The sequence below is a fragment of the Sceloporus occidentalis genome, unplaced genomic scaffold (genome assembly GCF_023333645.1).
Source record: "Sceloporus occidentalis isolate IW3139 unplaced genomic scaffold, rSceOcc1.0.p SCAF_2, whole genome shotgun sequence".
Lineage (NCBI taxonomy): Eukaryota > Metazoa > Chordata > Lepidosauria > Squamata > Phrynosomatidae > Sceloporus > Sceloporus occidentalis.
In genome coordinates this window covers 273169455-273290708 of record NW_028316982.1, presented here as the reverse complement: position 1 = coordinate 273290708, position 121254 = coordinate 273169455, and the positions used below count along the sequence as shown (strand labels likewise).

Below are 121254 nucleotides of genomic sequence, written 5' to 3'. Positions count from 1 at the left end.
CATTTCACTTTAGCAGCAATTCGGTGTGATAAACTTCCCAAATTTGCAGGTTTGGTTTAAATTCTAATTTAATTTAACTCTCGTTTAACTCCCGTTTCCTTGCGGGATCTCGGCTAGTGTGATAAAGCTCATGGTGCCATTATTCCACTTGTAACTGCTCTGTTTGCCTCCTGGGATTTGCAGTTTAGGGAAGGCATTTAGATTCGTCAGCCAGAAAGCAATTAGGCCTACGAACTACAAATTTCCAGAATTCCCATGAAAGCCGACAGAGCAGATGTTAAATTTGGAAGGGACCGCAAGGAATATGCACCTAAAGCACTCCTGAAAATTAACCTCTGTTTAAATACCTCCAAATAAAGAGACTCCATCATTCTCCAAAGCAGTCCATATTCCACTTTCGGACAGCTCTTACAGTTAAGAAGTTCTTCCTAATGTTTTGGGGAAATCACTTTTCTTGTCATTTGAATCCATGGGTTCGTGTCCTAGACTGTCTTCCTAAAAGCCACATGTTAGTATACAGATAGAAATGCTTAGACGAAACAGGCCAAATCTTGGTTTTCGCTTCACACGGTCCTTTTCCATTAGCAACACTTTGCCTTGGATGCAGAAGCATTTAAATATTTACAGATCCTTCAATGGATGGAGAGGCAGTGTTGTTACTTCACAAGGAAAAAGTTTGCAAGGTCACAGTTCTGGCAAAGCCTCCTTGAGTTGAATTCCCCTCCAAGCTTTCCTCAAACACGTTTTCTGATGTAGTTGAAGGTAATAACAGTGTCTGGTTGATCCAAGCTGCCAGTTAGATAGAACATTTACAGTCCAATCATTACTGTTTGTTGTAGGATAAACACGCTTGAGCCCAACCCTTCAAAATGCCTGACTTGTAAATTTGTGGAAATGCTATGAATGAAGTCTCTTCTTGGAGAAGTATACAATTAATGCAGGAAGATTTTTGAGAAGGCAAAGAGGATGGAGAGACGTTGCTGGTGTTGAACCTCTCCAGGAGAAGGCTTTATGTTTCCCTCTTTCTATGGTCTTCTCCTGAAAATCAACCTCTGTTAAAAACTACCAAAAATGAGACTCCATTATTCTCCGGAGCAGTCTATATTCCACTTTGCATTGCATTTGCCATTACAAACAGACATCTTATGCCACAAGAGGGAGCACCTTTCCTAAACATGTGCTAAATGTAGCCTTTGCTTCTTGGCTGGCAAGGAACTGTGGCCTCATTCCCACTTACATTTAAGCCAGTTTGCAATTCGTCTTCGCTGCATGTTGGTAAATCGATTCTAAAAGGTACGTCGTTCCCACTATGAAAGCAGATATTTTCATCATCCCCTTGTAATTGCTTCTTTTTTGGCACGATTGTCATCCCCGCTAGTTTGCGTTGCTTGAAAAAGCATATCAATCATCTGCGCATCATCAGTGACATACGCGGCAGCACAGGCAGCCTGGCTTGGGCACTATATATATATATATATATATATATATATATATATATATATAATGAATTGATAGAATATTTGATTCATTGGTTCATTGTGGGGGATGGGGGATCTACCCAAAACTGAAGAAGGACGGTAAACACCCCTCTGCCATTAGTGGCTCCCCCCCAAAATGATGCAATTCAGATCTGTCCTTCCCACTTGTTGAACACGTTTCCGAATCAATTCTTTTCAAAAAAACTGCTAGAAAACTATTGCCTGGTTTTTTTTCCAGTTTTGGGGTTGTTGGTTTTTTTTGCATTTGCCTCACTTTATCATGATTGAAACCGATCACAGCAGGATCAGAACCGGTTTCAAATGGGAACGACAGCCATATAACCCGATCAGCCATTTGCTTTAAATCCTATTGGGAACTGTGTGATGCAGTGGAGTTCCTGGTCTTCTTTCTCTTTGGCTCTTTCTCTGTTGTTGCCTGCCTTTAAGTCATTTCTGGCCCTAGGCAACCTAGGCTTTACTTGGCAAGATTCCTACACAGGAGAAGGAAAACCATTGTCTTCCACTGAGGTTAAGGGAGTGACGTGCCCAAACTGGGTTTCTATGGCCGAGCAGAGATCCGAACCCTGCTCTCTGAGAGTCCTATTCCAACGCTCAGGTGACTACACTATGCTGGCTCTCTGGACTTGCTGAAAAGACAAAGTCCTGGTTTTTTTGACTGAAAACTCTACTCTGTTATTCTTGCCTCCCTACCGTACCCTTTGCCACTGTCCCAAATTCTTTTCCATCTCAGCTGTGTTGGCCACTTATTATTATTATTATTATTACATTTTATTTATAAAGTGCTGTAAATTTGCAAGCCTAGCCGCTGTGAGTGGAGCTACAAACCCCTCCGTCCGATTTTCCTGCCAATGGATTATCCACAAAGGGACCAGGACCAGACAGGAGCGATGCCCTTGGGCAGGCATCTGACTAGCATCTATAATAATAATAATAATAATAATAATAATAATAATAATAATAATAATTTATATACTGCCCTGTGGCAAAACAATCCGGGCGGTTTACAAGATTAAAATAACATACAGCATAAAAACAATATATTTCCCTCCCTCCTTAAAAAGTTATTAAACTGCATATCTAAATTAAAACCACAATAACTAGTTAGAAGAACAATAAATTAAACAAAATAATACCAACCGATAAACCATCTCCAATTGTTATTTCCCCCTTCTCTTGTTTGGTTTGTAACATCTTGCCTGATGATGAAGAAGCCCATTATATGTACCCAAGTCCTTTCCAGGCAGGCATTCTCTGAAGATGCCACAGATGCTGCTGGCAAAATGTCAGGAAGAAACTCTTCTAGATCATGGCATTCACAAAGCCCCCCGAAAAACCCACAAAAAACTATGGATGCCGGCCATGAAAGCCTTCGACTTTACAAGCCCATGGAGCTTTGAAAGCTTGCCACAGGTATACTGTACATCTCAGTTGGCCAATAAAAGGTATCACTGATGGATCTTTGTTTGCATTTGTTAAATGGCCAATACAGCTAGCCCTGAATGTTTTCTGTATTGTGAGATACCGCATTGGAGCTGCAACAGGGGAACCATAAAGAGTAGCCTGTGGACTGGGACCTCCAACCAAGGTGAAACATTTTCTTCTTCTTAAATTTAGACTGAATTTGCATGTTTCACCTTTACACCACCAAAATGTTCCTGATGCAAAAACATGGAGACTTCTTGAGGAATCCCTTGTCCTCTGCCTACAAAGAGGCCTGTGAACTCACTGGAATGGAGACTTATTGGATTGCAAAAGAAGGGTCCCTGTAGAGATGCAAATGGACTTTAAACTACCAGGACTTTGAAAATCTCCCTATTGCCAGCCTGCAAAAGATATCCTCCCTGTAGCCAAGGGTCCGTAGGGGAATTTTATTTATGATGTTATTAGTCCAAATATTGCAAGAGGGGCTGGCTACAAGAGCCCACTGAGATCGCCCTCCCGATATGTATACGGAGTAGACCAGGGTATCCCAATATATGGAGCTGAGACAGACTTCTAGAATTAATAACCAATTTATTTATAAGGGGAAAGACACATACGATTCACTAGCATACACACACATATACAAGGCTCAGGAAAAGCATAGGTTAGCATGGAATAGGATTTTAGGCATCACTGGGGTGATACGTACCAGAATGTAGACTCCCTCCAGGAATCCAAATGGAATATGATGAGGATGGCATGAGGCTCAGCCATGGAATGACTGGCCAGGAGTCAGGAGTCAGGAGCCAGGTCAGGGTTCAAGGGGACAGAGCTTCCCCCTGAAATCCAGACTGGCCCAGTGAACAGGCAAATCTGATGATATTTATAGGCAAAATCTTGCCTCTGGCAAAGGTGCTTGATGGTGAGAACAAAGGTGTTTAATTACTTGCTTTTCACCTGGATGTCCCTGTCTGATTGTCTTAGTGGTCTTAAGCTGCTCGGACAACAGACCCTGGGGAGGCAAGAGCCTCAGGCAAGGCAAATATTTGCTCTTCCTGGTCCTATGATAATCCTCTTATGCGACTCTCTAGATATGATGATGTGGGTACCCCTCAGGGGTGTGGTACATGTCCTTGTGCCTTGCTGGCAATGGTGGACAGAGTTCATCTAGGGGTCATTAAGGGTTATCATTTATACCAAAATTTATATGAAGCAGCATGGGTAACACTCCCCATCCTAACATCTTCACTAAGGACTGACTAACATCTCCAATTGTTTTTCCTTCTTCTTCTCCTGTTTGGTTTGTAACATCTTGCCTGATGATGAAGAAGCCGATGGAGCTTTGAAAGCATGCAACAAGTATTTTTTGAAGGATTTTTGTTAGCCCTTGGGGAAGGCGCAAGGTCCCACCGACCAGACCATCTCACCCTGGCCAAGAAGAAGAAGAAGCAGGCATTCTCCATCAGGCTGTATCTTCCTGCATGGCAGAATGGGGTTGGACTGCATGGCCTTTGGAGGCCTCTTCCAACTGTATGATTCCATGAAAGCAACCGGCCGGAGAATGCCCTCAAGGCTTTGGACTGGGACCTGCGATCTTCAACTGAAACACAGAATCCTAGAGTTGGAAGAGACCCCCAAGCACCATCCAATCCCTTCTGCCATGCAGGAATACACAATCCAAGCACTCCTTGTGACAGATGGCCATCCAGCTCCTGTTTGAAAACCTCCAAAGAGGAAACCCCACCACTCTCCAAGGGAGCATATTCATTACGGAGTTTATCACACGCAGGAGATCGGGAGTTTATCCTGTGGATATCCCAGAAAAATTGTGTGATTATAAGAAACACAACGTCACACAAAACCTGCCATTAAAGTAGTCACAAAGAAGCATTAACGCGCATCTTTTTACTTTTGGGATTTCAGCGACAATGCATCTCCGATATCACTTTATTCATGCAATTGCGTATGATAATCATTTGCGCAATTACTCGCTATTTCTGCTTCATTTGTGGGATGCTTCAATGCAATGCAATCTCTCTTTAATGCTGAAATCAGCCCCAGTGTGATCAACTCCAATGGAAACAATATGCAGAAGAACAATACAAAAGAGATGAAAGGATCACAGAATCATCCAAGTAAGAACCACCTGAAAATGGACCGTTTTAGAAAGTGAAGGGGAAGCTGTACTTGGAGCAGTTGGGAGAAATAAACTACCAAGCCAGAGCTAGCGGCAGGAGCCACCGGGTTTATCCAGACTGATCTAAATACATGCATACCTCCAACATTTCACAAATGGGAACTGGGACACGTAGTGGTCAAGCAACATCAGAATATGGCCAAACTGGCAAAAATTATTAACTTCATGCAGGCGTCAAAGCTTGGCCTTTCTTGAGTCCTTGCATGGGGAATTCACCTCTGGACAAAGAACTGCCATAGATTCCTAGAGCTGGAAAAGACCCCAGGGGCAATGAAATCCAACCCTAGTTTGCTGTGCAGGAAGATCCAGCCAAAGCACCCTCAGCAGCACCTCCTGTCATGTGGAGAGTGCTCAGAAAAGTTACTTTTTTGAACTGCAACTCCCAGAGCCACTTGCCCCATTTGCATGGCCAAGGGCTGTAGCCCAGCGCTGGGGAACATGCAGCCTGTCGTGGCTAATCTATGGTCCCAATGCTCCTTGGCCATCTCCCAAGGGTGGCTTTGCTTTTCTGATTCCAGCCATAAAGCATTCCAAAATGAAGACTGGAGGTGATAAGACATCACTTCCATTGTGCCATAATGAACCAATGTGGCCCATGGGTGGGAGAGAACTGCGCCTGTACAGCTGCCCACCTTTGCTATTGTCCAAAAAAGCCATTTTATAGACCAAGAAGCAAGTGTTCTGAGCAATACATTGGGCGAATGCTGTTCTCCATCTTAATCTTTGGTCCGTGGTGCAATGTCCCTTGGATGCATCCCATCCCCATCTACTTACTGGCCTCCCATGAAAGCTGGACAAGAAAACTAGGGCTTTCCTCGCATTATGGATGGACGCGCGGTTGCTTCTGGAAGGACTGGTTTCCCAGGGATGGGAGATGGGGTTTTATATGGCTCCCAAGGCAAAGTGGCACCAGCTGGTTGTGCTCCGCCAATCCCATCCCCATTTCAGTGGAAAAGAACATCAGCCCAGAGAATGATCTGCAAAATACATGACCTCTTTTTTCTCTCTCACCCCCCTCTTCCTTTTTCCATTTATGAAGCTGTCTTCTCCTAGACCTCAGGGCTGTTCTTCCTCTCTTGCAAACTGTTTACCATCTCCTCTGATTTATGACTGGCTCAAGCATCTGGGCTCTGGAGCCCCATGCAAATAACTTTATTATTGTGAGAATGGGAACAAAAGACAAACAATACATGGGGAGGAAGGCACATCCCAATGTTTGCCAAGAGAACATCCAGGCAGGAAAGGGCTCTCAGGTCCACAAATGTCAGGCAGAGGCTGATGAAAAGCCACCCTTAAAAGACCATTAGGCTGAGATGCTCAATTGCAAGGAAAGCCAAACGCCTGAGTTGTTCATTACCGGACGGTTTTGCACCAGAAGCACCAAGACTCCACACGGCACATCCTTTGCCACCCTGAGAGATGCCCAACTTGGGTTGCCAGATCTCCAGGCCTAGCCTTGAGGCCTTAGACACTCTTCTCAAGCTCTCAGGGTGAAGGGAAGCATCTCAGGGTAAGAGCACTGCCTTCAAAACTGAGTTGATACAGCTTTTCCTCCTTACATATGCCATGTGCCCGGCATGCTCTTCAGTGCTTATGGTGGAAAGAGACCTTGTAGCATAGAATCATAGAATCAGAGTTGGAAGAGACCCCAAGGGCCATCCAGTCCAACCCCATTCTGCCATGCAGGAAATCTAAATCAAAGCATCCTCAACAGATGGTCATCTGGCCTCTATTTAAAGACCTCCATGGAAGGAGATGCTACCAAAATCTCCAAGGGAGTGTGTTCCACTGTCCAACAGCCCTGACTGTCAGGAAGTTCCTCCTAATCTTGAGGTGGAATCTCTTTTCCTGGAGCTTGCATCCATTGTTCCGGGTCCTGTTCTCTGTTTTGTTGACTTCAGCCTACTTCCTCAGTTGCATTTGGAGTGTTCATGATGTTATGCGCCAGATTTCTGATGTCATATATATTGGAATTCACTGGTACAATGACAGAGAGTGGTCACCAAAACCCACCTTAGAAGCCAGGCAGCCACACCATCATAGAGATTTCTGAAGCACTGAATCATAGGCCCTTATCAGATGAGTCTGGAACTGGGGGTCTTCAGCACTGGGCGGTTCGAATTCACGTTATTTCGCACAATACCATCATACCTTGGAGCCCCTCCGAATTGGCAGGATTCAAATTGGCCAATACGCATTTGCGCGAAGTGCGTTCAGTGCAGAATGTTTGGTCACACCGGTGCTCAACATGAGGATTGGCCGATTCGTATCGGCCCCCTCGCACATGCTCAGTGGTGCCCTGCATGGGTTGCGACCTTAAACGCTTCCGGGGTGAAAGGGGAGGTCACGTCATGACAGCCCGGTAAACAGCTGGAGAGCCAGCTCATGCACATTAACAATCGCGATACAACGTGCCCTCTCTACATTCCTCTCTGTTTCCTCTCTACATTCCTGCTTGGTTTTAACGTTACCATGACCTTCCCTTGCAACAAATTAGCAATGCCCGGTTGTACGTGTGTGTGTGTGAGTGTGTGAATATGTATTCTGGGGGGGGGGGGGGGGGAGGACCAGTTCCAGCGGCTGTCAAAGAGGCTGGATGGCCATCTAAGTAAATGGGGATGCTTTTTTCCTCCTCCTCCTCCCCGCTTGGGAGCCAGCATAAGCTGCATCCCAGCAGGGAAGAGGCGCGGGGCCGCTAGAATCGCGGCGATCGCCGCCGTTCCAGCGGCCCCCGCGCCTCTTCCCTGCTGGGATGCAGCCTATGCTGGCTCCCAAGCCGGGAGGAGGAGGAGGAGGCTGCCGGAACCACGATTCCAGCGGCCCCCGCGCCTCTTCCCTTCTTGGGATGCAGCTTATGCTGGCTCCCAAGCCGGGAGGAGGAAGAGGAGGCCGCTGGAACCCCCCCCCCCCCCCGCTTCCCTGGAACCGGCAAGAGGAAAGACCCACCGGAAGTTAAAATTGGAATCTGGGGGTCTTGCGATGGAATTCAGGATTGGGTAGTCACACCAGAGCCATTCGCACTGAGATCGAACAGAGCCCCAATCCAGGATATTGCCAATCCCCTTTTCAGCGCACTGGCCAACACGCTCCAAAAAGAGGAGCCAGTACGCATTCAGTTCGGCATCTCGCGCATTCACGTGAGTTCGGATTGGGCCATTCGAATGCTGGTATGATGGTATTGTGCGAAATAACGTGAATTCGAACCGCCCAGTGCTGAAGACCCCCAGTTCCAGACTCATCTGATAAGGGCCATAGAACCACAGAAGCTTAGAGCTTGAAGAGACCCCCAAGGGACCATCCGTTCCAATCCCTTCTGCTGGAAGACACCATCCAAGCCCTCCCTCCCCGGGACAGATAGCCATCCAGTCTCTGTTTAAAAACTGCCTCCAAAGAAGGAGACTCCCTCACACTCCAAGGCAGCAACTTATTCCACTGTCCAACCACTCTTACCATCAGGTAATGTTCAGGTGGAATCTCTTTTCCTGTAGCTTGAATCCATGGCTTCATGTCCTATTCTCTGGAGCAGCAGAAAACAAACTCACTCCATCCTCACTATGACATCCCTTCAAATATTTAAATAGGGCTATCATGTCCCCTCTTAACAACCTTCTCTTCTCCAGGCTAAACATCCCCAGCTCCATATGTCTCTCCTCATAGGGCTTCATGGTTTCCAGACCTTTGGTCACTCTCCCTGGACACACTCTTGAATTGTGGTGCCCAGAAGTGGACACGGTATTCCACGTGAGGTCTGAGTGGTGCTATTGCTTACCTCCATCTAGGCACTATACGATACTCCTGTTAATGCAGCTCAGGGTCATTGAAAGTGAATGGAGAAGCAATGGGGCCAACTGCCTAGAGAAGTGGTAGGGTCGCCTTCTCTGGACATTTTCCAGATGCCTTCTCTGGGGATGCTCTAACTCAAAATCCCGCACTGACCCAGAGAATCAAACCCTGTCGTAGTCCAACACACAAACCTCTACACCACACTGGCTCCCCTGACTTATGATGTCTTAAACACTGGGATTCACTGGCACCATTATTGAGAGTGGCCCCCAAAACCTTTATGTATATCATAGAATGAAATCATAGAATCATAGGACTTTATCACACGGGAGGCAAGCGCCTGCATCCTGTGAATAAATAGACATTAAATCTGTGAATATCCTGCATGAACGGGACTGTTTTCACACAATGTCACTATTATCCTGGCATCATCCCGTGAATAAAGTGGCAAAATTGCACTGGTTTTCATTCACTGGATTTTCCCGTGAATGAAAAGCAGCACGATTTTGCCGCTTTATTCACAGGATAATGCCATTGTCATTGTCATTGGCCAAGAAGCAAATGGTTGCAAAGCCCATCTGCCGCCCAGACGCTGGAGCACTGAGGCACTCAGTAAGAACAGAAAAAGGAAAAAGGAGAAATAATAGTTATAAGAATGGTGTGCAATGGGTCTCTTCATGGGGGGGGGGGGTTGGCAGGGGGGCGTCATGCGCTTTCTGCGTTTGGGGGGCAAGGGAGCAATTTGCAATGTTCAGACACCCGACAGAGCACCAAGGCAATCGAAAGCTTAATTTTTTAAAAAAGAAATAAACTGGGTTGCAGTTTGGGTACTCGGTCTCTAAAAGGTTCGCCATCACTGATCTAGACACTATACTTCTCTTGATGCATCCTAAAATTGCATTGGCCTTTTTAGCTGTTGCATCACACTGTTGACTCATGTTCAACTTGTGGTCTACTTGGACTCCTAGATCCCTTTCACATGAATAAGTCTCTTGTTCAGCCAGGTGTCCCCCATAATCCTATATCTGTGCATTTCGTTTTTCTGCCCTAAGTGCAGTGCCTTACATTTCTCTGAGTTGCATTTCATTTTCTTAGCTTTGGCCCAGCTTTCTAGTCTATTCAGATCATTTTGAATGTTGATCCTGTCCTCTGGAGTATCAGCTATTCCTCTTAATTTGGTGTCATTTGCAAATTTGATAAACATGTCCTCAATTCTTTCATCTCAGTTTCACCTTCCAATACTCCAGCTCCATTCCCCTGATCTGGCTGCCAATACAGACTTTGGGAACTGGCTACAGCTGTTCCTCCAGCGCTCAGAAAAGTTGCTGGCCTTGCAAATATAAAAATGAAGACAGACATAAAAATGAATCAGTACATAATAACATAAAATATTTGAGCAGACATATATAATAGTACAATTGTGCAATGAATTCCACTAAAAATCAAGTTTAAAACAAGTAGATAGAGATAGATAGATAGATAGATAGATAGATAGATAGATAGATAGATAGAGAGAGAGAGAGGCTTAATTGCAACAACAGAAAATCATATTGGTTTTGTCCAAATTATTTTACTTCACTTTTAATTTTTGTGACACATAACTTTCTGAGTCTTAATGCTTGTGCCGAATTGATGTATCCAAAAAGACACGAAAAAAATCAGCGCCAAAAAGACATGGGTTAAATGGGTCTAGCGCTTGGTCCCCTTCTAGCGATTCGGTTCAAGCACGAACTAGGATCATTTAAACCACTTCAAACCGGTTTAAAACGTAGTGGGAACGAGGCCTTTGGTGACTTTAATGCTTCTGGAGCATCCAGAGGGAGGCGCAAAGGGCAAAATCTGACCCATGACTCCCATAAGGTTGCCTATTCCCTCTCCCTGAACCAACATTTCTAACATCTAAATAGCTCTCCAAACAAACTGCTGGGGATTAACTGGCTGAGAACACGAGAAGAACTGGAATGTTTCTCAGCTTAAGGAAGCTTCTGGAGATGAGCGTCCGGGTATTTTTGGAGTGTTTGCAGGAAGCATCCTTATGCCGGGCCAAAGTGTGCGCATCTTTTGTTTCTCTCTGGGTCTCTCTCTGCAGTCATTTCCCTGGAAGGACCAGGAAGACTTTCACAGAACCTCCAGCCCCCGCCAAAAAAGATGGGCCTTTTTGTTTTTCTGGTTGGTGGGTGAGTTTTTGTTTTGTTGTGTTGTGGGTTTTTGTTTTTGTTTTGCAGCTGTATTTAAGCCCAAAACGGAGACCGGGAGGGACATAATATCCCTTCCAGTGCACTCAGTTGAATATGGCAGCAAAAACTGCCCCTCCAGACCCTCTCCCTGTTGACGCCTCCAGCCCCAAATCCACTTTTTAAAAATTGAATTGGTTATCTAAGCAAGTTTCAGGGAACTGAGTGGCTTCTTGGCTAGAAGAGCCCCCCCTTCCAACCTGAAGAAACTTTAGGATATGAGCATCACGCTTGCATAGGATCAGGAAGAGAACCGTAGGAGTTTATCACACTGCGGCTAATTTTGGCACGAAAGAGAGAGATTAAAGGGCATTTAAAGCATCCTGCAAACAAGGAGAACATAGCAAGTAATTGCACGAATGATTGTCACGCTCAATTGCACAAATGAAGTGATGCCGGAAATGCATTGTCGCTGAAATCCCGAAAGTAAAAAGAAGCGTGTGAATGCTTCTTTGTGACCACTTTAATGGCAGGTTTTGTATGACGTCGTGTGACATCGTTTTGTGTAATTATGTGCTTTCCCAGGAGATTCACAGAATAACTCCCATTCTCCTTCGTGTGATCAGCTCCACAGAGTTGGAAGGGACCACAAGGGCCACCCGGTCCAAGCCCATTCTGCCGCACAGGAACTGTCAATCAAAGCATCCTTTTTGAACTGTGGTGCCCAGAGCTGGAGACAGGATTATTCCAGGTCAGGCCTGACCAAAGCAGAATAGAGTGGCACTATTGCTTCCCTATAGAATCATAGGACCATAGAGTTAGAAGGGATCCCTAAGGGTCATCTAACCCAGTCCTCTCAACAATGTAGGAATGCACAGCAAAAGTGTCCCTGAGAGGCCGGCTGCTCACTCTCTGCATGATGACCTTCTTTCCTTCCAAATACTCCCGCCTTTCAATGGTTAACTGGGACCAGCATCTTACTGGATTTCAACATTCAAGACAAATTCCAAAATGTCCTCCATTTTGAGCATGACAAAGAAGCATGAATTGATATTTATATGAGTGTTTTCCGAGCTTTTCGGTTGGAATGCCCTCCATTTTTATTGAATGCACTGTGTTTTGTCATGCCTTGTCTGGGGTGACCAGATGTCATGCTTTTCCAGAAGCTGTCCTCCATTTCAACCTTTTGTCCATGAGGAATTCCAAAATGTCTTCTATTTTGAGCATGATGAAGAAGCATGAATTGACAATTCCATGAGTGTTTTTAGCTTTTAATTTTGGAATGCCCTCCATTCTTCTCGAATATCCTACATTTCGCAGTGCCTCGTCCTCCTTTGTGGTTAGGATGACATCTGGTGACCCTGATGATGAGGAGGGACCATCATCGCTTTGTCCTACCTTACCTGCCGCCCTGCGCACCATCACACATCACACATCCACACAGAGGGAGTTCGTGAACTCCGGCAGCGACTGGCCTCCATTGGTGTAAACAGACCACATCCTTTCCCTGAGACATTTCCTCTGGAGCAGGAGAAAAACAACAGCCAAGGGTTCAGGGAGGAAGGGAGCACTCAGAACCTTGGCTCTTGAATCTTATGGAATCATAGAAGTTGGAAGGGGTCCTAAGTGGCCATCCAGTCCAACCCCATTCTGCCAGTCTGGAAGACCCCAGGCCCTATTCTATTCTCTGGAGCAGCAGAAAACAAGCTTGCTCCCTCCTCAATATGACAACCCTTCAAATACTTATTAAACAGGGCTATAATGCCAGTTATAATTATAGAATCCTAAACTTGGAAGAGACCCCCAAAGGCCATCCAATCCCTTCTGCCATGCAGGAAGACACCATCCAAGCCCTCCCTGGGACAGATGGACATCCAGCCTATGCTTAAAAACCTCCAAAGGAGGAGACTCCACCGCACTCCAAGTGTGAACTGGTGCAAGTGTGAACTATCCCCTTTTAAACCGGTTTGCAAACCGGTTTATAATTTATTGTGAACATCCTCCAGGATGATGGGGAAACAGGGTGTCTGAGAATATGGAATCCTAGAATCATAGAGTTGGAAGAGACCACAAGAGCCATGCAGTCCAGCCCCCTTCTGCCATGCAGGAACTCTCAGTCAAAGCAGCCCTCTTCCAACTCTATAATTCTATGATTCTAAGTACAAAAAAAATAAGGGCTTCTCCAGAATACAAATCCCAGATTTCATGGGATGCTGCCGCAACCAACCGCTAAAGTGGCATCAAGTGGTTATAGCTGATATGCCCAAAAACTGACGCTTCCTCCCCAAGTCAAAACATAGCTTTCTTTTCTTTTTTTGCAAAATGCTTTGGGAGCCTGGACTAATTGATTTCATCCCAATCTGCGCACGCGTTGCTCTTTCAAATGGTCTAAAAGTGCTGGAAACTGGTTTTGATTTCACTTGACAGACAGTTTAATCGGCTTAATCTGCGGCTCGATCGTGCCGTTTAAACGATTTCTAACTCTTTCAATTGCATTTTCCTGTTCAAACTGATTTTATTTGTATTCTGCCCGGAGAGCTTTAGATATGGGGCGGGATAGGAAATGTCTTAATAGATTGATGAAGCGAAAAGTAATGAAATAACGGCTTTGCGCAGAGCCAGCCTTGCCACGATGCCTGCGTGCTAATTGGGTTTTTTAAAAATAGATGCTGAGCAGGCCGGCTGTAGCCAAAGCGATGGGCATCAACCGTGAAGCAGCATCAGCCCCCAGGTTGCCACCTCTTGCCAGTCTCTGGGGGGCCTCTTTCCAAGCGTGGCACAGCTCAGCCCTCCCAACCTCTCAGCAGACACCGGGCAACCGGTTGGCACCAGCAAAAAGCCCCGGAGAGGCTGGTTCCTCAACCAACACCTGTCCAGAAGCAGAGGAGCAACTGGTGGTGGCAACCAGAGGATAGGTCCCATTTTGTCCCTCCATCGACTGGCAGAAGGAGAAAGGAGACCTCCAGGCACCGGGGACCACAGGTTGGCATGTGAGTGCGAGAGGGAGAGCATTTAAGGGGTGTCACATTGAGGATGGAGCAAACTTGTTTTCTGTAGGCTTCAAGAAAAGAGATTCCAGCTGAACATTAGGAGGAACTTCCTGATGGTAAGAGCTATTTGACTGTGGAACACACTCCCTCAAGGGAGTGGAGTGGAGTCTCCCTCCTTGGAAGTCTTTAAGCAGAGGCTGGATGGCCATCTGTCAATGGGGATGTTTTGATGGAGAGTTCCTGCATGGCAGAAGAAGGGGGTTGGACTGGATCAGGGCCCTTCTTGGGGTCTCTTCCAGCTCTAGGATTCTATGATTCTATGATTTAGGGTTGGAAGAAGCTGGGTTGTTTGGTGGCAAAGAATGCAAACTGGGAGACTGGGTGTTCTGGGAAGTGTCACTCATGGTGATTTACTGCAGCCAGATGCAGATGGGAATGGTGAACTTTTTTCCTTCTGGGGCCAAAGCAGATGCCCAATGTCTGGACAATGGGTTTTGCACTCCAGGGGCTCGTTCCCACTATGATTTAAAGCGAATTGCTGATCAGGTTATATGACTGTCATTCCCATTTGAAACTGGTTCCAATCCTATTGTGATTGGTTTCAATCACAATGAAGTGAGGCAAACACAAAACTCCTGTTCTTTTCTGACACTAGTTCTTTGTCGGTTCTTTTGAAAAGAATCGATTTCAGAGCATGCTCAACAAGTGGGAATGACGGATCTGAATCGCATTGTTCTGGAGGAGAGGGACTGATGGCAGAGGGGTGTTTACTATCCTTCCTCAGCTTTTGGTAGATCCACCATTTTATACATCGAATCTTCTATCAATTTTATATATATATATATATATATATATATATATATATATATTTCCCAAGCCAGGTTGCCCAGGCTGCCACTTACGCCACTGATGACGCACAGATGATTGACATGTGTTTTGAAGTGGCGCAAACTAGTGGGGATGACAGTCATGCCAAAAAAGGAGTGATCACAAAGGGATAATGAAAAGATCTGCTTTCATAATGGGAACAACAGAACTTTTGGAAGTGATTTACCAATACAGAGTGAAGGCGAACCAGAAACTGGTTTAAATGTACATGGGAATGAGCCTCAGGATTTCCCTGGAAGGCAAAAGGGGAAGGAAGGAGGGCTGAGTACTCTGCCAGGTTGGTCCTGACTCATGCTGGGCTTTGTAGGGCATCCAACAGCATTCTAGTTGGGTATGGTAGCTCTTGCACCAAGGATGGGATGTGTGTCTGTGTTTGTCATAGATGCCCACTCCACAAAGGCTGGATCGGCTGGAGAGTTTTCCTCCAGTAAGACCTCATTCACACTCATGTCTTTGCGCTGAGTAGATCCAGGGAGATTTGATAATGCGATACTGAATTGAAGTTCCCGCTACGTTTACCCCGATCGACTCTCTCCGTGGCAATTTAACCAACTCTATGATTCTATGATAGGTTTGCTTTAGGGTCGCCATAAATCAGAAACGACTTGAAAGCACACAACAACAAAATGTATTTATGTGTATTCATGGGGTTAAAGTGAACATTTTTGCAAGTTGTGGTGTTTTTTGAAGAAAATTTTAAAAGAACTTTGAAAATGAAATTTTACATTGTAATTAAAAAGGAAAAAGGAAACCCTCGGGCTCCTTCTTTCTCCTCCCAGTTTGCCTGGACAACTCTTCTGCTGAGCGCCACCATTTTAAAGGGACATGGGTGGACCCCACCATCCCTTTTCTGATGTTTGGGAAGCACTGGTGTCATCCCTTTTGTGGTCTCACCTGATGTGGCCCACGCCCTCTGCACCCCCATAACGATGCCCTTGGCTTCAATGGGCCCAAGGCATACTACCTTTCTACCCCAGGTACCCTCTGGATCTTGCCTGGATGGCCAAAATGGCCCTGAAACAAAACACAACTGGAAGAGGACTCCCTTGGAAAAGTGCTAGTCCCTCTTTCATAAGGATGGGTTTGAAACAGGGCTTGGGATGGGCACCTCCTGGGATTGCTTTTGCGACAGAGACTCTGCATTGAATCAACAGGGTCTGGATTAAGGTGGCCTTGGATTAAGACCCTGCCAAATCTCTGAGCCTTTGATTCTGTGATAAGGAGCTGGAAGTCCATGATATGATTCTAAGGCTCCACTTGTGATTTTGCAACACTGAGTGGGGGTTCTTAAGAGTTAAACAGTGCAGACGGGGGGGGGGGGGAATGGGGGTTTGCAACCTATTTAAAAATGAATGCTTTAAAAAAGAGACTCTTCTTCCAGGAAAGGCAGTATTCATTTTTAGTGGGTTTTTCGGGCTCTGTGGCCATGTTCCAGCAAGGTTTCTTCCTGACGTTTCACCAGCATCTGTGGCTGGCATCTTCAGAGAAAGACAGTATTCTCCCACCTTCTCTGGGGGAGACGGAAAGACAGGGATGTGTGTGTGATGACACACCCAACTAAAGATGGTGGCAGATTTGGGTGTGCAACACCGGTACCCTGGTGAAATCAAACTCCTTTACCCAAAAAGGCTCTGATGCTGAATGTAAAGTTCAAAAGGGGGAAGTTTAATTTAAAGAACAAAAGTAAAGACTTTTCTCCTCCCCAGCTCTAGATAAAAGATACTTTACAGTTTGAGTTTCAGAAATCTTCAGGATGTCATCTCTCTGGGTTTGAGCTCCTCTCTCAATGGAGCTGGTGCAGGGTCTTTCAGCTCCTGAATGCTTTGACTTGATGTAGGTAACTAATTTGGCTAACTTGATCCTGGTAAGTAAATTGGCTAACGTGTAAGAAATGCCCTTTCCATCTGTCTGGGCCTGTTTGCCACCAAAAGGCAGCTCTCTGCAAGCTCAGCAAAGACTGCCTCAAACTAAAAGCCTCCAGCTGCAACGGAGCTTGCTGGGAAGGGGCAAACCAAAGCTGGGAAAATGCAGGGGATCCTACAGCTCTCCCACGACTAATACAGTGAACATTTCCGACACTAAAACATACTATGGCCTGATCTAATATGAAAGAAAATGCAGGGGGAGATTCAAACAGTCCTGGCTGGACATCACAGTGTGTGCCCATGCAAGGTCCCCGTATGGTCAAGGTGGCAAAAATGTACTGGTGAGGAAAACCTCACAGGTTAGGAAAAGCTGCGGCAGCTTGCTTTTGCCTGAATTTACAGGGAAGGACAAACTTTTGCCCCTTCCTTTTCTCTCCTCTCTGCTGAGTTAACAGCATACAAACTACTTTTGCGTTTTGAACTCAGTTTGCAGCAGTTCAAGTTCAAAGGGGGAAAGTGGGAGGAGGAGAGAGGAACCTTTGAAAAATCATAGGACCTTTGAAAAATCATAGAATCATAGAGTTGTAAGAGACCCCAAGAAGGGCCCTGATCCAGTCCAACCCCCTTCTTCTGCCATGCAGGAACTCTCAGTCAAAGCATCCCCATTGACAGATGGCCATCCAGCCTCTGCTTAAAGACCTCCAAGGAAGGAGACTCCACCACTTTCCAAGGCAGCAACATCTTCTACTATCAAACAGCTCTTACTGTCAGAAAGTTCCTCCTAATGTTAAGGTGGAACCTCTTTTCCTGGAGCTTGCATCCATTGTTCTAAGTCCAATTCTCTGGAGCAGCAGAAAACAAGTTTCCCCCCCTCAACGTGACACCCCTTCAAATACTGAAACGTGGCTATCATGTCCCCTCCTAAATATCTCTTCTCCAGCCTGAACATACCCAGCTCCCTAAGTCTTTCTTCATAGGACTTTATGGTTTCCATACCTAAAAGTTCTTCCTAACTTTTAAGTGGAATCTCTTTTCCTGTAGCTTGCATCCATTGTTCCATATTCTAGTGTCTGGAGCAGCAGAAAACAAGCTTGCTCCCTCCTCAATATGATACCCCTTCAAATACTTAAGTGTGGCTATCATGTCCCCTCTTAACCTTTTCTTCTGCAGGCTGAACATACCCAGCTCCCTAAGCCTATCCTCATAGGGCTTTATGGTTTGGGATGGCAGAGGATTAATGGGGACTGTCACTGCCAAATGGGGACAGTTGGAGGGTATGGTGCCATTATGGTATTGGAAGGTTCCTGCAGGAACAGGAAGTGAAGAAATCTTCATGTCTCCCATGTGGCTCAGAGGGTCTTAAGAAGTGTATTCCGCCAGTCTCAGTCATGACGGTCATCCCTAATTTGTGGATGAGTGGCTGGAGGGCCCCCCTGGTTTGCCCCTGTGAGAACAGGCTAAGCCCCCCGTGGGTCTGACCCAGCTTCTGGTCTCCTTCTGCCCTCCTCCTCCTCCTCCTCCTCCTCCAGCGTGAGAACCTCAGACTAATCTTGTTAAAACATGTGTGTGTGTGTGTGTGTGTGTTTTTAAGAGGACGAAGTCCATCTGCTATTTCACTTTATGTTGATTTTTCAGTCCTTTTCTCCCTCTTTTTTTTAAGGTTGCATTCCCTATTTTGGAAAGGAATTTTCCTCGGTGAGAGGTCTCTTTGGGGGTGGAGCTGGGCTGGGCCTTGGCTTGCTTTCCTCCTGGGTTTCCTCCCAGAGATAATGGAGGCTCAGGCCAGAGAGCGTGCCCTGGATGCCAAGGCTGCAGCCCTGCCTTGACCGCCAGCAAAGCCAGTCCCATTTTTGGACTCTGGAGGATCCAAGGAAATGTCCGGGAAGGGACACAAGGGTACAGTCTTATGCCTCCTCATTCATCCTTTTCTCACCTTCTCCATTAAGCCTGTGCATACCTTTTAACTTTTTGCTCATCTTGGGTACCAAGGTTAAGCTGCTAGAGCACCCTGGTTATATTTTCCAATGGTGGAGATGATGCGTCTTGAGTCCTAACAGATGCATTGAGAACAATGGGGAAATAACTGTTTTTTTCATCCATTTGTTCATCTTTGGTACCTAGCATTCTCATAGAATCATAGAGCCACATTCGGGTTGTATTTTCCCGTGATGGAGAGGAGGCACTTTTGAGTCCTAACAGATGCATTCAGAAAATGCCTACTTCTTGAGAGCTAATTCCAGCTGCAGTGGACCTACTGAATCCCTGGGAACTTAACATTAGGGCTGACTTCCCAGTTTCCCATGGATTGAATGGGTCTGCTCTAGTTCGGACTAACAGCTGGGTTTGCGCCTTGGACTGCAACTCCCAGAACTGAGTCCAGCTTGAAGACATGGGAACGGCGGTCCAAAAAGGTAAGTGTTTGCAAGGTCTGGCTTTGTGAGGGCAGCAGCCTTGGCTTGATGCTGATGAGACATTTAAAAAGGCATGCTGTAATAAAGATTTTAAGCTTCAACACTACCTTTAAACCAGATTGCAAATTGGTTTGAACCAGTTTAAATAACTCTGGTTTGCACTTGAACCGAATTGCTGAAGTGATCCTGAGAGGGGGCCATGCGCTAAACCCATTTAACCCACACCTTTTTGACGCTGATTTTTTTCAGCGTCTTTTCGGATAAATCGATTCCGCGCAAGTGTGAGCCAGATGCAGATCAGAATCGATTTAAACTTGCCCTTTGGCCGGTTGGAGCAGGTCCGTTTTGAATCGATTCATCTGTCAATGTGAACCACAAGTGTGTTATTTTATTTTATTTTGCAGCAAGAAAATGCGATCGGGGCAAATGTAGTGTGAATCACGCTCCACTGCCGAACCGATCCATCAATTCGGATCGCAAAGGGATTTATTTGTAAGTGGGAATGCGGCCATTATTCGTTATTGCAATTTTTATGGCATTTCACCTGTTGGGAATAGGTCTCACTGGACTCTTACAGGAAAGTTCACCATCTTAGGCGAACGGTAAGGTTGCAGAGTGAAACCCTGGAGAAAACTGTGTAGAAATGAGGATTTCACCAGATGTTGCTCATCCTGCAACCAGGTTGCAACCATCCCCTGTTCAAATCCCCTCTTTCACACAGCCACGAAAAGTGTGTTCCACCTGGCAACCCTAGTTATGAAACTGAAGGGTCCATTAAATGTATAAATCTACAGCACTATATAAATAATATTTTATTATTATTATTAACCTTTATTTATGAAGCGCTGTAAATTTACACATAATAATAATAATAATAATAATAATAATAATAATAATGAATTAAATGTGTGCTTATGAGAGCAAGCATGGTGTAATGCTTTGGGTGTTGTTCTACGACTCTGGAGACCAGGGTTCGAATCCAGGACACTGAGAGACCAGGATTTGAATCCTCACTTAGCCATAAAAGCCCACAGGGTAGCTTTGGGCAAATCACACCCTCTTGGCCTCAGAGGAAGGCAATGGCAAACCTCTTGGCCATCTCTTGGGGATGCTTTGATTGAGAGTTCCTGCATGGCAGAATGGGGTTGGACTGGATGGCCCTTCTTGGGGTCTCTTCTAATGCTAGGATTCTATGATTCTCTTCTGCCAAGAAAACCCCATGATAATTTCCCATTAGGGTTGCGATAAACCAGAATTGACACAAAGGCTTATTCAGCACAAAAATGGGTTCTTTCATATGCAGAAAACAGGGTTTTCTGTGCAATAAACCTTCCTTTGCCCAGAACAAAAGAGACTTTCTATGCTGGAAGCCAGCTTCCTGCACAGAAAACCCTGTTACTGTTTTTCAAACACACATACAAACAAAGTCTCACATGGTTGACCATAAGTGAATATTGCTCAGAAGAAGTGCAGGTGGTGAAGAACCTTGCCATGTCCAGATCATCTTCACAATAAACCCCTCCACCTCTTTTTAACGATTTGTATATTTACAAACTTTCTTTCTATAGTACTTTGCACCAATCCTTCAAAATTCATACCAAAATCCAGAGCGGATTCATTGCCCCATTGACTCTGGGAGATCTCACCCCATCCCACTGCTATTGATCATCCCTCCAACAACTCCAATATCGCTGCCAGTCTTACAGACACAATCAGGTTTTGCAGGACTACAAAATTCTGCACTGCAGAATTAATGCAATTTGATACCACTTTAACTGTCATGGCTCCATACTGTGCAATCCTGGGATTAGTAGTTTGTTGTGGCACCAGAGTTCTTTGACGGAGATGGCTTAACATCTCGCAAAACTGCAAATCCCAGAATTCCACAGCATTAAGCCGTGACTTTTGAAGTGGTGCCAAACTGGATTAATTCGGCAGGATAGATTCAGCCTGTGTATGAGAGCCACAGGGTGGGATAGTGAATCATAGAATCATAGAATCATAGAGTTGGAAGAGACCACAAGGGCCAGAAGAGACCACAAGTGGTTTGAATGTTGGACTGTGACTCTGGAGACCAGGATTCGAATCCCCGCTCAGCCATGGAAAACCACTGGGTGACCTTGGGCAAGTCATACTCTCTCAGGAGAAAGCAGTGGCAAGCCTCCTTTGAAAGAAACTTGTCAAGAAAACCCCATGATAGGTTTGCATTAGGGTCACCATAACTCAGAAATGGCTTGATGGCACACAAGGGCAACAGCAATGTACGTGTGTCATGCTTTCCTCTGTCATCTTAATCCTTCAAAATTTTTTCCTTCTTTCCTTTTCAGAAGCCAAGGTGCCAAAGGCCACTCCATGCTGCCCCTCAGGTCGGCCATGACGCTCACGAATGGGACCTGCGGCCTCCGACCCTCTTCGTTCACGCTGCAAGGCCTGCCCGGCTTGGAGGATGCCCATTTCTGGCTGGCGTTCCCCCTGTGCGCCATGTACTTGGTCGCCGTAGTGGGCAATGCCACCATCTTGTTGGTGGTGAAGACGGAGCCCACTCTCCACGCGCCCATGTACCTCTTCCTCTGCATGCTGGCCGCCGTGGACCTGGCGCTGGCCACTTGCACGATGCCCAAGATCCTCTCCCTCTTCTGGTCGGACGACCGGGAGATCGGCTACGAAGCCTGTCTCCTCCAGATGTTCTTCATCCACTCCCTGTCGGGCATCGAGTCCACCATCCTCCTGGCCATGGCCGTGGACCGCTACGTGGCCATCTGCCGCCCCCTCCAGTATTCGGCCACCCTCACCCGCTCAGTGACGGCCAAAGTGGGCTTGGTGGCCGTGGCAAGAGGGGTGGCCTTCTTCCTGCCCTTGCCCCTGCTGGTTGACCGCCTGCCCTTCTGCGGCCCCACCGTCCTCACCCACTCCTACTGTCTCCACCAGGATGTGATGAACCTGGCCTGTGAGGACACCATGCCCAACGTGGTCTATGGCCTGGTGGCCATCTTCCTGGTCATGGGCCTGGATTCCCTGCTCATCTTCCTCTCCTATGTGATGATCATCAAGGCCGTCCTGCGACTGAGGTCCCGGGAGGAGCGCTTCAGGGCCGCCGGGGCATGCGTGGCCCATGTCTGCATCGTCCTGGCCTTCTACGTGCCCCTCATTGGGCTCTCCGTGGTCCACCGGTTTGGGAGGGAGCTTCCTCCCATGGTGCAGATTACCATGAGCAACGTCTACCTCCTGTTGCCTCCTGTGCTCAACCCCATCATCTATGGGGCCCGGACGAAAGAAATACGGAGGCGAGCGCTGAAGATGGTGAGGGTGCGGCGGGACCCGGAGCCGCATTGACCCCTTGGGTGTGTGGAATGGATTATCGAGGAGCTATTCCATCATGGACAAACATGGCGTTGTGGTCTGAGTGCTGGACTAAGACTCATGGAGACTGGTTCCAATTCCCTGCTTGGAAACCCTTGGATGCCTTGGAGCATCTCACATTCATTTTCAGAGGAAGGTCATGGAGGCCAACCTTCTCTGGATAACTCTGGCCAAGAAAACCTTAGTCTAGCATTGCCATGCTCTTAGACTCAGCATGGTGCAATGGTTTCAATGATGGCCTAGGACTCTGGGAGAGCAAGGTTTGAATCCTTGCTTAGTCCTGGAAACGTCCTTGGGCAAGTCACACTCTCTCAGCCTCAGAGGAAGGCCATGATGGGCCAATCGTGTCTGAAGAAATCTGGCCCAAAAATCCCATGAGAAGGTTGCCTTAAGTTGACATGATGCCACATAACAACAAACAAGGAGTATAAGTAACACCAGAGCTGGGCAGATGTGTTCAGTCAGTTGTGTAAGTTCCACTGGGGGGAAATGGGAAAGTTTGGAAGAAAAGGATTGATATGTTGAGTTGTTTGTTCAAATGGTCAAAAATCTAATTCAGTTGCATTAATGTTGGAAGAGAAATGTTTTTGACAACTGCATTAATTTGAAATTGTTGTTTGTATTTATGCCACATTGCTTTATTAAAAGCCTTAGCAGAATTAAGGTTTTTATTTATTTAAAAATGCATGATTTTACTCCAGGGTGGCTTAAAAACAATAGGAAGATAGACCAAGAGAATCAGGATTCCATAAGATGGAGCCACAGCACTTAAGGTGGTGTCACACTGCATTATTTCTAGCGTGTGGACGCACCCCAAGACGTGCCACTAAGGAAGAAGTCAGGGCCATCCACAGCCTTGGCTGTTCCCCCCCCCCCCCCCCCCGATTATTACAGACCTTCCCAGCATCCCCAAAAGCAGGGCAACCGGCCACTTGGTCAGGCTGAGTTGTTGCTTTTAAAAAGAAAAGACCTGCGCCTTCCGATGTCGCACTCACTCACAGCAATAATAACAAGTCACGCTTGGTTGCTGGCTATATCCGATTTCTAATGTTTCCCACGGCTGGAAACATGCCACATCTTTTTTTGGAAGATGCAAAAATAAAAAATAAAAAAAGGATGGGAAGCAAAGTTTCTAAAAGCATAGTTTTTAGGGTTTTTTTTGGGCACTTGCCGTGATTTTAGAAGAACTGACCATTCCATTATAGGTAGTCTGAGGAAGCATCAAGAAGAGTTACACAAGGGTTAGGTTTCATGCAACCAGTGCTGTGTTCAGCAGGAATGAGCAAAGACCACATTTTACCAGAATGACAACGGCTGTGTGACTTTATGGGCTACAAATAGGCTTGGCCAGGGCTGTATCTGCTGGAGGGGTGGGGACAAAATGCAAGCGTTTCCCCCAAATAAGAATTCATTTTCCCCACTAATGAAATTTCCTTCAGTCCCCCAAATTCTGGCATTACAGAGAGCAAAACACTGGTAATCGTTCACTCTTTTAACACTTCCATTTGCTGCGTTTATAGTCACTTGGGATTTGGGAACTTTGCTTGCCCCTTCTCTTTGGACGGATCTTGCAGCAACTTTGAGACTAACTGAAAGAGAGAAGTTGGTAGCATGAGCTTTCATAGACCTGAGTCTCCTTCCTCAAATGCATGGAGAGAACCGTCCAGGGACAGACCTACTGTATATAAGTAGGCTCTGCATGTGAATAGCAATAGAAATGCAAAACATGGGCGGTATGAAGATGAGGTGACCAGTTTTAAAGATGTTGTCTTCCGCCTGACTTATCTCCACAACCACCTGTTTTGCATTTCTATTTCTATTGCTATTCTCACACACAGCCAGTGTCCAAATCCAAGCGTCAGTCAAGCTGCCTGATAGCCGATGTCAAACCATTCACTCAGGGCTCATTCCCAGTTACATTTAAACCGGTTTGCGATTTGCCTTCGCAGCTCCATGTTGGTGAATCGATTCCAAAAAGGTCTATTGTTCCCACTATGAAAGCAGATCTTTCATTATTCCTTTGTAATCACTTATTTTTGGCAGGACTGTTGTTCCCGCTAGTTTGCATCGCTTCAAAATGCATGTCAATCATTTGTGCATCGTCAGTGACACAAGCGGCAGAGCAGGTGGCCTGTCTTGGTTTTGCAACTACTTGCCTCACTATGAGCTGCCTTCAACTGATCGCCCAGGTAATTGCAGGTACATTCCTACCTCTGTTTTCGCAGGGGATCCGTTCCAGACACACAAACAGCCTCAAAAATGGAAAACCACATATATTCAAGCCCTACTGGCTTGAATGGAGGCACGCTCCCATGGGGGTGTGCAGGGGTGTGCTGCAGGGGTGCATCCCATTTTAACTCCATCCGTTTGCCCCGTGGATAATCAAGGGTGCAGATCCCAACTCTGCGAGAACGGAGGGAGGACTGTACAGTAGTTGCAAAATCAATCAATCAAATCTTCTATCAATTTTTTTCTCAAAAAAAGCATGCGCCCGAAGGTCACACCAGAAGCACAACGGCAGCGCTAAAAAACGGGGGGGGGGGGGGGGGGATGGTGGAAAACCCAAAACTGAGGAGGGATGGTAAACACCCCTCTGCCATCAGTCCCTCTCTTCCAGAACGATGCGATTCAGATCCGTCGTTCCCACTTGTTGAACGTGATCCTGAATCGATTCTTTTCAAAAGAACCGCCAAAGAACTAGTGTCAGGAAAGAGCAGGGTTCTTTTGTGTTTGCCTCGCTTCATTGTGATTAAAACAGTAGGAGTGGAACCAGTTTCAAATGGGAACGACGGTCACATAACCCGATCAGCTATTCACTTTAAATCATAGTGGGAAAGCGACCCTAATCTGCCTGCTGGGTACCTCTGGGATGGCATAGGTGGGCATTCACCTGGGCAGAAGCCTTTGTGCAGTTCCCCTCCAACTGAGAGGGAGGCAAAGCCAACTGTCCCCAAGCTAGGCATGCCCTGGCTGCCAACACTCCTAAGGTCCCTTGAGGGAAACCCAAAATTTCAGGTATGATGGATGCACAAGCCCTGTCTACCCACAAACTGGATCCAGACCCTTTCCAGACCCCTTTCCAAAGTTGTACAGAGCTGTGACAAGCAATGTTAGCAGGATTAGAGGAGGTGTGTCGTGATATTGTGTCCAGTTCTGGGCCCCACAATTCAAAAAGGACGTTGAGAAACTGGAGCCATGTGTCCAAAGGAGGACGACTAAAATGGTGAAGGGTCTGGAAACCATGAAGCCCTCTCAAAAGAGACTCAGGTTGCTGGGGATGTTAAGCCTGGAGAAGAGAAGGTTTGACTGTGAGTTCCTGCATGTCAGAATGGGGCTGGACTGGATGGCCCTTGAGGTCTCTTCCAACTCTTTGATTCTGTGGAGGAATATCAGCAATTTAATATATACAGATAGCAACATATTACTTCCAGAAAACAGCAAACATGTGGAATGACAATGGAAGAAAGTCAAGGAAGAAAGAGGAAAGAGGTAATTTACAGCTGAGTATAAGGGAACTGGAAAACAAGGACCACAGATGATTTACATAATTTTGGAATGGATAACAGAGACATTAATGTTTTCCTTTACCTGTTATTAATCAAAATGGAGACTGTGGCCAAGAAACCAGAAGAAGATTTCAGACTTGGAATGGCAGCGATGAAGGGACCTGATGAGATCCACAAATGTGAAGATATATCCTTAAACACCAACGTCAGACTCATCCAGTTCCAATTTCCATCTATGGATGTGAAAGCCGGATAGTAAAGTTGGCAGGAAAAGAATCCGGTCATTTGAAATGTGGTGCTGGAGGAGAGCTCTATGGAGACCGTGGACCTCTAAAAAGGCAAATGAATGGGTCCTGGACCCTCCCTGGAAACCCAGATGGGTAAACTGTATTTTGGACATATCATGACAAGAGGTGAGTCATAGAATCATAGAATCCTAGAGTTGGAAGAGATCCCAAGGGCCATCCAGTCCAACCCCATTCTGCCATGTACTCTCAATCAAAGCATCCTCAACAGATGACCATCCAGCCTCTGTTTAAAGACCTCCAAGCAAGGAGACTCCACCAAATCTCTGAGCAAGGAGTGTGTTTCACTGTGAAACAGCCCTTACTGCCATGAAGTTCCTCCTAATGATGAGGTGAAATGTCTTTTTTTGGAGCTGGCGTCCATTGTTCTGTGTTTTAGTCTCAGGAGCAGCAGAAAACAAGCTTGCTCCATCCTCATAGAATCATAGAGTTGGAAGAGACCACAAAGTCCATGCAGTCCAACCCCATTCTGCCATGCAGGAACTCTCCATCAAAGCATCCCCATTGACAGATGGTCATCTAGCCTCTGTTTAAAGACTTCTAAGGAAGGAGATTCCATTGCACTCGGAGGGAGTGTGTTCCACTGTCGAACAGCCCTGACTGTCAGGACATTCCCCCTCATGTTGAGGCGGAATCTCTTTTCCTGGAAGTTGCATCCATTGTTCTGGGTCCTGTTTTCTGGAGCATCAGAAAACAAACTTGCTCCATCTTCAATATGACTTCCTTTCAAATATTTAAACAGGGCTATCATATCACCTCTTAACCTTCTCTTCTCCAGGCAAAACATGCCCAGCTCCCTAAGTCCTTCCTCGTAGGGTTTCATGGTTTCCAGACCCTTCACCTTTTTAGTCGCCCTCCTTTGGACCCATGGCTCCAGTTTTTCAACATCCTTTTTAAATTGTGGTGCCCAGAACTGGACACAATATTCCAGGTGGTGTCTGACCAAAGCAGAATACAGTGGCACTATTACTTCTCTTGATCTAGACACTATACTTTTATTGATGCAGCCTAAAATTGCATTGGCCTTTTTAGCTGTTGCATCACACTGTTGACTCATGTTCAACTTGTGGTCTACTTGGACTCCTAGATCCCTTTCACATGTAGTTTCATTCAGCCAGGTGTCCCCCATAATCCTATATCTGTGCATTTCATTTTTCTGCCCTAAGTGCAGTATCTTACATTTCTCCGTGTTGAATTTCATTTTGTTAGCTTTGGCCCAGCTTTCAAGTCTATTCAGATCATTTTGAATGTTGATCCTGTCCTCTGGAGTATTAGCTATTCCTCCTAATTTGGTGTCATCTGCAAATTTGATGCGTATGCCCCAATTCTGTCCTCCAAGGCATTGATAAAGACGTTGAATAGCCCTGGGCCCAGGACAGAGCCCCACTGGACACCTCACTGGTCACTTCTCTCCAGGATGAAGAAGAGGAGCCACTGCTGACTCATTCGAAATAGTGAGAAGTCTTGGCAAGGTGTTGCGGAACAGAAGCAGATGGCATTAGAAGGGGATGGACTCACTCAAGGAAACTGTGGCTGATGTTGCCTTGCGTCTCCAAGCCTGGCGTCTGTCTGCTGGGAAAACCCCTGATCCTGGGTGATGTTCATTTGCATTTAGCTGGGTCTTGATTTTGGTGTTTTTCAGGACTGGGAGCCAAACTTTGTTTATTTTAATGGTTTCTCCTTTCCTGTTGAAGTTGTTTGTAGAATAAACTCTTCCAGAACGCAGCCACATAGCCCCCAAACCCCAGAAAAAACTATGGACGCCGGCCATGCAAGCCTTCGACTTCACACTCGCAATCATTGTTACATGCGCGGCTGTCAGGCATTTGGCTGATCTTTCCCTGCTAGGCAACTATCTTTTTATTCTTTCCCGTTGTATTTTTCACAGGGGCAAACTTGGGTTAATAATCAATTAAGAGAGGCACTAAACTTTGGCCTCCACTCCATCCTTTGACTTTGGATCCCAATTTATCATCTCAGTAACAAACTATAGAAGCTTGCGATTGGTATATTGTCTTTTTCCCACCAGTGTGATGATTTAACTTGGTGACTTGCAGCTTGGATGCTGAGTGCAGCTGTGGCATCCTCCGAAGCCCATCTCATCTTGGGATTATCTTTGCTTCTTGCACTTTTTCCTCCAGAAGATCATGCCTCTCAATCAGAAAGGATGAAACAATCACTTTAGCTTCAGCTCAGGGCTTGGAGTTACAGCCAAGGTGGAGGGAAACCTTTCAGACCATTAGCTATTGTTTGTTGCTGTTATCATTATTAAGTGCTCTTTGGTTGACCTCAACCCATGGCAACCCAGTGGAAGAGACATCTCCAAGACTCCCTACGCTCCACTGCTTAGTTCCTGCAAATTTATATCCTAGACCTCCTTAATAGAGTCCATTCATCTGGCATGTGGCCTTCCTCTCTTTCCGCTTCCCTCCACCTTTCCCAGCATTATTGTTTTTTCTAATGAGTCCTCTCTTTTTATTTGTTGTTCTTAACTGCCTTGCAGTCGATCTGGACCCATAGCGACCCTCTGGATGAGACACCTCCAAGACCCTCCTCTGTCCTCCCCTGCTTCATTCCTGCAGCCCCATAAAACCCAGAGTGACCTCCTTCATGGAGTCCATCCTCCATCTGGCCTGTGGCCTTCCTCTCTTCTTTCTTCTCTCCACCTTTCCCAGCATGATTGTCTTTTCCATTGAGTCCTTCCTTCTCATCAAAAGTACAACAGCCTCACTTTGGTCCTCTTGGCTTCTTCCAGGGAGGTCTCCGGCTTGATCTGCTCTAGGACCCCTTTGTCCTTTTGGCTGCTGTCCATGGGATCCTCAGCCCTCTTCTCCAGCCCCACATCATCTCAAATGAATGGATCGTCTTCCTATCTTAACTGTCCATCTCTCACATCCATCCATGGTCATAGGGAGTACAGTGGCTTGTGCGATTCTCACTTTTGTGCTCAGTCGTATATCTTTGCATTTTAGGATATTTCCTTGTTCTTTTATAGCCAGGCTCCCATTTCTTAGTCTTCTTCTGATTTCCTGATTGCAGCCCCCATTTCTATCAATATTTGCTCCCAGGGATGGGAATTCTTTTACTATTTCTAGTTCTTCTTTGTCTCGGTTGAACTTTTGTAAATTCTCCATGGTCATTATTTTGGTTTTCTTTAGGTTCAACATTAAGCCTGCCTTTGCACTTTCCTCTTTCATCTTCCTTAGTCCTTGTTCCAGGTCTTTGTGCTTTTCTACTAGTATGAAGGTGTCATCTGCGTATCTCATATTGTTGATCTTCCTTCCTCCTATTTTCACTCTTCCTTCTTCTGTGTCCAAGCCTGCTTTTCTTACAATGCGTTCTGCATATAAATTGAACAAGTCGGGTGAGAGGATGCAGCCTTGTTTGAGCCCTTTCCCAATTAGGACCCATTCTGTTTCTCTGTCTTCTCTTCTGACAGTAGCAGCCTCTTGTCCTGAGTTCAGATTCCTCCTTAGGACTACCAGATGTGTTGGCACTCCCATCATATCTTTAAGAGCCTTCTATAGCATTATCATGATCTATGCAGTCAAAAGCTTTGCTATAGCCTATAAAGCACATGTTGAATTGTTTGACAGGATTTAATTCCAGGATTTAAGAGACCCATGACTTAAAGCCTGGAACCAAGGTTGAGATCATCTGGGTAAAAATTAAGAGGCGAGAAATAACATCAAACATAGAATCGTAGAGTTGGAAGAGACCCCAAGGGCCATCCGGTCCAACCCCCTCCTGCCATGCAGGAAATCTCAATCAAAGCATCCCCATTGACAGATGGCCATCCAGCCTCCGTTTGAAGACCTCCAAAGAAGGAGATTCCACTATACTCTGAGGAAGGAGTGTCTTCCACTGTCAAACAGCCCTTACTATCAGGAGCTTCCTTCTAATGTTGAGGTGGAATCTCTTTCCATCCATTGCTCCATTGTGTCCTATTCTCTGGAGCAGCAGAAAACAAGCTTGATAAAACAATATGACATCCCTTCAAGTATTTAAGCAGGGCTATCATATCACCTTTTAACCTTCTCCAGGCTAAACATCTCCAACTCCCTAAGTTGTTTCTCATAGGGCATGGTTTCCAGACCCTTCACATGCTGCAACCCTGATCTCTTTTTTTTTTTGCACTCTGGAAAGGGCAGCTTTTCCACATTCCTTTGGTGCTGAGTCATGTAGATGCAGCACCAGAGGAGCACCGTGATACTGTGCGCCGTATGGAGCGGCACATGGTGTTACACTGGCCTGGTGGCGAAGTCAGGGCGTACATCATGTGGATGCCATGCTCCAACTCTGCAGCCAGGCTGGCCTTAATGGTCGGTCTGTCAAGCTCCAAAGTTTGGCTACCCCAAAATCAAGACCCAGCAAATGCAAATGAAAACCATCCAGGGTGAAGGGTTTTCCCAAAAGAGGATGGATCATAAATTGAATAGACCCCCTGAGGCCTTGCCATTCAACAACAGAACAAGACACAGATTAATATGCAAAATCCCTTCCTCTCAACCCAGGGTCACACAATACACGCATACACACCAGAACAAGGCCGCAAAAAACTATGGCTTCTGGCCATGAAATCCTTCAACTTCACATTAGTCACCCAGTGGGTTTCATGGCCAAGCAGAGAATCGAACCCAGGTCTCCAGCATTCAAACCATCACAGCACACTGGCTCAAAACATGACATACCTCACTTAAAAATATCCTTTTGCCACTTCAGTGCCAAAGGTCTGTCTAAACAAAAAGGTCTTTGCTTGCTGGTGGAAAAAGAGGAGAAAGGGCTTCAGCCGAGCCTCTTGCAGCAGAGAGTTCCACAAGTTGCGAGTAGCCTCTGAGAAGGCCTGTGTTTTCACCAAATGCGCTTGTGATGCATTATGTGCTGTATCTCATATGTCCTCTCACACCAATTCAGCAGGGCCAGTAGCAATGAAAGCCCATAACAAAACACAACAAAATGACAAACAGAACAACAGTATGATGGAAATGACACTCTAAGCAGGAATGTCTGCACCACAGTAGCCAAAAAAGCAGCAGCTACAGGGGGAAAGCCTTGGAGTGCTTAAAAATATAAACCCAGAGTGCGTTGTTCAGTGCAGCCCTATTTTTAAACCTGAAATGCTAGGGAGAAATGGCTTTTAATCGTTGGACGTCTTTTTTTTTTTTAATGGAAAAGTCTTGAAAAAGTCCAGATGCTTCATTTGAAAGCAGACTCAAATGTTTAAAAAGGAGTCCCATGAGGAGGAAGCAGAGATTAACTGTGCAATCTTAAACAACATGTCCAATGAGACATTCACCTCATTGAGTTTTATGGGCTTTACTCCCAAATAAAAGTGCTGACAAATCAGCAAAATGATCCGGTCCAAATAACGCTTGGGGGTTCGGAGGGCTTTCGTAAACCTGCTTCTCCTAAAATGGGTCAGTTGCACAGTTTGGAAAGGGTACTTTTTCCACTATGACTCCAGGAAACCCCCAGCCAGTATAACCAGTGGAAGTTGTAGTCCCCAAAAGTAACTTTCCCGGTTTCCGGTGCACAAAATTATATAATGCTCACCATCAGCACTACATTGCAAGAGCTCTCTCTCTCTATTCTTTCTTTCAAAGGGGTTATTCAAACCATTTTGCCAAAGCGCTATTTATCCATCAGCGGTCTGAGGTTTCCAGCGGCTGGCCTTTACAAAGGAGTTATACTCACTCACTTGGTCTGACTCCAAAGCACAAGATGATCATAGAATCCTAGAATTGGAAGATACCCCAAGGGCCATCCAGTCCAACCCCATTCTGCCATCCAGAACTCTCAATCTAAGCACCGGACAGATAGCCATCCAGCCTCTGTTTAAAGACCTCCAAAGAAGGAGATCCACCACAATCTCGAAAAGAGTGTCCAGTTCTGGGTACCACAATTCAAATAGGATGTTGAGAAACTGGAGTGAGTCCAAAGTAGGGCCACCAAAATGGTGAAGGGTCTGGAAACCATAAAGCCCTATGAAGACAGACTTAGGGAGCTGATGATGTTTAGCCTGGAGAAAAGAAGTTTAAGAGGTGATGTGATATGAGCCCTGTTTAAGTATTTGAAGGGGTGTCATACTGAGGAGGGAACAATCTTGTTTTCTGCTGCTCCAGAGAACAGGACCCTGAGCAATGGATGCAAGCTCCAGGAAAAGAGATTCCAGCTGAACATTAGGAGCATAGGACATGTTGGGCAGTGGAGGACACTCATTTGGAGAGTGGTGGAGTTTCCTTGTTTGAAGGCTGTTATTAACAGAGGCTGGATGGCCATGTGTCACAGGGGATGCTTTGACTGTGAGTTCCTGCATGGCAGAATGGGGTTGGACTGGATGGCCCTTATAGTCTCTTCCATCTGTGGTTCTATGAGTCCATGCTTTGCACAACATTACTAGCCTATGGAATTCACTGCCACAAGATGTGTCAGTGGGTGGTAACTGTTAGGTGTCTCTGACAGGAGACTGTTGGAGCTAGAGCAGTATAGTAGTTTGAGTGTTGGACTACAACTCTGGAGAACAGGGTTTGGATCCCTGACGGCCCCTTGGAAACCCACTGGGGAACTTGGCCAAGTCACACTCTCAGGCCACAGCAGTCATTGAATGAATGAATGGGGCCAAGAAGTCTGAGTCAACCTGAAGGCCCTTTGCAAGTGGCGAGTGGCTCCCTTCCGTCTCTCCTTCTGCTGCGTCTTTCCTTATCTCTCTTCTTCCTCCTTGCGGAGCTCACAGATGGCCAAAGGAGTCGCCGCAGATGACTCATGACGATTAAAAGATGATGAAGTAGGAGAAGTTTCTTTTCCCTCATACCAAGGAGAAGGAAGCTTGGACACAAGGGGCTCATTCCCACTTACATTTAAATCGGTGTGCGATTTGCCTTTGCTCCATGTTGGTAAATCGATTTCAAAAGGTCCATCGTCCCCACTATGAAAGCGGATCTTTCCACTATCCCCTTGTAATCGCTTCTTTTTTGGCACGATTGTCGTACCTGCTAGTTTGTGCTGCTTCAAAATGTATGTGAATCATCTGTGTGTCATCAGTGATATAAGTGGCAGCACCAGCAGCCTGGCTTGGGAACTCTGTGTGTGTGTGTGTGTGTGTGTGTGTGTGTGTGTGTGTGTGTGTGTGTGTATTTGAAGCCAAGCCCTCCCTCCAGTCCATCTGCCTTGGTCCAGGCCTCAGAGGCAGAGAGGAACTGCTGGACCTCTTACCTTTTCCTTCTACCACTCCCTTCTTCTCCTTCTGTGTCGTGTCTTTTTAGATTGGAAGCCCGAGGGCAGGGAACCGTCTAACTAAAAAGACTGTATGTACAGGGCTGTGTAAATTTACAGCGCTTCATAAATAAAGGTTAATAATAATAATAATAATAATAATAATAATAATTAATTAATTGATAGAAGATTCAATTGATTGATTTTGCAACTACGGTGAGGCAAGTAGTTTCGAAATCAATGAACCAAATGTTCTATCAGTTAAAAGAAATCTTGCCAAGAAAACCCCATGAGCTCTGAACTCAGTTTGGAATAACTGAAGTAAGCAAAGGAAACGGGGGACATTTTAAAAGCAGCTGAAGAAGCAGGAAAACACAGAGTTTACTGGGGCTGTCCTTTCCAAATGTGGGCAGTTTGAGGCAGGTATGATGTAGAATCAGAGCTGGAAGGGACCTCAAAGGCCATCCAGTCCAACCCTGTTCTGCCATGCAGAAATACACAGTCAAAACCCTCCTTGTGACAGATGGCCATCCAGCCTCTGTTTAAACACCCCCAAAGAAGGAGACTCCATCACCTTCCAAGGTAGCAGCATTTTTCACTGTCAAACAGCTCTTGCTTACAGGAAGTTCCTCCTAATGTTGAGCTGGAATCTCTTTTCTTGTAGCTTGCATCCATTGCTCCAGGTCCTATTCTCTGGAGCAGCAGAAAACAAGCTTGCTCCCTCCTCAACATGACATCATTTAAAATACTTAAACAGGGCTATCATATCACCTCTTAACCTTCTCTTCTCCAGGCTAAACACCCCCAGCTCCCTAGCAACCCTGTTTAAAAAGGTCAATGCAATACTAGGCCGCGTGAATGGAAGTATAGTGCCTACATTGAGGGAAGTAATAGTACCACTCTATTCTGCCTTGGTCAGGCTTCACCTGGAATAATCCTGTGTCCAATTCTGGGCATCACAATTCAAAATGGATGTTGAGAAACTGGAGCATGTCCAGAGGAGGGCCACCAAAATGGTGACGGTTCTGGAAAACATGCCTTATGAGGAGAGGCTTAGGGAGCTGGGGATGTTTAGCCTGGAAAAGAGACGGTTAAGAGGTGATATGAGAGCCCTGTTTAAGTATTTGAATGAATGTCATATTGAGGAGGGAGCAAGCTTGTTTTCTGCTGCTCCAGTGAATAGAATCATAGAATGATAGAATCATAGAATCGTAGAGTTGGAAGAGACCACAAGGGCCATCCAGACCAACTCCCTTCTGCCATGCAGGAACTCTCAATCAAAGCATTCCTGAGAGATGGCCATCCAGCCTCTGTTTAAAGACCTCCAAAGAAGGAGACTCTACCACTCTCCGAGGAAGGAAGAGCCCTCCACTGTGGAACAGCCCTTACAGTCAGTTCCTCCTAATGTTGAGCTGGAATCTCTTTTCCTGCAGCTTGCATCCATTGCTCCATTGTGTCCTATTCTCTGGAGCAACAGAAAACAAGCTTGCTCCCTCATCTGGTCCTGGAAACTTAACTTCATGGTTTTGTACAGCGCCGTGTAGATTTATGGCACTTTATAAATAAAGCTAATAATAATAATGATAATAATAATTTTGTACTGAAATTCCCCTATTCTGTCCTCTGCTCCATTATCCTCAGGTTGAGCCCCTTTTCCTTTTCTGAGAAGACGGAGGCAAAGAAGGTGTTGAGTAATTCTGCCTTTTCTCTATCTCCTGTTAGCATTTTGCCATCTTCTCCACGCAGTGGCCCTACCGTTTCCTTCTTCTTCCTTTTGCTGCGGACATATCCAAAAAGCCCTTTTTGTTGTTCTTAACCTCTCTAGCAAGCCTGAGTTCATTCTGAGCTTTAGCTTTTCTGACTTTACCCTACAAATGCCTGCTATTTATTTGAATTCCTTTTTTGTGATTTCCCCCTTTTTCCATTTCTTATACATGTTCTGTTTCAAACTTAGGGCATGGAACAATGGATGCAAGCTCCATGAAAGTAAGAGCACATTCTCTCATAGAGTGATGGAGTCTCCCTCCTTGGAGGTCTTTAAACAAAGGCTGGATGCCCATCTCTTGGGGGTGCTTTGATTGTGAGTTGCTGCATGGCAGAATGGGGTTGGACTGGATGGCCCAAGAAGTCTCTTCCAACTCTATGATTCTACAATTCTATGGCCACATTCTGGTTTGTCTTGGCTGCAGATGTCCTGGCCTTCCCCTGTGCAGGGCTTGCAGTACTGCTCTCAAGAGCGGCCCTCTGCAGTTTGCTTCTGCTGGGGAAGGACAGATACTGATAACAAGGAGGAGTGCTTGCAAGCCATCCATCCATCCAGCCATGGACCTCCTTGGCTATCTTGGCTCACCCGGTGCCCCAGCCACACCCGGGTATCGGCCCCCGCCTCCCTTGGGCTCCTCAGCTGCCCAGAGGTGGCTCAGGGTATAAAAGTCTCTCCCTGGGGAGAAGGCCAGCTCAGCTCAGCAACTGGCCAAAAGCTCAGCAACCGTCCCCAGCCGCAACCTCTGCAGCCACCATGGTGCACTGGACCGCCGAAGAGAAACAGCTCATCACTTCACACTGGAGCAAAATCGATGTCGCCCAAATGGGTGGTGATGTCTTAGCCTGGTAAACCCAATGCCAGGGAGGCGGGGAAAGGAGGGTGGATGATACCCTCCAGTTGGGGAGGAAAGAGGGACCCATCCAGTTCAGTATGCCCACATCTGGGTGGTGATCCAGACTTCCCTAGTGGTCCCCCAGTGCCACTCAAGAGTGACCAAGCTGGAGAGACTGGGCACGTTTTGGGTCCCCTTCCCACCACTGGCCTGGTGGCCTTTCTCTTTCTCTTTGGACCAGGGTGACCAACTCTTTCTTTTTTTCTTTCTTCCTTCCTTCCTTCCTTCCTTCCTTCCTTCCTTCCTTCCTCCTTCTCTGTCCCTGCTCTTTCCTCCTTGCAGCATGATGGTGGTGTACCCCTGGACCCAGAGGTTCTTTCCTGACTTCGGGAACCTCTCCAGCCCCGCCGCCATCTGTGGCAACGCCAAAGTCAGGGCGCACGGCAAGAAGGTGTTAACCTCCTTTGCAGAAGCCGTCAAGAACATGGACAACATCAAGGAGACCTTTGCCAAGCTGAGCGAACTGCATTGTGACAAGCTCCACGTGGACCCCGTGAACTTTAAGGTAAGAGGCGCGCTTCCCTTGTGAGGAAGGATGGGCCTGGGGTGCTGGGGAGGGATGGGGAGAGAAGGTGGATCCAAGGCCCCTCTGCATTAATGGGGCTGAGAAGAATCATTTGGGGAAGGAGCTACATGCATGCATGGGGGAAAGTGAGAAGCTAATCTGGTCAACCTGAGAGGCTGTGTTGCTGTGTGCATATGTGTGCAAGATGTGTGCATACCCGTTTCTTTTGCAAGCTCCACACAGCTGTGCTTTCCTTCCTTTGATTTAAAAAGAAAATAGTTTGTCTCTATCTTTTCAAGACTTTTGCAGAAATCTCCCCAATGCCCTTGGAGCCAGGTGAGGTCCTGGGCCAAGCAGAGATGCTAGCCCAGGTCTCCGGTAACAAGAAATGCATTTGAACCCAGGTTCACCCCCCCCCCAAAAAAAAAAAAAACACCCTCCTGACCCACAGCAAGGTCAACTGCTTGGCACTTGGTTTCCAACTGCACATCTATTATTTTATGAAACGACTCTCATCCTGCCTTGCCCTCCATACTGGGCTCCCTCTATGTTTGTACATGTGCATTTCCCATTGCATGGGATGCCAGTGTTGTGGCTGGCAAGGGTTAGGGGATCTGTAATGGAATACACTGTGTGTCTGTCTGTGCCCCCCAACCACAAATACTTTTGCAGTCTCAGACCCCAAAGCCAAGGTGTGGGGGAGATGGCCTTTAGCGGTCTCATTTGCTAAGGGGTCAGCCCAAAACCTTTTGCTACCTGGGGCAAGGAACAAGATGCTCATAGATGGGAGTGGACACCAGCTGCATTTTCCTTCCAGCAATACTGAATGGGCTGTGTGTCTGTGTGTCTGTGTGGCAGTGCCCCCCAACCACAAAGACTTTTGCACAGCATGGCACAGCCAACATTGGAGGTGCTTGTGTTTTAAACCTGCGCCCTCTTCTTCCTCCTCCAGCTCCTGGGCGACGTCCTTGTGACCCTCCTGGCAGCCCACTTTGGGAAGGACTTCACTCCGGCCTGCCACGCCGCCTTCCAGAAGCTTGCGGGGGCCGTGGCCCATGCCCTGGCCCGCCGGTACCATTGAGCCAACGTCACCTGGAGGGAGAAGCAGACGCTGCCCGGTGCCCCCTTTGCCAGCCATGCCTGGGGAGACCCTACCTGCCCTCCACTTTCCCCTCCCCCTGCGTGACAAAATCATCATCAAATAAATGTCACCCCACTGCAAACCCAACTGAGTCTGCATCTCTCTTGGAGGGCTTTGGCGGAAAGGGGTAGGAGTAGGGTAGGGGTCCCTGGCCCATGGTGGGGAAGGTCTGGCTTGGGAGGGCAAGGGGCTCGTGCACCCCATGTCTTCTCTCTTTCTCTCTTGTTCCAAATGGGGCCCCAGACCAAGCTGTGCAAGAAAGAGCATGCAAACTTCCATGGGATGTGGGGTGGAAAGGAGGGTGTTTGACTTAGCAAAGAAGTTGGGGGGCAGGCTGGGTATTTTTGTCTTTGGGGTGAAAGGAAAGACCTCCAAGGAGTGTCAACTGAGTGCTGAAGGGGCAGAGAAACTGAATTGGGGAGGTGGGAAAGTGGAGAGTCTCCAATGTGCCAAGCCTGCACCATGCCACTGTTGCTGCAGCTAAAATTGTGGGGAGGGGGCACTTGCCATGGCCTTTTTTTTCACCTTAAAGCACCCTTCCCAATGGCCTCTTGTTCCAAAAGGGAGACCCATCTCTCCCCCACCCCCAGTAATAGCTGTTTATTTTCCAGCTTTGGGGAAGATTTGGGTGCCACTGTAAAGACACTGTGCACATTGGGGTGTCCAGTTGTCCAGTTGTTCAGCTTCAGCTCCCAGTGGTGGAAGGAGGGGGACAATGAAGGATTAAATAGTCTCTGGAAGCCATGAGGGCCAAATGGCAACCCCACTCTATTTCACCCACATGTGCATCCCTCCTATCGCCATGCAACTTCAGGGGCCAGGCTGGCTGGGGGATTCTGGGGGTTGCAAACCCACAAAGTCCATTTTATACACTTGTCCCACTTGCAATGGGGGAGATCAAGCAAGGGGAGAGGAGGGGAGCAGAAGGTGTCAGGGAGAGGGCCTTTCAGTGCTGTTGTGTGCCTTCGAGTCTTTTCCAACTTACGGCAACCCTCAGGTGAACCTATCATGGGGTTTTTTGGGGGCAAGTTTCTTCAGAGGGGGGTTGCCATTGCCGTCCCCCCGAGGCAGAGAGAGTGTGACTTTGGCCAAGGTCACCCCAGTGGGTTTACATAGCAGAGCCAGGATTCCAAACTTGGTCTCCAGAGTCATAGTCCAGCATTCAAACAACTACGCCACACTGACTTTTAGCAGTCCCATTTGCTAAGGGTGCCCAAGACATTTTGCTGCCTAGGGCAAGGAACAAGATGATCCCAAATGAGAGTGGAAGGCAGCGACATTTTCCTTCCAGCAAAATGGGGAGGAATCACTTTGGAATGGGCTGTGTGTCTGTATGAATGGGCAGAACCATCTCTCCTCCAACTTCTTGCTCACCTGGAATAACCCTGTGTCCAGTTCTGGGCATCACAATTCAAGAGGGACATTGATGGCTGGAGCATGTCCAGAGTGTCCACCAAGAGGGTCTCCACCAAGTCCTCTGAGGAGCAGCTTAGGCTATGTTTCATAGACTCCTACATTTAGACCCCAGGGGTCATCCATTCCAACCCCTTTCTGCCATACAGGAATACACACTCAAAGCACCCCTGACAGGTGGTCGTCTTGAGGAGAGATGACCTTAGGGAGAGAAGGTTAATAGGGGACATGATAGCTCTGTTTAAATATTTGAAGGGCTGTCCTATTGTGGGGGAGGAAGCTTGTTTTCTGATGCTCCAGAGAATACAACCCTGAGCAATGGATTCAAACAACAAGAAAAGAGATTCCTCCTAAAGATTAGGAAGAACATCCTGATGGTGGTGGAATCTCCTTCTTTGGAGGTTTTTAAGCAGAGGTTGGGTGGCCATCTCTCACAGGGAGTGCTTTGACTGTGTCTTCCTACATGGCAGAAAGGGGTTGGATTGGTTGGTCCTTGGGGGTCCAGGATTTTCTGCTTCCACCTAACCCTTATGAAGAACCTTTTGGCTTTAATAGCTGCTCGACAGCAGAAGACATCGCTGCCTTGGAGGGTGGTGGTGTCTCCTTCTTTGGCGGTTTTTAAGCAGAGACTAGGATTGCTTTATGTCTCCTGCACGGCAGACGGGGGATAGATTAGATGGCCCTTGGGGGGGGGGGCTGTGTAAGTTACTCTAGGGGGTTCAAAAATCCCCTGGGGCTCCTCTTGTGCTTTTCAGTGCACTTGGCCAGAGACCCCCTTCCGCCATTGCCTTATTTAGCCTTATGTACCCCCCCCCCGAACCTCCAGACCACCTTTCCTTGGAGGCTTTTAAACAGAGGTTGGATGACCCGCATGGCAAAATGGGGTTGACTGGAGGGCCCTTGGGATCTCTTTCAACTCTATGATCCTATACCCTGCATTTGATGAATGGGGCTACAGGCCACAGTGGCAAATGCCCTCCTCCCCCCAGTTGCCCTAGCCCTCTTGGCTGCCTTCGCCACAACAGGCAGAACCCAAAGGCCACTTGCTTGGGCCACGGAGGGAGACTTGAACCCAGTTCTGCCCAGCTGTCCCATGACACTTCTTCTGGCCTCTGCGGTGGAAAAAGAGCTGTTAAATTTGCAGAGAAAGGCAGCTGCAATGAGCACAGGCTATTTGAGCCCTGTAAGAGTGTATAGCCACACTGTTGAAATAATGCACTTTAACTGCCACGACTCCATGCTACAGAATCCTGCTGGTCTGCCAGAAAGCTCTGGTTTCATAGGACACACGCAGTCAAGGCAGTTGAAGGGCGTCTAGCCATTATTTGTACAGTTCAGCTGGATCCTAAGAGGAAAGGTTGCAAGGTTTAGGGCTGTTCGGTTTAGAAATACTCAGTAATGGGGGGAAATGTAATAGGGATGTGGAGAATGTGAAACCCACTGGGTGACCCTGGGCAAGTCACACTCTCTCAGCCTCAGGGGAAGGCAATGACAAACCCCTTCTGAAGAAACTGGCCAAGAAAACCCCATGGCAGTTTCGCTTTAGGGTCACCATGAGCCAGAAATTATTTGAAGGCAAACAACAACTACAACAAAAAGAGAATATATGGATGTGGCCTAAAAACAGGTCCCAGATCCTGTCTGATCTTGGAAGCTAAGCAGTATTGGCCCTGGTTAGTCCTCGGATGGGAGACCACCATTGAATCCTAGGCTAGTTTACAGTGGAAGGAACTGAAATCACCTCAGAGCGAGATTCCTTGCTCAAGAAATTTATCTAAATTCATGGCAACTTGAAGGCAGATAAATGCGCACAGAGAGAACATAGATCAGTTTTCCTTCTTCACTCCCATAATGGCCAAAGAAGCCCAAAGGGGTCCCAATTCTTGAAGAGTGGGAAATGCAGGAGAACAGCTTTGCCCTCTGTTTTATTGTTAACCGGTGGGATTCCCAGCCTCAAGATCTGGCCATGGCTGCTACCTTAGACAGCTCTTGCAGGGCACTGAAAACTGAAAAGTGTCCCCGGTTCAGACTGAGCTCCAAGCAAAAAAAATGATCCCTGTGGCCTTTTCTTTTCCTTTCTCTGCATCAGATCTTTTGGGACTGCAACTCCCATCAGTCCTGTTGTTTGCTGTCGAGTGCCTTCAAGTTGTTCCCAACTTACAGCAACAGGAAAGCAACCAATTATGGGGTCCATTTGCAAAATTGGCTCAGAGGAAGGTTGCCTTTGCCATCCCCTGAAACCGAGAGAGTGTGACTTGCCTAAGATCACCCAGTGGTTTCATGGCTGAGCTGGAAATTGAACCCAGGCCTCCAAAGTTGTCATCTAATGTTCAAACCATGATGCCATGCTGGCTCTAATATGGGGTTTCCTTGGCAAGATTTCATAGCATCATAGAACCAAACAGCTGGAAGAGACCCCAAGGGCCATCCAGTCCACTCCATTCTGCCATGCAGGAATGCCCTCCAGCCTCTGCTTAAAGACCTCCAAGGAAGGAGACTCCACCAAAATCTCCATTGATGGAGTCTGTTCCACTGTCAAACAGCTCTTACTGTCAGGATGTTCTCTCTAACGTTTAGCTGGAATCTCTTTTCCTGCAGCTTGCATCCATTGATCCAGGGTCTATTCTCTAGAGCAGCAGAAAACTAGCTTGCTTCCTCCTCAATATGGCATTCATTCAAATATTTAAGCAGGGCTATCATATCACCTCTTAACCTTCTCTTCTCCAGGCTAAACATCCCCGGCTCCCTGAGTCTTTCCTCATAGGCCTTCATGGTTTCCAGAACGATCACCATTTTAGTTGCCTTCCTTTGGACACGCTCTAGTTTGTCAACATCCTTTTTAAATTGTGGTGTTCAGAACTGGACACAGGAGTATTCCACGTGAGGCCTGACCAAAGCAAAATAGAGTGGCACTATTATTTCTCTTGATCTAGACATTATACTTCTATTGATGCAGCCTTGAATCGCAGTGGCCTTTTTTTGCTGACGCCTCACACTGTTGGCCCATGTTCAACTTATGATCTACTTGGACTCCTAGATCCCTTTCACACGTAGCTTCATTCAGCCAGGTGTCCCCCATCCTATATCTAGGCATTTCATTTTTCCACCCTAAGTGCAACACCTTACATTTCTCTGTGATGAAATTAATTGTGGCCCAGTATAGACCGACAAAAAAGGGCAGTCTGCCGGTGCCTCGTTTTGCTCCATAAGGAAGCTGTAGTGGACAAACCGTACAGCTTCCTCGCGGAGCAAAAAGAACCCACATAAAGTGGGTTCTTTTTGCGGTGCAGTACAGATGCCACAGTGCACACCGTCCGTCATGTCAAAATGGCGGTGCCCATCTGTACAGGGCGGCGACATTTTTATGTATGGAATATGTGCTAGAGTTGCGGAGTGTCTGCAACCCTAACATGTCATGAAGACCTGTGTTGAAGCCCATCTGTACCAGACCTTTGTTAGCTTTGGCCCAGCTTTCTAATCTAATCAGGTAATTTTGAATTTTGATCCTGTCCTCTGGGTATGAGTTACCTCTCCTATTTGGTGTCATCTGCAAATTTGATAAGTATGTTCCCAAGTCTTTCATATAAGTCATTGATAAAGATGTTGAATGGCAGACTGGGCCCAGGACAGAGCCCTGTGGGACCCCACTGGTCACTTCTCTCCAGGATGAAAAGGTGCTATTGCTGAGCACCCTTTCGGTTCAGCCAGTCAACCAATTACTAATCTATTTAACAGTTGCATTGTCTAACCCACATTTTACTAGCTTGTTAGTCAGAATATTGTTTGGGACCTTGTACAGAGGAGGTTTCCAATTGCTGGTCCCCTGAGGCTGAGAGAGTGTGACTTGCTCAAGGTTACCCAGTGGGTTTCATGGTTGAGCTGGGAATCAAACCCTCATCTCCAGAGTTGCGGTCCAGCATCCAAACCACTATGCCACACTGGCTCCCCTCATCAGCCCTATTCATCCATGTATTGCCAATGGGAAGGGATGCTAGAAACAGGAGTTCGACAACATCTGGAGGGCCATGAGTTCCCCCAGCCAACTGAAAGAGCAGCAAAGAAGGGAGAATTCTCCTATGCACAACTTCTACCCCCTCCATATTGCAATATTCAATTGCAGGATGCAGTGCAATATTGCAGGTTGCTATGTTCTGTTTTGCGACCTGCAACTTCTCTAAGTGCCAGCACTCAACTCAAGTTGACACTGACTGGTAGGATTTTCTTGGCAAACTTTATTCCCAGGAGATTTGCCTTGGGCTCCTCCTAAAGCTGAGAGAGTGCAACCAGCCCAAGGTCACCCACTGAATTTCAGTGACCTTTTTCGGGATTATAGCTGTAGTTTCCCCAAACTCGTCCAAAACTTAAAGTGGTAATGGCTCTTCAAAGGTTTTTAACATTCTGCTTTGGTCAGGCCTCACTTGGAATAGTCTTGTGTCCAGTTCTGGGCCCCACAATTCAAAAAGGACATTGAGAAACTGGAACCATGGGTCCAAGGGAGGGCTACCAAAATGGTGAAGGGTCTGGAAACCATGAAGCCCTATGAGGAAAGACTTAGGGAGCTGGGGATGTTTAGCCTGGAGAAGAGAAGGTTAAGAGGTGATATGATAGCCCTGTTTAAATACTTGAAGGGGTGACACATTGGGGATGGAGCAAGCTTCTTTTCTGCTGCTCCAGAGATGCTGCTCCATAGCATCCCAAAACTACAATGCCATAGCACTGAAGTCATGGCAGTTAAAGTGGTGTCACGGAACAACGGATGCAAGCTGCAGGAAAAGTGATCCCACCTAGAGAGAATGTCCTGACAGTAAGAGCTGTTTGACAGTGGAAGACTCGGAGTGTGGCACAAACTTCTTCTTTGGAGGTTTTTAAACAGATGCTGGACAGCCATCTTTCTGGGGTGTTATGATTGTGAGTTCCTGCATGGCAGAAGGTGGTTGGACTGCATGGCCCTTGTAGTCTCTTCCAACTGTATGATTTTTGAAATCGATTACAGACACTGAGCGAAGCCGAATCAGAAATCACTACTGCTAGTGGAAATGAGCCCTATGATTCTATAAGAGGCGATATGATAGCCCTGTTTAAATATTTGAAAGGGTGTAATATTGAGGATGGAGCAAACTTGTTTTCTGATGACTAGGACCTGGAGCAATGGATGCAAGCTGCAGGAAAAGAGATTCCAGCTCAACATTAGCAGGAACTTCCTGAGAGTAAGAGCTGTTCAACAGTGGAAGATTGTCCCTTGGAGAGTGGTGGACTCTTGTCTTTGGAGATGACCATCTGTCATAAGGAAGGCTTGGATGGCAAAATGGGGTTGGATTGGATGGCCCTTGTGGGTCTCTCCCAACTCTAGGATTCTACGAAATCATGGCTTAGAAGGGATCCTAAAGGGCCACCCAGTCCAACCCCATTCTGCCACGCAGGAATCCACAACTAAAGCACTCCTGAGAGAGGGCCATCCAACCCCTCTTGAAAGGCCAGCCATGAAGGAGAGACAGAGGAGCTTTGTTCTGACCCAGGGGTGGGTGTGTTTGTGTTGTTGTGTGAGAATTATGGCCCTGAAAAGCCAGATCCCTGCTGGTTATCTGCTTCTGAGCAAAGGCCCAGCTGGGCGCAGGGTGAGCTATCAGGGTCCCCATCGTGACTCAGCTTGGTGACTCAGCAGGAGAGGAGCCTTGGCAGATCTGCACAGTCATGGGTGCAAAATAAAGTTCCTGCATGGAGATGGCACCTCCATGCCCAGCTTCCCTCTTCCGGTGGCACCTTCTGCTTGCAGAACAACAGGGCAGACGGGAGGGAGACACTGGGCTGTGTCTTTGTGTGGGTCCTCTGGGGCCAATCTTTAGACAGAATCATAGAATCCTAGAGTTGGAAGAGGCCCCAAGGGCAATGCAGTCCAACCCCATTTCTGCCATGCAAGAACTCACAATCAAAGTACACACACACACACACACACCCCGACAGACAGTGCCTGTGTTTAAAGACCTCCAAAGAAGGTTTGGCCACCACCCTCAGAGGGAATGTCTCCCAGTGTCGAACATCTCTGTCAGGAAATTCCCGCTAAAGTTTAGGTGGAATCTCTGGGTCTAGGGAGGAGAAAGGAGTTGCACAATCACACAGCCTTTCAGACCCATTTTGGGGCTGGATTAATAGTCCCAGTATCCCCTGCCAGAGCTGAGGGGAGATTCTGGGGGTTGCGATATATAGTCCCCCATACCTGGAGGGCGCTAAGGTGGAGAAGGTTGTGTTAGAACATGAGGCACCTATTGCAACAATGCTCATCCACAACCAGTACCCTCTCTGCCCAATGCAGAGGTGCCAAATGCTTGAGCCAGATGGCCAAATGTGGGCTCTGTGTATGACTTCCCTTGGTCTTGCCACCCTCTTGGGTGAGTTGGGCAGTACCCAGGCCAGGGCTACTCAAAATTATCGCCAATGCGTCAGTCTTGTCCCCATGCCTGAGCCCTTGGCTGCTTATCCTGGCAAGTTTCTACTGGCACTATTAGGGCAACATTGTGTATGTGTGTATGGCAGGGAGACTTCCAGCCCTCCGCATCAGATGGCTAGAGATGCACCGGTCTAGAAGACCTCTCCTGGTCTGTTCCTGCCCTAACTGCGCCTAACTATGCCAAATGGAGAGGAAGCGTTGTCTCTTTCTCTCACCTGACCACTACAGGTTGCGAAACACCTGTGGCCTTCTTATAGTGTGCAATAAAACAACCTGTGAGGTGGTCTCATTGTGAAAGGAGGGTTTTTCATGCAAAGAAAGGGATCTTGTAGCACCTTTGAGGCCTTCTTCTGGTGTGCAATAAATACAACCCTGTGAGGTAGTCCCCTTTGTGAAAGGAGGGTTTTTCATGCAAAGGGATCTTATAGCACCTTTGAGACTAAAGGTGCTACTGTACAAGAGCTCTATGTACATCGATCAGGGACTATACTGTATCTACGCTGCAGAATTAATGCAGGCTTACACCATTTTAATTGCCATGTAATAAATAATAATAATAATAATAATAATAATAATAATAATAATAATAATAAATTTATTTATATACCGCTATTCCATTCGATCACAGCGGAGTACAACAATTGCAATAACGATACAATACAAGATAAAAATTGCAATAGATAATTAAAACTTACAAAACAGTGCACAGTATACATAAAATCAACATTAAACCAAGCCAGCAATATACTCGAAGATGTTAATCATATCGGGGGGGGGGGGGGGGGACACATATCACAGAACATCAGGGAAGGCTTGAAACAAAATGGTCTTCAGTCTCTTTTTAAAGAGATCCAGGGAGGAGGCGGTGCGGAGCTCCTCGGGGAGGGTGTTCCAGATCCCAGGGGCCAAGATGGAAAATTCCCTTTGGGGTTGTTCCCACTTAAGATTTGAAACGATTTAAAATACAACGTTTTTAATAAAATCGATTCAAAATAACACTGTTCTTATCCCGCTATCCGAATCGCTTTGTTCATCGTTCCCATCTGGTTATTTAAATCGAAGTTTTTACCTGCAAGCGTTCCTACTTGGCATGAAATCGGTGTTTAAATAAAGCGGTTCTTCTCCTCCATACCTTATTTGGAGCTGTCAATCAATAGTACGTCAGAATGACGTAACGTTAATCCGGAATATTTGGAAGCGATTTATCTTTTGGCATCGTTTCCATTTCATTGACTGTTTGTGAATTTAGCGAATTTAGGAAAGCGAATTTAGGAAACCCAAGCTCTTTCCAGAGGAACTATGGGATAGGTTTTGCATGACAGCATCCCCTCTTCATGTCTCCCAAAAGACAGCCAGGGAGAATCCCTTCAGAGAGCACAGAGATCAATGGGAGAGGCTTCTGGCAAAGCGAAGCTCTTTCCAGAGGAACTATGGGAGAATCCCTTCAGAGAGCCCAGAGATCAATGAAGGAGGCTGCTGGAAAAGTAGGGAGGGAGCACTCTTCCCAAAGATTCTCTTTCCAGGGTTGGAGGAGAAGGCAGATTCCATTTGAGAAAGGGAGAGAGAAAGGCTCTATCCCCCCCCCCCCCATTGATCAGAGCCCTTCCTTGCCTGGGCGAGATCAGATGTCTCCTCGCGAGGAGCCATCCCTTCCCTGCCTCTCCTCCGTTAGAAATAGGCTCTCCCCACACAGAGGGGAGGTTGCAATCCACCGGGGGAAGCCTTGAGCAGCCGGGACTTCAGGTGTTTAAAGCGCTGAAGAGATTAAGCGCCTGTAAACCATTAAAATAAAAAATAATAATAATCCTTATCTCTTATTGAAAGACCACAGCGGACAAAGGGGTGAGGGAAGCAAAAATGGCGACAGCCAGACGGATGGGGACAGAAAGGGCAACTCCCCCAAGGACAGCCCCATCGCACTCCGCTCCTCCCATTCATCTAACGCAATTTCAAAGGCTGTCGTTCCTATTTAAATGCTCCGGTTCCTAAATCGAATCAATGGAAAAATGTAGGTCGGACCCTAGTGTTTTTTTAACACGCGTTAAATGAGGAAAACTCGATTCAAAATTTTATTCCACTCTACAATTCGATTTGTAGTGGGGACGATTGCGGGTTGCTCTAGAACCGTTCTAGGTTTAAATCGGATCCTAATAGGAACGCCACTCCTTGGATTCGATTCAGAACGCGGGGTTTCACCTAGTGAGAACAACCCCAAAGAGAGATTGACCTATATCTTGTAGAAGGGATCCTCAATAAACTCTTCCCAGATGACCTGAGTGTGTGGGGCGGACTATATGGGGAGAGGCGGTCCTCCAAGTACCCTGGGCCCAAGCCATTTAGGGCTTTATAGGTTATAACCAACACCTTGTATTGTGCCCGGAAGGGAACAGGCAGCCAGTGGAGATCATACAAAATTGGTGACCAGCCTAGCTGCCATATTCTGTACTAACTGAAGCTTCTGGGTTTGGTACAAGGGTTGCCCCATGTAGAGCGCATTACAGAAATCCAACCGAGAGGTTACCAGGGCATGTACCACTGTTTCAAGGTCCCTCTGGCCTAGGTAGGGTCGCAGCTGGCATATCAGCCGAAGCTGATAACAAGTGCTCCTGACTGTTGCATCCACCTGAGAAGTCAGCTGGAGCGACGAGTCCAAAAGCACCCCTAGACTGCGAACTGAGTCCTTCAGGGGGAGCGTGACCCAGTTCAGGACAGGTGGACAAATATACCCCCCTGGGCCAGGAGAACCTATCACAAGTACTTCCGTTTTCTCTGGATTCAGACTGAGTTTGTTTTTCCTCATCCAGCCCATTACCGACTCCATCCCTAGTCACTTCATCAGTCGGAGACACAGAGAAGCATATTTGGGTGTCATCAGCATACTGATAACACCGCGCCCCGTTTCTCCGGATGATGTCTCCCAGCGGTTTCATGTAAATGTTAAATAGCATGGGGGTCAGAATAGCTCCTTGAGGGACACCAGATGTAAGCCCCCTCTTATCGGAGCAAACGTCCCCCAGCTGCACCATCTGGAATCTGCCCGAGAGATAGGAACGGAACCACTGGAGCGCAGTGCCCCCGATACCTAACTCCCTCAGGCGCTCCAGAAGGATACCGTGGTCGATGGTATCGAAAGCCGCTGAGATGTCCAAAAGCACTAACAGGGACACGCTTCCCCTGTCCATGCCCAGACGGAGATCATCAAGTAAGGCGACCATGTCAGTCTCTACTCCATAGCCCGCCCAGAAGCCAGTTTGAAATGGGTCTAGAAAATCTGTTTCATCCACGATCCCTTGAAGCTGGAAAGCAACTGCTCTCTTGATCACCTTCCCCAAAAAAGGCAGCAGCGAAACTGGCCAATAATTATTCCGAATTAGGGGGTCTAGGGAGGGCTTTTTTAGCAGCGGTTTTACTACTGCAGATTTTAGGCTAGATGGAAAGTGCCCTTCCCCGAAAGATGAATTAATTATACGGTGTAACATCGCAGTTACCGCCGTCCCCCCTGAGCCGCCAGCCATGAGGGGCAGGGATCGAGGGAGCATGTTGCCTTCCTAACACTTCCAAGAATCTTGTCCACTTCCTCGGTACTCACAAACTCAAAATGATCCAGTTTAATGGAGTCCACGGACGCACTGGACGCCTCTCTTCTAGGTTCTGACAAAATAGTGGCGTTGAGATCAGCCCTTAGCCGAGAGATTTTATCCGCGAAGAAGTTGTTAAACTCGTCACAGCAGGCTTTCGATGGTTCCAAAATAGGGTTTGAGGAGGGAGGCAGCTGGGTAAGCTCCCTCACCACCCTGAACAGCTCTGCCGGACGCGACTCCGCGGACGCAATACGTGCAGCATAAAACGAATGTTTTGCCGCACTTATTGCCACTCCGTAGGCCTTCAAAAGGGACTCTAGGAGTGCCTTGTCGGCTAAGTGCTGGTGTCTTCGCCAGTTGCGCTCTAGTCCTTGCACAGCCCGCTTCCTTTCCCTGAGGTCTTCAGTATACCAGGGTTGTTTTTTGGAAGCAGGCCGGAAAGGACGCTCGGGAGCGATACTGTGTATAGCCCTGGAGAGATCCGTATCCCAAATGTTAGTCAGGGCATCAACAGAGTCACCGTCAGTTCCAACCATATATCCCTCTAGGGCTTCTTGGAACCTTTTGGGTTCCATCAGCCTTCGAGGGTGGACCATCTTAATAGGTCCTCCACCCCCGGGGGGACTTAGGGTAGAAGCCTTGATCTGAGCCTCGATCAGGAAGTAGTCCGTCCATGATAGGGCAGAGATACTGAAGACCTCTGCCCACGGAGTGTCCATGTCCGAACTAAAGATGACGTCGAGAGTGTTACCAGCACAACGTGTGGGCTCTGAAACCAATTGGGACAGGCCCATGGCAGTCATGGTAGCCATGAACTCCCGAGCCGCACCAGTTGGACCATGACTGGCCCCGAAAGGGATGTTGAAGTCCCTCAGGACAAGAAGCCTAGGGGACTCCAACACCAGTTCCGAGACCAGTTGTGTCAGCTCGGCTAGGGAGTCTGTTAGCGCACGGGGTGGACGGTAGACCAACAGAATCCCCAGACTGTCCCTGGCCTGCAGGGTCAGGTAGACGCACTCGATGAAGTCAGTTTGTCGGACATGGTTCCTGATCAAAGGAAGGGTGTTCTTATGGACCAAGGCAACACCGCCTCCTCCCCCGCCCACCTAACCTGATCTGGTCCTTAACTGAGTACCCGGCTGGAAGGGCCTGTGCCCACACTGCTTCACTCTCAGGCCCGAGCCAGGTCTCAGTAATGCAAGCCATAGGTCGCATTTCTTATCTTGTATGAGATCGTGTATTATGTGGGTCTTATTTCTAACTGACCTGGCATTGCACAGGAGCAGACAGGGTTTGTGGTACAGTTGAACTGACCCTCAGCTTTCTTTGGTTAGGAGGGTGGATGGAAGGAAAGATAGATATTACGCATCGATCTCGCCTTCCTTTCCATTTTAGTTCCACTCTCCTACCGCCATATCTGTAGTTTTGGGATGCTATGGGATTTTGTACTTTCGTGAGATATTTGGCTTTCCCTGTCAGAAAGTGCACAACAAACTACAAATCCCAAGAATGGCAGGGGGCCGTGGCTTCTCTGGAGGGTCTTTGCCCGCTGGACCCCCAGCTTGGCTCTAGACAGCCATGGGGAAACTTCGAGTGCCTTTTCCAGGGAGTCTCCCACTATCGACCTCTGCAGGGAAGGCGGTGGTGGAGGAAGGCCATGCTATCAGGTCTGCCAGATGCCATTGGTGCTCTGGTGCTCACAGGGTGGGAGCTGGCCCTTCAGCTGAGACAGAGAGATATAGTCTTCAGGGGCCAGGAGGGGAAAGCGAGGGAGGGGAATGAAGCCCCAGCCTCAGGGCACATCTAGGTTCCTCTGAGACACAGCCATGGGGAATAGTGACAGCAGCAACGCAGGAAGAGCAAGGACTTGGAATCATATAGCGTTGCAAGGGATCCCAAGGGCCATCCAGTCCAATCTGCTTTTGCCATGCAGGAAGACCCATCCAAGCCTTCCCTGGGACAGATGGCCATCCAGCCTCTGCTTAAAGACCTCCAAAGAAGCAGACTCAACCACAATCTTCGAGGGCAGGAAGTTCCTCCTAATGTTGAGGTGGAATCTCTTTTCCTGTAATTTTTCCTGTAACTTCCATCCATTGCTCTGGGTCCTATTCTCTGGAGCAGCAGAAAACAAGTTTGCTCCATCCCATGTGACACCCCTTCAAATACTTAAACAGGGCTCTCATATCACCTCTTAATCTTCTCTTCTCCAGGCTAAACATCTCCAGCTCCCTAAGCCTCTCCTCATAGAGCTTTATGGTTTCCAGAACTCCCACCATTTTGGTGGCCCTCCTCTGGACACAATCCAGAGTCTCACCATCCCTCTTGAATTGTGATGCCCAGAATTGTGGTTCCCATGCCATGAGTCATCTTTCAAACAATGCTTCAGTCTCAGCCTCTGGTCCTCCAAATGTTTTGGACCTCCGCTTCCAGAATCCCTGACCATCACCTCTACTGAGAGCAGGGTTTCTAGGAGTTCAGATCCTCCCAACTGCCTGGAAGAGGGCCAAAGACTGGGGGAAATGAAAATTTGACAATGTTTTAACTGTAACTTTGGGATTTGTAGTTTGTCGTTGCAACAGAGCTCTCTGAGAGAGAAGACCAACTGTCTCATAAAACTACAAACCCCCAAACTCCATGGCATTGATCCCATGGCAGTTAAAACCAGTGCCAAACTGCATTAATCGTGTGTTGCAGATGCAGCATAACATAATAGAAGACTAAATATCTCACAAAACTACAGGCCCCAACATTCCACAGCACTGAGCCAGGGCAATTAAAGCTGTGTCAAACTGCATTAATTCTGCGGTGTAGATGCAGCATAATCCTGGATTAGTACGTAAAGGGGTCTTGTAAGGTAGCACCTTTAGTCTCAAAAAATGAGAGTCTTGAGAAAAGGCGGGTAAGAAATAAAAAAAGATGATGATGATGGGAAGGACCTGGTGGGGCAAGAGGGGAGGGGAGAAGAGGCACTGCTTTGGCCAAGTTGATCAGACATCCTCCTTTTCCCAGACATGTCCTCCATTTCAACCTCCAGAAGAAAATTCCACAATAACCTCCATTTTGAGCATGGCTTTGTCATTGTGTGCCTTCAAGTCATTTCCAACTTATGGCAACCCTTTCACAGGGTCCTCTTGGCAGCATTTGTTCAGAGGACATTTGCCATTGCCTTCCCCTGGGACTGAGAGAGTGTCACCCAGTGGGTTTCCATGGCCGAACTGGGAATTGAACTCTGTCCTCCAGAGTCATAGTTCCACACTCAAACAACTGTGCTACCGTGGCATGAATGTACGTGTATACTAGAGTTTGGGGCTGTTATTGTGTCCTGCATTTTCATTGACTGCCCCACAGTTTGCAGGGCCTTCTTTACATTGAGGACATCTGGTCACCCTAGCTTTGCCACACAAACCCCCATAACCACAGGGCACTGTGTGCCCACATCTGGCAAGAAACAAGAATCCAGCTCCTTGGTGCACATGGCTCCTCTCCGGATGTGCCCAAATGCCCTGCAGCGTGGCACGCATTGTGGGTGCCATGGGAAGGAGGGTGAAAAGGGGATTGCCACAAGAGGGCCAGGAGGCCGGTCAGTCTAGGTCTAAGTCTAGGGCCCCCGGCATCTCCCCTGGCTGCCTATCTAGCCTCCCTGTCTTGTCCCGAACTCCAAAGCCCAGCAGGATCTGCCTGGTGGCCTCTCCCCTTGCATGGTCGCCGGCAGAAGGGCAGGGCCACCCTATCTCCCTTGGACAGGCCACCAGGCCCAGAAAAGGGTGGGGAGAATGCCAGGGGCTGGAAGAGGAGGAAGGAGACTCAAGTGGTTTCATAGAATCATAGAGTCTTGGAAGAGACCCCAAGGACCATCCAGTCCAACCCCATTCTGCTGTGCAGGAACTCCCAATCAAAGCATCCTCGACAGATGGCCATCTTGCCTCTGCTTAAAGACCTCTTTATTAAAGATTCCTTTCCTTTCCCACGTTTCCAACACCAATCATTGGCAGTTTTAAACATATAGCAATTTTGACCGGAGTCATATACCACCTATATTGCATTTTGTAATATTTTTCTCTGAGATCTCTATTTACCGTATACTCAAGATGTTTTTTCCAGCATCTTTCCCAATCTTCGCTCAGGTCATGAAATTCAACTGGGAGAATTATTGCACTTAGGGTGGAAAAATGAAATGCATAGATATAGGATGGGAGACATCTGGTAGAACGAGAGACTTATGCATGTGAAAGGGATCTAGGAATCTGGGCGCCACAATTCAAAAAGGACATTGAGAAACTGGAGCGTGTCCAAAGGAGGGCGACTAAAATGGTGAAAGGTCTGGAAACCTTGCCCTATGAGGAACGACTCAGGGAGCTGGGGATGTTTAGCCTGGAGAAGAGAAGGTTAAGAGGTGATATGATAGCCCTATTTAAATACTTGAAGGGATGTCATATTGAGGAGGGAGCAAGCTTGTTTTCTGCTGCTCCAGAGACTAGGACCCGGAGCAATGGATGCAAGCTGCAGGAAAAGAGATTCCACCTCAACATTAGGAGGAATTTCCTGACATTAAGGCAGGGGTAGGCAACCTGCGGCCCGCGGGCCGGATGCGGCCCGGCAAGGCCTTGGGACCGGCCCCTGCTCGGTCCTGCCACCGATTGCCGCCGGGGCCTTTGGGGGGCAATTGTCTATAGAAGCCTCAGAAACATGCATTTATATTAACATTTTTTTAAAAATCAGCAATTTTTTTTGCGTGCCCTCCATTTTTTTTAAAAAAAAGTGTCTTCCATTTGAAAATTTTGTCCTACATTTGTCCTGGTTTATTTATATATTTAATTTTTTTAAAAAATTATTTAATTATTTATTTTTTGGCTTCGGCCCCCCCAGTTGTCTGAAGGACAGCAACCCGGCCCCTGGCTCAAAAAGGTTGCCTACCCCTGCATTAAGGGCTGTTCAACAGTGGAACAAACTCCCTCGAAGTGTAGTGGAGGCTCCCTCCTTGGAGGTCTTCAAACGGAGGCTGGATGGCCATCTGTCAGCGATGCTTTGATCTGGATTTCCTGCATGGCAGGGGGTTGGACTGGATGGCCCTTGCGGTCTCTTCCAACTCTATGATTCTATGATTCTATGATTCAACCATTGAAAGTATAGAAGCACTCTCCAGGGTCCAGGGACACCACTGGCTGGGACCCAGGAGGGCAAGGAATGGGCTTGGCACTGTGGGAAAGCACTTTTGGGGTCTCTCTGGCCTTGCACAGAACCCCCCCCCAACACACACACACCTCTTCTTAATGGCTGGCCACTACAGGAAGGACTTCACCCCGGCCTCTCATGCAGCCTAGCAGAAGCTGGTCAACGTTGTGGCCCATGCCTTGACCCGCCGGTACCACTGAGAAGGGTTAGGGTTAGGAAACCATCCCCTATGAGAATCACTTAGAGAGCTGGGGATGTTTAGCCTGGAGAAGAGAAGGTTAAGAGGTGATATGAAGGGATGTCATATTGAGGAGGGAGCATGCTTGTTTTCTGCTGCTCCAGAGAACAGGATCCAGAGCAATGGATACAAGCTACAGGAAAGGATATTCCACTTAAACATTAGGAAAAACCTCCTGACAGTAAATCCAAAGCAGAATAGAGTTAGGACTATTACTTCCCTTGATCTGGACAACGTACTCCTATTGGAATATTTCAAAGCCTAGGATCATATTGGCTTTTTTAGCTGCCGCATCACACTGTTGACTCATGTTCAACTTGTGTAGTGTGAACTTTGGATCAGTTCAAATCGATTCCACGATCCCAAATCTAGGCAACTCATAAGCAGGTTTAATTGTGAATGTGAATGAGTCCTAGGACTCCCTTTCTCAAGTACTGCCTTCAAGCCAGGTGTCCCCCACCCTATATCTTTCTGAAGAATTTCCGCACAGCAAGAGCTTTTCGACAATGGAAGATGCTGCTGCCTTGGCAGGTGGTGGAGCCTCCTTCTTTGGAGGCTGTTTTTCAACTGAGAGTGGATGGCCACCAGCCCGGTGCTTGAACTGTGTCTTCCTGCATGGCAGAAGGGTGCTGGACTGGATGGCTTTTGGAGATCTCTTCCAACTCTAGGATTCTTCTTCTTCTTGAACAAAATGAGCTTCAACAAGGAGAAATGTAAGATACTGCACTTAGCTAGAAAAAATGAAATGCATAGATATAGGATGGGGGACACCTGGCTTAAGGAGAGTTATACATGTGAAATGGATCTAGGAGTCCTAGTAAACCACAAGTTGAACATGAGTCAACAGTGTGATGTGGCAGATAAAAAGGCCAATGCAATTCTAGGTTGCATCAATAGAAGCATAGCATCTAGACGAAGGGAGGTCATAGTGCCCCTCTATTCTGATTTGGTCAGGCCCCACCTGGAATAACACTGTGTCCAGTTCTGGGCCCCACAAGTCAAAAAGGATGTTGAGAAGATGGAGAGTGTCCAAAGGAGGGCCACCAAAATGGGGAAGGATCTGGAAACCATGCCTTATGAGGAAAGATTTGGGGAGCTGGGGACGTTTAGCCTGGAGAAGAGACAGTTAAGAGGTGATATGATAGCCCTTTTTAAGTATTTGAAGGAAAGTCCTATTGAGAATAGAGCAAGCTTGTTTTCTGATGCTCCAGAGAATAGGACCTGGAGCAATGGATACAGGAAAAGAGATTCCACCTCAACATTAGGAGGAACCTCCTGACAGTAAGACCTGTTGGACAGTGGAACACAATCCTTCAGAATGTGGTGGGGTCTCCTTCTTCGGAGGTCTTTAAGCAGAGGCTGGATGACCATCTGTTGAGGATGCTTTGGCTGTGAGTTCCTGCATGGCAGAAGGGGTTGGACTCAATGGCTCTTGGGGTCTCTTCTGACTTGATGATGATGACGATGATGATGATTCCTCCTCCTCTTCCTTTCTGGTCTGTGTCAGCATGTGCTGCCGCTGATTTTCCCCATGTCCAGCCACACCCGAGAGAGTGACAGCAGGGTGGCTCTGCCCTGCTCCAGCCAATGCCAGCAACACCCACCCGCCATGGAGGAGGAACCCTGGCACAGGGTATAAAAGCCCTGCCAGGAGCAGACCTGGGCTCAGCTGTGCAATTTTCCTCATCCCACTGTTGAGCCGGACCACCTCTGTTTGTAGCCACCATGGTGCACTGGACCGCCGAAGAGAAGCAACTCATCACTTCCTTCTGGAGCAAAGTTGATGTGCCCACTGTGGGTGGCGAGGCCCTGGCCTGGTAAATTGGCACAGTGGTCCCCTTCCCATGATTGCTCTGGAGGGCTTGCTCCCTTACTCTCCGTCTTTTTTTTTTTTGGGGGGGGGGGAATCAGGTCTGACCCTGTTTTCTCTGTCTTTATCTCTCTTCTCTTTCCTCCTTGCAGCATGATGGTCATGTACCCCTGGACCCAGAGGTTCTTTCCTGATTTCGGCAACCTCTCCAGTGCTGCAGCCATCTGTGGCAACCCTCGGGTCAAGGCACACGGCAAGAAGGTGCTCACCTCCTTCGGGGATTGCATCAAGAACCTGGACAACATCAAGGAGACTTTTGCCAAGCTGAGCGAGCTGCATTGTGACAAGCTCCACGTGGACCCAGAGAACTTCAAGGTGAGCCTCGCTCCCCTTGCGAGGAAGGACAGGCTGCCATGTCTGCCTGTGGAGAAGACTGGTTGGGTCAGTGTGGGGTGGCAGAGGGGGTCCTGCAGGCAAGGGAAGGTGTGGGTTGCCAACGTACGCACACGTGTGTGAGAGAGGTCATAATGCAATTGCAAAAAACGTGATTCCATTATTGTACAAGGGCCAATGCACAGGGCAGTCTCTCTCGTTTATTGGGGTTTTTTGAGGTATGGTAAACTGTAGTGCTTTGAACCTTGGACCATGACTTCAAAGAACAGGGTTCAAATCCTGGCTCGGCCATGGGAACCCACTGGGTGATTCTGGGCAAGCCACATTCTCTCAGCCTCAGAGGAAGGCAAAGGTGGCAAACCTCCTCTGAACAAATTTTGCCAAGAAACCCCTGTTATAGGTTGTCTTTAGGGTGGCCATGAGTCAGAGACAACCTGAAGGCACACAACAGCAAACAGAGTGAGTGGTGTGTCCCTGGTTCAGAGCCAAAGGTTTTGAAGCCAGGTTCCCCGGTGTCAAAAATCATGTCCTTTTTCCACTGGATGGGCAAACATAACCTGGTGCCAAAGGGTGAGAGGCATGCCTGCTCCTGTTGAGGGAATGGTGCATGGTTGTGCTCAATGCATGCTCTCCTGCCAGTGGCCTGATGCCCAGGTTTAACCCTCATGGTTGTTCCACTTTGGGGAAACCTTATTGCCTTCCTCCTGCCTTGCTCCCCTTCAGTTCTGTAGGGGGAGAACGCTCTGGTTGGCTTTTTGTGGGCTTGGGAGGCCGAGGAAGGATCATAGCATCCCTTGGCCTATCCTGCAGGGTTGTGGTGGGGCTATGGGTCAGAGGAAGGTCTCCCATCTCCCCATTCCTCTTCCAGCTCCTGGGCAGCACCCTCCTTATCGTCCTGGCTGGTCACTACGGGAAAGACTTCACCCCGGCCTGCCACGCCGCCTACCAGAAGCTTAGCAATGTGGTGGCCCATGCCTTGGCCCGCCGGTACCACTGAGAAGCCACCACCGTCAGGGAGAAGCGGCCACCTTTCCCCCTTGCCTTGGTCCATGGGGTGGGATGGGGGGTGGGGAGGGTGGGAGAGCCCCCTTGCCAGCCCCACATCCCCTCCTGACCTGACCACCGAATAAAAGCCAACCCCCTGCAACCTGAGTTGACTCTCTGGGTCTTGTCTTGTGTGTGTGTCTTTTTCTGGGTAGGTTGTGGCGTGGGCACACATGACCCAAAGGTAGTCTTGGAGCAATGGGGTGGACAGAGGCAGATGGCATGGGGTGGGGTGGAGGATGGCTGGCAAGCAGGACCTTCTGCAAAGGAGAAGGACTCCAAAGCCACTCCTGAGGGTTGGCAAGGGCTCTGTGGATGTGTGTGTGTTTTTCTGTGTGCATGCATGGAGTGTTTGAAGAGGGGCAAGTTGCACAGACTTCTCGGGTGGGCAGGAAGACTGGCATTGATCTGTTTCATCTACCTAGGTGTGTGTGTTTATATGCATGCATGGAGTGTGTGAATAGAGGCAGGTTTTGCACAGACTGGCATTTCATAGAACTATAGAATCCCAGAGTTGGAAGAGAGCCCCCAGGGGCATCCAGTCCATCCCCCTTTGGCCATGCAGGAACTCACAACCAAAGCACCCCTGTGACAGATGGCCATCCAGCCTCTCTTTAAAAACCACAAAAGAAGGAATTTTTTTTCCTGCAAAAGGAGAATATGTACAGTAAAGCAGATAGAGCTTTGCACATTGATCTATATTATCTCCTTAGATGTGTGTGTGTGTGTTTCAGTGTGCATGCATGGAGTGTGTGAAGGGGGTGGGCAGATGGCACACACTTCCCAGGTGGGCAGAAAGACTGGCATTCATCTATTTGATCTCCCTGAGCACCTGCCGAGCATCGTTGCCTCTGCTCAACACTACAATAGCACTTGAGCCCTATTTGAATGGCTGTAGGTCCATCGGGTGGTGTAGGTTTCTTTTTTGGGACATGGGGGTCCTTTGGGATTCTCTGTGAGAGAGTTCTAGCACTCAGAACAGCAGACTGGAGTTCTCCAGCAGAAGGGGCTCTGAGGGCACCAAACTGCAAAGGATGCTGAGCCATGAGCTATAAACTATGCTTTGTGGACACTCCCAGGAGCTCCATCCCACTCTGCTTCCCAAAGGTCCCTTTGGCCCCACTTTGGAGTGTGTGTGGGGGGGTCTGTCTTGTTTCTCTATGCAGCGAGGGGGGTGATGCCAGGCCTGCCCCCTACCCTTCCTCCTCCCCTATGCCCCCCATGCCTGGCATTGCATGGTAATAGGAAAGCAGTGTGGCATGGATGTGGGTCTGGTGATGTGGAGGGATTTGTTACACTGCCAGGGAGCATCTCAAAGCAGGGACCCTGTTCAGCAATATCCTTCATTTAAGGGTCTCCTCCCTTTGCCCCCCCCCTTGAATAAAGGGGTGCTGTGAGCAACACAACCCGGATTTCCCCTTCAAAACAGAAGCATTCAGGAGGGAGGGAATCAGGATTCAGAGCACAATGCGCAGGGAAGAAAGAGTGTGACCTCCATGCGCAACGCCCCAGTGAGAAACACTTATGGGGGGAGAGGTTTGCCGGAGAGGGGACACTGGGATCTTGGACCCTCTCAAGCCCAGAAAAGAAGGTTTCCCTTGGTCCCTCTTGCACATGGTCGCTCACGCATCACATGCACTGATGTGGGCACTGCAGCCTATAGGCTTTCTTCCTTCTCCACAAGCCCATTTGCTCATCTTTCTAGTTGTGGGGGCAGGGGGGGATACACGAAAGAAGTCACAGCACCCCCTCCCCAGCTCTCCCTGCAAGTTGTTGTGGGTACAGGCGGAAGGCAACATCCCTGGGGCTGGGAACCACTTTCTCCATCCTGTGGGTTGGGGTTCAGCCTGGCCTCCTTCCGTCCCAAGGCAGGATAGAAATAATAAAATAACACAATTCATTGCAACACCCATGTGCCAGTTTCAGGGCAGGGGGGGCTCTACCAGACCCGGAAATTCTAGAGGAAGATTGCAGAGTCTCCAACCCAGCTGCTAAGAGGAAGCCTGCATCTATATCTCCTACTGGCCACCCCCAGAAAGCCCAGGGAGATGGGGCTGGGCAAGGCCAGGCTGTGGGCACAAGTGGCCCCAAGTCCGTTTTTCAGCCCCTGAAGCCTGCCTGGTGTGATCCCTCCCCAAATGTTTGGTGGTGATCTTTTCTCCCAGTGGTTCAATGCTCTCTCTTTTGGTGCTGGTTTGGGTCAGATGCAAAACCACATTTTGGGGGGTGGGGGGTGGGGGGAGAGATAATTGGGCATGAAAGCAAGAGGCATGCTTTATGAGAGACAATTATGAGCAATGAGAAAGAAAACATGGACAACTGCTGATTTACATTGTAAGGGAAATGCCCAAGGGTCCACAAGGCAAGGGTCCATTTGAAAGGGAGCCCAAAAAGCCACAGGAGATTGAAAGTCCAGTGCAAGACACTTTATTCAGCTGAGGCAAGAATTGCCGCACCTAAGCATCCATTGACATCACTTTTTATAGCAAAAGAAATTCTTTGTTAACACAGAGTTAGCTTAATTGGTTATTTGGTCACACATGATTATACAACAGGCAGTTAATTGGTTATTGTCTAAAACACCTAGTAATTGGCTACATCTACTGTCCACGCAGCGCTCACGCTCATGGCTCTACATTTGATAGAAGTCTGGAATGCAAAAAGATCCTTAGCTACTGCAAAGAGATAGCTAGCTGAGCTAGCTAGACTCCTCAAAGCCACTTGCTAAACACAGGCCATTGTATTCAGAGCCCTCTAGAGAAAGGAGGGGCTGAGAAGGTGAGTGTGTATGCAATAGTCACACACAGGAAAAAAGGGTGGGGGCCAATCGCCCATTTGCACTTTACTCTGCAGCTCATTCTATGACTCTACTGTAACCACTGATTCTTTTGCAAAGCCATGTACAGAAGCAGAAAGCAAGAAAGCTTAGAGGTAGAGATTAAGGGAAAATATGTTCAAAAACAAAAAGCATGCTTGGGGAGAATGGTAAAGCCTGAGAGACCTATCTATATCTGTTGTTAACAGGATCATAGGATCCTAAATGGGAAGAGACCCCAAGGGCCATCCAGTCCAACCCCCTTTTGCCATGCAGGAACTCTCCATCAAAGCATCCTCAACAAATGACCATCCACACTCTGTCTAAAGATTTCCAAGGAAGGAGACTCCACCGTTCTCCATGGAGGGAACGTCTTCCACTCTGGAACAGCAATGAATGTCTCAAGGTTCCTCCTAATGTTGAGATGGAATCTCTTTTCCTGGAGCTTGCCTCCATTGCTCTAATTCCTATTCCTGCTCCAGAGAATGGGGCAATGGGTTCAAACTACAGGAAAAGAGATTCCACCTCAACATTAGGAATCCTAAGTAGTGTCAGGATAACCTGGGGTTTCACCCTCTGCTTTGGGTTTTGCAAGAGAATTTGAGCAAATAGGGATCGGGATCAAATTCAAGTGGGAATGATGGCCGTATAATCCAATTTGCGATTGGTTTTATAATGTAGTAGGAACAAGCCCATAGAATCATAGAGAGACCCCAAGGGCCATCCATTCCCACCCTCTTCTGCCATGCAGGAACTCTCAGTCAAAACATCCCCATTGACAGATGGCCATCCAGCCTCTGTTTGAAGACCTCCAAGGAGGGAGACCCCACCACTCTCCATTGAGGGAGTGTGTTCCCCTGTCAAACAGCCCTTACTCTCAGGAGGTTCTTCCTAATGTTGAGGTGGAATCTGTTTTGCTGTAGCTTGCATCCATTGCTCCATTGTGTCCTGTTCTCTGGAGCAGCAGAAAACAAGCTTGCTCCCTCCTCAATATGACACCCCTTCAAAAACTTAAATAGGAGTTATCAATAGTTGTGACATAAAACAACTAGCAGAATTAAAATGATACCCTCTGAGTTACAATGTCATGTGCACAGCCTAAGTCCCCCGTGTAGATGTATATGCATAGGATAATGCAATTTAAAAGTATTGTTACCCATGCTGCTCCATATAAATTTTGGAATCCATGATGACCCTTAATGACCCCTGGACGAACTCTAGCAGCCTGTCCTCCATTACTGGCAAAGCGAGAGGACATGTCCACCTCCCCTGAGGGAGCACCCATATTAACATCTTAGAAGGTCTGGGAAGTCGCATGAAGGGATTATCATAGGACCAGGAAGAGCAAATGTTTGCCTTGCCTGAAGCTATCACCCCCTCCTCAAGTCTGTTGTCCGAACAACTTAAGTCATTGATATTATCAGATCCAGACATCCAGGTGAAAAGAAAACCTTTAGAACACCTTTCTTTCGGCCAAGCCAGCCTCTTTGCCTCCGGCCAGATTTGGCCTATAAAAAGTCCCCACTTTGGCTGCTCAGGGCGCCATTTTCAAGGTCTACTTGCTCCGCGTCAGTCGGACCTCTGTTCTGGTAGCCGGCATTTCTGCTCACCCTCCGGCTGCGGAGCGGACTTGTCTCACTGTCCAGCACCCCATTCGCTCCCCGGAGGGAATCTACATTCTGGTAAGCATTACGTTAGTGACCCCTGAAATCTGTTCCCATCTTCCAACCCTAATTTTCCTGAGTCCTGAGTGTGTGTGTGAGTGTATGCGCAACGCATGTGTTTTTCCCCTGTTTTAAATAAATTAGACATCTAGTTATTAATATCCGTCTCAGCTTTATTTATTGGGATCCCCTGGTCTACTCCGTATACATATCGGGAGGGCGATTTCGGTGGGCTCTCGTAGCCAGCCCCTCTTGCAGTACTTGAGCTAATAACAATAATAATAAAATTCCCCTTAACGGACCCTTGGCTACAGTATAATTTTAATTTTGCCAGTTGTTTCTCATGCCAAAAGTGATGTGGGTTTTTTTTAAAAAGAAAATTTAAGAAGAAGAATAAAAGAAACATATTTAAAATGTAATTCTAAAAATCTTGGGGTGCCTCTTTCCTCTTCCTACTGAGCCTCAACCCCATTCGCTCTGTTGCTTCAGCGTTTTAAAGGGATCTCTCATATTCTATTTTCTGCCATTCCCCCCAAACTGGGACTTAAGGCAGCTTCCTGAATCACCTTGTGTTTCTCAATATTTTGTGTGGGCCTCTCAAGCAAATGAGTCAAACTGCGAGGGAATGCTATCCAGGGTGTCTATGCTGGCCATAGAGCAAAGTACAAGAACAGCCCCAAATCCCTCCCTACTTTCTCTCTGAGAGCAACAGCAGGAGCAGCAACATCATCTTGTGCAAAACGCAGCCTGTGACTATTTTTCTTTCTCCTGTGTGGTTTTTAACACCTTCAGTTGACAAAGAATCCAGTGGAGCTTCAAAACCTTGCAACATGTATTTTATGCCTTTTGGTTGGTCCAATGAAGGTATCACTCTTCTGTGGATTTGGGGTGTTATTGTACCAGGGCTGACAAAATAAAGCTCTAACACCATCATACTTTTCCTTTCCCTGCGATGATACTTAACTGTATCCTGTCTGATACTCCTCTTATCCGCTTCGATCTTCTGGAGAAATGGGATATAAATAAATTTTATTTTATTATTTATAAACTGTATTTTTATTCTTTTAATAGGCAATCTATTTTACAATTGTAACAATTTAATCATGTTTTAATGTGTCACTTTTTAAAGTTGCATTGTTCTTTTAAGGTTGTCAGCCGGTCTAGGTCCCAGTTCTGGGGAAAGAGTGTGATGATGATGATGATGATGATCATCATCATCACCTTTGCTTGATGAAGAAACCAGTGGAGCTTTGAAAGCTTGCAATCTGTATTTTGTGCATTTCCATTGGGCCAATGAAGGCATCGCTATTTTGTGGATATGGGATGTTATAGCATACACATAGCTCCAGTTTCTCAATGTCCTTTTTGAATTGTGGTGCCCAGAACTGGACACAGTATTCCAGGTGGGGCCTGACCAGAGCAGAATAGAGTGGGACTATTACTTCACTTGATCTGGACACTATACTTCTATTGATGCAGCCTAAAATGGCATTGGCCTTTTCGCTGCCTCATCACACTCTTGACTCATGTTCAATTTATGTTCTACCTGCAGTGTGGAGGCAGCCTCAGGCCCCATACAACCAGGCCAAAATAAAGCTGCTGCAGGTCACTTTGGAAGTATGCTGTTTAAATGATGCATGCATCCTAAGAGTCTGGAAGCTGCGCTAAAGCTGTGCTCCAGTCCCTTGGAGAGAGGCTGGATGGCCATGTGTCACAGGGGATGCTTTGATTGAGAGTTCCTGCATGGCAAAATGGGGTTGGACTGGGTGGCCTTTTTGGGGTCTCTTCCAACTCTAGGATTCTCAAGCATAAACATGATGGAGACCTTGGGTGGAGATGGAGGCCAGAGAGGCGTCTCTTGGGAGATACTCGCCTGGCAGGCTGCTATCAGCGCCAGGCACCTGCTCCTCCTCTCCCTCTTCCGCCTCATCATTGGGGCCTTTGCAGAAGGAGTCTTTGGTGGCGCTGCACCATCGCTGCTGAATCCCAACCAGTTCCATGGGTCTGCCATGATGATGCCTCCCAAACAGGCCTGGCGGGTGGCAAACTGGATCCTTTATCCAAAGGAGTGTGTTCAAAGGAGGGTGACTAAAATGGCGAAGGGTCTGGAAACTATGGAGCCCTATGAGGGCAGAGTCAGGGAGCTGGGGATGTTAGTCCTGTTTAAAGATATGAGGAGGGAGGGAGCAAGCTTCTTTTCTGCTGCTCCAGAGAACAGGACCAGGAACAATGGATGCAAGCTGCAGGAAAAGAGGTTCCACCTCAACATGCCTCTATCCATTCCTATGGGATTCTGGGATCTGTAGTTTCCAGTGGCACCCAGAGCTCTCTGACAGGAGGCCAAGTGTCTCAGGAAACAACAAACCCCAGGATTGGAGCCACAGGAGTCAAAGCGGTGTCAAACTGCATTCATTCTGCAGTGCAGATACGTCCGAACGGGGTCTTTTGTTGCTCCTCATCCTTCCTTGGCTTGCCTTGGCCTCTTGGGGCTGAAGGGGAGATTTTTCTGCCTTTTTCTGGGGGGGGGGGAGTTACATTTTAGGACTACAACTCCCAACATCCACTCTCTGGGAATGGTTGCCATAGAAAGGGCAACCTTTCAGAGGAAAGATGGCCATGGCAGCTGAGGTGTCTGTGTGTATTTAGCTTTGGTGGGGGATTCTGGGAGTCTCAGAGCAAATGTGGCTGAGATGGTGGGGGATTCTGGGAGCTGCAGTGGAACATTCTTTGGGAACTGTTTTGCCTCTTTGAGGAAGACTTATTGGGCGTTGCAGTCATGCTGGCTGGGAAGGTTCTGGGAGTTTCGTCCCGACGTTGGGGGATGATGGGAGTTGCAGTGCAGAAAGGTAACTTCCCAGAAAACATGTCCTTCCCGATTAGGATCCCTCTCAGAGTTGCAGCAGCGCCGACCTCCGGCCGCAGAGGGCGCTCTAACCGGCACAGAACACCCCTGGCATTGGTTTGCGAGGAGGCTGCTGGGTAATGTAGTCTCTCCCCTCTCTACTATCCCTCTGTTTTCCTGCTTTGCTCATAAAATGGCGGACGGCCGCTTCCGCTCCTTTGAAACCCCTTTCCTTCTCCTCGGCTTCCTATTGGCGCTTTCCGATGAGGCTGCTGGGTAATGTAGTTTCTCCGTTCTATCCACGCACTCCTAAAATGGCGGACGCCGCCGCGCCTTCCTTCTCCTCGGCCTCCTATTGGCGGAGCGGCGCGCTGAGCCTTCCGGGTAATGTAGTCTCTCCGCTCTCTGCTCGCCCTCAGTTTTACGGCTTTGCTCCTAAAATGGCGGACGCCTTCTTCCGCTCACCTCGAGCTCCCGCCCCCTTCCGTCTCCTCGGCTTCTTATTGGTCGAGCGCACGAGCGGGACGGACGTTAATTGGTCGAAGGACCTGAACTGAGCGAGTTTGAAAGCAGTGGCGGCTGCTTCAGGAGAGAAAGGCTGCTGTCGTCTGGGAAGGAAGGAAGGGGCGGCCGGGGGTCGGTGAGTAACGACGCTGGAGATACAGATACAGATAGATAGAGATATAGATAGAGGAGGAAGGCGGGATATAAGCAAATAAAACATGGGGATGCATTCATAATGCAATATAAAATCATGTAGGGAGAGAGAAACCCCATATAGGTATGTATATGTATGTATATATGTGTCTGTGTGTGTAATGTATATAAGCTAAAACAGTCTGGGCAGAGGGAGATCCCACAACATTCGTCCATGAGATAAGGTCCTAATATAGGCCAGGAACCCAATCTCAGCCCCAGGGTCTTGTGGGATTTCTCTCTGCCAGACTGTCTTATGTCCTGTGCATAGAATAGAAAAGAACAAATGTCTGTCGTCTGTGTATCTATGTCTCTAGGACCTGGCTTTGCTTCGCCAAGGAAGATTCAGGAAGGACTCAGGATCCCTGGCTTTCCAGCCGAAGAGGCCCCTCCGGGAGACAGGGCCAGTTGCAGAAGGCGCAGCGGAAGGTCTCCTTGTTGGTGAGGTTTCCGGTTGCGGTTCTTTCTCTTCCAGACTCCTCCGCCGTGAGCTTCGAAGAAGGCTGCAGCCTCCAGGATCCAGCGTCTCCATGCCTCCCGAGGCGATGATATATAATAATATGCGTAGAGAGAAACCCCACAATATATGTATATAATCTATTATACTGTATTAGTATGTAACATTAATATGATATAAACCCCTCTCTATCTGTATCTCTATCTAGTATCCTCTCCTCTCCAGAGTCGGTGCCTCCTTGGCTCCAGATGCCTTTCGCTCTCCCTTTCCTTGGCTTCTCTTCTCTTCTTTCCTTTCCTGCTGGAAGTATTTCTTCCATGGCTTCTTCTCTTCCTTCTTCTGCATCCTTCCTTCATTCTGCCCTTGGCTTCTTCCCACAGTTCTTCCAGTTCACTCTCCATTAGACTTAGTTGAACAGATCTGCTTCTGACATTGTCAGCCAGTTCTTCTGGGAGAGAGTTCAAATCCTAGAATCATAGAATCATAGAATCGTAGAGTTGGAAGAGACCACTAGGGCCATCCAGTCCAACCCCATTCTGCCATGCAGGAAATCCAAATCAAAGCATCCCTGACAGATGGCCATCCAGCCTCTGTTTAAAGACCTCTAAGGAAGGAGACTCTATCACCCTCCGAGGGAGTGCATGCCACTGTCGAACAGCCCTTACTGTCAGGAAGTTCCTCCTAATGTTGAGGTGGAATCTCTTTTCCTGTAGCTTGCATCCATTGTTCCGGGTCCTGTTCTCTGGAGCAGCAGAGAACAAGCTTGCTCCCTCCTCAATATGACATCCTTTCAAATATTTAAACAGGGCTATCATATCCCCTCTTAACCTTCTTTTCTCCAGGCTAAACATCCCCAGCTCCCTAAGTCGTTCCTCATAGGGCAAGGTTTCCAGACCTTTCACCATTTTTGTCGCCCTCCTTTGGACACGCTCCAGTTTCTCAATGTCCTTTTTGAATTGTGGTGCCCAGAACTGGACACAATATTCTAGGTGGGGCCTGACCAAAGCAGAATACAGTGGCACTATTACTTCTCTTGATCTAGACACTATACTTCTATTGATGCAGCCTAAAATAGCATTGGCCTTTTTAGCTGCCGCATCGCACTGTTCACTCATGTTCAACTTGTGGTCTACTTGGACTCCTAGATCCCTTTCACACGTAGTTTCATTCAGCCAGGTGTCACCCATCCTATATCTGTGCATTTTATTTTTCCGCCCTAAGTGCAATACCTTACATTTCTCTGTGTTGAATTTCATTTTGTTAGCTTTGGCCCAGCTTTCTAGTCTATTCAGGTCATTTTGAATCTTGATCCTGTCCTCTGGGGTATTAGCTATTCCCCCTAATTTGGTGTCATCTGCAAATTTGATAAGTATGCTCCCAATTCTGTCATCCAGGTCATTGATAAAGATGTTGAATAGCACTGGGCCCAGGACAGAGCATCACTGGACACCCCACTGGTCACTTCTCTCCAGGATGAAAAGGAGCCATTGTTGAGCCCACTTTGACTTTGGCCGGTCAACCTATTACAAATCCATCTAACAGTTACGTTGTCTAGCCCATATTCCACTAGTTTGTTTGCAAGAATGTCATGGGAAACCTTGTCAAAGGCCTTACTGAAGTCAAGATATACTATATCCACAGCATTCCCTTCATCTACCAAGCTGGTAATTTTATCAAAGAAAGAGATCAGATTTGTCTGGCATGACTTGTTTCTCTGAAACCCATGTTGACTTTTTGTGATGATGGCATTGCCTTCTAGATGTTCACAGACTCTCTGTTTAATGATCTGCTCCAGAATCTTTCCTAGAACTGATGTCAGACTAACTGGACGATAATTGTTGGGATCCTCTTTTTTCCCCTTTTTGAAGATGGGGACAACGTTTGCCCTTCGCCAGTCTGCTGGGATCTCTCCTGTTCTCCAGGAGTTTTCAAATATGATTGCCAATGGCTCTGATATTACTTTTGCCAGTTCTTTTAATACCCTTGGATGGAGTTCATCTAGTCCCGGAGACTTAAATTCATTTAGATTAACAAGGTGTTCCTCTACTATCTCTTTACTTATTCTGTGCTGAAATGCCCCTATTCTGTCCTCTGCTCCATTATCCTCAGGTTGAGCACCCTTTGCCTTTTCTGAGAAGACTGAGGCAAAGAAGGTGTTGAGTAATTCTGCCTTTTCTCTGTCTTCTGTTAGCATTTTGCCATCTTCTCCACGCAGTGAACCTACCGTTTCCTTCTTCTTCCTCTTGCTGCAGACATATCCAAAAAAGCCCTTTTTATTGTTCTTAACCTCTCTAGTAAGCCTGAGTTCATTCTGCGCTTTAGCTTTTCTGACTTTACCCCTACAAATGCCTGCTATTTCTTTGAATTCCTTTTTTGTGATTTCCCCCTTTTTCCATTTCTTTTACATGTTCCGTTTCAAACTTAGCTCCGTTGAAAGTTCCTTAGTCATCCATCCTGGTTTCTTGAGACACCTCCCGTTTTTCTTTCTCACTGGAACTGTTTGAAATTGTGCCTTCAGTATCTCCCTTTTGAGAAAGTCCCATCCATCCTGAACTCCTTTATCTTTTAGTATTTCTGACCATGGAATCGCCCTCAATACTTCTCTAAGTTTACTGAAATCCGCTCTCCTAAAGTCTAGGATGCGTGTCTGACTCTGCCTGGCTTCTCCTTTCCACTGTATTACAAACTCCAGGAGAACATGGTCACTTCCACCTAATGATCCCACCACTTGCACCCCATTAACCAAGTCATCCTTGTTGGTTAGGATCAGATCTAAAATAGCTGACCCCCTTGTTGCCTCTTCCACCTTTTGGACCATGAAATTGTCTTCCAGGCAAGTGAGGAATTTGCTAGAGAGACCTTGAGGATTTGGCTGAGTTTGACTTCCAGCAAATATCAGGATAGTTGAAGTCGCCCATCACTACTACATCTCTCTTTTCTGACTGTGTGGTCATCTGTTCTAGAAAGATATCATCCAATTCCTCAGTCTGACTTTGGGATCTGTAGTAGACTCCCACCATAACACCCGTGTTGTTTCCCTCCCCTTTGATTCTTATCCAGATGCTCTCCACCTGGCTTCCATGATTGATGTCCAGGATCTCTTCACTGGTGTAAATATCTCTGACATATAGTGCTATTCCTCCTCCTTTCCTGTTTGGCCTATTTCTCTTAATAAGGTTATACCCCTCTATTTCCACATTCCAATCACGAGACTCATCCCACCAGGTTTCAGTGATGCCTATTATATCATATTTGCTTTGTTGTACTACTAAATCCTGTCTTTGCGTAACGTCTGTTTTCTTTCTTCTTACGACTTCCATCTTTGTCTTATCAGGGGTTCGCAATCGATGCCTCAGTCAGTGTTTTGGCCTTAAGAACAGAGCTCCTCCATCTTCTGCTCCCAATTCCAGAGTCTTATGCAATGTTTGTGTTGACAAAATGTAGTCAACTAATGTTGTTGTTGTTGCTCTGTGCCTTCAAGTAGTTTCTGACATAGGGCAACCCAACCTTGGGGTTTCCTTGGCAAGTTTCTTGAGAGGAGGTTTGCCGTTGCCTCCATCTGAGGCTGAGAGAGTGTGACTTGGCCAAGGGCACCCATTGGGTTCCCATGACCAAGCCAGGAATTGGACCCTGGTCTCCAGAGTCATAGTCACAGAACCATAGAACCACAAGTGGACCCCACTTCCTAAGAAATGGAGGAGGAGGGACACTCTCTGCCCAGCTCCTGGGGATCGGAGGTGGGATCCCAGAGCTAGAGGGGACCTCAGGGGATATCCAGCCCATCCTCTTCTGCCAGGCAGGGACACTGCTTTGGGAATGTGCTGCCTCTGGGTTGGAAGCCCCGCTGGAGGCCGCGCAGCGCTTCTCTCTCCAGCCCAGTTCATCCTGTCAAACGGGATGCGTCTCATTTCTTCATCCCATTCAGGATTCGCACCTGTTGTTTTGAACTGGCTGCGGACTCAGAAGCTAAGGGAAAGTGGATTGGCATCACCCTCCCCTCTCTTTTCCTTAGGACTCACCGACTAGCCATGGCTCCTTCAAGGAAGAAAACGTCACGGGCAAACAATAAGAACATTCTGAAGAGCAAAAAGCTGGATGCGTTTCTAAAGGACTTCGACCAGGAAGGTAACAGCCTCTGTTCTTACCTTGAGAGATTGCGTAGCACCTCTGAGACTAACGGAAAGAAAGAAGGGGGCAGCATGAGCTTTCGTAAACTCCAGTCTACTTCCTCAGATGCATTTAATGGAGTGGAAACCAGAGACAGACAGACAGACAGACAGACATATATATATATATATATATGCGCCATTGGTATGTGAGAATGTCAATTCAAAACCATTTGTATGTGGAAATGAAGTGGCAAGTCCAGCCTGGCTTTGGAAACTAGTCTGTAGATGTTCAGATATTGTCTAACACAGCTATATCTTTGAATTCAGCCTCTGTTAGAAAGCAATTGCTGTGCTCCTGGGGTTAAGGCTCTGGTGTCAGGATCAGCTACAACTCCTGAGATTCCCTAGCACTGAGCCAGGCTAGTTAAACCAGTCTCAAACTGGAGTATTTCTGCTGCAGTGTGTTTTGGATCTGAATTCAGATCCATGGGGCTCATCTGGCCCCCCTCACTTGCCTTTCCTCCCCAGTCAAAGCATTCCTTTTCCAGCAGTTATCCTCCTGACTTGGCTGAGCTGAAAGGTTTTTATATGGCCTAATTTCAGGTTTATTTTATCTGGTGATGAATGGCTGTGGTAACTCTGGATTTTCATGAGGCCCTTTTCTTGGTTTAATTCCTTACTGTTCTGGTCAAGGCTGGCCCTCTCCTTGCTCTCAGCAGGTCAAGGCATATTTATGTCCTCAGGCTTTTAGCAACTGGGGGGGGTGCTTTTAAGGTTTGTATATAGTTCTAATGAATTTTAATGTTTAATGCTTTAGCTTTATAAATTGTTCAATTGCTTTTTAAATTACTCCTATATTTATACTTTCATGAATGACTTTGTCTAGTTTTTAATTTGTACTTTTAAATATTGTAGTGGCCTCAAGTCCCCTTTTTGGGAGAAGGACAGGGTTTGGTATCATAATGTTATTCTTGGGGCGGTAGATTCTAAAGTCGATGGCTTTCATCCATGATTTTTTGTGGGTTTTTCGGGCTCTGTGGTCATGCTCTGAAAGAGTTTCTTCCTGACTTTCGCCAGCAGCATCTGTGGCATCTGGCATCTTCAGAGAATGACCACCAATCAGCAGACACTCATCCTCTTTTGCATTAGCCTCCCCGCCTGAGGCCTGCCATCAGTAACAGAACAAGACACATGCAAATCACTCCTGCATTCCCAGGCTCACACAATATGTGTGTATGTATACACACACACACACACACACACACTTTTTCCAGGAAAGCATTCTCTGAAGATGCCAGCCACAGATTCTAATTTATTCAGAAAAAAAATGATTCATGTCTCAGGGATACTAAAGCCATTCTTTTGTCCTGTCCCCTGAAATTCCATCTTGCACCCTTTGGTTTGGGGACCTCTGGTCTTAACTCTGGGAGTGAGTTGTAGGGAATAGGTCAAATAGGATGAATGTACAGTTCAATTCACTTGGTAAATTTCTGAGCCTTGTTCCAGCTCCTTTGAGTCCAGGCCTAAACCTTGCAAGCCTTTTTTGCTTAGGTTTCGTTGGCCCTCAAGACGTAGGCCAGAACACCCGAGGGGCCATTCTTTCACTTGATGGTGATGACCACCATCTCTGACTTGTCCCTCAGCTTGAGAGATCTCCCTCTCATTGTTGCCTCTTCTGCTTCCTTTCAGTCAATGAACGCATTCAGGCAATCAAGCTGAGCAGTGAGCACCTCCAGAAGGAGATCAGCAACATGTACGACATGGAGCTCCTCCGCCTCCCCGTGAATGTCAGGGAGATGAACTGGCTCACCTACTGTGGTATGTTGTTGCTCTCCCCTGCCGTAGCAGAAGCGGTGCCCAGCAGGCTGCGGAGAGCTCTCCCTGAGCTGCCTGTCACAGCCTCCCAGCGAGGGCCATCTTTAGCTGACACAGCCATGGGGCTGTTGTGGCTGTACATCATGGAGTGGCCTTTCTCAGGCACTTGCGCCAAAATGCTTTTTAAAGAAAGACTCTCACAGGCTGTCATCTCTGTGCTGTCCTCTAGACACCTGCTGCTGCTCACATTATCTGAAGCTGGGAACCTACAGTCTATATTTTCCCCTGGCACCCTCTTTGTCCCCTTTGGCTACAGTGGTTTCTTTTCTGGAAACTTGCCACAGAGTTAACAGCTTGCAGACCAGCACTGGCGCACAGGCCACACCACTCTGGGTAGCACTGCTGTAGACCTGGTCTTAAAACGTGAGCTAACCAAAATGGTACTTTGTGGAGGAAAGAAACTGTGTCTTTCTTGACTTGGTCTAAAGCAGAGGAGATGAGAGCGTGGGCAACATTCAGCCCTGGGGGGCCCATGTTGTGGCTCCCAGGGCCTCAAAACCAATTCTGGGGCAAAACCACTTTGGAATTATTTTGTGAATTAAAATTCAGAACTTCCTCGCCTCCAAATCACTTCCCCAGTCATCCTTTAAAGGAGACCGGGGGGGGGGGGGGATTTCAATAGGCCTCACAGGCTGTTTTAGGCCCCCGTTTTTAAAAACAGAAAGTGACTTGAATGTTAATTTGAAGAACACTTTCTGTATGGAAAAATAAGATTCTACTGAGCCTAAAATAGCCCAGACAGGGCCGAAAACATGGCCAGATTCCCCCCCCCCAATTGCTCTGGGGGGGGGCAGCTGGGATAAAATATTCCTTTTTCCAGGGAGGGTGCAGCCCTTCAAGATACTCTGGGGAGGCCAGTGTGTCCCCCAACATTTGCCACCCCAGCTGTAATGCAAGGGTAGGAATCCTGCAGCCGGTGAATGTTGTTGGACTGTAACTCCCATCATTTCCTCATTGGCTATGCTGGCTAAGGGGCTCGTGGATCTTGCAATCTAACAGCTTCCACAGAGCAGCTGTAGGATTCCTGTCCCTGACTTGAAATATCTCTCCTCCATGGCTGTTAAACTAAGAAATTATCCTCCTGGTTTTACCAAGGGAAAAGCTCTCCTCCTTGGTCCTTTGATTTGTCATCCTTCTGTTTCTAATAGTGGTGTTTGATCTCTCCAGCTCTAGGAGAAGGTGAGAAGGGCCTGAAGAAGCTAGCCCTGGTAGGTCACACCTCTTTCCCCTGCCTAAAGCTGCCTCACTGTTTGGGGGTGCTAGTGTTCCCAGCTCCAAACGAGACAGAGCTCAGAAGTAGGCATCATGCCTTCACTCAGCGAAACTGCCAGCTGTCCTTCACTGTTGTCTTTTCTGTTTCAGGGGGATTTGGACATCCAGGACATTACCAAACTTGCATCTGAAGCAATTCAGACCCCAGTCAAAACTGTTAGGAAAGGTAGGTCCTGTAATGTCCTGGAGGGCCTGATTCACTCAGGTCCTGCACATACCAGATTCAAATGGTTGTGTTGGTGGTTGGTTATCAAGCTGGCTTTGATTTATACTGTGCTTGTGAATGGGAGACATCCAGGAGACCCTGTTATCAAGTGCCCTTTCAGGTGTTGCAAATTGAGGGACTCCTTGATGGAGTCAGCTCCCTTGCCATGCAGTCTTCCTCTGCCTACTGTCACACTTTAGTCATTATGGATTCTGGAGAGAATTCAGGCTTGATTTTCTCAGATACCCATTTGTTGGTCTTTTTAGTGGTTGGTATAACTATGCTGATTGGGTAGATTATCTTCCTGTCAGCTTTTTTCATTGTCCATCTTTCACAACCATACATAAGTGTTTGTTCTCCTGCTTCAATACACTACTAAAACTTCTCTCCCCCTGTCTTCTCATCATTTTCCCCCACTGACTTCGCCAACTACTTCATCACTAAAGTCACTACTATTCTATCTGAAATAGTTCCTCCCAACTTGCCCTCTACCACTAACCTCCTGGTACCTTCTACTAATAAACTCTCTGGGTTTCCCCTTGTTTCTCTGGATGAACTCTCTACGCTGCTAAATTCTTCCAAACCTACTACCTGCTCTCTTGATCTTATTCCCTCCCGTCTCCTAATCTCTATAGCCCCTTCTCTTCTGCCCTCGCTCCTCTATATCTTTAATCTCTCTCTCTCTATGGGTTCCTTCCCTTCTGACTTCAAACATGCTCTCGTTTCCCCAATTCTGAAGAAACCCTCTCTCGACCCCTCTTCTTTGTATAGCTATCGTCCAATTTCTCTTCTTCCTTTTCTTTCTAAGGTCCTAGAACGGGTCGTTTATTCTCGCTGTATTAAGTTTCTTGAAGCCAACTCCATCCTGGACCCTTTCCAGTCTGGCTTCCGCCCACGGCACTCTATACAGAGACAGCTCTCACCAAGATCTCAAACGATCTCTTGCGGGCCAAGGCAAATGGCCTCTACTCTATTCTCATTCTTCTTGATTTGTCTGCGGCCTTTGACACTGTTGATCACTGTCTCCTGGTTGATTTACTTTCTGACCTTGGGTTCTCCGACTCTGCTCTCGACTGGTTTAAATCTTACTTGTCAGACATATCTTTTGCAGTGATCACGGGTGGTCAGACTTCGTCCTCTGTTCCCCTATCTGTTGGAGTTCCCCAGGGCTCTGTCTTGGGTCCCCTTCTGTTCTCTCTATACACACTATCCCTAGGTAAACTCATCAGTTCTTTTGGTTTCTCCTATCATCTGTACGCCGACAACACTCAGCTGTATCTCTCCACCCCTGACCTTTCGACGGGGCTTGAACAGCAAGTTTCTTCTTGTCTGACTGCTGTCTCTCAGTGGATGCGGCTTTGGCGCTTGAAGCTCAACATGTCTAAGACTGAGCTTCTTGTCTTTTCACCTAAACCCACCCTTCATTATTCCTTTTCTGTTTCTGTCGATGACACTTCTATTCAACTGGTTCATCAAGCCCACAGTCTTGGCTTCATTTTTTACTCTTCTCTGTCATTTATTCCCCAGATCCAGGCCACCGCCAAGGCCTGTAGATTCTTTCTCCACAACATTGCCAAGATCCGTCCATTCCTCTCAGCCTCTACTGCCAAGACTCTGGTCCATGCCCTAGTGGTTTCGCGACTAGATTATTGTAACCTCCTTCTGACAGGGCTTCCTCTTTCTCACCTCCATCCTTTAATCTCTGTCCAGTATTCAGCCGCCTGTATTGTCACATCCGCTCGCCGCTTTGACCATGTTTCTCCTCTTTTATCCTCCCTTCATTGGCTCCCCTTCCGCATCTGGTACAAGCTTTTGTTACTGACTTTCAAAGCCCTCCATGGGTTGGCCCCTCCTTACTTCTCTGACCTTCTTTCTCCTTACATTCCTACTCGCACCCTCCGCTCTGGTAGTCAGTGTCTCCTGTCACAGTGTAAGACTACCACTGCCCCCTCCCAAATTCGTCCCTTCTCGCTTGCTGCCCCTTACTCCTGGAACCTTCTTCCCCCACATGCACACCTCATCACTTCTCTACCCAGTTTCAAAACTGAGTTAAAGACTATATTGTTTAGAGAAGCATTCCCAGGGGTGAGCCCCTGTCTGACCCAGGAAGCCTCCTTTTAACCATCCATCAAGAAGCCAAGCCCTTCCTCCAGTCCATCTGCCTTGGTCCAGGCCTCGGAGGTGGAGAAGATCTGCTGGACCTGATCCTATTCCCCACCACCACCCCCTTCTCCTTTTGTTTTGTGTCTTTTAGATTGTAAGCCTGAGGGCAGGGAACCGTCTGACTAAAAGATTGTATGTACAGCGCTGTGTAAATTTACAGCGCTTTATAAATAAAGGATAGTAATAATAATAGTAATAATAATAGTAATAATAATAATAAGAGACTGGGGATGCTATGGCATGGATGAGCCTGGCTTTGATATTTAATGACATCTCTTTTGCTTAAAAATTTTGGGGTGGGGAATTTACCCCTTTACTTGGGAAGAGCATGGCATGGCCTAACACCCCCTGTCCAGATGATGGGTTTTTGTTATCCTACCTGCACCTTGCATAGTTCTTTTCTGGGGGCCCTTTAAGAACATCAAGTAGAATCATAGAATCATAGAGTTGGAAGAGACCACAAGGGCCATCCCTGTTGAAGACAGACCTGTTTACACTAGCCGATATGGGCCTTTTCGCAACCTAAGGCGTGTGTGTGTGTGTGTGCAATTGTGCATTGCAAAAATAGTATGCACAATTTTTGATAATGATGGCTCTCGCCAGTCTTCTGAAAGCACAAGCCACTTCAGGCCCTTGGCACATCGCATGTGTGGAGTTCTGTCTCTCTTCCCTCCAAGTTCCTTGCCAATGGCTGACGATTCCTGTGTATGTGTGCACTCTGACTCTCTTCCAGCCAAAAAAACGAAGCAAGCCATAGAAACCATAGATGAGGAGGTGGAGTGTCCTGTCCTTCCATCAAGGAAGAGGTCCCGACAGGAAAAGGAGGCTGTGCTACCTGGCCCTTCAGAGCAGGACCCCAACACGCTGCAGCAGTCGAGGAAGGTAATGCCCTGTGCTCTTACCCATCATTGGGTAGAATGGATTCACTTCCATTGCTTTCAGTTGCATGGGTAATTTTAACTCCATGCCCATAATAACTGTTTGCTGAGTTTCTGGTACTGTGACTTTGTCAGTGTTTTAACTGTGTATGATTTGTAACTTTTGTGAGCCACCACCTTGAGTCCCAATAACAGGGAAAGGGAAATGAATTACTCATCATTATTCTGCTTCATGGCTGCTGGACTTTGCTTCTTGTGGGCCCAAGGCCTTGATTAAATAGATTTTTGTGGGTTTTTCAGGGGGCTCTGTGGCCATGTTCTAGCAGAGTTTCTTCCTGACGTTTCTCCAGCATCTCTGGCTGGCATCATGAGAGAATGCTTTGCCTGGAAAAATTGGGTCTATATCTACTGGGTGAGCCTGGGAATGCAGGAGTGATTTGCATGTGTATGTTCTGTGCTGATGGCTGGCCTCAGCCTGGGAGGCTAATGCAAAGGAGGATTAGTGTCTGCTAATTGGTGATCATTATCTGCTGGGAAAGCCCCTGACTCTGAGTGGTTTCCCATTGGCATTTGCTGAGTCCTGATTTTGCTATTCCTGGCAGATGTTGACCATAGAGTTGTGCTGGAGCACCTAGAGATCCTAGAGAGCTGTTGTCTCAGGTTTAAAAAATAGTGTTTTGTTTTTTAATTCTTCCGCATTCATGTGGGTCTTGTGCCCCTAACCCCAGCAAATGCAGAGGGCCCATTGTATTTGAGTGCCTCTTGGCTCAGAATGGCTGCTGCCACCTTGCAGCCAGGCAACAATTCCAAATTACAATCAAGAAATAATTTAAACTACATCAAAACATAGCAAATGCTTCAAATATTTTCCTTGTTAGGTACCTTCAAGTTGCATCTGATTTATGGCGACCCTATCAAAGGGTTTTATTGGCAAGATTTATTCTTCAGAGGGGGTTTGCCTTTCCTGTCCTCTGAGGCTGAGAGAATTTGACTTGCCCAAGGCCAACCAGTGGGTTTCCCTGGCTGTGCAGGGATTTGAACCCTGGTCTCCAGAGTCCTACTAGAACACTCAAACCACTACACCTGGCTGGCTCAAATAGGTCCAGGCAGCTTTAAAAGGTTTTTTTAAAGCTTTGAAACCATGTGCATATTTAACAGCGAAAGGCTGATTTTTTAATTGTTTTTCTGTTTTAAAAAACTGCTGTAAGAGCCAGCATCATGTAGTGGTTTGAGCATTGGACTATGATTCTGGTGACAGGGTTTGAATCCCTGCTTGGTCTTAAAACCCACTGAGTGACCTTAGGCAAGTTGCACTTTCTCAGCCTCAGAGGGAGGCACTGGTAAAACCCCCTCTGAACAAATCTTGCCAAGAAAATTTATTTATTTATTTATTTATTATGATATTAATACCCCACCCTTCAGCCCTAAAGGCTATCAGAGCGGCTTACAATTATTATTTTTAATTAGATGGTTCCCTGCCCTCAGGCTTACAATCTAAAAAGACAGGACACAAAAGGAGAAGGGAATGATGGTGGGGAAGGGGATCAGGTCCAGCGGTTCTTCTCTCCCTCTGACCAAGGCAGATGGACTGGAGGGAGGGCTCTGCTTCTCTCTTCTTCCTGTGATAAGCTTTCCTTAGGGTCTCTATAAGTTGGAAATTACTTGGAAGGTACATAAGAATAAGCTTTGAGTCCCAAACTGGAGAAAAGGTGGCTATAATGATAATCCAAAAGCTTTAATGCAAAGACACATCTTGAACTGGCCCTGGAAAGAAACCAACGTTGGTGCCAGTTATAATAATCATAATCATAATTTTTATTTGTATTTCCCCGCCTCTCTCTGCGGATCGAGGCAGGATTACAATAAAATAACACAGTACTGATATAAAATATATTCAATAAAACACTGACATTATTATTAGTTCAATAAAATAGCTAAAACATCTAGAAAACATATAACCAGAAGTGAAATATTTTATCTTAAAGATCCCCTATAAGAGGTCGGATGTATGAGCCCACCGGAAGAGATCCGTCTTCAGTGCCTTCTTAAAGGCATCTAAGGTGGTGATAAGACAGATCTTTTCTGGTAGGCTCTTCCATAGTTTGGGGGCTGTGGCCGTAAACGATCTATGGGAAGTTGACTTTAACCTGGGCTTATGGTATTCTAATAAATTCTTCCCAGATGTTCTGAGAGTGCGGGGCGGATTGTGTAGGGAGAGGCGTTTCCTCAAGTAACTCAGGCCTAAGCCATGTAGGGCTTTAAAGGTAATAACCAACACTTTGTACTGTGCCTGGAAGCCAATCAGCAGCCATGAAGTTTTTAACACAGGTGTTATATGGGCTGACTTAGGTGTTCCGGTGACCAATCTGGCTGCCACATTTTGAACCAATTGAAGCTTCTCAACTTGGTACAGAGGTAGCCCCATGTAGAGCGCATTGCAAAAATCTAGACAAGAGATTACCAGTGCAAGTACTACTGCTTCAAGGTCCTTTTTGTAAGATGAATCCAGGACTACTCCCAAACTGCACACTTCCTCTATTAGGGGAAGTGTGACCCCATCAAAACTCCTTCCTCGGACTTAGGGTGCCTGTCGCAAATACCTCTGTTTTCTCTGGATTCAGCTTGAGTCAGCTTGCTGTCATCCAGCCCATCACTGACCCAAGGCAGGCATCCAGAGGAGAGATGCCATCCTTAGTCAGTGCAGCAGTTGCAGACATAGAGAAATAAATTTGGGTATCATCAGCATACTGATAACACTGTTCCCCATGTCTCTGGATGATCTCTCCCAGTTACTTCATGTAAATGTTAAACAGCACTGGGGACAGAATCGCACCTTGAGGGACGCCCGACTTGAGCTCCCTCTTGGACAAATAACTGTCCCCAAGCAACATCATCTGGAAGCTGCCTGAGATGTAGGACCTTAACCACTGCAACGCAGTGCCCCCGATACCTAACTCCCTCAGGTGTTCCAGAAGGATACCATGGTCAATGGTATCAAAAGCCACTGAGATGTCCAAGAGCACCAGCAGGGTCACACTTCCCCTGTCGATGCCTAGATGGAGATCATTGACTAAGGCGACCATGGCACTCTCAACTCCGTATCCCACCCTGAAGCTGGTTTGAAATGGGTCCAGATAATCGGCTTCATCCAAGACAGTCTGGAGCTGGAAGGCAACTGCCCTCTCCATCACTTTGCCCAGGAATGGTAATAAGGAGACCAGTCTATAATTGGCTCTCACCAGGGGATCCAGGGAGGGTTTTTTTAAAGTGGTCTAACTATCGCTTGTTTTAATTTCAATGGAAATATTCCCTCCCTGAGGGATGCATTGATTATGAGTTGTAATAATGTTTTAATTGCATCCCGTTCTTTGGCGGTCAACCATGATGCGCAAGGATCAAGCGGGCGCGTTGTCCTCCTTACACTTCCAAGAATCTTGTCTGCTTTATCAGTATATGCAAACTCAAAATGATCCAGTCTAACATAGTCCACAGAGTCACTGGACACCTCACTTTCTGTTTCTGTTATAATGCCCACATATCAACCCTTATCTGAGAGATTTTATCCGTGATAAAGTCATTAAAAGCATCACAGCAGGCTTTAGTTGGTTCCAATAAAAAGTTCAGGGTGGGAGGCAATTGAGTTAACTCTAACCACCCTGAACAGTTCTGCCAGATGAGACTTTGCAGACGCAATACGTGCAGCATAGAAGGAATTCTTTGCTGCATCTATTGCCATGCTGTAGCCAAGGGTCCGTTTAGGGGAATTTTATTATTGTTGTTATTAGCTCAAATATTGCAAGAGGAGGGCCTGCTACGACAGCCCTTGCAGAATCGTCTCCCGTTGTGTATACGGAGTAGACCAGGGGATTCCAATAAATGGAGCTGAGACAGACTTCTAGAATTAATAACCAATTTATTTATAAGGGGAAAAACACATACGATTCACTTGCATACACACACACACATACAAGGCTCAGGAAAAGCATAGGTTAGCATGGAATAGGATTTTAGGCATCACTGGGGTGATACGTCCCAGAATGTAGACTCCCTCCAGGAATCCAAATGGAATATGATGAGGATGGCATGAGGTTCAGCCATGGAATGACTGGCCAGGAGTCAGGACAGGGTTCAAGGGGACAGACCTTCCCCCTGAAATCCAGACTGGCCCCGTGAATAGGCAAATCTGGGAGTATTTATAGGCACAATCTTGCTTCTGGCTTGATGGTGAGAACAAAGGCGTTAATTACTTTCTTTTCACCTGGATGTCCCTGTCTGATTGTCTTAGTAGTCTTAAGCTGCTCGGACAACAGACCTGGGGGAGGGGGTGAGAGCCTCAGGGAAGGCAAACATTTGCTCTTCCTGGTCCTATGATAATCCTTTTATGCGACTCCTGAGATATGATGATGTGGGTGCCCCTCAGGGGTGTGTGTACATGTCCTCCAGCCTTGCTGGCAATGGTGGACAGGCTATTAGAGTTCATCTAGGGGTCATTAAGGGCTATCATTTATACCAAAATTTATATGGAGCAGCATGGGTAACAATGCCATAGGAATCTAAATAGTTTCTATGGAGTGTCTTGGCAGACAAACGTAGATGTTTCTGCCAGCAGAAACAAGGGGACGACATTCCAAAGGTGGGGTGCCACAGCCTTGAAGACCCCCTACTATTTTTTCTCTGATATTGCTCCCACTTAGGGAAACAGAGGAGGGCCTGGGAGTCTCCTCAGTGGGACATGTCCAGGCCCTTCATGGGTTTCCTTGGGAAAGAAGAGGCCTTGCTGGCCTTTGCAGGATGGAGCCACAAGCACTGTTCCTGTGTTTCAGGGAAAGAGATCAACCAAGAAGCCTCTAACAGCCAAGAAGAGCCGCCCACCCTCTGTCAGATCGACCCGTTTCAGTCGAAGGTAACAGGGCAGGGAAGCATGGGGCAATGGGGGGGGGGGGCTGCTGAGGCTGGACAAACCTCCCTTCCTTCACAGAGTAACTGACTTCCTGGGAAGTGGGCAGCCTGAGTCTCTGCCCTGATACGGAGTCCCAGCCCAGCTAAAGGGCTCATGGAGATGAGCCTCACTGGCTGGTTTCCTCTTTTTCCCCCCCTCCAAGCACGGACAGCAGAAACAACGTCTTCACTCCAGTTGGCCAGGCATCCAACAGCACTGCCACCCCCATCCAAACTCCAAGGTTTGATCCCAGGTGAGCCAAACCAACCCTTTGCCTACCTGTGTCTGTTGGGGGTTTACATGGGGTGGGTCAAAGGCTCTGTTTGCAGAAGGGAGGGCTTCTGCAGTTTTGGACAGGGGCACAACCATTTCTGTTTCTGTCTCCACCATGAGGCTGGTGTGTTACCAAACCTCTGGCCTGTCTCTGGGATATCTCCTTCTTTGCAAACCTTTGCTGACCTCTCTCAGGCTTTCCCAAGTGTGTCTGAGGGCACTCGCAGGAGAGTCCCCTGGAGTGTGGAGGAGAAGGGTCCCTGCCTTTTAGGAACATCCTTCTTTCTTTTCCCCTGCCATAGCATGTTCAAAACCCCTGGACTGCGGTCCCCGGCCCCACAGGAGCGTGTGTACAGCATCTCTGCCAATGGCAGCCCTCTAGGACACAGCAACGACATCTTCATCACCCTTCCGGTTGATGGAGGAGAGGTAAGGCAGAGACTGGGCTAGCTAGCTGGGGGTGGGAGAAAAGTAAGAAATAACCAAGCAGAGGGGGGATTATGCCAGTATATTCCCCCTATGCTTGGTAGGGGTGACTGTTAACAGGTGCAAAAGTGAAGCCATGGGCACTCTGGATACCAGGTGCCCATGATACTGATATGACTCCCCAGGTACCTGTAGGTACCAGCTTCTGCCCGTTTTGGGCTGTCTTTGAGTCATGCTTGAACAGCAGAGTCTCATCATGTCTGCAATACCTTATGCTAATGTGACAGCTGCTTGCTTGGGCTTCAGTTTTAGTCAAAGGCACCTCCTCCCACCTCTGTGCCTGGTGCCTCTGGAGTCTCCTGTGTGTGTCAGAGGGAAGGTCTCTGTGACACCAGAAGCTGATAAACTCCCAGAGACCTCTGAGCTTTCACTGAGCTTTGGATAGGGCAGTGTTGGCACCCAGTAGAAATGGGGGCTCTTATCCTACGCAAGGAAGGAGGGAAGCCTGTAACAGGGCATAAATGGGAAAGCCACTAAATGCCCATTGTGCACATGAAAGTCCTTGGAGGGGCAGCCAGGGAGTTTTCCACTAAAAGCAGCAGGTAAGGATGAATGTTTTATTTATTTATATATAAGCAAAGATTCGACCCACCTTAGATTTTATCATTTGTAAGTTTAATGCATAGAATTGTTTAATCCTTTTTTAAAGGGGGGAATTGTATATATTGTATTTTTTTAAGGTTGTATGCCGCTTTGATTGTGGAAACAAAAAGCAGGATATAAATTAAAGTTTTATTTATTTATTATTTATTTCCTGCGCCCCTGACTCACCTAAATTCAGCCAAACAGAGGGAAGGGAAGGAAGGGTTTGAATGATAGGCAACAGTCTTGAGAGTCTGCATATGGGTTTTTCATACAGAGTGCCAGTGGTGGGGGGGGGGGGGGAACAAAAGGATGGAGCTAAGTAGTGGTGTTTCACTATCCCCAGCCCAAGTAATGACCCATGTCACCCCCTTGCCTTCCAAACATGCAAAGCCATGAGAAAGCCAAGGCAGAGGATACCTCCTGGTTTCCCCCAGCGGCTGCATCTTTTACCCTCCTTCCCTAGCAAGACCTTTTGTTCCGCTTAGCGGGCCCCTGTGCTTCCTGGCTCCCCAAAGCCAAACAGTGCTGTCTTTAGCCTAATAGTCATTTTGTTCTCTGCTCAGAGCATCTGCATGAAAGTCAGCGACCTCACTGAGAAGGACCTGAAGCGCTTGAATCCAGCTGCCCTTGGGAGTATGAGGAAGTTCTCGGTAAGTCAATCCTCCCTCCACTTTTCTTATGTAGATTTTCTCCTTTCCAACGCAGAAATTAATCTCAACCTCCACAGGTTCATTTCCTTAGTTTCTTACAGTGTAGGAAGAACTATCCACTAGTCTGTGCTTATGTGGAGGGAGGGCTGGGCTCAGAGCTGGCAGCAATTCACTGCCACCCCAAAATCTTGGGGTTTGGTATTTTGGTTTGATACCAAACTCTGACACATTAATCCCTGCTGTCAAATAAACTGGTTTGGTGGTAAAGGGATGCAGTGGGGCTGGCCTATAGCAGAAGAAAGCATCCCTTCCCCAGAGCTGGTGGGCTCCAGGTCTCCCTCGCAGCCAAGTTCCCTGAGCAGCTGATTATGTCTGGACTGATGCTGTGGACCTCTGTCGTTGGTAAGCTGTCCCCTGGGCTGGGCTATACACATACACCAGTCAAGAGCAGCGGAAGATGGATCCCTTGGTTTTATATAGGACAGAAGGGGGGGAAGAAAAGTGAACTGTGCAGGGGTAAACCATCTCCTGTCCCAACAGATAGAACAAAAGAGCAAGTGTGTTCCTAATGAAGGTTTTCTTCCCTGGTCCCCTCTAACCCTTGTACTGCCAGGCTAACCTAGAATTATTCAGCAGGTCTGACTGAACTCAGAATAACCCTTATGCCATTGGACAGCGGATAATGTTCAGCCATGATGCAAATAATTTTTTAATTAATGTCCTGCAATTTTCCCAACATGGGATCCTGGGCAGCTTGCAAAACAAGTTAAAGCCATATACAGTACCCAAGTTTAAAAACCATTAAAACAAGCCATCCAATTAAAACAGTTGAAATACATTCACAGCGTAGCAAAGAATGAAATACCACATGCCCCAATTAACAAATGAATACGAATGCTAGGGTCCCTCTGCCTGAGGTCTGGCCACTCTGCCTTCCAGGTCATCAGCTCTATCTGGGGAGTGTCCTCTGACCAGTGGGAGCAAGAGTTCTGGGCTAGGAGGTTGAGGGAGGCTGAGGTAGTTCCTCCTTGAGTAGGGGCAGTGGGTAGCCTTAGTAGACTGCCTTCCCTCAGGGTCTCTTGGCATTCCTGTTCTGTGCAGAGTGGTAGATTCTCAAGGGAGCAAAAAGGGGGCAGTTTAGGAATCCCATGGTGGTCCTTTCAAGGGGGAGGTTCTGCTGCTCTGCTGATGCTCTCTTTCTCTCCTTTTAGTCCCAACTTCTGCGCCTCTGTAAGTAGCATGAGGATCCAACACAAGCCCAATGCACCTTTTGGACCTGCCGGACCATCCTTTGGCTTTTCTGGGCTGCAGCAGGGTGTGTGTGTGCGAGGGACTCAGCCTTGGGGCTCTCAAAGTCTCAGGACCTCATGACCTTTTCCTCCAACCCCTTCTTCAGGAATTCCTGAGACCGAACTAGAGGAGATGGTGGGCAGCCCTGAAATCGTCCAACACTCACGGTGTCCTTGCAGCAGGTTTTTGGGAAAGGCTGCAGTAGACCTCCAGCCTCTGATCTCTCAGCATCTTTTTTACTTTGGTCTCAGCTGCCTCTGCGAGAGCAAGTCAGAAGAGGCCAGTTTTTTGTGTGTTCTAACTGTGCTGAAGAGCGGCCCCACATTTTCCTTGTTCTCTTTTGTCTTGATAAAAACAGATTTTGAAGCCAGGGTTTCTGAGTTGCAGACACCAGCCTGGAGAGGATGTGTTGTCCTTGAAACCCCCATGGGCAGGTTGTGTCTATTACTTCTGCAGGGCAGGAAGGGGTGTGTGTATCCTTTCAGGTCCCAGCCGCTGTGACAATGGTGGCGGGCTTGGAACCTGGATGCTCCAGAGCTTCCCCATACCTAGACTGACAGTTGCTGCCCCATGAGCAACAGTAGAGCCCCAAAACACTCAGCTGCACCAAGGAGACGTGAGGACGCAGAAGCCCTGAGCTCAGCAGCCAGGCTTCCTTTGCGCCTGTGGGTCCCCCTCGATACCCACCATCCTCCTGGTAAGGAAGCCCTTCTCACAACGGGCGGCAGCAGGCAACTTCTTCCTCCTTATCTGTTGCCTTCCATCAGAGGGCAGATAATGGTGGATTTGAAGCCAAGGTGATCAAGGAGAAACAGCAGAGGATGACCATCAGATAATGGTGTGCTTGGAGCCAAGATGGTCAAGGTGAAAGAGCAGAGGATGACCAGCCAGGCCCCAATTCACTGCTCCTTCTCTTCCTGTGCTCCTCCTGGCAGCATAAGCCGCTCTTTCTCTTTTGCCTGCCTCTTGCACACTCCCTTGCCCAAGCCAATATTGCAGTCAGCTTGGCATAACAGAGCTGCTGCTTAGAGGGTGGCTGTGCCCTCCACTGGTCAGAAGGTCAGGAATCCACCCCTGAAACAGATGTTTTGTCCTTCTCTCCTGGGGAAGCTGCCCACCCCCTCCCAGTGCTCTGCCCGGCCAGCCTGCCCACCTGTGGACTATGGGCACCTCTTTTTATAAGTAGTTGGTTTCCTATTGTTCTTCCAACGAGTCTTTCAAGTTATGTTGTTAGTTAGCAAGTTGTGGAAAGTGAATGTACTCAATAAAGTATTACTGCCTACTGGAAGCTGTGGGGTGGCTTTCTGACAGATGGGTCCTGGACTGGAGAAATCTTGTGCTGTGCCTCATGTTTGTTCAGGCATGTGTATGTGTGTCATCTGTACATGAGAGAGAGAGATATTTTGAACTACAGTCGGCCCCCATCCATGGATTCAACCATCCATGACTTGAAAATATTTTTAAAAAACATATTCCGAATAGCAAACCTTGATTTTGCCATTTTATATAATGGACACCATTTTACTACGGTCTTGTATTTAATAAGACTTGAGGATATATGGATTTTGGTATCCATGGGGGATCCTGGAACCAAACCCCAGCAGATACCAAGGGCCCACTGTACACAACTTGCCTGGAAAGCCAGAACTGCTGGGCTTAGTCTGTGACGTTTTATGCTTTGATTGAGAGTTCCTGCATGGAAGGGGTTTGGGCAGGATGGCCCTTGTGGTCTCTTCCAACTCTATGATTCTAAGAGTGAGTGGATGTTTTGATAATGTACTGATAGATTAAGGCACTATGATGGTCTCTGCGCAGACCACAATGGGCTGCTTGGGATTGAGTATCCTGGGCAAACCACCGTGAAGTTGGCCCTTCCTCAGTCTACTTTTAGAGGTAAAATTTGGATGCCAAGTGTGTCTTAATGAAGAGTGCATCTGGGCATGTACAGAGTGTGGTAAACAATGACAGCCTGCCACAACTCCTGTGGAACTGAGTCAGTACCTTGTAATAACAGGATTTGTCATCAAGGATGGCCAGAGCCTGTGGATAGAGCACCCAGGAGTTCTCTGAGCTTTCCTGGACCTCTAATAACGGGACATCCCTCCTCAAACCTCCCTATCCACACTTAGCAGGACTAAGCCATCCAATGGATTTTCCAGTTATGATGCTCTAGAGCAGTGGTTCTCAATCTGTGGGTTGCGACCCCTTTGGGGGCTGAATGACCCTTTCATAGGGGTCGCCTAAGACCATCAGAAAACACCTATTTTTAATTACAGTTATGAAATGGCAACGGAAATGATTTTATGGGCTTGGGTCACCACAACATGAGGAACTGTATTAAAAGGCTGTGGCAATAGGAAAGTTGAGAGCCACTTTCCGGAGCTTCCCCATACCTAGGCTGACCGTTGCGGCCCCATGAGCAGCAGTAGAGCCCTAAAAGTTTCAGCTGCACCAAGGGGATGTGGGGATGGGGAAGCCCTGAGCTCAGTCCCCAGGCTTCCTTTGTGCCTGTCGGCCCCCCCTCCATGGCCGCCTGGTAACCTTTTGGCTGAAGAGTGGGGTATAAATAATAATAATAATAATAATAATAATAATTATTATTATTATTATTATTATTATTATTATTATTATTATGGTTGCCATCCTGGTAAGGAAGCCCTTTTCACGACGGGGCAAGCGGCAACTTCCTCAACCCAACTCTTCCTCATGACAGAGGCATAGAGTTGGAAGAGACTAAGGGCCATCCAGTCCAACCCTATTCTGCCATGCAGGAACTCACAATCAAAGCATCCCCTGTGACTCATGGCCATTCATCCTCTGCTTAAAGATCTCCAAAGAAGGGAGACCACAAAACTCCAAGGGAATGTCTTCCACTATCAAACAGCCCTTGCTGTCAGGAAGTTCCTCCTAATGTTGAGCTGGAATCTCTTTTCCTGTAGCCTCCATCCATTGCTTCTCAACATCTTTTTTGAATTGTGCCCAGAACTGGACACAATATTCCAGGTGGGGCCTGACCAAAGCAGAATGGAGAGGCGCTATTACTTCCCTTGATCTAGATGCTATACTTTATTGATGCACCCAAAATAGCATTGACCTTTTCTGATGCCCTCCATCAGAAGACACAAAGAGGTGCACCATGCGTGGAGGAGATGGCTGTGCCATGCAGAGACCGGCTTCTCCACCTCTATACTCCTGGCACAACAACCATCTCACCCTGGCTCTGTTGGGCTGGGATCTGAGCCCTGGGAGACCTACATCACTTGCACACATGGTCCTCAGCCATGCGGCTGCTTAGATGCATTCCTCAAAGCTGGGACCCATTGCAGAGTCCATGCCCGACTGTCCAGTTGCTGCTCCACTGGATTCGTGAGGGTCTCTGTAGCCACGAGTCTCAACCTCAGAAGCACTTTACCCATTATCTGCGGTTGCTGGAGGCTTCTGCCAGTTGAAATCTGAAACATTGGAAGGTCCAGAAGTTAAGAACTATTGCTCCAGATAGTGTGTGTGTTCTGGAGGCCACCTAACAAGTGCTGCTTTTCATAAGCTGGGTACAACTGAACAAGTGTTCACAGACAAAAGTCTGCTTCCTCAGATGGATCAAGCTCATGCTACGTTTCTTTCACTGAATGCACCTGAGTAGACTGAAGTCTATGCAAGCTCATGCTACCATCTCCTTTAGGTCTCAAAGGTGCCGCAAGATCTCTACATATTGATTCTACAGACTAATCTACAGACTAACATACTGTATATCAGGGGTAGGCAACCCTTTTGAGCCAGGGGCCGGGTTGCTGTCCCTCAGACAACTGGGGGGCCGAAGCCAAAAAATAAATAATTTAAAAAAAATTTTTTTAAATTAAATAAATAAATACACCAGGACAAATGTAGGACAAAATTTTCAAATGGTGGACACTTTTTTTAAAAAATGGAGGGCACGCGAAAAAATTTGCTGATTTAAACAAAAATGTTAATATAAATGCATGTTTCTGAGGCTTCTATAGACAATTGCCCCCCTTGCCCGCCGCTTGTCCCCCCTTGCCTGCCTCCTCCTGATAGGCCAAAGGCCCCACACTCTCACTCGAGAGGCCAAAGGCTCCAGCGGCAATTGGCGGCAGGACCGGGCTGGGGCCGGTCCCAAGGCCTTGCCGGGCCGCATCCAGCCCACGGGCCGTAGGTTGCCTACCCCTGCTGTATATCATAGAATCGTAGAGTTGGCAGAGAGCCCAAGGGCCATCCAGTCCAACCCCATTCTGCCATGCAGGAAATCCAAATCAAAGCATCCCTGACAGATGGCCATCCAGCCTCTGTTTAATATATTTGATTTCTTTCAGTTACTCTCAAGGGTGCTAAGAGATCCCTTTGCGCAGACTGATTTTCCAGAATTAACATGGCTAGGCCTTTGAATTCTATTACAAATGGCTTACATTCAGATATTTGGTCTGCTTCCATTGACATTTGTGAGAGATGCTTTTGCTGTTTCCTCAAACCCCTTCCTTCCTAATTGCTGTAAGAGCATCATGGTGAGTAACCAAAGGCCTTGCAATGTTAATTCTGAAATAACAAAAGCAGGCGCAGAAGGGAAAGGTCCTCGGAGGAGGCTGTTGGCCAGGTGTACAGCTGGTGCCCCCTTCACTGGGGACCCTCCGCCATCCCTCCCTTTCTCTCTGGGGTGCAACACACAACCTCTCCTCCTCCTCTTGAAGGATGCTTGGTCAGCAACACCAGCCCCACTGGGCCAAGCTAAGAGGCCTGAGGAGGATCAGTTGCAGCTGATCCTCTCCCTGGAAGAACTGGGCAGGTTTGAAAGCAAGTTGAGAAATGATGACTATGGTCGTCCAGAGGAGTAGCCAAGGGACCCCCTTGAGCCTTGGCTGGTTTGGGGCTGCTGAAGATGGAGGCAGAAGAAGAGGTCCCAGATGCACAGGTGGAGAGCCAGATAAATAGCCTCCATGGTTTCCATTCAGAAACACTAGATCTTCTCTCCACTTCCCAGCAGGAACCCACCGCCACCTTCGAGAGGACCCCTTCCCCACCACCGTAAGTCCTTTCCCCTTGTTCTCCAGGACGCCCTTATCTCTCACTTGGGGAAAAGCTTTGCATCAAGATGTCCCCCCACTTTACACTTGTTGCAACACCCAACTTCCGTGAGGTCCCCTTCTCACTTTGCTATTCGACTGGACCATTGAATGCCCCCCCAAGAGAAGGGAGACAGGCCAAATTCCTCCCTCGGTTCCTGCAGGTTTTGTCAGGGTTTGAATTGTGCAGAGAGAGTGAAAGAAGAAGGGATGTCAATCTGGGCACCCCAATTCAAGATGGATGTGGACCAACTGGAGCATGTCCAAAGGAGGGGGAATAAAATGGAGAAAGGTCTGTATATGGGGAGCAGCTTAGGGAACTGGGTATGTTCAGCCTAGAGAAGAGATGTGTAGGGGAATTCAAGTTTCCCAAGGCTTCAGCCCTTGGTAAGGAAACAAAAATATCAAAACTATCAAAGCCAAGGCTGTGAGGGTCTTGCTTTAGAATCAGCAGAGCAGCAGAAAGGGTCTTTTGCCTGAAGATGCTTCTCTAAGGACTGAGGCTGACACAAATAGCTTGTAATTTAAAAACAAAACTTTACTAATGGCTTAAATCTCCATATCCTTGGAAGCTACATCCTCACCTATCTAGTGAATAGTTCAGGTAAAAGAAGGAGTTTGTATCTCACCATCTTTTGGAGGCAAGTTGAGAGAGCAATGCATGGTGATGGAGAGACCGAAGGGAAGCAGGAGAGATCTATTCTGGTGAGACCTTCCTAAGGAAGTTACTTAGATCCCATGATCTGTTTACCAACTTACAAAGGCATTTATTGCCCCTGGAATTTAGCAGGACCAAATGACATGCAAATAGAGATAGAAGACAGTAGAGATGCATATAGGAAAATTCTATCTATCTGAGGAGGGGGAGAGAGAAGGCAATGATTTTCCAACAAGATGGCTAAGAGGTGATATGATAGCCCTGTTTAAATATTTGAAGAGATGTCACATTCAGTCATAGGATCATAGAGCTAGAAGAGACCACAAGGGCCACTCAGTCCGACCCCCTTCTGCCATGCAGGAACTCCCAGTCAAAGCATCCCTGACAGATGGCCATCCAGCCTCTGCTTAAAGACCTCCAGGGAAGGAGACTCCCCCAAAATCTCCCAGGAAGGAGTGTGTTCCACTGTTGAAGAGCTCTTTTACTGTCAGGAAGTTCCTCCTAATGTTGAGCTGGAAGCTCTTTTCCTGGAGCTTGCACCCATTGCTCCATAATCTTACTCTCTGGAGCAGCAGAAAACAAGCTTGCTCCCTCCTCAACATGACACCCCTTCAAATACTTAAAGAGGGCTCATATCATATCACCCCTTAACTCTCTCTTCTCCAGGCTGAACATACCCAGCTCCCTGTCTTTCCTCATAAGGCATGGTTTTCTGGCCCTTCACCATTTTGGTGGCCCTCCTTTGAAGATGGAGCAAGCTTGTTTTCTGCTACTCCAGAGACTAGGACACAGACCCAAGGACAGAAACTACAGGAGAAAGATTCCACTTTAACTTTAGGACAAATGTCCTGACAGTAAGAGCTGTTCTGATGGTGGAAGCTGTTGTCTCAGAGAGTGCTGGAGTCTCATTCTTCGGAGGTTTTCGAGCAGAGGCTGGATGGCCGTCTGTCACAAGGAGTGCTTTGAGGGTGGCCAAATGTCCTCCTTTTCCAAGAGATGAACTACATTTCAACCTTCTTTCCAGGAGGAATTCCAAAAGGTCCTCCATTTTGGGCATGACTAAGACACAGCTGTTTGACAGTGGAACAAACTCCCTCAATGGAGTGTAGTGGAGTCTCCTTCCTTAGAGGTCTTTAAGCAGAGGCTGGATGGCCATCTGTCAATGGGGATGCTTTGATGGAGAGTTCCTGCATGGCAGAAGAAGGGGGTTGGACTGGAGGGCCATTCTTGCAGTCTCTTCCAACTCTATGATTCTATAATTTTATATGAAGGCTTCTTACGAAATCCAGTGCCCTGTGGCCTTACAAAGGATGGAGACATATTGGATTGCAAAGGAAGTAAGTATCTTTTTTGTGCTGCAAATGGGTGTTAAATTTCCTGGACTTAGAACCTCCTGGTGCCCATTTGGCCAGAAGGAGGGGATGCCAGCCTGCAAGAGATACCCCTCCAAACCATCTTAACTAAGAACAGAAACAGCAAAACACAGGCTTATAGCTAACATCTTCAGGCTTTTCCCTCCTGTATGATTTTTAACATCTTGCCTGATGAAGAAGCTTGCAACATGTGCATTTTGGTTGGCCAATAAAGGTATCACTGTTTGGTGGATTTTTGATGCTATTGGATTTTATATTTATATGAGTGTGCTTAGGTTTCATTTTGGAACGTCCTACGTTTTTCCTGAATGTCCTACATTTGGCACTGCCTTGTCCTCCTTTGCAGCGAGGACCTCTGGCCACCCTGCCTCCCCTTGAAGAAAGCGTGCCCTCCTGCAATTTCTGTGGATACAGCAGAAATGAAGTTTGAAATGAAAATATTAAGGATGGAAGATCTTGATCAAAGCTTAACTTGCTTAAAAGTGATTAGTCTATTAATCTGTTCCATTCCATTTCGTTCTTTTAAAGAGATCCTGGCCTTCTCCCAATATGGGATCCCACAAACCTCACAATGTAAGTTAAGATGGAAATAAGTAATTCTACTAATGCAAGTTAAGGTTAAAAACAGTTAAAACAATGGGTTGTAGAAACGGTTTTATTGCAAATTAAATAAGTAATTCTACTAATGTAGGATAAGACAAAATACGTTAAAATAACAAATAGCACATTTTTAAAAATCTGCTGATGTATCTTAAGACAGTTAAAACAACAGATTGTACAATTAAAAATTTTTAAACAAGCAATTATACTAAAACATTAATTTCAAGCAGCTTAAAGTAGGGGAAGAAGAAGAAATAGCTCTCAGTACTATATACAGGGTTAGCTGTGTTGGCCGTAGAGCAAAGTACAACAACATCCCAAATCCACAAAACAGTGATACTTTTGACCAGCCAAAATGCACAAAATGCATATTGTGGTTGAAATATAACAGTAGGAAAAGTGCAATGAGGAATGTGTTGAATTTCCATAAGCAGAATAATGCAAATCAATAATATGCATAATTGTAATAACTTGCATAATATGCAAATCGGATGCCTGGATATGAGGGACTGGAATATGGCAACCCTAGTGATGTTGCATCCCTAGAGACAGACCCCTGAAGAGGGACCCCGACCCACTATGGGCATGCAGAGGGCATCCTTATGACTCTCTCTTTTGGACTGTGTGCATACACACACACACACACACACTTCACAACACAAGAAAAGAGATGCTCCTTAACATTAGGTTTACGCTTCCTGAGTGGAAGAGCTCTGTGACAGTGGCATGGAGTATCTTGGAAGGTGGGCTCTCCATCTTTGGAGGTCTTTAACTAGACATTTGATGGGCATCACTCAGGGGTACCTTAGGTATGGATTCCTGCATGGAAGGGCTTCCACCTGGGTTTCCTTTTGTGGGGAATCCCTTCCACTGCAATGACTATGAGTCTATAAAACTGAATGTGTGTGAAGCTTCCTGAGGCTAAGGACTGTCTGCCACCTTGTGACACAAGGCAGTCCTGCAGTTCAGACACATATGTTTGTGCATGTCTGTCTTCATGTGTGACTTACCTTCTGGGGACCCCATGAATCCCACAGAGTTCTCTCAGACAAGGGATCCTCAGAGGTGGTTTTGCCAGTCCTTTCCTCTGAAATACAGCCTGCATCATCTGAGATTCATTGGCTGTCCTCCCATCCAAATACTAACCAAAGCTGATCCTACTGATTCCCATCTCCATATCAGAGGTGATCTGGTGCCTTGAATGTATTTCAGCCCCTTGATGTGTTATTAACTGCCACTGAGTCAACTTTGGTTTATGGCAGAGAAGGGCAATGAGGATAATCAGAGTTGGAAGAGGTCCCAAGAAGGGCCCTGATCCAGTCCAAGCCCACTCTGCCATGCAGGAATTCACAGTCAAGGCATCCCCATTGACAGATGGCCATCCAGCCTCTGTTTAAAGACCTCCAAAGAGCCCCTTCCGCACCCACAGATGCTCAAACGCCCATCTGACAGTTCGTCTTTTCTGCTACCATTTATTTATATAGTGCCAGATAAGTTTACGCAGAGCTTTCCATAAGGAGCGGTCAAAATCCAAATAAATAAAAGCCTGCCTAAGGCTTACAATCTAAGCAGGAAATTATCAAATTAACAAACCTATCATTAGAATAATTCTAAAACAATCAACTAATGAAATACCTCAAACTCCACAAAGGGGAGGCTGCACACTTGTTATCCGCTAGCCCCAAAGGTAGGACCCAGATCTACAGGAAGGTAGACTGCATAGGAACATTAGAAGGAATTTCCTAATTTGAAGAGTGGCTCAGCAATGGATCCATTGCCTGGAGAGGTGCTGGGATCTCCTCTGGATGTCTTTGGAAAGAGGCTGGATAGGTACTTCCTGGCCTTACTGAAACCAAGATACATTACATCCACAGCATTGCCTTCATCTACCAAAAGATAAGATTAATCTGGCTTGACTTGTTTTTTGGGAACCCTGAAGATCATGCATTGAGGAAGGGGACAGACTCAGTGGTCCATGGTGTCCCTCAAGATCTAGGATTCTGTGATGGCACCAGTTGTGGCTGCACTTTCCACGCCGTCATCTGACAACATTTTTTCTCCCTCCCTCTTTTTCCCCTTCCTTTCTAGAAACCAGCCCGTTTCCATCTCCATATCAGTGGATACATCTCTTGCGAGAGAGCACATCTCTGTGGAATGAGCCGAAGGATGCTGTGGGTCTCTGAACCCTCCACCAACCAGACCAGTCTCTACCCGGCTTCCTTCATCCTGGTTGGCATCCCAGGCTTGGCGGAGTATCACTGCTGGATCGCCGCTGTCTTTGGCCTGATGTACCTCGTTGCACTTTTGGGTAACTTCTTCCTGCTCTTCCTTGTCGTGACGGAGCGTGGCCTCCGCCGCCAGCCCATGTTCCTCTTCCTGGCCCTGCTGGCCATGGCTGACCTCCTCTTGTCCTCCTCCACAGCACCCAAAACCCTGGCCGTCCTCTGGTCCGCTTCCCAAGAGATCTCCTTCGAGGGTTGCCTGGCCCAGATGTTCTTCACCCACGTCAGCTTCATCGCAGAGTCCACCATCCTACTAGCTATGGCATTTGACCGCTACGTGGCCATATGTCACCCGCTGCGCTATGTGGCCATCCTCACTCCCTCTGCCGTGGCCAAGATAGGCATGGTGGCCCTGGCCAGGGGCATCTGCGTGATGCTGCCCACCATCTTCCTCCTGAGGAGGCTGACCTATTGTGGGCAGCGGGTGATGCCCCACTCCTACTGCGAACACATGGGCATCGCCCGCATGGCCTGCGTGGACATTGCCCTCAACATCTGGTATGGCTTCACCACTACCCTTCTGTGTCCAGGTGTGGACAGCCTCCTCATCTTCTTCTCCTACCTCCTGATCCTCAGGTCAGTCTTCCGGCTGCCCTCCGGAGAGGCCCGGCTCAAAGCCCTGGGCACCTGTGGCTCCCACCTCTGCGTCATCCTCCTCTTCTACACACCAGCTTTCTTCTCCTTCTTCGCCCATCGCTTTGGCCATGGCCTCATCCCTCAGCACCTCCTCATCCTCCTGGCCAACCTCTACCAGCTCCTTCCGCCTATGCTCAACCCAGTCGTCTATGCTGTCAGGACCAAGGCCCTCCGTCAAAGGGTGGCACGGACCTGGGCTCAAGCGGGCAAACTCTGTTGCTGAGCCACTGGGTCGTCCCTGTTCTCTAGTAAATTCTCTACCATGCATAGATACAGGATGGGGGACACCTGGTTTGACAAAATGACATAGGAAAGGGATCTTGGAGTCCTATTAGAGCACAAGTTGAACATGAGTCAACAGTGTGATATGGTAGCTAGAGAGGCCAGTGTGATTTTAGGCTGCATCAATATTGATACAGCCTAAAATTACATTGGCCTTTCTAGCTGCCACATCACAATAGAAGTATAGGCTCTAGATCAAGGGAAGTAATAGTCCCATTCTATTCTGCTTTGGTCAGGCCCCACCTGGAATATTGTGTCCAATTCTGGGCACCACAATTCAAAAAAGACATTGAGAAACTAGAGCGTGTCCAAAGGAGGGCGACTAAAATGGTGAAGGGCCTGGAAACCATGCCTTATGAGGAATGACTTAGGGAGCTGGGGATCTTTAGCCTGGAGACGAGACGGTTAAGAGGTGATATGACTGAGAGCCCTCTTTAAGTATCTGAAGGGGTGTCACACTGAGGAGGGAGCAAACTTGTTTTCTGCAGCTCCAGAGAAGAGAACCCAGAGCAATGGATGCAAGTTCCAGGAAAAGAGATTCCACCTGACAGTAAGGGCTGTTTGACAGTGGAACACACTTTCTCAATGGAGTCTGGTGGAATCTCCTTCCTTGGAGGTCTTTAAGCAGAGGATGGATGGTCATCTGTCGTGACTCGTGGATGCTTTGATTGAGAGTTCCTGCATGGCAGAATGGGGTTGGACTGGATGGCCCTTGCGTTCTCTTCCATCTCTATGATTCTCTGGTTCTCCTCCCACTGAGCCTCACCCCACTCACACCACTTTTTCAGCATTTTAAAGGGAAGCAGGCAAATCTCAAAGCTCATTTCTACCTAAGGGCAGAAACTCCCCATTGTCTGGGGTGCAATGGTGTCGCCCCCAGATAGGATGTCCCCCTGGGCAGCCTGCACCCTCCGTACCCCGCTAATGACACCTCTGACCCCATGACATTGCTAGGGGCTGCCTCTTTGTCTCAGGTTGTGCAATGCTCCTGGGCAGCTCTTGACCTGGCAACAATAGATGGAGACCACAGGTGAGCAGCATGCAGCACCTGGACCTGGACCCTCCCTATTCCTCTGACAGTGGACTTCTCTTTCGCTTTTGCACAGACAAACCAGAAGGCCATGAGATGTGTCAGTTTCCTCAACAGGAAATCCCTAGCATTGCGGAGGGAGGATGGATGGGTGAGCCAGTGGCATTGTGCCAGCTTCAGCGTCATTCTTCTTGGGGAAATACCTTTGCAAACACAGGACATGCACAGACCTTGAGACAGGAGGTTCTTCTGGTGGAGACCTTCCAGTTTCCACACTCAAAAGGCACTTGGAAGTGACTTTTTTTCTCTTGATTTTTTTTCCAGTAAGAGAAAAAATGGAAAAATCAGAAGGCAAACAAAGAAAGGCTACAAACTGGAGACAAGGGTGTCCTGGGTGGCTGCCACATGGCAAAATTCAGTTTGTCACCACTGTGACTGCCATGGCTCCATCCTGTGCAATTCTGGGATATATAGTTTATAGTGGCACCAGAGCTCCCTGAGTGCCACAAGTGGGGCTGCCCCATCTGAATGCCAATCGGCTTCCGGGGCAAATTCAAATTCCTAGTGATGACATTTACAGTCCTAGAAATAATGTAGTTTGGCACTGTCATCATACAGTGTGTGGGGATTCTGGGATTTGTAGTTTGATGGGAAGGCTAAGTAGCTTATGAAAACTACAAAGCACAACATTCCATAGCACTGAGCCATGATAATTAAAGCCGTGCCAAACCACGTTAATTTGGCAGTGGAGATGTAGTCCAGGTTTCCCATTAAAAGTCTGCAAATGTGGCATGTAGTTGCACAATAGAAGTACAACTTGATGCTGCCCCCATAACCATTGGCTAACTTGGGTTGCGTTCTTTGGGGTCATAGACCAGGAGAAAGGTGAGATAGATATAGAATATTAAAAGTTCCTCTTAGCTGCCCAAGAGAGTGTGAGCTGCCCAAGTTCACCCAATGGGTTTCAATGGCTGGGCAAGGATTCAAACCCTGGTCTCCTGGAGCAATCTAGTCTAACCCTCATGTCATTAAACATCTAGGGGTAGCCATGTTGGCCACATAGCATCCAAACAATGATACCTTTATTGGACCAACTGAAATGCACAGCTACATGTTGCAAGCTTTCGAAGTCACACTGGCTTCTTCTTCTTCATCAGGTAAACAGGAGAAAGAAATTGAAGATGTTAGTCCTAGGCCTGCATTTTGCTGTTTCTGGTCTTAGTTCAAATGGTAGGGAGGGCTATCTGCAGGCTGGCCCCTCAGAGAAGGCAGGGGTGGCAAACCTCCTCTGAACAAATCTTGCCAAGAAAACCACATGATATGTTCGCCTTAGGGTTGCCGGTAAGTCGGAAACCACTTGAAGACACACAGCAACACAAACAAATTAACCACTTGAGTCAGTGTGGCCTAATGGTTTGAGCATTGGACTATGACTTCTGGAGACCAGGGTTCAAATCCCAGCTTGGCCATGAAACCCACCAGGTGGCCTTGGACAAGCCACACTCTCTCAGCCTCAGAGGTTTGCTAGCCTCAATAGCAAACCTCCTCTGCACAAATCTTGGCAAAGAAACCCCCATGATAGGGTTGCCATAAGTCAGAAACAGAAACAGTGGAGAGGTTCTCATGCTTAAACCCATCAGCTGGACCCACACCAACCAGCGCCGCCTCCTATTTATTAGGCTGCCAAGCAAAGGAGGTACGTGGAAGAAAAACTGGCTTCACTTGGTAGGAAATTGTGCAAATCTTCTTGTAAAAAGGGTTGTGTCACAGATACGGGTGTCTTTCCGCCTTGGGAGGGTTGGTTCCTCCCAGTCCCCAATGGCTGCTGCTTTGCACATTCCAGGCATGTCTTTGCAGGAGTGGTTTATAGCCTGTAAGGACAATTCAGAGCTAGCTGGTACCTGTTTCTAAAAAAGGAAAAGGTTAAAAGTCATGGAAAGATCGTGAATGCTTGGTTTTGATGGTTTGCCAGCCAATGTGAGGCCCTTTTGCTTAACTACTCATCACCTTCTCATGTCACCCTGCAAGGGGGATGTTCCACCAAAGCCCTTAGATCAGTGCTTCTCAATTATTTTCTGTCATGCCCCCCTAGGAAGAAGAAAATATTTTGCGCCCCCTGCGCAACTGTAAATAGTATCATTTGTCTATAAAATGCCCCCCTTTACGGAGCCTCGCGCCCCCCCCCTTGGGGGCCCCGCCCCACTATTTGAGAAGTACTGCCTTAGATGGACTATGCTCCAAGCAAGGTGCTGTTCCTGTTGCCACTGGGGCTGAAAGTGGCCCATCTGGTTCAACGGCTGGGTGTGCCTCAGTGAACACAGGCGTGCAATGGGCAGATCACTCCCACGCATGATGTCTACCTGACATGGGAACAGCGATCCCAAGAAACTTCCCCGGCTCAAACCAGAAGGCAAAGCACAACGCATCTGCTCCTTCCCAGCCAAGCAGCCCCAAGACTGGCATCGCCAGGAGACCCTTCAGTAGCCATGCTGGCTGGAGGTTTATCTCCAACCAAACTGGCCACCCCTGAAGTCCAGGCCATCACTAGTCAGGTGAGAAGCCCAGAGGTGGCCTTATCGCCTCTGCCCCATAGCCCTCCCTTTAGGCTGCTCCTAAACAGGGGCTGGATGGCCATCTGTCTGGGATGCTTTGATTGAGAATTCCTGCGTGGCAGAATGCACTGGAGGGCCCTTGGGGTCTCTTCCACCTCTATGATTCTCGGTCTTGAGCTCAGACTGTCCATAGAACCATAGAGCTGGAAGGGGTTCCCCAAGGGGCATCTATCTCTTCTGCCAGGAAACCCTTGATTATTCTTTCATGGTTACATTTGAGGGTCCTCTTTCGTAAGGGCTCCCCAAAGTCTTAGGGAGCTGGGGATATTTACTCTGGAGAAGAGAAGGTTAAGAGGTGATATGATGGCCCTGTTTAAATATTTGAAGAGATGTCATATTGAGGAGGGAGCAAGCTTGTTTTCTGCTGCTCCAGAGAATAAGAGACAATGGAGCAATGGATGCAAGCTCCAGGAAAAGAGATTCCACCTCAATATTTGGAGGAACTTCCTGTGGAACACATTCCTTCCTTGGAGTGTAGTGGAGTCTCCTTCCTTGGAGGTCTTTAAGCAGAGGCTGAATGGCCATCTGTCAGGGATGCTTTGACTGAGATTTCCTGCATGGCAGAAAGGGATTGGACTGGATGGTCCTTTTTGGGTCTCTTCTTCCAACTCTAGGATTCTAAAAGAGATTCCATCTCAATATTAGGAAGAACTTCCTGACAGAAAGAGCTGTTCGACAGTGGAACACACTCCCTCAATGGAGAGTGATGGAGTTTCCCTCCTTGCAAGTCTTTAAACAGAGTCTGGATGGCCATCTGTCACAGGGGATGCTTTGACTGTGAGTTCCTGCATGGCAGAATGAGGTTGGACTGGGTGGCCCTTGGGGTCTCTTCCAACTCTAGGATTCTATAATTCTATGAAAGGGGATAAGACATTGAGTTTTCCCAGTGCCCATGGTGGCATGAGTATGGAGCCCCATCAAAGGCCAGGCAGGTCCCAGCTGGGCACCCAACCATCTCGCCCACCTTGTCCTGGCTTAAGAGCTCTGGGCTGCTTTCGGGGACCCACTTTTTCTCCCAACCCTGACCCCTCCCCAGGGTCCTCTGCTATTCTTTGGGGAGAGGGATTGCAACCCCTGCAGCCTGGGCTTTCTCTCTGCCTTCCAGATGAAGGGCCAGCTGGAGGCCAAAGTCAACCAGAACTACTCCACATTCGAGGCCATTTCCTACCGTCCGCAGGTGGTGGCTGGCACAAACTACTTCATCAAGGTTGGTGTGGGGAGGAGGAGGAAGGGGTTTGAGCCCCTCGGGATGGAAACCGGAGTGGGTCTGTGGGGTCTGCTTTAGAAAAAACTCTGGAAAGTCCACCAGCGGCTGTGAAAACTTTCTATTTCATATTGCGAAAGAGTCAAAAAATAACTTAAGACCAAACACATATGAACCTGAGACCATTTAAATTGAAGTTTAAACCTACAGCACACCTGCAGATTTGTACATTTTGTTTATTTTCTCAGTTTATAAGCTGCCATTCTCTTAATATGGGAACTGAGGCGGCTTGCAATGGCACATTAAAATAAAATACAGACAAGCAACATACAGCAGGCCCTTGGTATCTGCTGGGGTTTGGTTCCAGGACCAAAATCCATGGATGCTCAAGTCCCATTAAATACAATGGCAGAGTGAAATGGTGGAAATGACAAAATCAAGGTTTGCTTTTATACTTTTAAAATATTTTTTTTTTCAAGCCACGGATGGTTGAATCTGTGGATACAGAATCCGTGGATAAGGCGGGCCAACTGTATGCAAAGGCATAGTAAAACGGTGCCCTTATATAAGGTGTCACATCACACTCTTGACCAAAAGCAAAAGCAATGTCTTCTTTTTGGAATGCAATATACTGTGTGTGTGTGTGTGTGTGTGTGTATTTGCTGACCATGGATGGTTTAATCTGTGTATGAAGAATCCATGGATACGTAGGGCTGACTGTATGATACATAAGAACATAAAAAATAAGTTTAAGAAAGTCGAAAATCTACTAGGCCTCAAGGGCTTTAATGTAAAAAAAGACATGTTTTGACTTGGCCCCAGAATGACACCTATGCTGTCACCATTGGGGTGCCACCACAGAAAAGGTCCTCTCCCACATTCCCACAAAGGGAGAGATGCCTCTTCAAGTACTCACATCTCAAGCTGTTCACTTCAGAATTAATGCAGTCTGACACTGCTTTAACTGCTTTGGCTCTGTCCTATGGAAATCTGGGATTTGTTGTTATGCTGGATTTGTTAGCCTTCTGGGGTCCCACCAAACTAAAAGCCCCAGAGTTCCGTAGGCTGGACCCATAGCACTTAAAGCAATATCAAACTGCATTATTTCTGTAGTGCAGACTAGACCTAGAATTGTAAGTGAATTTGGATTTGGACCAGAAAACGATTGGCCTCATATGGGGTAGCCCCAGTTCCATGCAGGAGGGAAGGGGATCACAACCTGGCACCTGAGCATAATGCATCTTCTCCTCCCCCTCCATGTTCTCCCCTATGTGCATTCGCACCTTGCAGGTCCGAGTTGGGGATGGGGAGAGCGACTATGTCCACCTGCGGGTGTTTCGGGCCCTGCCAGTTGAAGGCGGGCAAGTTGAACTCGCCGGGTACCAACTGCACAAGACCAAGGATGACCCCATCACCTACTTCTAGAGCCAGAAGAGCCACCCAGGAGGATGCAACAGGCTCCCTCTCTGGAAGCCAGGACTGCAAATAAATGTCTTAGTCTTCTGCAATGCCGATGCCGCAAGACTCTTGGTTGTTTTTGCTGCAGAAGACTGTGACACACACAAACACACACACACCCTTGGAAATCACCTTAAAGGTTGTCTGGGAGGACAGGTGGAACTGGTTGCCAGAGAGGCTCTCAGAGCATATGCAGGAACTCCTTGGCGTTTGCAGCATGCATGTATGTGTTTTATTTTTTTACCTTGGCATTAGTGCACCTTAAGCAAATCGGAGTTGGTCTTCCACACAGAAGACTAGGAATGGGAAGGGCAGCCATGAAATAACTAGACAGAGTCCTAAAGAGCAAAGAGATGTAGCTAAATGCTAAAGTTAGAACAGCCCAGCCATTGTATTTCCCATCACCATGTACTGATGTGAGAGCTGGACAGTGAAGAAAGCCAGTAGAAAGAAAATCAATGCATTTGACCCGTGGAGCTGGAGAAGATTGATTGAGAGTTCCTGCATGGCGGGGGGTTCACAGAATCATAGAATCATAAGGTTAGGGCCCTTGTTGTCTCTTCCCGCTCTGTGATTCTATGGGGTTTATCACGCGAAAGAGATTGGGAGTTTATCCTGTGAATATGCCAGAAAAATTGCATAATTACATGAAACGGTTTCACAGTGTTGCACAAAACCCAGCATTAAAGTGGTCACAAGGAAACATTAGTGCACATTGTTTTACTTTTGGGATTTCAGCGACAATGCAGTTCCGATATCACTTTATTTGCACAACTACGTGTAAGTTCCACATCCATTGTTTAGAAGGGGGAATTATACTGAATGCACAGCATCTACTGCACTGGAGAATAACAAGTACCTCTATGCCTCTATTGATGCAGCTTAGAATTGCATTGGCCTTTTTAGCTGCTGCATCACCTGTTGACTCATGCTCAACTTGTGGTCTACTAGGACTCCTTGATCTCTTTCACATCTACTGCTACTACTGAGAGAAAGAGAGAAATATGAGAGAAAGACGTTCAAAGAGCAAGGCCAATGCAACACTTTCCCTAATCCATGCATGCTCACATGCACACTGCAGAAAGAGGGGGTCTGACAGAAATGGAGAGGGCAAGTGTGCAGGGCAAATACTCGGCAAAAGATAGGTTTCAGGTGTCCCAACAGTTACCCCTCCTTCGTCCCACTGGATCTTCTGGGGGAGAGGCTGAGGAATGTTGTGTTTCTGGTTAGAGCTGGGATTAGCTAGAACAGTCCTCTAAACCAAAGCCAGGACTTTATGGGGAAGAATAAGATGACAAGAGTCATATTGAAGATGGAGTAAGCTTGTTTTCTGCTGCTCCAGAGACTAGGACCCGGAACAATGGATGCAAGCTCCAGGAAAAGAGATTGGAACACACTCCTTCCTCGGAGTGTAGTGGAGTCTCCTCCTTGGAGGTCTTTAAGCAGAGCCTGGATGGGCATCTGTTGGGGATGCTTTGAGTGAGAGTTCCTGCATGGCAGAATGGGGTTGGACTGGATGGCCCTTGCGGTCTCTTCCAACTCTACCATTCTATGATTGCCTGACCAAAACCCCCAGTTCTGGGGGCCTTAAAGAGAGGGACCGTGGCCGGAAAGGTCTAGGCAAGAGTCAACAAAAGACCTCCGAACGCAAGAGGCAGGTGCCTCCATCCCAGGAATTGGGGTTCTGAGCTGAAGATGAGAACGTTTTCCAAAAGAAACCTCTCCATCAGAGACAGATGCTGAGCTTTCCTTTCCCCAGAACAAGTTACTTTTGAAATCTGGGGTCCTTTTCACTGGGATTGGAAGCAGTCTGCCTGTTTCCCAGCCTTGCACAGTCTCAGGGTACTGCCTCATTTAGCTGACTAGTAATAAGACTCGCCTGGAGAGAGCATGCCTCCCTTTTGACTAACTTTAAAGAGAAGGGAAGGGTTGCCCCCGGAAGGTGGCCTTCCTTCCAGATCAGTTTGAGTTCCTGTTTGTAATCCATTCTTTTGCCACACAAGGACCTTGCGTTGGCTGTTTGGCTGTGTTCAGCCATTTAATTAATATTCTTTGGGAGTCAGTAATATTTATTACGTTTTCACATAAACAGATTTGTAATGTGCATATTCCAACATGCTTAACATTTTCCACATTCTTCCCCTTCTTTGCGCCTTCTTTAAGCTTAATTTCAGTCTTTACAGATTTCTCTTAAACTTGGTTCTTCCTTCCAAAACATGTACAACTTGCCAACTAAAACATATACATTTCCCATTCATCTTAAAGACCCGGGATCAAATTATTTTATAACTGTTATGTACAATTGCTCTATCACAAAACGTACTCTTTGCTTCTATTATTACATATTCTATAACATATTTATCTGCAAAATGTTAATTGCTCTGATTACTCTTAAAGACACTTGAGAGTATTTTGACTCCAGGTACATAGCTTTCCCTGTGCTTCATCTTTCTTTATAGTATTGCAACACTAATTTTCCAGTCCTCATTCCATCGTTTGAGTGGCCTTTCATTCATCAAAGCTGTAAGTCTATCCATTTCCAACATATCTAATACTTTGTAATGTAATTAATATTTAAATTGGAAGTGGGTGCGGACTGCAGGGATTGATAAGGGATCGCCCTTATCGCCCAATTCTTCCCTAGCATTCCACGCAAACACACAACACACACACAGAGGCCTCTTCCCAGGCACGCCACTTGGAATCACACAATCACTTGGTGTGTGATCCAACTGCCTTTGCAAGCCCAGGCAGCCTCTGTGTGATTCCAAGTGGCATGCCTGGGAATCACTGAGTCATAGGGCTTCATGGTTTCCAGACCCTTCACCATCTTAGTTGCCCTCCTTTGGACACATGGCTCCAGTTTCTCAGCATCCTTTTTGAATTATGGGACCCAGAACTGGACACAGGATTATTCCAGGTGAGACAGGACCAAGGCAGAACAGAGTGGCACTATTACCTTCCTCAATCTAGACACTATACTTCTATGGATGCAGCCTAGAATCGCATTGGCCTTTTCAGCTGCCGCATCACTCTGTTGTCTCATGTTCAGCTTGTGGTCTACTTGGACTCCTAGATCCCTTTCACACATAGAACTCTCCTTCAGTCAGGTGCCCCTCATCCTTAGGCATTTCATTTTCCTGCTCTAAGTGCAGTACCTTACATTTCTCTGTGCTGAAGTTCATTTTGTTAGCTTTGGCCCAGCTTTCTAATCTACTCTAATATTATTATTATTCAGGTCGTTTTGAATTATCATCCTGTCCTTTGGGGTATTAGCTGCTCCTCCTAATTTGGTGTCATCTGCCGATTTGATAAGCATGCCCCCTATTCCTCCTTCCTCCAAGAGCCATTCATCTAGTGACTCAGCCAGGCAAGGCGACTTGTGCCAGGCAAAGGGCAATGGACGAGGGCATGTCTGGGCATGTGGGGCAGAAGGCCTGGAATGAAAGAAGGGAGCATGTCTGGGCATGTGGGGCAAAACGAAGAAGGAGTCCAGCTCCAGCAATGGGGCTCTTTCTCAGCAGAAAACAATGCCCTGTGGGTTGGCATGGGGCAGAGGCCTTCCTTTGCAGGGTGCTGAGGAGAGTCAGTCCTGGTCAGTCCTTGCAAGGGGGACCCCATGAAGGAATAGCAACAGGACCTCCCTAGGCAAGAGCCCTGACCTGAGCATGTCCAGCCATGCCTGGCACACATGCCCCGCTGCCCTCTGATCCACTCCAGGGGAATGACCATTGCTTCCCCTGTCCTGCCTGCGGCCACCTTTAAGGCCATTGTCCGAGTGCCCCATGCCAGGGCTGGTCTTCCAGATTGTCCCTGAGCCCCCTCCCCAAATTCAGCCCAGCCAAGGGTGTGTGTGTGTATTTGTGTGTGTCTTCCAGATGCTTTTAGATGACACCTCCCATCATCCCCAGCCACTGTGGCCTGAGCTGGTGGCTGGCACCAGTCCCTGGGATGTGGCCCAAGGGATGGCCGGAGGGGGCGACCAACAAGTGTCCTCATAACCCCAAAGGAGGACCAGGGGCACCGCCAAATGTAGGGCATCCAAGAAAAATGGTGGACCTGACCAAATAAAAACTCTTGTATAAGTATAAATGCATGCTTCTTGGTTCTGCTACAATTCAAGGGAGGACATTTTGGAACATTGCTCCTGGACTGAAGGCGGAAATGTAGGGCAAGTCCTAGAAAAAGAGGACGTGTCTGGTTAAATGGAGGACGTTTTGGACAGGAGGCTGGAATGTAGGACGTGTCTTGCAAAAAGGAGGGACGCCTGGTCCTTCCGAATGGAGGACATTTGGGAAGCTCCCTCCTGGAGAGGAGGTGGGAATGTAGGACTTGTCCGGGAAAAGGAGGACAGTGCCTGGTCGGGGGGAGGGGAGGGGAGGGCTGCCTGTGGGTCCGTTGCCCTGGCGCTCTGCCCATGCTCAGAGGCTGGAGCTGGGGCCAGGGCTGGGTCCGCGGAGCCTGGGGCCGCCTCCCTTTTCCGCAGCGAAAGAGATCGAAAGCCAGAGAGCGGAAGTGGCTGCTGCTGCTTCTGACTGCTCTCCTCCTCCTCCTCCTCCTCCGGGGATCGGCTGCAAGGCAAGCAGGGGGCAGGTAGGGCTGCAGCAGCAGCAGCAGCAGCAAGAGACCCCCTCTTTCTCACCCCTCCCTCATGGGACCCCCCCCAAATCTGGTCTGGATGCAGAAGGGAGGCTTCCCTTTTGGGGGGGAGGCAGACCTTTGCAACAGCCCCTCTTTCATGCAAGACCCCCCCCCCATTTGGGAGTCCTTTCCCTCAATCCCACCCCTCAAATACACCCCTCAAACCCATCCCTGGTTCCCAGCTGGGGAAAGAGAGACCCCCTCCCCTAAAAAGACCCCCCAATGGTTTTCCTGCCCCTCCCCCGCCCCTTGAAAGTGAAGGGCACCCCCCTTCTGCCTTTCTGCCTTGGCCCTCCTGGGCTGGACGAGGCAGGGGCCAGATGGGTCTGGGGTCCCTCCAACCCACTTCTGGGAGGGGGCTGTTTCTCCTTCTCCCCCTCCATTGGAGCCCACAGACCCCCCCCCCATAGTTGGTGGTGCATGTATGGGGGCTTTGGGGGGCAGTGGGCTCCAAGGGAGGAGGGAGGGAGGGGAACCGCTCCCCCAAAGGTGGGGTGCAAGGACCCCAGACCCATTTGCCCCCCCTTGGGGAACTCTATGTCCTTCATGGGGGGACCCCAGACGAAATTTGGCCCTTCCTTGTCCAGCCCAGGCGTTCCAAGGCAGAAAGGGGGTGCCCTTCCCTGGCAATGGGTGCAAGCCCCCCAGTACCAGGGGGACGGGACCTTTTCAGGGGAGGGCTCTCTCTTTCCGCATTTGGGACCCCAGAGAAGGATTTGAGGGGTTGGGTGGGCTGGGATTGAGGGGGAAGGAAGAGCCCCAAATTTGGGGAGGAGCCTTGCATGAGGGAGGGGCTGTTGCCTCCCCCCCAAAAAAGAGAAGCCTCCCTTTTGCATCCAGACTACCATCAGCCCCTCTTTTGGGTGGGGGTCCCATGTGGGAGTGGGAGAGAAAGAGGGTCTCTGCACTGAAGGAGGCTTTGGGGACAGTGGGCTCCAATGGAGGAGGGGGGAAGGGACAGACCCCCAAATGTGTGATGCAGAGACCCCAGACCTATTTGGCCCCTGGGGGGGGGGCTCTATGAGCTTCATGGGGGGAATCTAGGCATGTTGTGGGGAGGAGTTGGGGACGATGGGTTTGGCCCAGGAGAGGCTCAGGGTGATGAATCAGCATCCGCTGCTTTGTGTGCACATGGCAGCACATGGTTGCACTCAGCAAGGAAGGGAAGGGAGAAGCCAAATGGCAAGGTGCGGCGAAAGCATTGGGGGGGCTCATGGGGTGCCCCATGGCCTGTGGGACCTGTGAGAACGGGGGCAGGCTGCAGGAGTCATTGGGGGCCACCTGCAGATTTGTCAGCATGCTCTCTGTTCCTTCATCCAAGTCATTGATAAATGATCAGTGACTTGAACGAAAGAATAGGGTGTATGGTTATCACATTTGCAGATCAAACCAAATTGGGAGAAGTAGCAAATATCTCCCCCCCCCCCCAGAGGAGAGGATTAAAATGCAAAATGACCTTAAGGGATTAGAAAGCGTGGCCAAAGCTAAGAGAAATGTAAGGTACTAAGGTAGTAAAAATGAAACACATAGATATAGGATGGGGGACACCTGGCTTAAGGAGACTATGGAGCTTATCACGCTGGAGCTAATTTCGGCAATAAGGAGAGATTGAAGCACATTTAAAGCATCCCACAAATTAAGCGAAAATGGCAAATAATGGGGCGAATGATCATCACACGCAATGGTGCAAATAAAGTGATATCAGAAATGCATTATCATTGAAATCCCAAAAGCATTAAGGCTTCTTTGTGACCATTTTAATGGCGGGTTTTGTGCAACGTTGTGTGAAATCATTTCGAGTAATTACGTGATTGTTCTGGGATATTCATGGTATAAACTCCCAATCTCCTTCCTGTGATAATCTTATGTATGAAAGGGATCTAGGAGTCCTAGCAGACCACAACTTGAACATGAGTCAGCAGTGCGCTGTGGCAGCTAAAAAAGCCAGTGCAATTCTTGTTGTTGTTCACTGCCCTCTCCCACCCTCCCCCCATTTTTAGGTCCTCTCCGTTGCCTTTCTGGACTGCCCTCACCCACATTGGCATCACTCCTGGCTGCCTTTGGACCGAATCCTGGCGCATCCGTGGGCACCGCTGACGCCTCCGTCACCACTGCTGCTGCCTCTGGGATTGCGCCATGCCTGTGGCCGGGCATGGAGAACCCCGCCGGGAGCCTGCTGCAGGGCAAGGCCTTCTATTGCCGGGAATGGGCACTGGGCCGGCTGGCACTCAGCCTGGAGGGGGGTGGTGGAGGGGTCCTGATCACTGGAGGTCCCGGCTGTGGCAAGACTGCCCTCTGCACAGAGGCCCTGTGGCCCACCTCTCTGGCCGGGCGCCGGGCAGGGCTGGGGGAGAGCGCCTTGGCGTGGCACTTCTGCCAGCCCCACGATGCTGCCACCCGCTCCCCCCGCGGATTCCTGCTCCGGCTGGTGGCCCAGATTGAGCAATGCCCACTGCTGCCTGGGTACCGTGAGCGCCTGAGCCGGGCTGATGCCCGCCGGGCCCTGGAGACGGCCGAGGGCAAGGAGGACCCAGATGAAGCCTTCCGGAGGTAAGGGGGTGCCCTGGAAATGCCACCACTGCCCTTTATTTATTTATTTTTTAATATCTTTATTACCAATTTAACACAATAGCAATAGCAAGTACATTTCTATACCTCTTCTCAGTGCACTGAAATACTCCCTAAGCGGTTTACAAAGTGTAAGCTAATTGCCCCCAACAATCTGGGGACTCATTTTGGCAACCTCCTTGGAAGGATGCAAGCCTGAGTTGAGCTTGAGCCCTTTTGCTGGTATTGAACTCGCAACCTTATGGTTTGAGTGACTGGCTGCAGTACAGGCCTTTAACCACTGCGCCACCAATTGTATTAAAATGTGATATAACATGCCATAACATACTCATTCCGCATCCATACCCCTTCACCCGGACATATATTCATGTTACAAACCTTTTGCATCTTTTTGATGTCTTCATACAAACCACACATAAAACAAAAAACCCCACTCATTACCTCCACCTTTACAACCCCCAAAGTCATTCAGCAAATACGTTTTTCCCTTCGTGAAGTCGAAGGCTTTCATGACCAGCATCCATAGTTTTTGGTGAGTTTTTATCATTTATTCCCTTCAATTTATCTTCGTTGTTGCTACATGTTCATCTAAACCATCTCTGGTAGTATAATTAACGAATTATCCAACTTATGCATACCCCAATGCACTTGTCCCTCCACATTTGCAGCTTTGACATTTGCGGTGATCATTATTCATGGATTTTATTAATTTGTTCGCTCTAGGTATATCTAGGTCCTCCAACGCAACTCTGTGCTCTTTTGGAGCTCCAAAGGCTAGTAGAGCGTTCTCTCTAGGAATCTCTAGGTCCTCCAGGGCAACTCTGTGGTCAACATCCGACAGACACTGACCATAGAACTGCGCTGGAGGAGCTACAAAGGTAGGGTTGCCATAATGGAGGACCTCGAAACCGGGACAAATGTAGGACAAGGTTTGAAAATGTAGGACATTTTTTTTTTAATTTCCTGGCTAGGAAATTAAAAAAAAAAAGTCCTAGATTTTTAAACCTTGTCCTCCTCCTCCTCCTCCCGGCCTGGGAGGGAGCCTAGGCCGGCTCCCAGGCCGAGAAGGGCGAGGGGAAGCCTGGCATCGCGGCGATCGCCGCAAGGGGAAGCGGCCTGCTCCTCCTCCCGGCTTGGGAGGAAGCCTCAGCAGGCTCCCAGGCCGGGAAAGAGGCAGGGGCCGCTCCTCATCGCGGCGATCGGCGTGGTGGGAAGCGGCCTCCTCCTCCTCCCTGGCCTTGCGGAGGCCTTGGAGGACCCCGCGGTCGGAGCTCCGACCGCGGAGCCGCCTCGAAGGCCTCGCTGGGGCCCGGGAGGGAGCGTCTCCGCGGCTGGAGCTCCAACTGCGGAGAGCCTTCCCAGGCCTCAGCAAGGCCTTGGAGCCGCCGCGGGGCCTGAGGTGGCCGCGGTGGGCGGGGCCGTCTCGGTTTGGGCGCCGGACCGGACCGGGACCGGGTTGGCCCCTCCCAAACCGGGATTGTCCCGCCCCCTGGCGGGATATGGCAACCCTATACAAAGGCCTAGTAGAGTGTTCTCTCTAGGAATCTCTAGGTCCTCCTGGGCAACTCTGTGGTCAACGTCCGGCAGACACTGACCATAGAACTGCACTGGAGGAGCTACAAAGGCCTAGTAGAGTGTTCTCTCTAGGAATCTCTAGGTCCTCCAGGGCAACTCTGTGGCCAACGTCCGACAGACACTGACCATAGAACTGTGCTGGAGGAGCTACAAAGGCCTAGTAGAGTATCCTCTCTAGGAATCTCTAGGTCCTCCTGGGCAACTCTGTGGTCAACGTCCGGCAGACACTGACCATAGAACTGCACTGGAGGAGCTACAAAGGCCTAGTAGAGTGTTCTCTCTAGGAATCTCTAGGTCCTCCAGGGCAACTCTGTGGCCAACGTCCGACAGACACTGACCATAGAACTGTGCTGGAGGAGCTACAAAGGCCTAGTAGAGTATCCTCTCTAGGAATCTCTAGGTCCTCCAGGGCAACTCTGTGGCCAACGTCCGACAGACACTGACCATAGAACTGCGCTGGAGGAGCTACAAAGGCCTAGTAGATTGTTCTATCTAGGAATAAACTCTAGGTCTTTCAGAGCAACTTTTAGTTAAAATCGACCATGGAGTTTCACTGGAGCACCTAGAGATTCCTAGAGAGAACATATTCCCCATATATATTCATGTACAAGTCGACCTCATGTATAAATCGAGGGAAGGTTTTAGGATCAAAATCTTGTATTTTTGATATGCCCTGTGGATAAGTTGAGGGTAGAATTTAGGAGACAGGTTTTAAGACTGGCTTCAAAGTGGAAGTGGAGGGGGAAAGAGAAGTTTGGTTTTCGGAGGAAATGCAAGGAGGAGGAGGAGGAGGAGGAAGAGAAGCAAAGGTTTGGAGATGAGTTTGCAAACGGAGGGGAAATGGGGAAATGCAAAGCGGAGAAATAAAAGTTTGGAGCTAGGATTGAGAAGGGGATCACTCCATGCAGCACACTCACACTGGTGCCTCGCATCTCTTTCAGCATGCGCTGCCGAGGCACGGAGAGTGGGAGATCAGGGCTACTTTTTAAAGAAGCTTTATGAGCATTATTACTGTTTGTTGGTGATGTTAACTGTCCTCCAGTCGATCTCAAGCCACAGTAACTGTACTGACCCTTGTATAATTCCACCCCAGATTTTAGGGTCAATATTGGCATACATTTCTCGACTTATAGTTGAATTTATACGGTAATCAAAAATCCATGAATAATCAAAGCCGCAAAAATGGAGGGATGAGTGTATAGATAGCAATATGCTTTCAGATTTGTTTCTTTTCTACAGTGGTCACTCCACATTTGCTGGGTTTAGGGGTGAAGGACCCCCGGGAATGTGAAAAAAATCACAAATGAACCCTCCCTATCCTTTTTAGCTTAGAAAACACCTTTCTAGGCATCCGCACGTCCTCCCATGCAACTCTATGGTCAACATCTGCCAAATGTTGATCATAGAGTCATGGTGGAGGACCTAGAAATGCCTAGAGAAGTGTTTGCTCTGGGAACGTCTAGGTCCTCCAGCACAACCCTATGGTTACCTTCTGGCAGAATTGTGCTGGAAACGCTAGAGATTCCTAGAGAGAACCTATGAATCAAAACTGCAAAAGTCAAAGCCACAAATGTGGAGGGTCAACTGTAGTCACGTTTGGTTATATTGATGGATATTGCATTTGGGAGCCTTTGTACTGGGAGTGTTTTATAGTTGTCTGATGGATAATAAAAGATATGTTCTATATACATTGAAGGGGGCAAGACCACCAGTGCCTACTCCAAGAGTAAAGAAACCAGAGGCAGGTTAAGGTTTTATAAATTAGTTTAATGATAGAGTTAATAGAGAAATTATAACTGAGACATTTTAGCATGTTATATGGGCTAAGCATGGTTACATGGGTTTAAGGCTTGCTTTCTCTCTCTCTCTCTCTCTCTCTCTCTCTCTTTTAATTTTTAAAAATACTATATTTCAAATTAAGTAGATTTGAAAGAAAGAAAGAAAGAAAGAAAGAAAGAAAGAAAGAAAGAAAGCCTTAAACCCATGTAACCATGTTTGACCCATATAACAAGCTATTTTCCTTCTCCCACTCAACCCTGTTCTCCTTGTAGGCTTTATATACATCAAAATATGCACTAATTTAAGTGTTGTAATCCATAAATTGACAGTCCTAACAAAAACCAAGCTCATTTCCTTCTTCTTACGCTATTTAGGTAGTGTAAAATAATAATTTACTTTATTCTACTTCGCACAATTTGTGATCTAACGGTTCTTCAAATGTTCTAGATTCACGTTAGCTTCTTAAGAGGTTCTCTCATGTTAAGGTTGGTTTATTTGTATTCTATGCCGGTTTATCTGATTTTCACATTCCCAGGTATTTTTCGCAGTAATTTAGAAATATCTGCCATCCTCGTTCGTACGTTTCGTTAAGATTCCCCTTCTCAGTTTATCCATCCCAATAGCCTCCATCTACTTTATCATCCAGTCTTCAATAGTGGGAGCTTTCTCCGTCTTCCATTTTTGTGCCAGACGTATTCTGGCTGTGGAGGTCATATACAAAAATATTATCCAATATTTATTCCTGCCTCCTATTTGTGTTTGATAGATCATGTTAAGGAGGTATATCTCTGGACAGGTTGAGGCTTTTCAACTACTTTTCTTTGATGCATGTGTGCTGGGTTTTCAGTTCTGTCTAAAGAAGCCTTACTAGATGGACCTTTCTGACTTCTCAATAGAGCTTTCTGCTAATGCTCAGAATTGACTGAGTCTGGGGAGGGTTGCCACTAGTTCTGACGCCGTGTCTCTTCTCTCTACTTCCCCAGAGCCGTGCTGCTCCCCTTGCTGGACCTTCCGCCGCCGCCGAAGCCCCTCCTGATGGTGGTGGATGCGCTGGACGCAGGCAAAGGCGACTGCGAGGGGGAGCGGGCCCCTCCTCCAGGACCCAGCCGGACCATCGCCCAACTCTTGGGTAGCCATCTCCAGCTGCTGCCCCCCTGGCTGCTCCTGGTATGCACAGCCCGATCCCACAGCAAGGGGGTACTACGTCTCTTCCCTGGTAAGGAAGGGTCTGGGGGAGGGCAAGGGCAAGGATAGAGTCGCCTTGGCAAAGGGTCTGCTGTGCAAGGGTGCCCTTGAGCCTTGTTGTGGAATCATAGAGTTGGAAGAGACCACAAGGGCCATCCAGTCCAATCCTCTGCCATGCAGGAAATCACAATCAAAGCATCCCCAACAGATGGCCATCCAGCATCTGCTGAATCACCTCTCAAGAAGGAGACTCAACCATTCTCAAAGCGAGGGCTGTGTTCCACTGTTGGACAGCTCTGACTGTCAGGACATTCCTCCTAATGTTAAGGTGGAATTTCTTTTCCTGGAGCTTGCATCCATTGTTCCGTGTTCTAGTCTCTGGAGCAGCAGAAAACAAGCTTCTTTCAGCCTCAGTGTGATATCCCTTCAAATACGAATACAGGGCTATTATATCACCTCTTGGCCCTTCACCATTTTGGTCGCCATTTTTTGGACATGTTCCAGTTTCTCAACATCCTTTTTGAATTGTGGTGCCCATAGCTGGACACAGTATTATTCCAGGTGGGGCCTGACAAAGGCAGAATAGAGTTGCACCATTACTTCTCTGTATCTAGACACTATGGCGCGTTACAGACCGCCCCATTGGGGCTGCCTGTAGGCGCTCCTTTCCCTGCCGGATTGGGGCCTCAGTTGCCAGAGCGGCAGCTTCCGAGGCCCCGATCCACCGCTTTCCAGGCCGCGGGGAAGCAGCAAAAGGCCACTTCCCCACGGCCTGGAAAGGGGTGTCCTTGGGGCTTCAAGCCCCAAGGACACCTGACGGTGGCGGGGAGGAGGAGAAAGGGGCTGCTCGGCTCCTTTCTCCTTTGCGTCGCTGGCGCAGTCTAAAGGCTGCGTCAGCAACGCAAATCACGGAAGGAGCTCCGTTTCGGAGCTCCTTCGTGCGCCGCGGAAAGGGTGCTCTATGCGCCCCCGTGCGGCGCAAAGACGTCATGTCCACACTGCCCCGTTTGGAGGCGGCACGTTCATGATGTTGTAATGGCGGTGCCCATCTAGAATGGGCGCCACCATTTTGGACGCGCCGAGCTTGTATTAGGGTTGGTGGCATCCGGAAAGGACGCCCCTTTGTAACTCTAGTACGCGCTCCTCGCGGACTAGGGTGCCCGTCTGTAATGGGCCCATGATTCCATTGATACAACCTAGAATCACATTGGCCTTTTTAGATGCCGCATCACACTGTTGTCTCATGTTCAGCTTGTGGTCTACTTGGACTCCTAGATCCCTTTCACACATATAACTCTCCTTCAGTCAGGTGTCCCTCATCCTTAGGCATTTCATTTCTCTGCCCTAAGTGCAGTACCTTACATTTCTCTGTGCTGAAGTTCACTTTGATAGCTTTGGCCCAGCTTTCTAGTCTATTCAGGTTGTTTTGAATTATCATCCTGTCCTTTGGGGTCTTAGCTATTCCTCCTAATTTGGTGTCATCTGCCAATTTGATAAGCATGACCTCTATTCCTTCATCCAAATCATTGATAAATTCCTGCACAGCAGGGGCTTGTCTCGGATCCTCAAGTTGGAAGAGACCTCCAAGGGCTATCTAGTTCAACCCCATTCTGCCATGTAGGAAGACACAATCAAAGCACCCCCAAAAACCTCCAAAGAAAAAGAATCCACCATGCCTCCTTTTTTGGAGGTTTTTAAAGAGAGGCTGGATGGCCATGTGTTGCAGGAAGGGCTTTGACAGTGTCTTCCTGCATGGCAGAAGGGGGTTGGACTGAATGGTCATCGTGGGGATCCCTTCCAACTCTATGATTCTATTCCTGGGACTAACAGGATTCAGGCCATGTAGCTTTGAGGAGGGTTGTCATCTCGTCTAGCCCCAGATCTCCTCGGGTTTGTTTTGCAGGGTGGGAGATCTTTGGGGCCATCTGCTCACCCTCCTTTCCCCTTCATCCCGCAGGCTTCCAGCGGCTGTGCCTAGACGACCTCAGGAGGGAGCCCGTGGTGGGCGACGTGCAGCAGTACATCCTGGCCCGTCTGGGGCGGGAAGAAGCCCTCCGGCGGCACCTGACCCGCCCCACGGCTGAGGCCCTGAGCCAGCTTCACATCAAGAGCAACGGCTGCCTCCTCTACTTGGAGCGGGTCCTGGACGGCGTGGCAGCCGAACTGGTCACTCTCTGGGAGGCACGGCACATCCCGGGCACCCTCTTTGGCCTCTATCTCTGGCTCTGCCAGCGCCTTTTTCCCGGCCACGAGTTCACCCTTGTCCGCCCACTGCTGGATGCGCTTCTGGCTGCACCTCGGCCCCTGCGCCCAGAGGAGCTCTATGCGGCTGTTTGGACGCGGAGGCCATTGCCCTGGAAGGAGTTTGAGGGCCGACTGGGGGCCCTGGGTCCCCTTCTCCAGACAGGTCCTGATGGCACTTGCCTCCTCTTCCATGCCAGCTTTGCCGAGTGGCTCTGCGACGTCAAGCACTGCACCCAGAAGTACCTCTGCCGCCCTGCCCATGGGCACGCCTCGCTGGCCATGAGTGCCTCTTGCCGGGCCCCGGCCCTGGGTCCCAATCGGGTGCATGAGCTGGCCTACCACCTTCTCCGGGCAGAGCTGGGCCTGGAGCCCTGGCAGCTAGCACTCTGGCTGGTGTGGTGTGGGGCCCCCTTGGAGGGCTGCCTGGAGTCAGGCGAGGAGAAACCTGTGGAACCGGCCGTGCTGGAGCTGTTGGTGCTGGCAGGGGCTCGTCTGGGCAACCAGGGGCCGGGCCCTTCCCTTCAACATGCCCTGGAGCGTGAGGACTCTGTCCGGCTCCTGCTGGAAAATGGGGCCAGCGTGGAGCAGCGGGACCTCAATGGGAGGACGTTGCTGGCCAGCGCCGCCCACAGTGGCAACCACGAAGTGGCAGGGCTGCTCCTGGCACGTGGAGCACAAACGGAGACCCCCGACCGACACGGACAGACACCTATGACTCTGGCTGCCCGCCAGGGCCACACCAAGGTCCTACTTTGCCTATTGAGCCACGGTGCCAAGGTTGACAGGCCAGATCGTGAGGGGTGGACGGCACTGCGGGCAGCAGCCTGGGGTGGGCACAGTGAGGCTGTTGGGGTGCTGCTACGGGCAGGTGCCAATGTGGACTGTGCTGACACAGAGGGGAGGACTGCCCTGCGGGCAGCGGCATGGGGCGGCCACGAACACATTGTGGCCACGCTGCTAGAGCATGGTGCTGATGTCAACCGAGCTGACACGGAGGGGCGGACAGCCCTTATCGCAGCCGCCTACATGGGCCACCGGGAGATCGTGGCCCTGCTCTTGGCACATGGGGCTCATGTGGACCACGCCGATGTAGATGGCCGCACGGCACTCTCTGTAGCAGCCCTCTGTGTCCCTGCCAGCCGTGGCTACGCCAAGGTGGTTGAGCTGCTCTTGGACTATGGGGCCTCCCCTGGACATGCTGACCGGGATGGGATGACCCCCTTGCTGGTGGCCGCCTACGAGGGCCACGTGGATGTAGTGGAGCTGCTGCTGGAAGCTGGGGCCGATGTGGATGAGACTGATGCCACTGGCTGCACCCCGCTCCTTGCTGCGGCCTCCATGGGTCATCGGGCAGTGGTGGACACTCTGTTGCTCTGGGGGGCAGCTGTGGATGTGCTGGACAGCGAGGGTCGAACTGCTTTGGGGGTGGCGGCTGGGACGGGCAGCGAGGCAGTGGTGCGAGCGCTGCTAGCGCGAGGCTTGGACGAGAACCACTGGGACAGCCTGGGCTGGACCCCACTGCACCTGGCCGCCTGGCAGGGCCATGCCCGGACCTGTGCTACCCTGCTGGAGGCTGGGGCCCGTGTGGGTGAGCCAAACCATGATGGGCGGGTCCCGCTGATGCTGGCCGCCCAGGAGGGCCACACAGACACAGTACGGCTCCTGCTGGAACGGGGCTCCCCTATTGACCATCGGGGGCGGGATGGGCTATCCGCTCTCTCACTGGCCATGCTGGGTGGGCAACAGGCCACGGCGGAGCTGCTGCTGCGCAAGGGGGCAGAGGTGAACCTCTCGGATGTGGAGGGGCGCCCCACGCTGTACCTCCTGGTGCTTGAGGGCCGGGCAGAGATGGCCGAGCTGCTACTGGAGAATGGGGTTGGTCTGGAGGGACGGGACACCCAGGGCCGCACTGCCCTCCATGTAGCCTGCTGGCAAGGGCGGGAGGAGACCACTCGTCTGTTGCTCAGCTATGGGGCTGATGTAGATGCCCTGGATGGGGAGCGCCGCTCAGCCCTGCATCTAGCAGCCTGGCGTGGCCATGCCAGGGTCGCTCGCCTCTTGCTGGAGAACGGGGCCCAGCCTGATCATGCCTGCAACCAGGGGGCCACAGCGCTGGGCATTGCTGCCCAGGAGGGCCAAACTGAGGTGGTGAGGGTCCTACTGGAGCACGGGGCCAACCCCCAGGTCCTGGACCAGGCAGGGCGCACCCCAGCACATATGGCAACCAGGCAGGGCCACCAGGCCATCCTGAGGCTGCTGGAACGGCACCAGGGTTCTCCAGCCTCCCCATGGGCAGGCTCTTTAAGCAGCTCATCCGGAAGCCCCCTCCCACCAGTCAAGGAGCAGAGCAGCCCCCCTTTGGTGTCGCTGGACTCCTTGGGTGACCGGGACAAGTCCCAGGACTCCCAGGGTTCCTCCTCCACCTTCCACTCCCTGGCCACGGCCCAGACTGTGCCCGTTGACAGCCTCACCTTCACCCAGCAGGTTGAGCAGCATTCACTGCCCCGCCGGCGCCAGGCAGCCACTGCCCTCCACCCCCTGCCCAAGCCTGGCAAAGGGGAACCAGGAGAAGGGGCCCTCATCTCCATTGATAACCTGGACCCTCACCTGCACCTCAAGGCTGCCATCAAGTTGCAGTTTGAGGGCCCCACATGTGGCTACGAGTACAAGCAGGAGACACCCCTCTAAATCACCCTCTGGAGAAGGGGATAGGTTGGCAGCAGGCAGACAGGTGAGATCTCTAGGCAATACCAGGGTGGCACAGGTCTCCTGGGGATGAAGAACAGGTGGGCTCTCTACCTGGCATTATTCAGTCCTTAGGTGGTCCATGGAGGACCCAGTGGAGAGGGGTGTGACCATAGGGGGGTATCTCATGGATGTGGCAACTCTTGCAAGAGCCCCCAAAGCCCCTCATGGAGGACTTATTCCAAGCAGAGACTGTCTGCCATAGAGGTTCCAGTGATATGAAAGAGGCAGGCCTATGACCAGTGTCAGGTGAAGGGGGCAGATATTGGGGTGGGTGGGCATTAATTGCCTGGTCCTCCTCATATTCCTTCCTGATTCTTGCTATTCCTCCCAAACACAGAGAGGTGAATTGATCCCCCTCCAACACAGATTCCCAGGACAGGGTCTTCCCCAAGAAGAGAATAACATGGGTGCAATTTGGAGCGAGGGAGGAGTGTTGCAAATGCCCTTCACCCAATTGTGCCCAGTCTGTGCTTTCCTGCTGGGTTGTAAGTCAGTGCTGAAACTTGTCTGAAGAAGCAGCACCCACCTACCCCATTTGGTGCTTAAGTCTGGAGTCTGAGGTGTGTTTGCCCAGCATTTTGCAAAAAGGGCAGCCCTATTTTTCCCGAAACCCATGGGACCACTTAAAAATGGGCCGGGAGAGGAGACAGAAATTGCCCACCCTGTAACAGGGTGCCAAGGCTGTCCAGGGTCCCAGCAGCCAAAAGCAGGGAGGCAGGATTGCCAGAGCCAGACTCCCCATGGCTGGACCTGCCACACACTCAGCAATGCACCAAACAATGGCCAGCCTGAAGGAGCCAAGTCCCATCCCACTCTGTGCCCACACCAATAGTTGGCACTTTGCACATTGTGTATCCCAGAAGCAGCTCTGCATGGGGCACTGGGTGGTATAATGGAAGATGGCACCAAATAAGAGTAGAGTTGTTTGGTAGGGATTTTGAGGGATGGGGATGTTACGGGTGCCCTTCAGGCAACTGTGCCTGGTTTGTGGTTGTCTGAAAGTAGATGCAAGGTGGGAATTGGTGCCTCCTGCTTGGGTCCAAAATGTGGTACTGTATGGTAGCATTAGCTCAACAATTCAGAAATGGGCCCTAGACTCCTTTCTGCAGCAGCCATTCTCAAAGCACATGGCAAGATGGTGCCCAATGGGCGGCCAGACTGTCTCCCTTCCCTGTAGCCTCACTAGCTGCATGTCCATGATCCTGGAGGACCAGGGGCAGAAGGTAGGTCCTCCAGCCTTGGGGCAGATCATGAATGAGGTGAAGCCCCTAAAATCTGTAGTAACATTTTAGCAGAAGAAGCAAACAGTTGTGTGTAAGCTGCCACCTTCGTTTGGCCTCTGTCCAAGCCTATTCTTTGGGGAAAGAAGGGGGCTCATGTTGACCGATGTTGTATGCTGGCCCTGGTGCTGTGACCAAGCTGCCTTTGTTTCTGTATTTATCACTAACTTTAGTTGCCACAAGTGACTTGGGAACCACTTGATACCAAAAAAAGAGAAAGTCTGTTAAGGGGCAGGGGAGGGCCCCATCTGTCACTTGGGGTTGCCCCCCCAATTGTCATGTGCCTCCCCTCCGTCCTCTGCAACTCTACTTGCAGCCTGTGCCATTCTTGTGCCTACTGGTGGAGGGTTGCAAGGGGCATGCACTGATGCAGATGGTGGTCCTTGTTGCCACTGGGCTGCCTTGGGTCCTGTGTTGTGTTTTGCAGAATGGCTGTCGCCAGTAAAAGTCCAACTCTGCCACTTTTGGAGTCTGCAATCTCTTTGGGGATTGGGAGGAATGCCAAGATGCAGGTGTCGATGGTGCATTCAAGTCCCAAAAGGGCTTCTGCCTTTGTGAGGTCAGTGGAAGAACCACCATAACAGGGTGACCAGACATCCTCCTTTTCCAGGTTATGTTCCACATCTCCACCTTCTTTCCAGGAGGAGTTCCAAAAAGGCCTCCATTTGGAGCATGACTAAGAAGCAGGGAATTATATATGTATATATTAGTGTGTTTTTAGCATTCATTTTGCATTGCCCTGCATTTTGCTTGAATGTCCTACATTTTGCAGTGCCTTGGCCTCCTTTGCAGTTAGGTCATCCGGTCACCCTGCACC

At 48.3% G+C, this 121254-nt stretch overlaps 7 protein-coding genes across 10 annotated transcripts; all 7 read left to right on the top strand.

Annotated features, from left to right (window-relative positions):
• Window positions 1-21549: 21549 nt before the first annotated feature.
• On the top strand, window positions 21550-23248 carry LOC149320224 (olfactory receptor 51E2-like). Its single transcript, XM_089508301.1, has one exon. It carries the CDS (start codon window positions 21582-21584, stop codon window positions 22560-22562), a length of 981 nt encoding a protein of 326 aa, XP_089364427.1. The 5' UTR covers window positions 21550-21581; the 3' UTR covers window positions 22563-23248.
• A 12809-nt stretch (window positions 23249-36057) lies between these two features.
• Window positions 36058-37997, top strand: LOC149320223 (hemoglobin subunit beta-1). Its single transcript, XM_089513165.1, has 3 exons — window positions 36058-36222; window positions 36552-36774; window positions 37727-37997. Exons 1-3 carry the CDS (start codon window positions 36131-36133, stop codon window positions 37853-37855), a joined length of 444 nt encoding a protein of 147 aa, XP_089369291.1. The 5' UTR covers window positions 36058-36130; the 3' UTR covers window positions 37856-37997.
• An 18426-nt stretch (window positions 37998-56423) lies between these two features.
• Window positions 56424-58119, top strand: LOC149320222 (hemoglobin subunit beta-2). Its single transcript, XM_089513164.1, has 3 exons — window positions 56424-56581; window positions 56727-56949; window positions 57836-58119. The coding sequence occupies exons 1-3, from the start codon at window positions 56490-56492 to the stop codon at window positions 57962-57964; spliced, it is 444 nt and encodes a 147-aa protein (XP_089369290.1). The 5' UTR covers window positions 56424-56489; the 3' UTR covers window positions 57965-58119.
• Window positions 58120-65029: 6910 nt separating this feature from the next.
• On the top strand, window positions 65030-86492 carry LOC149320221 (borealin-like). Of its 4 annotated transcripts, none has more exons than XM_089513162.1 (12): window positions 65030-65469; window positions 66346-66469; window positions 70498-70610; window positions 72284-72412; window positions 73637-73677; window positions 73832-73907; window positions 76843-76991; window positions 81811-81890; window positions 82090-82179; window positions 82502-82628; window positions 83834-83920; window positions 85132-86492. In XM_089513162.1, the coding sequence occupies exons 3-12, from the start codon at window positions 70514-70516 to the stop codon at window positions 85156-85158; spliced, it is 903 nt and encodes a 300-aa protein (XP_089369288.1). In that variant the 5' UTR covers window positions 65030-65469; window positions 66346-66469; window positions 70498-70513; the 3' UTR covers window positions 85159-86492. The 4 variants fall into 4 exon arrangements, with proteins under 4 accessions (XP_089369288.1, XP_089369287.1, XP_089369286.1 ...); XM_089513161.1 differs by lacking the exon at window positions 65030-65469 and adding an exon at window positions 65500-65972; XM_089513160.1 differs by lacking the exons at window positions 65030-65469; window positions 66346-66469 and adding an exon at window positions 66488-66616.
• An 8587-nt stretch (window positions 86493-95079) lies between these two features.
• Window positions 95080-96054, top strand: LOC149320220 (olfactory receptor 52Z1-like). Its single transcript, XM_089508489.1, has one exon. The coding sequence runs from the start codon at window positions 95080-95082 to the stop codon at window positions 96052-96054; it is 975 nt and encodes a 324-aa protein (XP_089364615.1).
• A 3575-nt stretch (window positions 96055-99629) lies between these two features.
• On the top strand, window positions 99630-102384 carry LOC149320219 (leukocyte cysteine proteinase inhibitor 1-like). Its single transcript, XM_089508300.1, has 3 exons — window positions 99630-99695; window positions 100861-100962; window positions 102250-102384. Exons 1-3 carry the CDS (start codon window positions 99630-99632, stop codon window positions 102382-102384), a joined length of 303 nt encoding a protein of 100 aa, XP_089364426.1.
• A 5739-nt stretch (window positions 102385-108123) lies between these two features.
• On the top strand, window positions 108124-120941 carry LOC149320218 (uncharacterized). Its single transcript, XM_089513159.1, has 4 exons — window positions 108124-108245; window positions 109059-109608; window positions 113964-114196; window positions 116123-120941. Exons 1-4 carry the CDS (start codon window positions 108200-108202, stop codon window positions 119095-119097), a joined length of 3804 nt encoding a protein of 1267 aa, XP_089369285.1. The 5' UTR covers window positions 108124-108199; the 3' UTR covers window positions 119098-120941.
• The last annotated feature ends 313 nt before the right edge of the window (window positions 120942-121254 follow it).

Coding starts and splice junctions, on each gene's coding strand:
- LOC149320224 (XM_089508301.1), top strand. CDS start 21,582: ATGCTGCCCCTCAGGTCGGCCATGACGCTCACGAATGGGACCTGCGGC.
- LOC149320223 (XM_089513165.1), top strand. CDS start 36,131: ATGGTGCACTGGACCGCCGAAGAGAAACAGCTCATCACTTCACACTGG. Junction 36,223..36,551: donor GGTGGTGATGTCTTAGCCTG/GTAAACCCAATG, acceptor TCCTCCTTGCAG/CATGATGGTGGTGTACCCCT. Junction 36,775..37,726: donor TGGACCCCGTGAACTTTAAG/GTAAGAGGCGCG, acceptor TTCCTCCTCCAG/CTCCTGGGCGACGTCCTTGT.
- LOC149320222 (XM_089513164.1), top strand. CDS start 56,490: ATGGTGCACTGGACCGCCGAAGAGAAGCAACTCATCACTTCCTTCTGG. Junction 56,582..56,726: donor GGTGGCGAGGCCCTGGCCTG/GTAAATTGGCAC, acceptor TCCTCCTTGCAG/CATGATGGTCATGTACCCCT. Junction 56,950..57,835: donor TGGACCCAGAGAACTTCAAG/GTGAGCCTCGCT, acceptor TTCCTCTTCCAG/CTCCTGGGCAGCACCCTCCT.
- LOC149320221 (XM_089513160.1), top strand. Junction 73,908..76,842: donor AGTCAAAACTGTTAGGAAAG/GTAGGTCCTGTA, acceptor ACTCTCTTCCAG/CCAAAAAAACGAAGCAAGCC. Junction 82,629..83,833: donor TTCCGGTTGATGGAGGAGAG/GTAAGGCAGAGA, acceptor TTCTCTGCTCAG/AGCATCTGCATGAAAGTCAG.
- LOC149320220 (XM_089508489.1), top strand. CDS start 95,080: ATGCTGTGGGTCTCTGAACCCTCCACCAACCAGACCAGTCTCTACCCG.
- LOC149320219 (XM_089508300.1), top strand. CDS start 99,630: ATGCTGGCTGGAGGTTTATCTCCAACCAAACTGGCCACCCCTGAAGTC. Junction 99,696..100,860: donor TCCAGGCCATCACTAGTCAG/GTGAGAAGCCCA, acceptor TCTGCCTTCCAG/ATGAAGGGCCAGCTGGAGGC. Junction 100,963..102,249: donor GCACAAACTACTTCATCAAG/GTTGGTGTGGGG, acceptor CGCACCTTGCAG/GTCCGAGTTGGGGATGGGGA.
- LOC149320218 (XM_089513159.1), top strand. CDS start 108,200: ATGGTTGCACTCAGCAAGGAAGGGAAGGGAGAAGCCAAATGGCAAG. Junction 108,246..109,058: donor GGGAGAAGCCAAATGGCAAG/GTGCGGCGAAAG, acceptor CCCCATTTTTAG/GTCCTCTCCGTTGCCTTTCT. Junction 114,197..116,122: donor GGTACTACGTCTCTTCCCTG/GTAAGGAAGGGT, acceptor TTCATCCCGCAG/GCTTCCAGCGGCTGTGCCTA.